This window comes from Rhipicephalus sanguineus, chromosome 6 (genome assembly GCF_013339695.2).
Source record: "Rhipicephalus sanguineus isolate Rsan-2018 chromosome 6, BIME_Rsan_1.4, whole genome shotgun sequence".
In the NCBI taxonomy this organism is placed as follows: domain Eukaryota; kingdom Metazoa; phylum Arthropoda; class Arachnida; order Ixodida; family Ixodidae; genus Rhipicephalus; species Rhipicephalus sanguineus.
This window is the reverse complement of record NC_051181.1, coordinates 67,359,347-67,503,525: the sequence shown is the minus strand read 5'-3', so window position 1 is coordinate 67,503,525 and position 144,179 is coordinate 67,359,347. Positions and strand designations below refer to the sequence as shown.

Genomic DNA, 144,179 nt, shown 5'->3' with positions numbered 1-144,179 from the left:
CCTCTGAAACGCGGGCTCGACATGCCGAAACGCTGCTTCGCATCACCTCATGGTCCCCTTTAGCGGAGATGGTGTGATTTTTTGGTGAGTGTGAGTCCGAGTGATTCCTAAGCGCAAAATGAATTTCTTGAATGAGTTTGATGAGCTCCATAATTTTTGCCGCTATATGGCCCTATCTATTCATCTTCAGCACTGCTATCAGCTTTATGTCGACTCACATTCATAGACACGTTTATACTCGCATATGCTGACACATACTTTAATGCATTAGCGTGTATACGCCAGCTCAATGTTTGTTCATCAGGGGCGTGAGTCATGGGGGAGGGTGGAAGGTGCGTTGACCTCCCCCCGTGCGAACACTTTCACAGGAAGCTCTTGGTAAGATATTTTGTGTAAGTCACATCTTTCAATAAAAAATATCCTTACTAAATTGCAACCACTCATAACTCGTATCTTCAGGTACGAGATCAAAAGGCACTAACTAGAGCACCGATTATGCGAGATACTGGTGTTAAAGAGCTGTGACATAATGGTCACGGCCTCATAAGTCGACTCAGACTCAGATCGAGCCGTGAGTCTCAGTCTGAGTGAGTCAAAGCCAGTAATGTTCTGATGAGTTTTAGTGCGAGTGAATCCGGTTGACAAAATATTAGTGATTCTGAGTCCGAGCTTAGCCCAGTTGAAAAAACATTCGGCGAGTCTGAGTCCGAGCGAGCCCTGAGGGCAAAATATATCGCATTAGTGAGTCTCAGTGAGCTCCACATTTTTTGCTGACCTATGGGTACAACACACTCGTAAGTCCATGTTCAGCAAGCATGGGTGTACAGCCCGGTGGGCGGACACCCCTGTTCACTCACCCTCAGAGGAGCAGTTGTGCCCACCTGGATAGAGCCCCTGTGGGAACCAAGCTCATACATCTTCATCAAGAGTACCGATTTGAATGTGTGTCATTTAGCAAACACAAAGTAATGATAACACAAACAGTAAATACAATCCTCACACACTAACGGAAACGCCGAGTGAACGTAACGGAAACTTGGTGTGGGCTTCCAATGCTGCGCTGCTTCGCATTCCCTCATGGTTACCTTAAATGGGAGACGGTGTAGTTTTTGTTTTGCCCATCGAGGAGGCTCAGCATTTCTGTCAATCAGTCTTGCTCACCGGATACTATGCAGGCCAATGAGAAAGAATAGGCCAGAGGGTATTGCCCTGTCGTTTGTCACAAGAAGGTACCTAATGTTGGTTCTCTTGAAAGACTTTTTAAATGCGAAGCATTTCTTAGCGAACCTTTGGCACTTTGAGCGTTTCTATCTATCTATCTATCTATCTATCTATCTATCTATCTATCTATCTATCTATCTATCTATCTATCTATCTATCTATCTATCTATCTATCTATCTATCTATCTATCTATCTATCTATCTATCTATCTATCTATCTATCTATCTATCTATCTATCTATCTATCTATCTATCTATCTATCTATCTATCTATCTATCTATCTATCTATCTATCTAGCCTCCTACGTCTGGGTGCTCTCATGATCGCCTCCTTAACTTGCTGTAGACCAAAATTGGCATGGGAAGGTAAGAAGATTTGACGAATATGACTGTCGGGTCATGACATGAATAACGCGAAAATCTTGTCGCGTACATCGTCAAACCCTTTCCTCCAGACACGTGTGGCGCATAGCCGTTTACCACGGGCCGCCGTGTACGGGCATGCGCCACACGTGATTGAAAGTTTATATCTACCGAGGAACGGCGAGTACAGACATTGGTAACTTAAATGGGAGAGCGTTAAGAAAAACCGACATCGGCAGCGTTGACCCGACTAATGGAAAGAATAAAAAAAATCGCAGCATATCCACGGAGTGAATGATGATGAGTGGGCGAAGCTGCGGAGGTTCATCGGTAAACCATGAATCTTCCGTGAATTCTGCCCAGTACATCATCACCGACGTGAGATCGGGCGCGTTTATACTAAAGGTTCGATGAGTTATGACGACTTGCAGCTCACTTTAACTTTACATGTACGCTGAATTTTCATTGTTTAGAAAACCATTGCTTTAGAAAAATCTGGCGTCTTTCGTTAAGCAGCTGGCGTCTTTTCGTTTTGCTTTAGAAACATCTGGGGTTCTTTCGTTCTGCTTTTACAAAACATCTGGCGTCTTTCGTTGGTTTATTTCATCAATCAACGGCGTTTTGAACAAAATTTTTATTGTTTAATCATGCACAGGAGAAATCTCACCAGGCACTACCTTGGAGGTAAACAATGGCTGCTAGTGGGAATGAGAGACACAAGAAGTCGGCTTTTAGCTAACACTTACACTTCTACTAACGTTTCCTACTGGAACATGCCAATGGCTGCTAATGGGGAATGAGAGACAGACGAATTCGGCTTTTAGTTAACGCGCACGCTGCGAATTTTTTATTGTTCAACAACGCACAGGAAAAATCTCCCACCGGCACCACCTTCGAGGTCAAAGCGTAAGACTTGTTACGGACTACGACTACTACTACTACTACGACGACGACGATTACGAGGGACGAACGGGTGCCGCCTTAAGGAGCTTCGCCCCTAAAATAGGATCCCAGCAGGAATCGAACCCAAGCATTCTGCGCGGCAATCAGGTATTCTACCACAGAGCCACGCCAGGCATATAATCTGCTTTGGAAAAAACGCCTATGCAGGCGTAATGTCAGTGCAATGTCAACTGTTGTTATGGTGTTGGCTATCTAATTTTGCAAGAAAGGAATAAACGCTGCATGATACTCTTACGATACAGGCCTCATATCAGATTAACGTCTGTGGTTCTGGTGTTGGCTCCGCATTTATAGCAGTCTAATAAACATCACATTTGCATTCCTATGATTCACCAAGCTGCATTGAAGCATTGCTCGACTCCGAAGGAACACGTTAACGAAAGTTACGTATGATGTTCACATCATCGCACCGCAAAGTGCACTTAGTCCGCCAGAACGGCGCAATGTTCTCTTTATTACTTACAAGGCTGTGCGATGGGCTCACGCTGACCGAGGATGATGCCAGATCGACTGGGCAGTTGCTTTGTAGGCTAGGCTACGTAGGCCACATACGCCAAGGTAGTCTACGAATACGACAAGCGCCATCCACTGATGTTGGTCTAGGTAGCAGCACTATTCAGGCCTAACAGCCTCGACGGCCTATACGTCAACAACGCGAGGGGTGACTTCAGGTTCCGACATGTCGCCGGCTCTATCCACAGATAATTTGTCGACGAAATGACCGAGGCATCCACGATTTCCAACAGCTGCACTATACCTCATACTTCACTACACATGGACCCCTTCACCGCGATCACGACCGGATCCAATAAAAAGTCATGACCAGCTGCTGGTACTCACTGACCACGGTGATGACAACCTATTTCAAGAACTGTCAGGAACCTCTTCCACACATGCACACGGGTTCGTGAAACGTGCGTACGTTCTCCATCATAAGGAGAAGCACTACATATCAGCTTACTGCTCCTGGTGTTGCTAATACCCACGTTGCTGTTGGGAGCGTTACCCAACTGTAAACAACCGGTTATTAACACATACACGGCTCTTCAACGTATAAAATTTATACAAATCTTTAGCGTCACTTTGTCACGTTTCGCTCAGTAAAAAAATTACGCCACAGTCACCTTCCCGCCGCATGCTTCGCATAACATCGACTCTCAAGGTACGTGGGATCTGCCGAATTTTTCAGCGTTCGCTGCCGAAGATGATCAAGAAAAACTTCATCAAAACAATCAATAAAACAATGATCGACAGTCTCCGGCTTCTTGCACAATATGCAATTTACTACCCAGGGAACAAAGAATCGTTTGGTGATTTGCGATGTCTTTACAGGAAGTGTACCTGTGTGCAAATTTAAAAAGAATATTTTTGTTCCCGGAGACACGCACATTTGGTGAACCCGAGTTGGTAAATTAGAAAAGTGACGATTTCCAGATGTAGCCCCATATAGTGGGATGGGAAAGCATACATCAATAATACTATTCACCAACTCCTTTTGGCTTGCGCTACATAAATATCTTGTTGAAATCCTTGTTTGCAGAAATAGTACGCCATCCACAATTTCTTTTTGAAACCCATAGAGCGGACAATTTTCCAGAAATGATGGCACAATAAAAGAGGGCAAGTGAAGTGAAAGATGGCGTTGAATCGTCTCTCGTAGAAACGGATGTGTCACATCGCGAAAGTAAATAAAACGTGCGACCAATTGCCACATAAACAAATGCGCAAGGCTAACACCACCCCTTTCAAACGGAACCAATAAGTCATCGGATCCCAAGTAGAGCGCCAGGCGAACCAGGCGCATATCCTGTGAAATATCTGAACACTTTTTGTGGCACAATGAAGGATGTGAAGCCGATATAATATTTTGGCAGCTAAAAATATATTGCAGAATTTCGCCCTCGCAAGAATGGAAAGTTCTGTGCTACAGTAAGCCCCAGATGCATGGCGAAGGTTTATGCCACAATCAGAATAATGTGCGTTACTGTTGCGGAATTGATCAAGGGGAACGCCACGATACGTCAACCAATAGCGTGGCTCTAACTAATACTAATACTGGCACCGCGGTATGCCGGTATCAGTTGGAGGCACGCTATTTCTTGAGACCGATGCGTACAAAAACACTACACGAATGTCATGTAGTGCAAGGAGCTCCTTAAATCATGTAATGTTGCGTGGCAGAAGAGTAGAATCGCGCCAGGCGTCAAAACATGTCAATTGCGCAACCAGTGGATGTTTCAAAGGAGCACCCTTAACAAAGCGCTCACGCATATAGAAGATCGTCATTTTTTATTCACACGTTTGATAGTTTTCTTACAGAAAACCAAAGGAGTGAAGGCTAAAGGCGCGAGCATGCGCCTGACTGAGGCCCTGACCCCTGTACAATCAGTGCTCGGCGAAGCAACATAATTAAAAGAACAGCTATGTAGACAGTAAACACATGATCAAGTAACAAAAACAACATCATCAACATGATTAACATTAGTACAATAAATAACATAGGTGACGGAACTAGCATAAGGAATAATACAACATATTATTCCGCCTGCAGTCATTGGCACTGACAACACAACAATGTGCAACACTTTTAGGGATATTTGTAGATTTTTCTTTTATACACTGTTAAAGAGGACGATTCTTTTATTATATCTAACAGTTCTTTGTTTGGATTCAAGAGCCTAGGAATTTTGTATCTCAAGCATTGCGTCCCGTAATTTGTTGTGGTCTTAGGTAGTTTATAGTTTCTCGTAGGCTGCGGTCTGTGGTCGTTTGAAATAGCTGGACTCAAAATTTGTCCAGTTTTCTTTAATTTGCATGAACATATAAAGTGAGAGCTTTTCTGTGTAAAGATGACTTGGTGGAACTAGTTTATATTTAATTTTATATGGAGATGTGGTGTCATTGAAAAGGGTGCGTTCAAGAGCACTAACGGCTCTCTTTTGCAAAACTTCTAGTTTACTTAAATTAGTTTTCGTAGTAGATCCCGAGATCAATAAGCAATATTGCAGATGTGACTGAGCTAGAGCATCATATATAATTGGTTTCAGTCTGCTTGGAATTAAAGATCCTACTTTCCACAGTGCACCTATTGTTCGATATAGTTTCTTTTGGAGGTGAGATATGTGGTCATTCCACGATAAATGTTCTTGAAAAAATAATCCAGAAAATTTAATACCGCTCGTCTTTTCAAGCAGTGAGTCTTGAAAACTTAGTTTGAAAGTAGTACTTATACGCGAGTTTCGAGCTCTGAAAGTGACATATTTAGTTTTTTTCGTGTTTAGCTGTAACTCATTTGCATCTAACCACAGGGAAAGCTCTCTCAGCCATATATTTGCTTTTATTCCGGCATCTTCCAAACTTCTACTGCAAAAAAAAAAAATACGTTTGTATCATCAGCGAAAAGTACCATTTCCTCAGTGTGGGGTATATTGAAGATGTCATTCACATACAAAAGAAATAAAATGGGACCCAGTATCGAGCCCTGTGGAACTCCCGTAGTGATTAGATTGTGCTCTGAAGAATAGCTGTTTACTGTTACTATTGTTTGCGATTTTCTAGATAGCTCTTTAATAACAGATGAGCCTGGCCCCTCAACCCATAATAAGGTAACTTAGCTAGTAATATGCTGTGACTGACGGAGTCAAACGCCTTCTTTAAATCTAAGAATATTCCAACCGTAAACTCCTTCTTTTCAATGTTTTCAACCAATTTTTCTTTAATGGCTAGTAGTGCTAACTCGGTGGATATTTTTTTTTTTTGAAATCCGAACGGCTGCGGTACTATCAGCAGGTGTTTATCTAAAAAAGTAGTTATTCTTTTAAGTATAACACGTTCAATTACTTTTGAGAATACATTCAAAACAGAGATGGGACGATAATTTCCCAGATCATCACTTTTTCCACCTTTGTGTGTAGAAGTTACGCGTGCAACTTTTAGTTCATCGGGAAAGTGACCATGTTTCAGAATGCAGTTACAAACGTGGGCTAGGGGAACTGAAATTGTTGATGCTACTGCTTTTGTCGGATCAACCTTAATCTCATCGGGACCGGCAGCAGTTTTACTTTTAATAGATTCAATTAGTTATTTCGAAAGCACTTGTGGGCGCTAGATATAAAGTATCGCGACAATTTCTCTTAATATAACTACTTGCGTCAATATTTCTGCAAAAGCATCAACAAAGTCAGCAGCTGCGTAGGTTCGCGTGTTGCCCTACGGACGCGTAGTGGGTCCTTCACTGATTTGCAAAAGGAAGCATTAGGCGTAGTGGGCATTGATCAACTGTACTTGCAGTAATCATTCTAGGTTAGTTTGAAACGGCCAGTGTTATGCGCACAGTCGTTCCTTTTCTTACGGCATGGTTGAACCATGCACTCAGAACCGAAACCAGGTCAGCAGTTGAGAAGCCGATGTGCACGGGGCCCGATTACGCTGTCGCGTTCTACTCATGAAGGCGAACCTGAAGCGTCCACCACATTTTAAAGACGATAGTCTTTCTTGGGGAACTTAAACGCAGAAATTTTGGTCTGTCTGTCTTTCTGTCTGTCTTTCTGTTTGTCGGCACGTCCCTCGATTCAGCCACACGGCCAAAGTTGAACCACTTGCCCAAGGGCCAGCCGTCTTGAACTGATACGACTGTTCATACTTGTGAACGTTGTCGATCAAAAAGTAAATATCATGCATATCTGAGGTGCAACATCACCAGGTAAGTATTAGGTGGCGTGTTCCTTTAATAGAAAATACATACATACGTAATTTTAAGGACCCTAGTTTCTTAAGCTGCGCTGAAAATGCATAAGAATGGAAGCTTGAGCGAGTTGGTATGCGTTCATCTTTGTTGAAACAGCGCTCACTAGACGACGACGAAGTAAAAGAAGGCACAGGACAGGCAGCGCCTGTCCTGTGCCTTCTTTTACTTCGTCGTCGTCGTCTAGTGAGCGCTGTTTCAACAAAGCTGAAAATGCGACTGCGCTGCAATTTGCCTTCCTCCGTGCCCTTCGCACGGGCTCATTGTTGTGTTTCGGTTTCGGTTCTGTTGCACTGTACGAACGCCATGGGTTGGTGTTGAAAAACTTTAGTTTTGAGAAGGCCAAGAAGGTGAAAAAAAATATTTAAAAAATGAAAAAGCAGCGTTGTGGGCGGCCTTCAGGCTGCCGGTTGTGGGCGCCGCTCTGGCGTTCCTGTTTTACCCAGGCGACGTGTAAATAAAAGAGTGTGTGGAGAGTACTCGTTGAGTGCGGACGTTTCTCTGCTTCAGCGCTTCGCGCCAAACCGCGTTTTCGGGCTGGCTGGCGTCCCCGCCGGTCGCGTTGGTCACCGCCGGTCTTCGCCTGCTGCTGCGCCGGGACTACCAGCACGCAACACAGCACTCATGTTTCCCGACGTATTGCCAGATGGCGTCCATATCTCACACAGCGCCTCTTCTATCGTCTTTACACGACATTTGCAGCGAAGCACGCAGATACGCGGCCAATTTTTTTCAGCTGACACCGACTAGTAGAGCTTTGCATTGCAAAAACGGCTCTATTCTTGGGTGCGCACACAACGCAAGAATACTGCTCGCGTTCTCGAAATGTTGGTGCGGTTTTGTCCTTTTTTTATCGTGTAAGATAGAGATCACAAGGCGACGTCCGCCCATTTTGCGGAACTGCTCGTTGCCGGACGGTAGCTGCAATGGTGGCTTGTCTATTCTCACGATATCTTGTCTACGCTCACGATGAAACAAAAATTTCTCACCTTATTCATTGAGAAATATAATCAAGAGAGTGGCTGGAGCAAAAAAAAAAAGAACGCAGCCTGGCATTGCGACCACAATTTGAAACTGCGCAGTCCTGTCACCGAAACCGGAAGTTACATACTTTGATAAGCTGCATAGATAAGGAAGTTACATACTCTCAACAAATGCACTGGCAGCACCACTTGGTGCTGCCAGTGCATTTGTTGGGTAAGTAGACTCTCGATGTCATTTCTCTCCAATTCGTCCCCATGAATCTCTCGCAGTGACCGTCCTTCACGTTGATTCCATTTCTCTTTGGAACTAGTATACGCAAATACATTACTGAAAGTACACAGACAAATGTCAATAAAGCATCGACCGCGAGCTTTGCTCTTCTTTTTTGTACATCAGAGATTTCCATAAATACACTGTCGGCGCTCTTTAGTGAGCTTTCGGGCGGGTTGAAGTAGAGGCGTTCACTTCTTGACGAGTCCGAAGAGAAGAAAGAAGTCGACGTCGTTGTTCAAAATGAGAAACATAAACGGGTGGTCGACAACGAACTTGCGCCGCTCGCCGATCCTGGCGTCTGGACCCGTGGCATTGTCGGTGCCCGTCGCCATCTGCTGCGCTCCAGTGCCCGACGCCGTGGAAGTGACCGAGGTGGCCGACGCGTCGGCAGCTGCCGCATTCTGTTCGCGTGGCTTGCCACCTCGCTCGCTGGCGGTGAAGCAGGCCGCGTGTCGCGCCAGCGTCACCCGCACCCCTTTGTCCGGGCTGAGACCGGACAGGTTAGCGCGCTCCGTGAACACGTCCTCCACGCCCAGTGCGGGAAGAACGCGCTTCAGGTCGGTCACCTGCACCGCCCATCAGAGCAACGTCACAGGGTAGCTAGAGATTAGAGAGCTTTAGTGTCGGGGAGCCCTAGCTATTGGGTCCCTACGTTCTTGCGTCCTTTTGTGCTATCTCTGCTTTATTCTGTTTGCCAGCCGCTCCCAAGCAGAGTTCAATAGAAGGCAACAGCTTGGGTACGTAAGCCGCTTGGGGGCCCCATTAGAGATCACTCAAGAGCTAAAAGTGTCGCTTGATGGCACGTTGCGATAAAGATAGGAGCGCGTTCATGATGCCACGTTGTCCTCTGCGACCCTATGGCCCTGAGCGCACGTCCTCACCTGTCGTAACCGGAACCGGGGCAGGCTGACGTCGACGTCGCGCTCGCGGAACTGCAGCTCGAATGCGCCGGCGCTGAGCTGTTCTTGGAGCGCACCGAGACCGTACAAGTCTTGGGGCAGGAAGAGAACCATGACGGCGCCCGATCGCCGGTACGGCAGCACCAGCGCACTGGCGCCCAGCGAAGGACAGTCGGCCAGCAGGAAACGCCCCGACTGGTGCATCATGCGGACCTTCAAGGTGCAAGGATAATTACTCGATTATCTTACCATGATGACTGCAAAACATCGCGAGAAAACTAAGTCGCAGGAAGGACAGGCTGGACCAACAGTCACGCGCATCCACGAACTTAAAGGGAACATTATCGCTCTGTTCCGTTAAGCAACAATTCGCGCACGACATGTCACAGCGCGAAGGAACGCAACAAGAAAGGAAGAAGAAATGACGTAGACAGTCGCCTGTCCATGTTCTTTCCTTTTCTACATTGCTCGTCCCGTACGTACAGTACGTGCTGTAATCTCGCACTGAAGACAGGCTCCAGTCGACGCTGTCAAGATGGCCGGCCAGCGAGGCTGCGACCTTGTCAGATCAAAACCAAGGCCAGCGACCTTGTCAGATCCACAAATGTGGCGTAGCCTTTAACGACTGAGCAATGTGCTACGTACATAAAATGATTGACGGTAAGGCAAATAATAACACTGTGCTATCGTGTTCACGCTGCTCTTTGGGAGTCCTAAGCATGTGCGGCCTAGCGCTATCATAGCGCTATCACGACGCAGATGTAATAGGTTGCTAGGCGGAATGATCTCCACGTGCGTTTTAACACGATAGCGTTAGAGAGCTCGTTTCGCAGAAATTCCGCCGTCGGTGTCGGGGAACGCGTCGCTTGTGAGCGAAAAATCGTCCGTGACCGAAAAATAATGAAAGATGCAAATAAAATAAACACCATCGGTCACATTGAGGATCGAACCCAGGCCGTCCGCGTAGCAAGCAGGTGTCCCACCACACAGCCGCGATGTCAATTGCAACTGCTTTGAAAAAAAAAAAAACACTACATAAATGCCATGTAATGGAAGGAGCCTCCTTCACGCATTTTGTTCGGCAGGTGTCATGACGAAAATGAGCCCATTCGGCGGTTTGTAGGCGTATTGGCGAGGCCATAAAACTGCGTTTCTTTGCGCGACGCCATGCTTTGAAAAAAGCCTGGATAGTGCACTCATCGCCGCTAAAAACACACACAAACTTGCATACAGTTCCAAAAATGGACAACTATATCCATCTAGGGGAAAACATATCAGGAAACATGAGATAATGTGCTACCATCTGTGAGGAATTGTGAGAAACATCTCTTGACTCTAGCACAGGTAAGTGCTTTAGATTGATAACCTGTGCCATTACTATAGGTACATCGCGCGTGTGTGTGTGTGTGTGTGTGTGTGTGCGTGCGTGTGTGTGTGCGTGCGTGCGTGCGTGCGTGTGTGTGTGTGTGTGTGTGTGTGTGTGTGTGTGTGTGTGTGTGTGTGTGCGCGTGCGTGCGCGCGCGTGTGTGTAACAACACACATTAATAAGTATGCACTTAGTGGTTTCAGTGCGCACTAGGGGTGGGATTTCGCTACCGCGTTCAACTCTTAAAGGCGAAGCTTGAGGGTCCCCCAATTTTTTCATGCCTGGCGTTCGCCGCATGGGAAACGCATGCAGCGAACGCTACATACAGTACTGCGCGATGTCAAATGTTAATGATTCCATCGCTGCTCCTCGTATGTATGCTGCTCTTCGGCAGTCCTAACCATGCGTGACCCAGCCAAGAAACATTCTCGAATAACTGAGTGAAAGGCACGCTGTTTTAAAAGCGGTAGTTGCGCTAGTGGTCGCGCAGTGGGAGAGCGCTGCGTCCCTGCTCATTGACATGGACAAGGACGTCGCGTGTCTTCAATGATTCGCCGGGGTTAGCTTCCGTACCGCAGCGTCTGAGGATGTTTGCTGTCGACGAATGTAAAACGTTCCGGGATCCTTGTCACATACAGCTTCCCTCTAAAAATCCATGCCCGAATCACACCACGAGAAAAGTATCCTGAAACCTCTTACATTTTATACGCAGCAGAGGAGCTGAGCGACTTTATCGAGCCTTCAAAGTTGGTCTACTATATACCTGTCCATCATTTCCCTCACCTTTTTGGTTCTGCCAGGCGCTAAGTGGAATTGGGCGTCGGTGGTGCACGCTCGGCTAAAACGCACCCGCCAGCCGCCCGCGAATCCCACAAAGCTCAGAAGCAGCAACGAGGTGTTCGAAACCAGACCGGGCTGAGCCGCTGCTGCTGTTGACGACTCTGGCAGAATCTCGTGGGCGTCGAAGCGGGGGACCGCCTGGCGTACCTCCTCGGCGATGCGCGCTAGGCTTCCGTCCGCGTCAGCGACGAAATTGTGCGGCCTCAAGCGCACGGCGCGTGCTCCATCGGAGCGTCGGAACTCGCGCCGGATCCGAAGGCTCCGGTCGTGACAGATTAGGTTGCCCACCTTCAGGCGCAGTGAGGATACACTGCAGTGCCCGTCCCAAAACATGGAAAAATGAGTCCCTGGGAAAGCGGCTACCGCAGAACTTTATGTTTTAACACATCTTGAAGGGCATCGGCACAGAATCCAAATACACCGCACCAGTGATCTGGTACTTCTCCTTTAATACAATATTGGAATCCAAAGTGTAGCGGTTCGAGTCGGCACTGAATGGGCACCGTCAAGAACTACTGCACGGTCACTTTTCTCTGAAAGCACAGATGCGATAATTACGTTTCACTCCTGGTGTCGAAATTGACTTCCAAACGTGCGTGTGAGAAAAAGGTACGTTGTGCTGAAGAGGCGAAACAATAATAGCAAGGTTGCTTATGCCTGAAGCGAAAATATTTCGCCGTTCTTAGCTCGAACCTGCAAAGGCGACCGATATTGACTTTTCAGACAGAAATCTTTCTAATTGACGAAATATTCTTCCGTCTCCAGGATGCGAACCCGAACTAACCCTTTCACGGGACGATTGCTCCACCATCTGATCTAACTAGGCAACCAGATTGCATTGCCAGGGCTAATTAATCGACGACATCAAAGAACATAATGAACTTGACTATGCCTCTTACCTCACGCACGAGCGGCACTGGGCGTGCAGGCGAGCGAAATAGTCTTCCGTGATCGGCCGGCGGGAGCGGCATGCGGGCTGCAGATGGAGGGCGCACGCGATTTGTTGCGCGGTGGCGCCCCTTGCGGCGTGCAGAAGCACTTCGAGCGTGCTCGCTACAGCGTACGGCGAGAAGAGGATGTTGCCCGTGCGGCCAGCGAGGCGCAGCTGGTGGCAAAACTCCAGCGCGAACTGCAGCAAGCCCTGGGCGATCTGGTCGTATCGCTCGCTGCGGCGTAACAAGGATATTATATACATAGACGGTGTGGTATAATGGCCTCGCTTTAACGTTATCGTTACGTACCACCATATTTCCCTCCCAGTGCACATCCATGGTATAGAATGCACTCTATATTGCATATGACGAAACGCTGCCGAAGCCACGCGAGTAATGCGACGATGGAAGTGTCTCTGCGCGCTTTGCAGTCTTTTTTCTCCTAATCTGACACTGTTTGCACAAGTTTGCACATCTGCTGCTTGCGCAGGTTTATATAAATTCATGAATTATCTGCGCACTTCCGCCAATGAAGTTTGTCCTACATATGAGGCCGCGCTTTCTACTGTCGCCGACAGTAAGCAGTAAATAGGGCGAGCCATGCAAATTTTTCCATGCAATCGTCGCGTCATAATTTGCGCCATTATATGGTACGTTGCATCACGTGCACTTATAAATGTCACTATGCAAATGAGCCGCCATTTTTCGTACGGGAAAGTGAGCTGTGAATGAAATCTCTCCAACCTTTAAACAACCTTGCGCATTACGTGTGGAACCGCGTATTCACAAAGCGATCGAAGGTGGTTCCTGGATGACGTAGTAATGTCATTGACGGAGAGAGCTAAAGGCATACGCCTGATAAATATCTGCGAAAACTAACGAACAGTAATTGAACCAATTGAAATTACTTTAATACCTGTCTTTTATACTTTTGTAAGTTTTTTATTAAAGGAAAGCAAAACAAGCACGCTTAACGAGCTGGTTTACGGATCATGGACGGAATATCAATAAAAGATAAGCTGTGTTTTTCAGGCACCTTTATCACATAGACGAAAACCTGTTAAAAGCACGACGCTTAAATCAGGGTAAAAATAATGAGGGTTACCTTTCATAAAAGAGAGATGCGATACTCACGATTGTGCGTCTGGGAAGTCGGGTCCCGGCAGCGCGACTTTGCGGCTTCGGTGCCGGCTCATGTCCTTGGTATGGGCGGCTTTGCAGCTGTCGTGGATATGAAGAGCCTGGTAAAATGTTGCAGCGGCCTGGAGATCTGCCTGCGCGACGTGACCATTTTAGTACCCTTTCAAAGAAAATTAAGTGTAACCCAACCTGTAAAGGGTAAGTGTTCACTCAATTGTATTATTTCACTCTGCACATACCATTAGCCCAAGCCGCTTAGGTGGCTTAACGGTATGGCTTTGCTCTGCAAAACATGATGGTGCAGTTTCGACTCCCGGTCACAGTGTCCACATTACTGCGCATGGGGCCAACATCCAAAGTGCCTGTGCACGTAAATTTCGCTGCACGCTCAAGAAGCCCGTCGATCAGAATTATCGAGGAGTTCCTCACTACGACGCGACCCATAGTTATATCTTGTTTTGATACGTGAATCCACAGAAAACGGTAAATGGGTTCTGCGAAAGTCCGCAAAGTAATGGTCATGAAAGCGAATAATTTACCGCACGCGTTTTTAGTACAACGTTGCTGGACAATAGATAGTAATTGTTGGGATTTGACAACAAAAACACTACACCATAAGAGAGACCCTAGTGGAGAGCTGCGGAAATTTCGCCCACCTGGGGTTCTTTAACGTGCACATGTATCTAAGCACACAGGCCTCTAGCATATTTCTGCCATCGAAATACGACCGCCGCGGCCGGGATTTGATCCCGCGACCTTTGGTTCAGCAGTTAAGCACCATAACCACTAGACCACCGCGGCGGGTAACGACGCTGCAAGATAAATTCACACATTTCTCAGAAATGCCAGAAAGAAAGCTTTGATGGGGCATCGTATCGATGGAGTATTCATTCTTGTTTATCGTGCCTTGTAACAATGTTGACGAACAATTCGGGCGTCGTCAAATTTCGACATGGCCTTAGGTGCAAGAGGCCGGAGGAATGTGATGCACATTGATTAAAAATCTCTACGGGTTTTTCAGCACCTTCAAGCTACAGCCGGGTGCGTGACGTTTCGTAGGATTCTACGAGTTAATACTATCAGCTCGCATTAAAGTTGCAACTCCGGCCGCTCATCAGCTCCAAAACGCTAATGTACGCGAGCACTCATAGTGTCCCCAAACAACGCTTTTCATTATACCTAACTCACTATTGTGGTTTTCTCTAACAGAATTACATTCTTGCATGAGGACAAAAATTTTATTTGGAATAGACGGGTTTGTTCGTTCCTGAGAAACCTGGTGCTACCCACACCGAGTGTTCGGTCATGAATAGCGTGGTACAATGTTATCTAAAGATAAAGAGTGCAATCAAATGAAGCATGAATTACTCAGCTGTACACTGTGATCAAAACGTTAAATGCGACACGAGAATGGCCGGAGAAGTATCATAATCCTTCGATGTAACAATTGTTTCTTGAACGATAATAAAACGAGACAGTTTTAACATGCAGTTATCTTGCTCTCGAGCAGGATATCACACACGACTTCACAAACGCTCTTGCAGATGGACAAAGCACAGTAAAGTAGTACCAAAACAACGGATCACCAGGAGTATCAACTTCAAGCCAATCTTTAGGAAGGGTTCTTCTGAAATTCCTTTGCTTTGAATTGTGACCCGGCGACACGATCAAACAAAATGATCTAGACATTCACTGCGGCGGCAATAAAGCCACAAAAGTTATCCAGCCACTCCGTACCTTTGACGATAAATGTTAAGCGGGGCGGAACTTGGGCGTCAAATACAGATAACTAATAGTTCTGCATTTTGAAGGGTGGCTATCGATAGTTCCAGGAAAAATATAGTTGCGGAAATCGGGCACAGAATGCTCGGTCACTCACCGGCTAGCTGGCCTGTCTTCTTCTTCTTCTGCTGTTCCTGCTAGGGCTCATTGCACGTGCCGATTCGGTTCGTGGATCAACGCGCATTACATAAACTCGAAGCGCTTTAAAGAAATCGGCGTCGCCATTTTCTCGCTAAGATTTGCTGTTCTATTGCTCTTTTACTACTTGACTTGACGAGTATTAAGTGTCGTCGAATTCGGGGCATAAGTTCCGGCAATGTTTTCGGGTGGTGTAAACGAATGCATCAGTTTAGTTCCCGCAAAAGCCATGTCGGGTGGGCACCAAGATTGCGTTAGTTCGTCAGTTTAACCTTTCGTGTGTCGACTATATATATATATATATATATATATATAGTAAAAGTTTTCCATTGGCTCATTTGCTTAGTAAAAGACTACTTCACCTTTCTACATAATAACCTTTAAATTCTAAGCATTTTTAGTACCCACCTGGGTTGCACACACTGTGATATCCGGGCTTTTCAGTTACGATCGTGCAAATTGCAGTGCGGCTGACAAGAGGAAATTCATCCGAGAGACGACTGTCTGTCGCCGATCTAATAGCAATGCCCGGTCCACTTGTTGAACAGTTTCATTGGTCTGGATTCTGGCCCTTCCACTCCTGTCTTAGTCGTGCACATTTGTACGGTCATTTCTGAAGTCTCGACACCAATTGTATTACTTTTCGTTGACTCATCACTTCATGTTCATAAATTATAGCAGGGTGTCGGAGCGAAATGTTTTTCGTTTCGGTTTTAGTTTCGTTTCACAGCAAAAAGTTCCGTTTCGTTTCTGTTCCGGAACGAAAAAAAAAACGTTCCGTAACGGTTCGTAACGGTTTTTTTTCCTTTGTATAAAAAAGGAAAGTATGAAAAAGGTAAAGTAATCATTAAAAAAAAACATTGGATTTGAGATGTAGTTACTTGCTCTCCTCTTAAAGTGGGACAAGGGTAAAACACGTTCTTCAGAGGAGCGGAAGTAACTGTACCACGTATTCCTACCAACTAGCACAAACCAGAATTCATTTCAAAGTCATAGTATTTATTTTCTCACAAGAAAAATACGAATTTTTTTAGTTGGCTTAATTGTTTGTGTCAAGGGAGCGAGCACGATCTCAGAAGCAGCACGTCATTGAGTGTACTCTCTGATGTGCGAGACCGCAGTTCTGATAAAAAGATCGCCAGGCCTGCGTGAAACACGCAGCAAGTCACAGCAAAAGCTAGAAGAGCGGACTTTGTAGAGCCCGTTGTTATCTCTTGGGGCAACTAAGACAAGTAAACATGCAACGTACCCACTACGTCATAAATCGTCGCAATTTTTCTGAAGTAGCGAAGTTGCAACTATGCCATTTTTCTTCATTCTTCGGAGAATAGCGGTACCCGCTACACATCTGTAAGGCATTATCTGCACTTTGTGCTGTGGCTGATAATGAAGAATTATGGCTGAGCACTTTGCAGTGGGTGGGAAGGAGTGTTGCGGAATGGGCGGCTCCATTCGATTCCAATTTCATTCCGGGGAATGAGAACTTGCCGCAATTCCATTCCTTTCAATTCCTCGGAATGAAACAAACTTTGCCCATTGGCACTCAGGGAATGGCCTGGCACTCCGATTCCATTCCTGTAATTCCTCAGCGTAGGAAAGGCATCTTGATAGTTTTATCGAGTTAAGAATGAACGCCCCATAAAGCTGATGTCATCGAATGCATTAAGAACTGCAAGAGTACGCAAAACACGTTGCCAAGGTCGAGGAATAGTAGCTTGGTGACATATATCGTGCAGTACAACCACCCTACTAATTCCCATAGGGGCAGTTCTCCCGCTACCGATAGTATTTGCGTGGTCAACATGTTTGAACGAATGGTGCTGTTTCAATATTGTTTAAGCTTAAATCTGTTAATGCTAAAATGACGACATAGCGTGTTTTTATGCTCGCAAAAGCGCCTTTGCATCGAATACGAAACACTGGGCGGCACTGCCCGTCAGCACTCACGCTTGTCAAGCGCGCCTCGCAAGCATGGATGGGGTGAGGAGAACTTTCTGTGTTCGCCTGTGCGCAGGTATGCAATGTCTTCCTTGTCGGAAAGGTTATTTACGTGTGTCAAGTACTAAACTGCTCGTGAGATAAAGATCAGGCTGTGCATAGAGTATTCGCCACTTTCGGGTGGGGGTATCAATGGGAACCAACGCGCAGGGGTAATTTGTTTCTCCCTTCGGTATCTGCTGGGATAATGCATTTGTTTGTACAATAACTTATGCCTCCGTTTGTAGTAGGCGCGTTCCTTATAAATGTGCCGCGCTTGTAATCAGCTAAGCCATTTTAAAAATACTGCTTTAGTGTTAACCTGCGAGGCTCTGACTTACTAACGTTTCAAGCTTGAAAAACAGCACGTAGACGAAAACGTCCTCTATTTTCGGAAAAAGACGTAATTCCATTCCCATTCCATTCTTCCGAGCATTGTCCCCATTCCATTGCGGGGTCGCGAAAATTTTGAAGATTCCGGAGTCATTCCAATTCCGGAGTGGTAACTCCGCAACACTGGTGGCAAGCACTAAACCACACACTCTTTGCGCTATTAGCATTGTGTGATGACTGGTTGTTATTTTACTCTTCTGCCACCCCTATATTACATGTGTTAACGCGATTCCTTGCCCGACATGACGCCTGTGTAGAGTATTTTTGCGATGGAGTTATAAGCACCAGCGTGACACTGTGGTGGAAGACCCGACTGCCACGCAGAGGGCGCGGATCCTAGAAATTTGTTTCTCATTAATCTTTTTCTTATACCACGCGCTAGCGGTCACGTACGCCGGCGGCTGCGGACAACTATGGAGCCAAAATCGGCTGTTGTGATCTCATAACAGCTTTCGCTGTAACAAACTTCAGCGCCGACAAAGCCCTCTCCACTTTGGCCAACATATCTTTGCTTTGGATTTGCTGTCTGAGGTACGCGCTAATACTACACCCTGAGATATGCTCACATTGCATGAGCTCAGTTGTTCCGGATTGCGAAATTTTCTCGTGAGCCGAAAAACGATTGAAAAAATTTCGGTTTCACTCCGGAACGAAATAATAAATAACGTTTCGGTTACGTTTTCGTTCCGGTCAAAAATATCGTTTTTTTCGTTTTTCGTTTTCGGTTTTTGTTCCGTTCCGACACTCTGAATTATAGGCACAATTCCGCATAAATTTGAGAAGCTGATGATCCTTTTGCAAGCAAAAATTGAATTACAGCTCGCACTTTCCAACAAGCGCGAGCAACGATTTTCGCATGCAGACAGTGTCGTTTGCACTCCCCGACAAGCAGACGACTATTGGGCCAGAACAGTAACCACCTCAGTATCTTGCGAAGAATTAACAGATGGGGCTGCACAATTAAATCTTCATTCTAATGTGTAAACATTTAAATATGAGCAAACGACCCTTACTTTTTGAACAGCCGTCGATGTATGTATGTGTGTATGTACGTATATATATATATATATATATATATATATATATATATATATATATATATATATATATATACTTTCCATACCTCTCTCTCTCTCTCTCTCTCTATATATATATATATATATATATATATATATAGAGAGAGAGAGAGAGAGAGAGAGAGAGAGGTATGGAGTAGAAGCCCCGAAAGTTTTTAGCACGAAAGTGTTTTATGCCGAGGTCCACCAAGTACATCCGTCACGGATATGACGTTGATAAAATGGACGCCAACGGGCGAGAAAGAAAAAAAACAAGAAAAAGATCCCCCGCTTGGAATCGAACCCATGATCTTGCGGCCGCGATGGCAAGCACCCGACGCCCTACCGACTAATCTAAGTCGCCAGATGCTAGACACGGCGCGAACGCGCCTTATATCTTTCACACATTCTCTTTCGCACGGTGCTCTGTGTTGGCGGTGTTGTTAGGTGGCGCGGAGCGGGGTGGTGCCGCCGTCTGTGAGAGGTGAAAAGAAGTAATGCTGACGATCGACATTTACTAGCGCTTCCTCCGAGATTGCGCGCGATATCGGAGGTCATGTTACAGCGTCTCGATACCGGCGAGGTACTCTGGCCGCGCTGGCGTCGCCGACGCACCCTTGACGCAGTTACGTTGGTTACGTTCTTTCTTTGCCTTTCGCTTCGTGTTAGCGTGCATCGGCTCATCGGAGTAGTGCAGCTTCCACATGCACCAACGGGATTTCTCCGCCGCCAACTGCTTCGATTGCGAGAGCACCATCTAACAAAACTGCTGCAATACGCGTTGCAGAAAGGACGCGATTTCGACGGGCGAATGTCGTGCCTTGGTGGAGCGACACTAGCGCCTGCGACACAGAGCACAGCGGGACGCACACGTTTGCGGCTCAGGCTACGAACCTCTACCTCCCGTGTTGCTGAAGCGTAGTGTGTGGTAGTGTATGCATGAGCGCAGGCGTCGGTCACCCATTTCTACAAAGCGCGCACCGTGCCGTTTCTCTCCTTAATTGACAACGCTTTGAAGAAGTGCATACCGGGTACCAATGTTGATTATGAGCTTGTCGATATCAATCATCCTTATGCGGGATTCACGATTTGCTGTGTCCAAATATATGTTCACAAAGTCAGCTACCACGATTTAATCATGATCATGGACGTTAGTCGTCGCGATAGAGACATGCCGTCAACATGGGTGCACCCACGTCAAAACGGTGCTGTAGCTGCCAAACACGAATAGACATTGTACAAGCTCTCATATATCACCGCACAATAAGCACTACTTCTGCGAAGACATGTTTCACTTTCGTGTTATACCGATTCCTATGACGGATGGATCAGCCATTTTTTTTACTCAATCCCCAGTCTTCTCAACACATATATACAGGTCATATAAGTTGTTCCGAAATGTTTTAGATGCGAAGTGTCTCATGCTCGGTGGTATGTAACGCGGCTTGGTCATCCGCACGCGGCGTAGTCCGCACTCACACTACGCATGCGTGACTCTCCTCCTTCCCTCTCTCCAACAGCTGCGCGTTACTCTCTCCACTTCTCTACCAGCGCCTGCTTGCGCTTCTCCTGCGTTCTCGCTTCTGCTCTCACGGCGCATACGCTACTCTCCTCCTCTAGTGTCCTCTGCTTCAAATGGCAGAGCGCTGCGCGTGTTCAGTCCAGCGCTTGCCTCGGTTGGCTCCTCTGAAATGCGGGCTCGACATGCCGAAATTCTCTCCTGCGCAGCGCCGCGATGAGGGCCAGCGCATGCTCGTCCCCTCCCCCTCTCTCTCCTCTCCTACACTGTGCATGGGAGCGTAAGAGGATTTGGCGAATATGACTGTTCGGTCATGATATGGATAACGTGACAATCGTATCGCGTACGTCGTCAAACCCTTTCCTCCATACACGTGTGGCACAAACCAGTCTACGACGGACCGCGGCGTATGGGCATGCGCCACAGGTGATTGACAATATATGTCTACCCAGGAACGGCGAAAGCAGACATTGGTAATTTAAATGCAAGAGCGTTAAAAGAAACCAACACCGGCAGCGTTGACCCGACGAGTTCAAAGAATAAACATTAGGATCCTAGCAGGAATCGAACCCAAGCATTCTGCGTGGCAGTCAGGTATTCTACCACAGCGCCACGGCAGGTTTATAATCTGGTTTAGGTAAACAACCTGAGCAGGTGTAATGTCGGTGCAACTTAAATTGCGGTGGTAGTTTTGAATATAATTTTACAAGAACACATTAAACACTACATATGTACTCATACAATACAGGCCCCATATCAGATTAACCTCTGTAGTTCCAGTGTTGTCTCCGGTTTTGTAGCAGTTTAATAAACATTACATTTGTATTCCTGTGATTCAGCAAGCTTTATTGAAGGATTTCTCGACCACGGAGGAATACATTGACGAACGTTGCGAGTAATATTCACATGATTGCACCATAAAGTGCACTTAGTTTCGATAATACTGACGTATGTACTCTAACGTGAGGGCTGACGTTACGTCACCACATAAGTTACCCTTTAACGCCAGCGTTGTCGACGTGCCTGGTAAGCCCACAATGTTCACACAGCTACTGCACTTACAAAAACACGTCGATCGACCTCGTAATGCTTGGCTCAAAGCCATAAAATACAGCATAGAAGTACTCGCTGACAGCTTCGCATGAAACCCATTCCCACAACGCGTGGGATCTGCCGAATTTTTCTTTCTCTCTCTCTGTTTCTTGTTCCCTCTTTCTATCCCGTCCTGCCTCTCTCTTTCTTGGGAATGTCTTGTTTTTGCGCTCAAGAATTCCCAACTAGGTATTTATTGCTCTTTGGGTCTTAGTTTCTCTTTCTGTTTTTTTTCTTTATTTTTCTATTTTTCTTTCTTTCTCTTCCTTTCATTGTTCTGCTTTACTCTCTCCCCTCCTCCTCTTCATCATCAAATCTCTCATCGTCACCGCCACTTCCCTTTCCCATCCCCTTATTATACTATACTAAATAAGGTTACTTTATGCTCTGTTAGCATGCCTGGATAGCCGAGTGGTTGCAATGCTCGCCTTGTCGAAGTGGTTTGCGGAGTGACTAGAAATCCCGCCTCGTCAAAAACATTTTTTTCTCCACGTCTTTTTGTCTTTCTCTTTTTTTCTGTCTCTACTCTGTACTCGTTCTCTTGCCCAACCTAGTTATTCCGTCCCACGCCAGACAAATCGGCGCAGTGGGAAAGCGCGCGCCGGGAGGCGAAGCAGAAGATGAAGAAGAGGACGAAGAGAACACGCGCCGGACGAGTTATTGCCTTACACGCGCTAGAAAGGTAGAGGCCAGTCATGATGATGATGCTTTATGCTAACGCGTAACGACATAAGAAAAAGCGTAACAGCTCCGCTGTTCAAATTTTCTTGGCCTTAGAATCTTAAAGGGGGGGGGGGGATACTCTGCCAGTCTTTGTTCACACTATCGCGGAAGCTGTGACTTCTGGTACGTTTAAATGTTACTTAGCGACGTTCTAAAGGCACATAGGACACCATGCACTTGCCCTTTTAAACGCCAGCGCCAAGCCTGTGCTCTTTTGAACACCAGCGAAGCGCGAGTAAATGGCGCGCTGCCAGAAGTAATCCTAATGGCGGTGGTTTCGCTGCACGGGTTACCACATTCTCCGAGAGATGGCGCACCAGCCTGCGGTCGCGTAAAGCCCCTTGATCTTGGGAAAGTACGGCTATCCATTGTACTCGCCGCCGCGCGCGCGTCCTCCTCTCTCCCTCCTCGCCCCTTTCGCGGCCTCCCGTTCTCCGCTGCTCTTTCCGCGCCGACGATTGGTCTCCTTCGCCGTTGCCCTTGGAGACGTGTGGATCTTGCGTTTTGCTGGTATTTTTCTTTTTCGCTCGCGCCATTTTACGCCGGGGCTCCGCGAAGCGAACGTTGCGCGCGCTTTGTTTTCTGTGCTTTGTGTGGGCGCTATGCCATGCTGTTGCGCCTATAACTGCAACAACAAGAGTGCGAACGGTTATGCACTTTTTACGATTCCCCAAGGTAAGCGTGATGGCTTGCGCGAGAAGCAGTGGCTGTAAGGCGCCTTTCTTAGAGCTCGTGTCACAGCATTGCCGAATGCTGCGTTTTAAATATTCTTCTGGATGCTCATAACGTTTTTCTTTTTCTCGGCTATTTTCGTGTTGCATAAAAATGGGTTTGAAATGCGAGCGCTTAACGTAGACAGAATGAATCAGCCCCTGTTTGTAAAGAACAAGCTGATAGTGCGAGATATCGTCTTCCGTCCACCTTATGTCGCAGTGAAACTTCTGTGTCATGTGTAAATCAGTGCATATTTGTGCAGTGATATACTATTACCACTTTTCTATTTTCTTGAGATTGTATTTTCCGAAACATTACTACTTCATAACAGAGTTATGCACTAGCAATGATTCTGGGGCTGAATATGATACGATGCTCTTTTTAGTTACGTATCAACCAACGAGTTGCGCGTGCATGAAAATAATATATCCTGCTGATGTTGCACTCTGATTCTGGCTCTTATAATTTTTTTTGCCTAATAAAAATCACAATATTGCAACTCTGTTACTACATATTGCAACGGCATTTTCGTGTGAACTATCATAATACCTTACTAGAGGCGTTTACTTATACCATAGTCCCTCAGTGCGGAATGTCTCCTCTCACGGGTAAACCGAGTGCTAGTTCCTTTTACACGAACCTCTAAATACTATTCTGAAAAATCTTTCTACAGCGCTTCTGTTATTGCGGTAGATGCGTTATTGTTGGCGCCACTTGATTGTGCCGACACTGCGCAAGCGTCTTGGTCAGTTAGGAGACAGCCGCGCAAACCGACTTTCACGTTGTGATGAGTGACGTGCGCGGGTGTTCAAAGTGCGCGCCATGGCAAGATCAAAGAGAAGATAAAAACGAAGAGAGTTGCACGAGCGCTGGAAAAATAAAATAACGAAGAAAAGGAAGCACCAATCGGAGAAGGCCACGGCATGCGCGCGGAAGAAAGCGCGGTGTTGGAGGGAGAGAGACACGAGAGGAACAGGGAAGAAGACGGGCGATGCTCTCGGCGGTCGGGTTCCGGACCCGAGCCTAAGTGACCAGCAGAGCCCGGAGGGACCTGCCACGTACGAGCAGGCCATGGCGGTGCGCCTCTGTCCAGTTCCTGCTGCGTGACGTCCTGTGCCCGTGGACACGCTGAGCTGTCGGGCTTCGGGCACGAGCTCTGGCGTGGGTGTCCGGCCGGGACGTGGCCACGGCGTCGGTACCTCCTCTTCTACCAGCAGCCTTGGAAGGCTGTTTCCACCAGTGGCCAACGAACTCCTCTCCGAAACCGATCTTCCCTCAAGGACCTTGGTGAGACCAGCGCTTGTGCCTCGTCTCCTCGATATCCGTAGGAACTACTAGCTTAGGCCTATTATTTCGTGGTATAGTTGTGTATTGTTAATTTGGGTTTTGTCAGTGTGATGTGTGCTTGTTTTCCGTGCATGTATTAAATGTCGTGTGCAAACGGCCTCGTCCTTTAGTGGGTGTCTGGCGACGTCTCGGACACCCATGGATTAAGAACCTGCACGTTGTGGGAAACAACATAACACACGTCAAGATTGTATTATTGACGACGTCAAGAATGTATTATTGACGAAGTCATTACAAGATGCGACGCTTTAAGCACCTGTGTTGCACATGAGCGCACAGGAAAGCGACAACAAATCCAGACACAGGCGGGCATGACAAAAGCTAAACTATATCAGATGCAGATGTAAAGCATGTTATCATGCGGCAGAAACAACGGCTGCATGATGGAACGCTCCATAAAACTCCTTTTAAATTAGCATGGCCCATTTACACGGCTTTCGGGAGAAACTAATCTTTTAATAAACGTTCATTTCAGCGTTCTCGATCTTGTTATCACCATTTTTCAAAGTTTTCTACACCACTGGGGCGCGCAAGTGGTTCCAAATCACGCGCCTCCATTGAATTCTGCGGCGCGCTCGCGGGAGCCCCGGCGTAAAATGGCGCCGTGCGCAGCGCGCGCCGGCGGCGGGCGAGGAGAATCGAGGAGGAAACGCGCGCGCGGAGGAGAGTGTCGTTACTTTCCTAGATCAAGGGGCTTTACGGTCGCGTAAAGCCCCTTGATCTAGGAAAGTAACGACACTCTCCTCCACGCGCGCGTTTCCTCCTCGATTCTCCTCGCCCGCCGCCAGCGCGCTCTGCGCACAGCACCATTTTTCGCCGGCGCTCCCGCGGGCGCGCCGTAGATGCGCCGTAGAAATCAATGGAGGCGCGTGATGTCGGGCCGCATTCGCGCCCCGGCGCTGTAGAAAATTTTGAAGAATGGTGATAACATGATCGAGAACACTGAAATGAACGTTTATTAAAATATTAGTTTCTTTCGAAAGCCGTGTAAATGGGGCATGCTAATTTAAAAGGAGCTTTATGCATCGTTCCATGATGCAGACGTTTTTTCTGCCACATGATAACATGCTTTACATTTACATCTGATATAGTTTAGCTTGCGTCATGTACACCTGTGTCTGGATTATTTGTCCCTTTCCTGTGCGCGCATGTGCAACTCAGGTACCTACAGCGTCGCATCTTGAAATGACTTCGTGGATAATACCTTGTCCATCCATGTGTTATCCGACGTGAAAGTAGACTTGCGCGGTGGTCTCCAAACTGAACAAGACGCTTTCGCAGTGTCAGTACGATCAAGCGGCGCCAACAGCAACTCATCTACCGCAATACCAGAAGCGCCGGAGAAAGATTTTTCAGAATAGTATTTTGGCGTTCGTGTCAAAGAAACTAGCACTCGGTTTACCTTTGAGAGGAGACATTCCGTACGAATGTCAAAACACATCGATGCGATGACTTTGGCTCGTGTTACATGAACAGAAAGAAACTCTCAAAAAAAAAAACGCAGAAGGGTGATTTTAAAGCATTTGCTATCAGAGCGAGAATTCTCGGCCTCTGCCTCGAAGCCGATAACGACAGCAAACGAGCGCAATCAGTAGAACACACCCTGCACGTCGTCTCCGCGAGAAAACCAAATTATAATCGTCTCCCAGTTATGCGTGCGTGGAATCGAAATTCAAAAGCAAACTGACGAACTGAAAAGAAAAAAGTATTGTTAGCAAGCTGGCGCTGCTCATCTACAACACCGTGGGACTGCATTCTTTCATTTCAATCTTTCACTCATTCTTTCATTCATTTAATTCTTTCAGGGCCTGCATTCGTTGCATTTTGGTGGCCGAAGCGCATATCAAAGTAAGCTGGACGAATAACGCCTTTACAAGCCGCTGTTCCCATTTTCAGTAAAACAGACAACTTATCCTGCAAGAATGTTACAGCGCGGAAAAAGAAACGAACGGGCGAGTAGAGGCCACACGGATAAGCGCTGAATTGTACGTGAGGTTTATTTGGGAAAGCACGCATATTAGTAGTCACAATTGTAAATCTGAGCAAGGAAAATAGGAAAGCACAAACACGGCACGAAAAAAAAACTGATTACTAAAGTGAGTCGTCATGTAGACGACAACGCCGTAAGCAATAGCGGTGTCACAGGGGCCCTTTTGATCGCGATCAGTGCCGTTCCAGATCAGGTGTTGCTACGCTGTCACTATAATTGCGATCCGGCCCAATCGGGATCAAGATCATTGCGATCTGTTTATCGATATCTGGCTCCCTGATTGCGATTTGACTGACGTTTGCGCCAAACTCGATCCGGGTTAGTTTGGACCGAATAGCAGCGACGATTGTTGATCGCGATAAAGAAATCCGATCCGGACTGATTCTGATCGCGATCAAAACTACCCGTGTGACACCGGTATAAGAGATAATCTAGTTTTTCATTAGTGAACGGAAGAAATGTTAATGCAGGCGTGACCAAACGAGCCATTTCGGTCGCGGCCTGCTAGATAACGGCTTACTTTCGCCATCAGAATGTTATGTTTTTTTCTGTGTTGTGCTTGTGTGTTTCTTTTGTTATTGCGACTGATCGCATTTGTGTCACGATTTTTATGTGTGAATTCTCCCCCCCCCCCCCCCCCCCCCAAAAGAAACCCTAATTTGGGAACCAGCGCCAGTAAGTGTCATCTCTATTCGTCCATTCGTTTGTTTTTTACACCAAACATTCACAATAAACGGAATCTAACAATCACGACAAGCGTGATCGAGAAGTTGTATCATCGCGCGTAATTGTTCGCAGCGGAAAGCAGATCCTATAGTTGTGCACTTTAGACTGAATAAGAGTTGCCGCCGTGAGAGGTGATGGACTCTCAACTGAATATTCAGCATATTGAGGACAACCCCATTTTTAAGCAACGTGCAAATAGCCTAGGAAAAAAAAGACGTTGATGAGCCGGCCGGAACGATATTTACAATGTAGCATTCGGCGATGCTTTGATACGAGCAATAGGACAGGCACCCTACCTCTCAAAGAACGCTGTTCTTTGTCGGAACGAAGTTTCTTTGGCCGATGTTTTGCAGCCACTGCTTCTTGCGCAAGCCATCCCGCTGACCTTGGGGAATCGTAAAATGTGGATAACCGTTTGCACTCTCGTTGTTGCAGTTATAGGCGCAACAGCGCGGCATAGCGCCCACACAAAGCACAGAAAACAAAGCGCGTGCAACGTTCGCTACGCGGAACTCCGGCGTAAAATGGCGCAAGCGAAAAAGAAAAATATTAGCAAAACGCAAGATCCACGCGTCTCCAAGGGCAACGGCGAAGGAGACCAATCGTCGGCGCGGAAAAGCGGCGGAGAACGGGAGGACGCGAAAGGGGCGCGGAGGGAGAGAGGAGGATGCGCGCGCGGCGGCGGGTACAATGAATGGCGGTACTTTCCCAAGATCAAGGGGCTTTACGGTCGCGTCGTGACCGCATCGGCCGTACACGCTAGCCAAAGGCCAAGGTTCATCTCGCAAAGTTACCGCTGTTGAGGTAGTTGAGGCGTCCATATGGACAAGCACACAGTGTAGTGCGGTGTAGTTTGGTGGGGTGTGCCCTTGCTAACATGCACGAGATTCTCGCTGATATAATATCCATAAATCCGTTATGTCGGTAGACATTTCGCGCTTATTCTACTCTTTTATGGAAGAGCAAGGCATTTTAGGAGCTGGCTCGCCAGGTTCTTAAGCTGGGGCGAAGTCCCGCGCCGTATATACCTGCATCCATCCATTCAAAGTGTCGTGGAACGCGAAGAGGAACGCTACGCGCGTCGTGTATTCCCTCTAGCCTGGCCGTTAATTCTCAGCGAGGAACGCGGTCGACAGCCAGGCGAGCGTCGGATAGGTATTTTTAGGACCACATTGCCGTGTGCGTCTCGAGGGAACTTTTCAAATCGAAAGAGCATTATAGGCACCGTACAGTCAAGTTTTCCAGTGCGACTGCAGCGCCAGAGCGCAAAGCCTAGCGGATAAAAAAAGCAATAATGAGACGGAGTCCGTCAAAATTGAACGCGATGCGCGCGTCTCCCTCCCTGCGCGAGTGCGCGGATTGTGGCCGGGCTACACGGGGGACGCGTGAGCGCGTCTACTTTCTGCGTGCCCCTAACGGCCAATGTCAGCGGACTTGGGACGGGCCAGTGCGAGGAACGCAGCTCCCTCTGGCCAGTGTACGGTGCCTATACTCGGCGACAACATATCTTGGCATTGGAGCGAAGGCTACGGAGGCGGGACATGCGCGCATTTGTGTTACAAGTAGTTCGGCATTTTGCAGCCGATTTCAGTTCCAGTTTCGGTTTCGCTTGCTCGCATCGTTAGAGCGTTTAGCACTACGTATACATGCAGAATAGGAACATAGTGAAATTGTGATCAGTGTGCGTAGATGCATCTCCTTACTGTACTGTATATTGTCACGGAGTTGTTACGTTGACGAAGGTAGCAGTGGGCGTGCGAAGATGATACTTTATTTGCCCGAACTTGTGTGCGGGAAACGAGTCAGTCAGAGCGCCGTCTGTCAATTATTTTGAAAAGTGGTAAAGCGTGTTGGCTTTTATACATGTTCTATCGAATGTTCAAGCGTTATCGCTGGTGGCCACGTAATCTCTAGACTATTCGCGTACCGTGCGCAATCTTAACGGAAAAATCTAAAACAATCGTGACGCTTCTGGAACATCGCATCGCGGTCTGCCCGGAGCATTCCAAACAGTCTTTGCGGGTGGAGGTCGAAGACAACAAAATAAGACACATGGCGATATGATGAACGCCGCCAAGCGCACACCGCAGCCGGAATATGGTGTTTGCTGGATTGTAACGCGATCACGACTGTAACGCGAGGGGCGACTTTAGTAGCAAGCATTTGGAGAAAAAGCTCGCATTGCGTTCAAATGAATACGGAATGCAAGTACCATGATGCCGCTGAATTGGGTTTAGATGTAAAGAGAGCTCACGCCTAATTAAAAAGAGATTGACACAGATTATTTCATCAAGCTTCGCTGGTCACACCTTCACAGAGCGTAACGGCCACCGATTTTTTTCCATCTCTGCATGCAGTACGTAACAGGTATTGTCCACAATACCGATTGTGACTGGTAGAAAAAAAAATGAAGTATAAAAAAACGTTCATATCTTTTATTGCATTGCATTCAGGCGTGATTTGAAAGAACACGAAAGCAAAAGGCAAGTAATTATATTTTACAGCACAAGAAGGCACATTGCGAACAAAAAGACCAAACGTTCTTGCTGCTTTAAATCAGGATTTTCCAGACGCTTCGTTGACAAATCAGTCTTGTCTAATTCACAAATCACTTTACATTTTTTTCAAACAAATCATTATATCCGACAACAAAAGCATTTCCACATAGGCTTTCAGCGCAAATAAGAAAGCTTTTCCACAGTGAGGAATACAATATTTCTGGGCACTCTGTGTCAACATATTGATTTGCACTTAGGCACAGAGCGTGACAATCAACTTTTTGCTGACACTCATAACATTATTGCACTTGTGACATAGAACATAACCATTAAAACCTTTTGCTGGCACTCGATGTCAACATGATATTTTACACGTGTGAGTCATGACGCAGAACATAACCATAACAACCTTCAGCTGGAAATCTATGGCAACTGAGATTTCGCACTTGTGACCATAGGTTGGAAAAAAAAACTGGAGCTCACTTACTCAAAAAAAAAAAATATATATATATATATATATATATATATATATATATATATATATATATATATATATATATATATATATATATATATATATATATATATATATATATATATATTGCTCCGAGAGCTCACTGTGACTCATACTCACCCAATTTCCCGCATCCGGACTACCTAAACATTTTCTCTACCAGACTCACTCGAGCTCATTTTTTTTGTTTAAATAGAAAAAAAAATAATATGAGAAGGTAGGCTACATTAGAGCCGGCTATCTCACCAGCAAGAAAAAAGAGGCCATAACAAAAAATGAAAAAAAAGTAGAAAAAGACAAACAATGAGCTGAACTATGCATATATGCAACATGCGTCGCACAACTTGGCACCCAAGGGCAGAGTCTAGCACATAGAGGGTTGTCTCACATAACAGCTCGGATGCAGTCCACAAAGCCAGTCTCCCATACAAGGACATATGACATGACTAGAAAGTATTCTCAATAACACAATGCTAAGAAAGTAAAGAACCATGATAATCGTAAGCAGTTCATTAGGTCTGTATCAATTAAAAAATCCCAGAGCACTCATATCCGATCTTTGATTGTCAGGATTTGGCCAAGGTCTAAACCTTGCAAATTGAGTGGTCGTTTCGCAAGTCTCTTGAGTCGATCACTAAGTCGAACACGCTGTTCTTCATATTTCGGGCATTCTTAAGGAGATGCTCCACAGATGCATCACAATTATCACAATGGTTGCTGGTATTGCTCGGCAGAATAACCATTTCCAATAAACAAATGTAAACACGCAAGAGTAGGAACACATTGATAAAAAGGAAGGCCATGGTACAAAAACTCAGTAAATGAGTAAATAAAACGCATAAATGACAAGTGGTATCACAACTTCAGGTCCTATTGCGACAGAAATTAAACAAGGCAGCAAGTTCCATTGACTTGAGATCAAAAAGAAAAGGGAACCTTATTTTGAACATTTCAAATCTCAACTAAACAATGTGGTTCTCGCTGATGAAGCATATAATGTTAACATTCACGACCAATATAATCACATCCCAGCCACCGTGACGGTACAGTGCTCACAGTACCTGGCTGCTGACACAAAAGGCTCATGTTTGAGCGTGTCGCATTTCAATGAATGCGAAATGCCAGATGCCCGTGTACTTATATTTGGGTGCACATTAAACAACCCCCAGAGGTCAAAATCTGTAGAACCTCCAGCACAGCATGCCTCATAATCACAACGTGGTCTTGGCACACAAAATCCCGGCAGTCATTATCACATCACGATAACATAACCAGAACATGCACGAAGTGCAACGAAAGACATCTGCAGATAAAATCACAATGAATTGAATAAGCGATAAAAATGTAAAGGAACAGCAGTGACCGGTAGTCTTCAGAAACAATATCGCAGTTTCTGGTTAGGTACATGTGCAATCATTTGCTCGAAACATTGGCAAGGCACACATGGAGATGTCACGGCATTTCATCAATTCCACTCATGTCGGACCTGCTCGACTCATCTGAAGAACTTGAGTCTGTGCACAAAGAAATGATGAGACTTTGTGTTTGGCTGTCTATAATGCCATCACGCTCCCATGCCTCATCCTCAAGCCTCATCACGTGAGTGCAGTCATGGAGCCAGATCTGTTGCGTCACACTTGGGATTCCTTCCTGCACCAGCTTCTCGACAGATTCAGTCTTGAAGTCTGTGTTCCTTGAAGCAACATAGCCTTTGACTTAGCTTCATACAAGCTCTATAGGATTTAGCTCGCAGTGGTAAGGAGGCAAGCACACAACCTCATGCCCGGTAGCACTGGCAAGTTTGTCAACCTGGTAAGCAAGGAAAAGATGCTTATTGTACTTAGCGAGTTGCAGCAGTTCCCTTTTCAGTTGGTCATGCGAAAAAGGAATATTTTTTGATATCAACCAGGACTGGATTTCCGCTTTTCTGGATGATGAGCTTTGTAGCTTCTCAACCTGAGCACTGTGATATGACGCATTATCCATCACGATCACACTGCGTGTCTTGATGTTCGGTAGCAGCTGTTCAAAAACCATTCTGGAAACGCGAAGCATCCATTTCTATGTGGTAACCACCAGCGCCCTTCTTGGCACGGAAAACAAGGGCAGCTCCATCAACAAAGCCTTCTGCACTTCCACCATACAAAACGATTAGGCGTCCTCCTTTACCACTCGGTGCACGGAGGCCATTTGAGAGCCCTTGACGAAATGCGTCTTGCCGAGTCATCACGCTGGTGTCTGTCCAAACTCTCCCCTTTGTATGGACGGCGTTTACCCAGGTCTCATCAACGTAGTAGATGGTCCTGTAAAAGAGAAAGCAGTCTTATTGTTAACAGCGCATTTTCACTGGGAAGAGCCCATTAACAAAGCAGACAGCGTTCATCCGAGGTGATGCCTCTCTTTAAGGGCAAAAATGTGCACTGACCATGCCTATGTGAACACACATAACATAGATAGGCTGGCAAAACTCTCTGTGAAAGACTGAAACCAATGTTTAGGAAACTTCATTCAGGCTGCCAGAAGCGTAACCAGAGGGCGGCACTCCAGGCCTGTGCCTGCCCCCCTCCCCCCAAATTTTTCTTCCACGGAATACAGAGCACAAAATGACACTCAACCACATAGTCCGACCCGGCCCCCACTCAGACGAAAGTGGTGCCTCCCCGTAAGAAATTTCTTACTATGCCCCTGCAGGCTGTATATCAAAGCTGATGCGACCACGTCCCCAATCCCCAATTACGTGCGCAGCGTATTCGCTCAATAAAATCTACAATTCAGAGGGCCATCACTAGCTATTCCTTTCTCCAAGCCATTGACATTCCTTGCTCCTACGCGGAAAAATGGGAGTAAGTCTTCTCAAACGATGCTGCGGGAAATGCTGCAATACACAACGCTGAGTTAAACCTACACCACATGCAACGGAATCTTCGGCGAATACTATTATTTACCGTACACGCTCAAGCATGAACAGCCACCTATCATAATGTGGAATTTCGCTGCGACTTAAGCCAGGATTATGTAAGGCTTTCGATCACTCACGTCAATAGCACACGTTTGGCGATCACAAATTCAAAGCACACCTATCGTTTTCGCTAACCAGTAGGTAACACGCATGCTCACCATTCGCGTCAACTTTTTTACCAACAATCACGCGTAGTGAACAGAAAGTTTGCAGAAATAAAAAGAACGTAAGAACTTACCGCCCCTGCCTCCGCATTTCTCGGATGGTCCGGAGGTACTTTCGACGCCAAGCAACGATGTTGTCTCTCTCGAGCAACGCAGAATTCCTTGTTCTTTTTCGGAATGCGAGCCCCAAGTCGTTCAGCCTTCTTTGGATCGTACGAGTGCTCATGGTCGGCACGTCCATGTCAGGGACGCTGACCACGTCATTGCGTATCTTCTCGGCCGTAGGAATTTCATTGCGCACGAAGTAGCTGTGCACTTGGCGCCGCCGTGCTGCCAACGCAAACATGTCATAGCGCGGCAGCCGTGTCTTGCCAGTGATGCGCTTCTCAGTTTGGCCCGAGAAATTCAATTTCTTTAGCTTCGGGGAGGCAAGTGGGGGCAGCAGAGCTTCAGCCTTGATACGCTTAACTGTTCGCTCGCTCACTCCAGTGAGCTCGGCGACAGTCCGGCACACTGCATTTGCAGACAAGTCACGCTGACGGCGCCTCACTCCAGCGTAGACGTTGCAGATAACTTGTTTGGTCTGTTTTGATAGCCACTTTCTGTCACATTTAGTGTACAGCTTCTTCGGAGAACGAGACGGCGAGTTCGCGGCCGCACACGGTAAAGGCGGCATCGCGGACGCCATGTTTACCAAGAGAGCAGACGTGAGAAAAGCGTGGTGCTATCCAAGAAATAAAGAAGACAGAAACAAAATTGAAGTTTAAACTAACTTTTTTACACAAACGGCTTCCCATACTCGCTCTCTTTTTATAATGAAGAAATCTTTATTTATTCGAGCTAGGTAACTTTTCGAATTAGAAAATAAATATAGGTACTATTTCTTGGCGCGCGCGCATGCAGGCACTTTGGCTCTGTAGCTTCCACAGTGGTGCCAAGAAAAGTTGTCGCCGAGTATAGGAGCGTTGCGTCTGCAAGTGTCGACAATCGAGAATCAGAGGCTCTTAGATATTTCTTGTATATATACTTCATCAATGTGTATATAATTGTAAGTTGTGGATATAGTTAACCAAAATTCTAAATTAATAAAACATTGTGTATATATGTATGTATAAGAACGTGTGTCACGTCTTCATATGATGGTAGAGGACTTTTACGGAAGATTCACGGGTTTTCCCGATCTTCTCCGAGCCAGCTCCTCAATCATCATTCACTTCGTGGACATGGCGTGATTTAGTTAACGTTCATTTATGATTTCAAGACAATCAGAGTTGTGCGTAACGCGTTACAAGTAATCGATCACTTGTAATCCATTACAATTTCTCGTAGTTTTGTAAAATAATCGATTTCTATTTCGAAACTGTAACGTTGCGGGTAATTCAATTACATTTTCTTTTAACTGAATATTGGTAAGCAATAACTTTTTTTTTTTCTAAAACCAAGTTATAATCAGTGTTCTACGGCAGTTCACGTCCCGAAAATATGCGACCGCTCTGTCGGGACTCCCCGTCCTGACAGATCGGCGCTCCCTACAGAGTCTATTTTTTCCCCTTTTCATTGGCCTTACTTGCAACGCCTTACCTGAGTGCCAGCAACAGCAAAGCTTGATGCTTCATAAGGGACATGGGCACCAGCATCGAAGAACTGCGCAACTACGACATGGTGCACATGGTGTGCCTACGTTGTAATAACGCCCTTTTCTCCGGCGCATGCACTGAAGGAGTCTTCACTGTAACCGCTGACATCTTTTAACGCGGCAACGCGAAAGTATATAAGCGACGACAACTTTGAAAAAACAACTCCTGCTGAAAGTTAACAACGTGTGACAATATATCAAATTTCTATATCACGGAAGCCACAGTATGTCTCCCAGCCTTCACGCAAGCCTCTAGCCTTTCGTCTGCCCTGCAAGTCACAGAATTTCGTTTTAGTTGGAGTAAACTTGTCATTGCATTACGGCATTAACTTTTCAATGCGGCACCTAACTTTTGGCAATAAGCTTGTGAAGGAGAGTAGCGCGAAAGTAATGATTTCATTTCTGTAATTGCTCAGGTTCTGGGGCTGTAATTAACCGTTCTAATCAATTACATTTTAAAGGAAGTAATTGCAGTTGTACTCGGTTACTTATTTTCTGTAATGTGTGCAGGTCAAAACTATGTCTTCGAATACTGTTCGTCAGAGAGAGAGAGAGTTGTTTTATTCACAGAGAGACACTACTTTCTGCATTTATTGCGGGAATTGAAGGTGAACATTTTGTCAGTTTTGCCTGTATGGTCGGTGGATGAGATGAGATTTGATAGTGCGTCCAATCCCCACTCTCCTGTAAGAAAAAAAAATGCATATACGCCTTTGGAAGCACGACGGAAAAGAGAAAAAAAAATGCCGTAGCGCAATAGTAGGCACCACCCTTCCCATCAGCAACACGGGAAAAGCTGCTAATTTATCGAGAAGGAGCCCTCTCCCTCTTTTACTACAGCCCCCCCCCCTCCCCAACGACGCTGAGCCGTGCTCTGGGTTGCAGAAATAGGGAAGCAGTATTGGGTAGTACGAAGACCGACTCTGTCGCGCAGTTTGCTGTGGGTCCATGGGTCTCCCCTATACGCGTTTTTCGTATACTCAATCCAGTACTACATCACTAATCCCCCTTCCTCACAAAGTTTAGGCACCCCACTGCCAGGTTTTCTTCCAAGCGACCCCCCCACCTTTTTTTTCGCATTCCTCGTCACCCCAAAACTAGTCTCGTCAACATCCTATTTTGCTTTCTTGCGATGGACGCACCACATCCCCCGAAGTGTCAGATATATTTCTAGAGTAATATCTGAGGCTCGGCTGCTCATATAAAAATAGTTTTTTCACCAAAATGAGTGCATATATTAGTTCCAAAAGTCTGTAAGAAACAGATCTAGCTGAATTCGCTAAATTCATCAAATTGTAACAATGAAATCAGTTTTTCTTGTTTAGGTTAGTTTATATGACAGATCAGAATAATTTATACGTAATGATAGACCTTCACCTGGGGTTTATTAATATTGAAAGCGAACGAAAACTCCCTTTTATTTGTACTATCGAGACAAAATAATTTTTTTACCGATTAGGTTTATTCACAACACTTGAAAACTCTTCATTGAATGAACCCATAACTATGACATTTTCCGGTAATTCCTATCTCGAGAGAGTCAATCGGAGCTCGAAACATTATAATTGTGTGTTCAATATTACAGAAGTTATCTTTTTCTTAAAAAAAACGTGGCCCAGAGAACGCATTTTCGTTGTATCCGCCACATTTCTTACTGCTATCTTGTAATTCTAGTCTAGTCTTCATATAGTGTTTTGTTAACAACATAATAGCTCCCAGTTTTAGTACATTTCTACAAAAATTACACAGATAATTCAAATAGATCTCACTCATCAGTTTTGTCTCTGCACCCGCGACTACCGGCTCGTTCGCCACTCGCGAGATCACGATGTGTCGTTCGCTGCACGGCAACGTCCTAAGATTAAAATTCGGCGCAACATGCTGCTGTCGATGACCACCTTCGTCGACGCTTGTTGTCGTTTTTATTGTCCACAAAGGTCCACGGAAGGATTTCTTTTTTTCGAACGCTGCCGAAGGCTTCGCATAATACTCGCTGCACTTCTATCCAGGTGGCTTGACCTGGACCACGTTGGTTTCTGTCGACCGGCCGCCCGGCAGGGCTATCTACGTGACTCCTCGAGCAGCCTATGAAATCTGCTGTCCGGAGTATCTGACCCTTGGGCACCGGAGTATAATCAGGGAATCCGTTTTCAGCCACCCGTCTCCCACGGGAGTACAAAAACGCTTAATGGGAGTATATGCTCCGGCACATTCCAATGTGTTCGAATTTGGGTGAGGTCATCGGACTTTAGCGGCAGCATCATAACCAAAGACCTTCCAACTCAGTGTAGTTTCGTCTACAGGGTATGTGTAGCGCGCTTATTTTGTGCGTTCAATTGTAACAACACGAGGTTATGCTGACGCTGTTATAAAAGCAAAATGCGCTGCCAAGTTTCAAGGCGCTGCTAGCTATGTCTTGCGAAACTTGAGTAAACGATCCGCAGCGGTGGCCACTCGCAGCCTGAGGGCGCGAACTCGTCCTGCCCGTGGCGACAATGTTGAAGGGGTGAATTGGGTAAGAAATTTATCACTGTGTAAAGTGTAAGCCGCCACTATCCAACATGTTCCACATCATACATCAAACTCGTTGCGGTAATATTGCAGTGAGTGCCCCTAGTACATCACGCATGGAATGATATGATTGATTTGAAATGATTGACGCAATCTCTTCTGGCGCTTTTTGCTATGCAACGTTATTCTAAAGGTGTTAGCGAGTTATAGCTAAAACCACTGGAAGTGATTGCGCCCATCATATATCCAGCTATAGCCCTTCAACACTGCTGTATCTTGAAATAAATGAATAAAAAAAACGTAGTTTTACCTGAACTAATTTAAACGTTACTTCCATGCTGGAATTTTCACTTTGTCACAAGCAGTGCATTGATGAAAAGGGCAAGCCATGAATATTATATTAAACAGACATCGCCAGGAACGCCGAACAAATAGCCGAAAGCAGTGGCACAGTATTTTGGTTTTGCAGGTCACAGCTTCCACGAGCTCAAACTTTATATACTTCAGTCACACTTCCTCTCCCAGAAATACCGAGAACAGTGAGAGAGTCGTACCTTATTCGCAAGTGTGTGTACTCCAGCCAAAAGGCATGAACGTTTCAAAGGGAGCTCTTCAATCTATCTAATTCAGGAGGCGCACAACGACAACCAGCGAGAGTTAAGTCTTTTATCCTAGAAGTTTTACTCGTTTTGACGACGAAACTCTCATGTTTACTACTCATGTAGGATGTATTTATCATGAAATTCTCGTATTCATTTACTGCTCACGTATCATGTACTTTTTTTCTTTATGATGTTGTTTCATTCTTTCCTTCATTAATTGTGATTTCAATTTGGGGGGGGGGAGGCAGGGGGGGTTAAAAGCGTGATTCGCCGCCCTTGCCATAGCTATAGCATGCTATAGCTTAGCTGGCAATCCACCTTCAGAGCATGGAGTGGCTCAATTTCCGATGTTGCTACGCTTTTACAGCGTATGGCAGCGCAGGTGCGGGTGCTCTTATGATGATATTTATTTGCGTAATCAGCAATATCCGTCCCCGTGGCATAGGAGCACGTGGCTGGATCGTAAACATCCATCGAGGTCCACTGGTACTTGCAAGGCTACGCACCTGCCGCTCCGCATTTTAGGTCATACGAGCAGCAAGCACCATGGACGGCGCATCGCAACGAAAACGAGCTGCATTTTGGCGCACATTATATGAGGAAAAACGTGCGACGTGGCAACAGCAAGGGGTGACAAAGTAAGCTGTTACTTCAAGCTTATCCACAGATGACTAAGAATGGCATTGTAGTATTAAGTGCTTCGAAGCATCCTGTATATGAAAAATGCTATTTCGTTTTCACTCGAAAGCACTGTTTCACAACCTACAGCATATACCTTTCTATGCACTTCATTATGTGGTCCCCATGTAGTCATAACTTTACCTGGCGACAACTTTCTGTGGCAGCACAGCCAAAGCTACGTGGGCGGATCTTCTGCACATGTTTTTCTATGCCAAGTAGTCCGTTTGCCTGCGATTGTTTACCGGCGCTGGAAAACGTGAAATCGACACCAGCTAGCCAGAAATATATAAATAGCAAAAAACGAGAATGCCTCACGGGATAAGCTTTCTTACTTGCAATGCAACAAGTCTTGAGCCTAGTGCCAATTTCTTTTCTTTTTATGTTTCCTTTCATGCTACGTAGTCTACAAAGGTTACCTATCCCAGACGACATATGCAGCAGCGTGGTAAGAAGTGTGTGGTTCGGTTCCGTAGCCTTGGCCGTGCTGCCATAGAAAGTTGTCGCTTGGTGTAGAGCCTGCGTGCCTCATTACAAGTATCGCAACATTTTTCTATCCCTAAGCCAGTCTAAGTAAATAGGGGTTTACAGAAGCATAGCCTCTCTTCTTCTGTTGTAAACCTGTTGCAGCAAACGCCGTATTAGGATTATTCACGTTCGCGTTTTAACGTTGCACCCTGCATTAGGTCCGTTTGTTTTGAAGTTTATACGTAAGAACCGCAGTGGAGTGGGCAAAGTTGTTAATAACTGCATATATACAGGCCTTTTGTAACTGCTGTGATTGGGACCCGAGATGGAGAAAATGGTGCCGCTCAAGAGCTCTTGCCCATACTCAGTGCTCTTCGCAACAATGGTTTCGTAACATTGCCTAATAGCAAAGCGTTCCAAGAAAGGCCACCAAGTGTGCATTACGGCTATTGGCTCATTTAGCTAAAATGCAGAGTCCGAGCATGGCGGCGTATAGAAAATTAAATTATCAGGGTGGTTTATTTCTTTGTTCATTTGTTAGCACTAATAGTTGTAAATAGTAAAACAATGTGCGTGATTGATGAGTTATATGAGGTGGCGCCCCCGTAGATATGGAACAAATAAACCCACCACATCGGCATTACCAACCTAAAGAAAATACGTGGTAATATAGATAGTAATATACAAAGTACATGTTACATGTACCAAGTACAAAAAAAAAACACACGCCATGAAAGCAATAAATCAGTGATTGAGCGCAATACAGAAATAAAAGTCCGATAAAAATTTTGAGACCTGTCAGAACCCGTCGGGGCTCATCTGCGGAGGGCTCGTATGAAGTCAAACCAGTCAGGTACGAAGAAACAAAGGGCAGCTGCTTTATTGCTGTGGCTGCGTTGTAGAACCCCATGAGGTCTCGGGCTCCCAGTCGACTGCAAAAGAGTCGCACGCACGCCGATGCCGGGAGCCACAGAAGAGGTGAGTTGGCCGCGGGCCGTCTACGAACCATCGATCGCCGACGGCCCCGGCAGGTACGCACCTTCCGAGGTGCCGATGCTGTCTCCAGTACCATTGCCAGAATCTTTTTTTTTTTTCGAAGGGGGGCGGCGTAGGCGTTTAGGTAGGTAGCGGCCGCCCCTGAAACACTGTTTTCGGGCGGAATCAGCGTGGCGTATTTCATGTTCTTTCTAGCGTTCGCAAGTTTGTAGAATGGCCCAACGAAAGGACCACCACGCGGTCATGGAAACGCGGTTTCGGAATGCCATTTTCTCGAAGTCGCAATTTTCCTGATATCGACTTTACACGTTGTCCAGCAGATCGCTTTTAGTCCGCCAAAGCGGTATATTGCAATGAAGCGCCCACAGAAAGTATACCGCTTCCTAGTCGCTTTTTGCATCGTTGGTATAACGCATTAGTAGTGCTTCAGTTCAGTTCACATTGGCCAAGTAAGGCGCACGTGGCCTACTGCCCGAGACACTCGCTTTTGGACCGCGGCGACCCCTGTTCAAGCCGCAGCCATGGAGCCATTCATTTTGTTTTATTTATTATTTTTTGGCCCACGCGCGCCAGCTGTAGGTGAGGAGGGTTTTCGTGGGTGAGGATGGTTTTTTGGAACACCACCAGCTACGCAGTTCTGTCAATACAAGCTTCACTTGAATAAACTTTATTTACACGCAGCCCGCAATTTACAATTCTCAAACTGAACTCTAGATCGCTCGCTTTTCTCGTGATAAATGATGCCGTGAACCCACATGACCACGCCATAAACGCAAAGTCGACGGCAATTGGCTGATTTCAGCATCGTGCTGCATATTTACCGAGGCCGCTGGAAGATTCCGGCACGCACCCACGCGCTCGCTCGCGATCACACTAAAAGTGCGCCGCACGTTCGATGAAAAAAAGAAAGAAAATCGCTCAAAATTTTCATAAGAATTGACGAATAGACGTAGCTTCTTGCCCTTTCGTCATCTATCCCCCCCCCCCCCCTCCCTGTAGCTTTTAGCACGCTTGCTGATACGAAGAGAGATAGAAATGCTTAAAATGTGCGACAAGAACTCCGCTCCCACTTGACGGATTCTACGTCTTTTTTTTCTGCAGTTCATTCGTGAGACAATAAACTTCTTTAATGAGGCCATTGCACGATTACTTGGAAAAGGGTTCCAGGGCCTCTTTAAGGAAGTCATGGTTCTGGCAGCAGCCAAAGTTGGCTTATGTGTACTTTGTAATAAAAATATCTCAATTATGCTTCATTTGACTAAGCCTTACTATTCACTTACAAGTTTTACTTCATGTATTAGTCGTAATTCTCAACATCTTTAATACAGTCCACACAGGAAGCCCATAAATCTGGTACTTAAATGTTCTCCGTTGCTTGTGCGGGCTGCGAATCGATAGTCGAAATTTTGTACACGGTATTAATGCCGCAAAATTGGAGCTGACTCAGGCTCACTTAAGAAGTATGTTTTACAGCGAAAGCTGTTATGAGATTATTTCACCGCCCGTTTTTGGCGCCGTAGTTGTCCGCCGCCGCCGCCGGCGTCCGTAACCAGTATCGCTCGAAATAAGAAAAAAACGAAATAAGAAAAAAATTCCAGGATGGAACGAGGTTCGAACCTGGGCCCTCTGCGTGGGAGCCCAGTATTCAACCTCTGAGCCATGCCGGTTTTTTTTCTTTATTACCGGTTTCATAACACGGCACAGGAATAACAGCAGAAAATACAACAATAGACACAACTGAAGCAATGGCAAAGCAGTGCACACCTATGATTAGTTACATGCCTAAAATTCCTTTAGGTATGCCAGGGGCTCAACCCTGGAAAGCCAGTCAGTCTTGTTGTTTGAGTACATCAACATATTGACAACATATTGACCTCTGAGCCATGCCGGTGCTTGAAACTGCTTTGCAAAAAGGTCCTATACAGGCTTCATGTCGGGAAGGAACCACATTAGCATATGCAATATAGCGTGGTAGAAGAGTAAAGTAAGCACCAAGCGTCGCACAACGCGAATTCTGTAACCAGGCGTCACACAATGCGAATTGCGCAACGAGTAAGTCGTTGAATGCTTCCAACCCATTACAAAGGGCTCTGCCATAATTCTTCATCGTCATCAGGCACAGCATCAACAAAGTGCGCATAATGCCTTACATGCGTTTAGCAGGTGCCAACGCTTTCCGTAGAATGACGAAAAATGGCACAGTGCCTGCTGCATTACTTCTAAAAAATTACAATGATTTATAGCGTAGTGGGTTCCTCGCAAGTGCACTTGCATTGGTTGCCAAGGAAGCCCATAAGCACATGATCCACTTCCTCGGGGTCACAGTAAAATTACAATGATTTATAGCGTAGTGGGTTCCTCGCAAGTGCACTTGTATTGGTTGCCAAGGAAGCCCATAAGCGCATGATCCATTTCCTCGGGGTCTCAGTAAAGTTCTTCGCCCCGCCCACGTCTCTCTCCCACGTCAACGTATGTTATACAGCATGACGGGAGAGGGAAATAGCGACCGGGCGTCACCCAATGCAGATTACATAACTGGTGGGCCGTTTAAAGATTCCAACCCATTACAAACGGCTGAGCCATAATTCTTCATCGTCATCAGTCGTCGCGTCAACAATTGCACATAATGCCTTACAGACGTGTAGCTGGTGCCTCGCTTCTCCGCAGAATGACGAATAATGGCTTAGTAGGTGCTTCCCAACTTCACAAAAATTGTGATTTATGGCGTAGTGGGTACCTTTCTAGTGTACTTGTATTGTAGGCCCAAGAGAGATTAACGGGCTCTAGAAACGCCGCTCTTCCAGCTTTCGCTGACTGTGCTGCGGTTTCAGCGCAGGCCTGGCGTTTTTTTTTCTTTTTTTTGCTCTGAGGGCTCACTGGGACTCAAACTTACGCAAATTTTCCTAAACTGGACTCACTCGGACTCAGACTCGCTAAACATTTTCTCAATCATACTCACTCAGACTCAAACTCACGGCTTCACCCGAGTCTGAGTGAGCCTGAGTTTGTCGACTCATGAGTCCGTTGGTGTAAAATTAGGTTTTTCGATCATGGTGTCAATCCTATTTAACGTCGATATAATCGGTGCTCTACGATGCACTATTTGATCTTGTACCTTCAAATTCGCTTCACATGAAAGAGTTTCCGAGGGGAGGTCATGGCACCCATGACCCTAACTCACGCCTCTGATCAATGAATACTGATGTGGCGCATGAATGCTAGTGTGCTCAGGTATATGTGAATGTTCTTTAGTATAAACGCAAGCCGATATAGAGCTGATAGTAATGCTGAAGATGAGTAGATAGGACCATAAGTCGGTGGAGATCACTCGGACTCACCCAAGAAATATATCTTGCGCTTAGGGCTGCCTCGGACTCAAGCTCACCAATATTTTCTTAAACTGAACTCCCTCGGACTCAGACTCACTAATATATTAGTCATCAAGACTCACTTAGACTCAGACTACCGGCCCGATCTGAATCCGAGTGAGTCGACTCATGAGTGAGTTTGCCCACCTAAGGTTGCATGTTCTGTGAGATTTTCGCAGTCATGTGAAGACTAATTCTATGCTTAATTTCAGATTTCTTTTGGACAACAAAGACAGGATTATTGGGGGTAAAACAGATGCTCGCGTGTTCATACCGCTCTGTGGAAAAGCACACGAACTGAAGTGGTAAGACACAAGACAAATATGGCCCTCCGCAAATACTGCTGTGTTGTGTAAAGAAGACTGTAATAACCCCCGTATTCAGAAACGCTCCTTCACTAGAACTTGACTTGCAACCGCCTTCAACGCGTTTCGAAAGCGCTGCTTTTAGGCTGTGCCAAGGCAGCACAAACGCGTTCCGAACGCGCTGCACAAGGCGGTGGTAAGTCAAGTTCAAGTCGAGGAGCGTTTCTGAATACGGGGGTAAATGTAATCGACCAGTAAAAAAAAATAACACTGAAATATTCTCAAGAGGGGACCATCCTTTGCTGTATTAGCTGCATCAGCATTTGCAAAGATAATATAGTAGCTAACAAAAGGGCGCCTAAAAATACTTCGCAACTAAAAGAATTCTTGGAAGGCATTTTTGTTTCTGATGTGTGCGAGCCGTTTGAAGATCACTTAATATCTGTATGCTGGAGTAACTATAAAGACAATCATGCTCCCAACTTCCAACATCTATAATAATTGGAGTCTGTTACGTCGCTGTCGAGATACTACACGGAAGGCAGATAACGAAACAAAAACGACGATTTATTGAGCAGCTTGCTTTTATACGAAACGCATGTGACGTGGCAGTGACGTGCATTGATAAGACTGCATACGCTGACAAATCATCTCTCCCCCTTTAAAAGCCATAACGTTCAGGTGGTTTCCGTGGCCGGGTCGATCTTCGCACGAGCGTTGGTGGTGATTCCGCCGCTGTTTCTTCCGGGCTGTCTTGCACTTTTTCCCCAGTCTCTTCGACTGGCTCCTGCTTGTTTTTCTGGCCAGGGTCACTGTCCACCGATTCAGCTCGACGTCTTAGCTGATCTGATGCCGTCGGTGCTGTCCTTGAGCACAATCCACGGTGACCATCCTGGAACCTTTTTGGTCGTGCACTACTCCTGGAATTTCTTCCAAAAGTGCGCATCCACACCGGTTCTCCTGCATTAAATTTTCTCCTAGCTTCTGCTGGCAAACCATCAGCATATTTTTCTTTCGGCTTAATGCTGTCTATCTTCGTCCTAATCTGGTAACCCAGCAAACGTTCAGCCGGTGACTTGCCATCCTGCCCGGGTGTTCGGCGGTACCTGCAAAAAAACCGATCCAACCGCGTTATCAAGTCCTTGCCCGGATTTTTCTTTAGTCCTTCCTTGAGCGTGCGCACCGCTCTCTCGGCTAACCCATTAGATTGGGGATGATAGGGGGCTGTTGTTAGTTGCTGCACCTTGTTACGGACCAAGAACTCGCGAAAAAAACCGCTCACAAACTGAGGTCCATTGTCAGACACGAACGTTTTTGGAAGCCCAAACCGTGCAAATATTGACCTCAGGGATCTGACCGTGGTTTCAGACGTGGCAATCTTCATTGGCACCGCTTCGATCCATTTCGTTTCCGAGTCTACGATGACCAAGACCATGTGTCCGTCCACCGGACCTGCAAAATCTGCGTGCAGACGGCTCCAACCTTCCCCGGTCGATGGCCATGTCGCAGGTACCTGGGCAGGTGGCATCGCGGAAGCCTGTGCACAAACAGAGCATGATTTCACCAGTCGTTCAATGTCAGAGTCTAGTCCCGGGTACCAAAATAGCGTTCTGGCGATACTCTTCATGGAAACCATACCAGGATGAGTTTCATGCAGCAGGCTTAGTGAGCGTCTTCTTGCCGCAAAGGGTAAAACAATGCGATGACCCCAGTACACCAAATTGTCACTTACGGTCAGTTCCATCCTTCTGTTGAAGTACGGCCGGTACTGCTCGTGATTCGGGGGTCGAAACACCGGCCATCCCGCAAAAATCCATTCTTTGACCTGCTGGAGAGTGGTGTCTCGATCAGTCATTTCTTTCACCTCTCGGGCGCATATCGCCGTTTCCTCCATCGCTTGGGCGAACAAAACTTACTCCCGTTCGTCGGAATGGCCTTCTCGTGGCGCTGAACCAGGCAGTGGCAATCGGCTGAGGGCATCTGCGTTTGAATGGTCACTGCCTTTACGATACTGCACCGTATAGCTGTAATTAGCGAGAAACAAGGCCCAACGCTGAATTCGGGCGGCTGCCATCGGGGGTATCGCCTTTTTTGGATTTAATAAACCAGTAAGTGGTTTGTGGTCAGTCACCAGGACAAACTCATGTCCGTACAAGTAGTCCTAGAATCAAGCAACCCCGAACACGAGTGCCAGAACCTCTTTTTCCAACTGCGAGTAATTACATTCTGCCCTTGTAAGCTTCCTGGAGCGGAAACCAATAGGGTAATCAACGCCATTGACACGGTGAGACAAAACGGCTCCGATACCTACTGGTGACGCATCACACTCCAGCCTCAACGGCTTATCAGGATCAAAATGGGCCAAAAACTGGGAGTCCTCCATTGCCTCCTTAACTTTCCGAAAAGATTCTTTGTGTTCCTGCTTCCACTGCAACTTGGCACCTTTGGCGAGAAGGGCGTATAGCGGAGCGAGCACGGTCGCCAGGCTCGGCAAGAATTTGCCGTAATAGTTCACAAGACCTAAAAATGCTTTGAGCTCACTCACCGAAGTGGGCTCTGGGGCTTCGCGAACGGCCTTGATGTTCTCGTCTTTTGGCCGCAGTCCTTTAGCGTCGATACGATGGCCGAGAAAGGTGACCTCGCCTTGACGAAATTTGCATTTTTCCTTGTGCAACCGTAGACCATATTCTCGCAATCTCTGGAGGACTTTCCGCAGCCGTGACATGTCACTTCGCTTTTCCGCGACGATAATATCATCCAGATACACCTGTACTCCTGGAATATCGCTCAGACGCGCGTCCATCCGTCTCTGAAACACGGCCGGTGCAGAACTTACGCCAAAAGGCAGCCGTTTAAAACAAAAAAAAAGACCTTTTTGAGTGTTCAAGACTGCTATCTTCAGAGCGTGCTCATCCAACGGTAGCTGGTTGTAGGCCTGGCGCAGGTCCAATGTCGTGAAAACTTCCCCGCCATTCAGTTTCGCAAAAATGTCCTCCACTCGTGGCAACGGGTACTGCTCCGTCGCAGTGGCCGCATTGACCGTCATCCGAAAATCTCCGCAAATTCTGAGCGACCCATTCTTCTTTAGAACGGGTACGACTGGTGTTGCCCACTCGGCGGTTTTCACAGGCGTGAGGACGTCTTGGGCTACTAGCTGATCCAGCGCATCCGACATCTTGTCCCTCAAGGCGTAAGGTACAGTCCGGGCCTTGAAAAACCGTGGAACCACGTTTTCTTTCAACTGGAATGTCACCGGAGGTCCCTTGCACAATCCGAGACCAGGAGCAAAGACGTCAGCATATTCGCTTGGGACATAACGACGGTCCCAAGCTGTCGACCACTACGACCGTGCCTTGCCTATCCTTCCCATCGCATCTGGCCGTCATGCATAGTTGTCCAAGCACTGGAAGTTCACCCAATAGGCAGGACACTTTCAGCTGCGTTTTTCGCAACGGCGGCCACTTCATTTCGTATTTCCGAAACACCGCTGCTGAAATGATGCTTACAGGTGATCTGGTGTCGACCAGCATTGTTAGAGGAACGTTATCCCAGCTGACGACTTTGTAAATGGGTTTAACTTTGCGGATGCTTGCTTCTTGGTGAAGGACGGCCTCTATGGTGTACAAGGCCTCGTTACTATCCGAGGTTGTGCAGTCTTCAGCTACCGTTACGTACGCCCTTTGCCGTCGTCTATCCACGTGTGGCATCTGTTGTCGGTGAATAGATGTGGCTGACTGGCACATTCGGCTCAGGTGGCCTCGTTTGCCGCACCTGTGGCACACCGTACGCAAGTGTTTACATTCATCCTCGGCATGTCTTTCGTTACCACACCGTCCACATTGGCCGCACAGATCAGGCTTTGGCCGAGCTTTCCCAGTCCGGCTCCTTTGGTGTGCAAAATTTACCGAACCTTGCTCTATAGAGTGCATTATTCGGGCGTTCTCAGCGGCTTCTTGTGCCGAAATTGCAAACCATTCTGCCTGTTCTAGCGTGAGCTTCCGTTGCGTCAGTAAGTGTCGCCTAACATCTTCATCGTGCACGCCACACACAATTCGGTCTCTCAGCATGCGCTCCAACGCTGCCCCGAAATTGCACTTTTCCGCCAGCCGTCTAATTTCGGCAATGAAATCCTGAACAGACTCACCGGCTTTTTGTGCTCGCATGAAGAATGCATAGCTTGCAGCGGTCTCGTTGACATGCGGAGTATAATATTCTTCCAAATGCCCAACGACTTCATCGTAGCTGAGTTCGTTGACCTTCCTCGGGTGGCAATGCCCCTGAACCATTCCCACTGCGCTGTCCGTGAGCGACGATATCAGGAGTGCTCGCTTCTTCGTTTCGTCTGCGATGTTATGGGCTTCGAAGTAGGCCTCCAGACGAACACGATACGTCGGCCAGGTACCATCTGCACCTCCGAATTCTGGCGGCCGCCCGGCACTCATGTTCGCGCGGGTCTGCTCGTCACCACTGTTACGTCGCTGTCGAGATACTACACGGAAGGCAGATAACGAAACAAGAACGACGATTTATTGAGCAGCTTGTTTTTATACGAAACGCATGTGACGTGGCAGTGACGTGCATTGATAAGACTGCATACGCTGACACATCAGAGTCGTGGCAGGAAAATTGAAAAATATAAGCTGGCTGAACTGCACAGGTTCAGGCAGCTGATTGTTTACTGCTAGATTTATTACAATGCATACATATTTATAGTAAGCCCCACAGAGTTTCTTACTATAATACCTAGAGGGGAATATCGCGCTAGTGTCTATGCGGGCTCCTTGAGCGGCGCTTCTCCAACCATGGGAATGATGGAAAGTTCAGGATTCGGATCTGCTTCCGATGGATTAGGTTCTAGAGATTCGCGACGCTTGTTTGCCGAGTGTAAAACAAAGTGATATGACATTATTTCCAATTAAAACTTGCTTCATTCTTTTGTACGCAAAACTTATTGCAAAACGGTTGCGTAACCGTGAGATGGAAGTGAAACCTGGACAAATTCAATCACCAGGGTATGCATTGCACTGCAATTGTGTTCTAAATTTAGCATCACTACGTAATGAAATATTTTTTTGCAACACTTGAAAACAAACACTCTTATTTTTCCCTCGAAAGTATGCAATATCTATTTATGGAAATAGCAGTACTGTATTGAGTGAGAAACACTTAACGTATCGTCTGCTGCGATGCCAGGTGCGTCTGTCCAGGTGGTCTGCCTCCAAGGCATCTCTCGTTTTGTTGTATAGTAAAGTCAGAGGAGCGTGACGGTGCGTCTACTTTGCTGCGCCGTCGTTTTGCAGTCGATTTGAAAAGATTTTGTTAAGTAGCGCTTATCAAAACACGTGAACTCTATTAAATTCCCTGCACTGGCATGGGACGCTACATCTATGCGGAGCGGTGAGTGCACGACGCTTTACCAAAAATGTCATATACAACCTGTAAAGCTGCAACGCAACAGCAAATCCAGAGATCTAGTGGTCTTCAGCCTCTTTGAACAACAAAGGCGCTGCTTGAGCGCTTTGAAACGCACCCCACTACCCACGCCTCCTCAAGAACGTAATCGAAACTGTAGAAAAAGATCCGTAGACAGTTCGCTAGATAATGAAATCCAATCCGAAGCCTGTACTTCCCATCATTCCCATGGTGGTTGAACGATCGCAGCGCCAGTTTCCTCTCTCGAGAATTGTAAGAAACTCTATGGTAACCCCTAACGGTGGTGTAGTGGTAAAAGGTACGCGATTGCTGACCCAAAGGTGGCGAGATCGAATCCCGGCCGCGGCGGCCGCATTTTCGACAGGGGCGAAAATGCTAGAGGCCCGTGTATTTAGATTTAGGAGCACGTTAAGGAACCCCAGGTGGTCAAAATTTCCGGAGCCGTCCACTACGGCGTCTCTCATGATCATATCGTTAAACTCCAACAATTAATATTATATATATTATGCACATTTATAGATATAAAAATTCTGCTTATGTTCAAGCTAGTTGCATACCTGTCATTAAAGTATCTAGGACGCGAAAAATCATGCGCTGTTGACAATTTGGACGCAAGAAACAGCAATAATTTAAGCGCAGCTGAAAAACGAAACGGGGCTTCTTGAACATGTTTTAGTGTTGTGGTTGAATGCTAATCGCAGTTTTATTGTCACGCGCTTTACATTCAGGTTTTACGACCTGGGACACCGCGTGGTTGGCGTGGAGTTCGTGGAGGAGGCGGTGCGAAGTTACTTCATCGAGAAAGATCTGCCAATGGAAGAGGCTACCTGTCCCATCACTCAATGCAAAGTAATCGGGGTAGGTGAAGCTTTATCCCAGTTATCTCGCACAAAATGTGTTCGAGAGGTTATGATAGAAAAAAAACATCAGCGCAATACCGTGTTCTATAGGAAAGCAAAAAGTTCGGTTTGTGCTCCACTTTGTTAAACGGTTTGCATATCGACCGATCTCAATAGACGGCCGCATGATTTTCGATACTTTTTCTATCATTGTCGTCGTAATCATATCTCCTATACTGCACACACAGTTGACCTACACATATTGTATGCCTATTTCTTTGTAAGTATATTACCTGAAACATACATTGCATTCATCAGGCTATATATATATATATATATATATATATATATATATATATATATATATATATATATATATATATATATATATCGGGGGGGGGAATCACTTGCTTATAACTTTAACTATTTGACAATAACACCTATCTTTATTATTTACATTTGGTAAAAACACCTACTTCATCAAAATTTCGGGTGGGGGGGGAGCCCGGGCTCTTGGCCCCCCCCCAGCTACGGGCCTGATATATATAGTTAACCGCCGAGCCATCGTAACTTGTACGCCATGCTTGTGATGTGTAGAAGCGACATTTGTCTTTTCCCGTTGCTCACGCCGCTTTTTATCTACCGTACGAAGATAAGACGGGCATAGCCCGCCGCCTCGCCCGCCTCCGGCGGCTCTCCTCCCGCTGTTCTTTCCCTCCCTCGTTTTGTCACTGTTGCTTCCTTCGGTGGTTCTCTCTTCCTTTTTTTTCTTTTTTTTTGAAAGTATCGTCTGGCCCCCATACTGGGTGGGCGGCCCTTGTGCGGCGGGCCGCCCACCCCATACTATATATATATATATATATATATATATATATATATATATATATATAGGGCCCACAAGTGACATATCGCTCACCATTGCCGGGCAGCATTTTAACATTTTCAGCCCCCTGAAAAATCAAAATGAAAACGGTAAAAGCCCTCCGGGAATGGTGATTGATGTTTCATTTATGGGCATCCTATTGAATCATCTCGATCGTGTATACCGAGAATTAATCATTTCATCAGGGAACCTAGTGTTTAGCGATCACGTGTTGGCTTATACCTTAGGCAGCCTAAAAACAGCTTAAGCATTGTAGCTGAACTGCGTCGTTATTTATACGTAAGTACATGTAACTTAACTACCAGAAGCCAAACACGACGCCCTAGAACTGACATGCAGGCCGTCGACTATATTAGAATTCTGCGCCTTTGGGCTCTGAAGTGGGTGGATATTTTCTACCCTTTGATGGTCCAAGGGGTAAGTACCGTTCCATCGTTTTAGCACTATTGCCGTTTTGGACGTTGTACGCAGCAGTATTATTTGAATAAGTGACAAGCCCTTGTATGATTTGCATTAGTCGCGGCGAAAAGGCACCAGCTGGAATGCTGCGCTGACGGGCTATGCAGTGAAGGCCAGGCAAGGGCAAGCTTCGCACGATCTTGCGGTTGTTCAGTTCGACAATTCATTTCTCGTTTTAAACCAAAATTATTATTTAAAACAATTCTCTGTATTATACCAACAAAGCATACTACACAACTATGTGTTAGACATTTTTACTTGGACCGCTACATTGCGAGCATAACACTGCACCATGGGTCAAAACGCCAATTCTCCCAGCTTTGTCACAATATTGTCACGTGGTCGTGACGTCGACGAAGACAGCAGTCAGCACGTCCGAGATGAAACTGTTTATTTGGCCGTACTTGTGGCCGGGAAACTGAAAGTCAAACTACAGCAATACACTGATAGCAGCGAACAGAGCGTCGACCGTCGATCAACTGACAAGCGGTCAAGCGCGTCGGCTTTTATACAGGCGCTATCGAACTTTACAGCAATATCGCTGGTGGCGGCCTTATCTCTCGACAAAGCTGGAACATTCGCGTGCGGCGCGCTGTCTCAACAAAACGATCTACTACAATCGCGAAGCTTCTCGAACACTGCTTCGCGGCCAGCGTCGAGCGTTGATACCCGTCCTTGCTCGTCAAAGCCGAATAGAAGAAATGGGCGTGGCAATATTGTGTCAATATACTTCTTCATTCGCTGCTCCAGTATTTTGATCATTTATCATATGAACTTATAAAGTCCACAATGTGAATATATCGTTACTTGCTACACAGTAGCTTAAGGGGGTTTTTATGGGCACTGGGGCAAAGAACCGTGGTAATTGTCGGAGCTACGTCGTCGTCCTCTTTCTCTTCTGGCAGTGACACTTCGTATCCTCTCTTCGTATCCTCTCTCAAACAAAGCCCTCTGGGTGAGTCATTCTTGTGTCCTTCGAGTAAACGGCTTCAGGCGGGCAACATGCGTCACCTTAGTCTTCCATGAACGTCGGTCACTTGTAGACAGATGTACAACTTCGTAGTTTACCTCGCTCCGGCGATAGAGGATCCCGAACGGCCCGGTGTAGTAGGCGAGTAGCTTTTGGCTCAAGCCACTTCTGCGTATTGGGGTCCATACAGGTCACCGGGAACATAGGTTACATGCCGGTGTTGACTGTCGCAGCGTGTTTTAGAAAAAAAACTTGCGCTGCCAACCTACGTAATCATGCAAGTCGATGAGCCTTTTCTGCACGACACAAAGTTTCCGCGATAAGCAAATCGTCATGGACGACACAAAGAGAGATAGTGTCCAGTGTAATTGGAGGTGAGTGAGCTTTGAGGCGGTAGAAAGGGCTGTAACCAGTCGTTTCGTGCTTCGCAGATTTGAAGGCGTACGTCACGAACGGTAATACTTCATCCCAGTTCTTGTGGTCGGAGGCGACGTACATTGGCAACATGTTGATGAATGTTCGGTTTGTGCACTCGGTCAGACCATTAGTTTGTGTATGATACGCAGTAGAGTGACGGAACTTGGAGGCACACAAGCCAAGTAATGATTTCGCAACGTTGGCGGTACATTGCCGATCGCGGTCACCTATTTTCACGCGAGGTGGCCTATGTCGGAGTAGGACTGAATCCAGTATGAACTCCGAAACCTGGTCTGCCGTGGCGTAAGATAAGGCAGCCGTCTTGCAGTACCGCGTCAGGTAGTCAACTCAACACACGCATTTATCGACCGGTTGCCTCTTGAAGAACGCTAGAACGGTCCCATCAGGTCAATGCCGACCTTTTCAAAAGGGGTACCGTGGGGCTTTACCGGTCGCAGGTGACCGACTGGACCTGAGGTGGGTCGCTTGTGGCTCTGACACTGCGTACAACTGGCAACGTAGTTATCAATTGTTTTGAGCATTTGAGGCCAACAGAAGCACTCTGTCATGCGACTAAGTGTTCGTGCGGGTTCTTATTGACCAGAGGTCGGGTCGTCGTGCGTGATACGCAGAACAGATCTTTGAAGAGGTACCGGAACGCCCAGCAGAAAGCGGGAGCCCGTCGTTGACAAGTTCGTTTTATAAAGACCATACCGGACGCAAAATCGGCCTTCGTTTATAGGCTGTTGTGTTGCAGAGAAGAGAGCTTTCATGGTTGGGTCTTTGCGCTAGCGGTGAAAGTCAAGGCAACGGGAAAGTCAGGCGACAGAGAAGCGTTAAGGTGGCCAAAGCTTTCGGCTGCACAATCCGTCGTATGTAGTGGCATCCGAGAAAGGCAATCCTCATCAGCGTGTCGGCGGCCACACTAGTACAAAATGGTGAAAAAGAAGAGCAAAAGAAGAGCCCGTCGTGTGAGGCGACCAGACGGGTCTCGAAGGTTGGCCAGCCAGCGCATGGAATGGTGATCATTTTCAATGGTGAAGGAGCGACCGTAGATATGTCAGCGAAACCGGTGCACGACAAACACCGCCGCTAGGCATTGCTGTTCGGTCAGAGTGTAGTGGCGTTCAGGCTTGCGCAAAGAGCGGCTTGCGTGCGCCACGACGTGTTCCTTGTTACTAGAGTGCTGAACGAGAACAGCATCGATACGGATGCCGCTTGCGTCTGAATGAATCTTTGTTGGCGATGAAGGATTGAAGTGCCGAAGTATTAGCTGTGAAGTTAACAAATGCTTCAGCTGGTTACAAGCGGCATCGCACTCGGGAGTCCACTGAAACCGAGTGTTCTTGCGTAAAAGATTCGTCGGAGGGTGAAGGACAACCGCAAACCTGGATACTAATCGCCGGAAGTAGGAGCAGAGCCCTACAAAACTACGAAGCTAATTTACAGATTTCGGTTGCTCGAATGATTGAACTGCCGCTGTTTTCTGCGGGCAGGTGTAATGCCATCTTTATCGATGAGATTTCCCAAAATTGTCGCTCGCCAAATTGGTACTTTTTCGAATTCAGTACCAGTCTAGCCTTTTCAATACAGTTGAGCACAAGATCCAGGCGAGTGTCATGCTCCTGAAACGGGCGTTCGAAAATTACGACGCCATCAAGGTAACACATACTGATCTGCCATTTCAAACTTCGCAGAATACTGTCCATGAATCTTTCAAATGTCGCGGGCGCATTGGATAATCCGAATGACATTACGCGGAATTCGCACAGCCAATCAGGCGTAACGAATGCCGTCTTTTCCTTGTCAGCTGCATGCGTTGGAATTTTCCAATAGCCTGATCTCAGATCGACAGGAGCAAAGTAGGAAGCAAAATGCATGCAGTTTATGGCGTCATCAATGAGCGGCAACGGACAGACGTCTTCCTTGGTAACAGAATTCAATCGGCGGTAGACATCCCAGAATCTCCACGTACTATCCTTCTTCTTCACTAGATTGACCAGAGCGGCCCAGAATCGCCAATTCTTCAATTATTCCCTTTTCCAGCATCTGTTGGACTTGCTCGTTAATGATCTTGCGCTCTGATTGAGCCACTCGGTAAGGGTTCTGCCGTATGGGATGCGCCGAATCAGTCTGGACCTGATGACGCATACGGGGCACTGGAATTTAAAGCATTTGGCGGCTTTTATAAAAATCGAACACTTTCGAGTGCTAAGAAAGAACGTCGAGCAATGCATGACGTTCGCCTTCGCCAAGTGACTTGCTGATCATTTGTAGCAGTTGTGAATCCTCCGGGCCTTGTGACCCTAGGTGTCCATTCTCGCCTGTAGCATCAACAAGCGCAACCAGCGTCGTAGACGATTCGGGTTTGAATATGGCAAGTTGCATGCCGCCTGGCGAAACTGCAGGCTCCATGTAACTGTTTATTGTCCACACGCCTGCGCGTCCATCAACGACAGACACCAGGCATTGGGGAATTAGGATGTTTTTATTCAGACAGACCAAATGAATCGATTCCAGCGCGGCGTCCAACATGGCAAGGTCGTTACCAGAACAAGTCACGGGAACACACACGGCGGAAAATGCAGGAACGACTGAGACTCGTGAAAAAATTCGTGCTTTTTCTAAAAAAGGCGAAGCATGCAGTATTTCGCAATTTTTCGTCAAAACAAAAATGAATAAACTATTATATTCATGAAACATCGGCGCCATCAGATTAAAAAATTGTTTAGTAGTAATGGCTGAAACCAGTAATCTTATATAAATTATTTAGTGCCACATTGTTTCACTTAACGTGCGCAAAGTTGAAGGCGACACAAAATTTCTTCCCGAAATATTGTTCTTGTTGGTGATTTTAACATTGATATCTTAAGAAACGCTCCACATTCTGATCAATTATTAAACTTAGCGGAATGATTCTCCTGCGCGAATGTTATATATTCGCCAACAAGAATAATTAGGATTAAGTGAAACTCTGAATGATTCGTGTGTGACTAGTTTTGGTAAAAGTGATGTTATTTCTGGCATTTTCGCGAGCGATTTGAGTGACCACTTGCCCATTCTCTGCATCTTTCCTGTCACAAAAAAGAATATGCACCGCACTCGTGCTACTCCTGTTCCCTATCGTTGCTTCAATGAAATGTCGCTCTCTGCCTTTCTCTCGATGATCGAGCTTGTCGACTGGCCGAATGTTCTCAGGGAAGAAAACCCAAGCATCTCATACGACATATTTTCTGCAAGAGGTGAAGCGTTGCTATGAGGAAGCTTTCCGTAAGCGTTATGCAAAGATACACAGAAAAAGTAGAAAACCATGGGTAACAAAAGTTACATCAGAGAATTAACGCCCAAGATAGCATGTACCATCACTTTAATAATATAAAAGATTTAGTGCTTCTTAACGAATACAAACAAGTGAGAAACAAGTTAAACTCTGATCTCAAGAAATCTCAGGCTGAATATTATAAAAACAGATTCATTGCTATTTCCGATGAATCCAAAAAAGTTTGGAACACATTACGTTCTCGAATTGGTCAAAAACAGAATATCATCACGAGTACGCTGGTGACTGATGGTGTCTCATACAGTAAAGAGGCTTTGTCAAATAAATATAATTCATATTTTTTATCTTCAGGTACATATTCGTCTTCCACCAATCAATTAAACGTTGAAGAATACAGAGCTTCCTCTTGTACGAATTCTCTATTTCTGTCTCCATGTAGTGAACTGGAGATCTATTCTTTTCTTATGGGGCTAAACAAATATGCTGCTGCAGGTAACGATGATATTAAAGCTATTCCAATAAATTTTGTTGCAAACTTCCTTTCATCACCATTACAACATATTTGTAACAGAGCGCTACTAACAGGCATTTTCCCAGCCGCTATGAAAACTGCTAGGGTGGCAGTTTTACGTAAGGGAGTCCCTATCAATGATTTTAATAATTACCGATCGAGATCGATGTTACCCTTATTCTCGAGGGTGTTAGAAAACGTAATAAAAACGAGGATAACGAAGTTTCTTGATGATCATGAATTACTTGTCAGTGAGCAATTCGGTTTTCGTGAAAAGAAGTCTACAGAAATGGCTTTTCTTAGCATTAAAGAACAAATAGCTCAAAATATAGACCGCGAGGAGTTCACCCAGGGAATATTTTTAGACTTTCGAAAGACATTCGACTAGGTTAAGCACGATATTCTGTTTAAAAATTACCATACTATGGCATTCGAGGTGTTGCCCTAGAGTTAGTACGTAGCTATTGAACAGACAGGTTACAGTATACATATGTTCATGGGTATAAATCATAGTTAAAGCCAGTAAAACTAGGTGTGCCACTGGGTTCTATAATGGGCCCCCTATTTTTTATTATTTACATAAATGACATCGTCTATGTGCCAGTAGCTTCTTCTGTAGTCATGTATGCAGACGATACTAGCCTGTTTTTCTCTGGCTGCTCTTTTAAAGGTGTAGAGAAGAAAGCGAACGAGTGCTTGATCTCTCTTTCATACTGGCTTGATTCAAATCACCTACAACTGAACACTAGTAAACCTACATTTATCTTGAGAGCAAAAACAAGTGTGAAGATTATAAAATTTCTCTCTGGTTTAAAAATAAAGATTCAACGTGTCCCCTTGTTTAATTTTTTAGCTGTACTTTTCAATGAGCACCTAAGCTGGACACCACAAATAAACAAAATACATGCAAATATGTCTAGATCGATTTCTGTTTTATACAAACTTAGGTACCTAGTTCCAAACTGGTTGAAGCTCCGGCTATATTATTCTTTAGCTCATTCATATCTACATTACTGTCTTTTAATTTGTGGCACTACTTCAAAAACCAACCTAGACAGGCTATTAGTTTTACAAAAAAACGGCTGTACGCTTTATAGAAAATCTGCAACCTAGGGAACACACTCCTCCATTTTTCGGCAAGCTTCACATATTTACTGTCTACCAATTATACAATCTTAAACTCACCTTATATATCAGTAAAGAGATAGGAAACAACATTGGCAGTTACATGGAGCATTCCTACCCAAGCGAAGCTCCCTATTATCTACGCTTTGACTATTTTCGATTACCTTTGTTTAGGAGAACTTACGGAAAGCAAACCTTATCTTATCAAATATCTCATCTAATACACAACAACAGCTATATCCGTGAACTTCTAGAACAAAGTAATGCTAAAAACAGTCTGAAGAAAAAAGTTGAGGTGTACTTCCTTTCTTGTACCGTGCCCTAACTATATTATCTATTACAAATATTTCTCTTAGTGTTTCTTGTACATCAGTAATATTGTGTAAAAGACTCTTTTCTTTCAGATGTGAGTTTCTGTATAGCACTTTGTCTTCTGACTTAATATTCCCATGGTGTCCGTTTTTTATTTTTTTACATATTCTTTTGTCGTGCTAGCGGAAAATTGGTGTTGGCTGTCGCGTGATATTTTAAATTGTATGTATTCAGGTATGCTTTCTAGTTTTTGAATTTGGCTTTGATGTTCTCACGACAAAAATGGGAAATATATATATTTTTTTTGCGCTGCTTCTGAGCAAATGTATGGGTGGAGGGACCCTAGTCAGACAGAAGTAACCTGCCTGTAGTCCCTTCAACCCAGGCAAAACGTTTCTTTTGTCTAAATAAACGGAATGAATATATATATATATATATATATATATATATATATATATATATATATATATATATATATATATGCTTTTGCCGCGGTTTCTTCACATGTGCTTAAAGGGACCCTGAAACGGTTTTTTAAAGTTTTGTCAGCGTTTAGGCAGGAGCATCCCCAAATCATTCGCACCAGAAATTAAGCGACGCACTGTGTACCAAGGCCGCTACGGAATTTATATCTATACCCTCCTCCTCACCACTGCCTTGCACCCTCAACTCACAGACACCCTGACATCGCCGGTGATCGCAGCGCTCTCATGAGCGCACTCAACGGTTTGAGCTTCGCGACGGTTTGCGCGTAATCTCGGAGGCCCAACAAAGACGAAGCTCGCGGAGTGGTTGATATCTGCTCCGACAGGTGCCGCCACACTACCAGCAGATCTTATTTTATTCTCCTGTACGGCGACAATCTGCAACCAACTCTATGTCTGCAACAGCATGCGGACAAACAAAAATAATTCGAGAACGATCACCGATAAGCGTAAACTCGGTCAATGTGGTTGTGTCTTCAGGGGTGAAGTTACAGCCACAAAAACGTGGATCGTGGCGTTGAACGGATAGCGATAGCGCGACGCTCATTGCAGAGACGAGCTGAAGGGATTCCGCTCGCCAGATGCCTCACGAACATTGCACGATGTCGCAGCTTTACAAGTCACCAATTGCTAGAAATTGCTAGATACGTGGTACACAACAAGGCTGGGGCAATTAATTATGCCCAAGAAAAGAAACCTCAAGATAATTACTCTCGTTCAGCTCACGTCAACACGGAGTACGTTGTAACACAGGCAGACGACGCTCGCTGCCCACAGGAAGTTCAGTGACGTGTACTGGACATATCCAATCAGATCGGCCGCCTGCGTGACGTCGCGCTTCCAATACGACGCGCACTGGAAGTGGGCGGTTTGAAAACGCGTTTGGCTGAGCCGCTGTGATCGGTGGCGATTCGCAGCTTTAAAACCTTGTAATAAATTACACAGTTTTCGCACAGAGCTTAAATCGGTCTGTAAATGATCCTTAGGACTTGATCTACCGGCTCAACGTGTTCGTACATAATCGTCAAAACCGTTTCAGGGTCCCTTTAAGTTCAGGATACGCTTCTGGGGGCTAGTTCGAAGGAGCCTGTGGATTGCATACCGTATTGTAAACCCTATATACAAAGCGTGATTACTGTTGACGTTGAAAATTTGTGTTATGCTACATCAACTCTTCCGCTACCTCAACTATTCTATCCATATTGGTTGTGACCTTGCCATCCTTATGCATTAAGGGACAAGGATGGCAAGGTCACAACCAATATGGATAGAATAGTTGAGGTAGCGGAAGAGTTCTACAGAGATCTGTACAGCAGCCGAGACAGTCAGGATGATAACGTAAGAAGCAGTAATATCCCAGAAGAATCTGACATCCCACCAGTATTAACAGGAGAAGTAAAGAAAGCCCTAAAGGGAATGCAAAGAGGCAAAGCCGCTGGTGAGGATCAGGTAACATCAGACCAGTTGAAAGACGGTGGAGAGATTATGTTAGAGAAACTGGCCACCCTGTATACGAAGTGTCTCTCGACAGGGAGGATACCAGAATCTTGGAAGAATGCCAACATCATCTTGATCCATAAGAAAGGGGACGTCAAGGACCTGAAAAATTACAGGCCCATCAGCTTACTGTCCGTTGTCTACAAGCTATTCACAAAAGTAATTGCTAACAGAATTAATACAACATTAGAGTTTAATCAACCAAGGGATCAGGCAGGATTTCGTACAGGCTTCTCAACAATAGACCATATTCATACTATCAATCAGGTGATAGAGAAATGCGCGGAATACAACCAACCCCTATACATAGCCTTCATAGATTACGAGAAGGCATTTGATTCGGTGGAGACATCAGCAGTCATGCAAGCGCTGCGGAATCAGGGCATCGACGAAGCCTATATAAACATAATGGAAGAAATCTACAGCGCATCCACAGCCACTATAGTCCTTCATAAAGAAAGCGACAGAATCCCAATAAAGAAGGGCGTACGACAGGGAGACACGATCTCTCCAATGCTATTCACCGCGTGTTTACAGGAGGTTTTCAGGGCCCTAGATTGGGAAGAATTAGGGATAAGAGTTAATGGAGAGTATCTCAGTAACCTGCGATTCGCTGATGACATTGCATTGATGAGTAACGCGGGAGACGAATTACAGCTCATGATTACTGAACTGGATACGGAAAGTAGAAGAATAGGTCTGAAAATTAATATGCATAAAACTAAAGTAATGTGGAACAATCTTGGCAGAGAACAGCGCTTCGCGATAGGTGGCGAGACGCTGGAAGTTGTAAAGGAGTACGTCTACTTAGGACAGGTAGTAACCGCGGAGCCAAACCATGAGAGTGAAATAACTAGAAGAATAAGGATGGGATGGGGCTCATTTGGCAAGCATTATCAAATCATGAATAGTAGTCTACCACTATCTCTCAAGAGGAAGGTATATAACAGCTGCATCTTACCGGTACTTACCTACGGAGCAGAAACCTGGAGACTTACAAAGAGGGTTCAACTTAAATTGAGGACGACGCAGCGAGCGATGGAAAGGAAAATGATAGGTGTAACCTTAAGAGACAGGAAGAGAGCAGAGTGGGTCAGGGAACAAACGGGGGTTAAGGATATCATAGTTGAAATTAAGAAGAAGAAATGGATGTGCGCCGGCCACGTAGCACGTCGGCAGGATAACCGGTGGTCATTAAGGGTAACTGACTGGATTCCAAGAGAGGGCAAACGCGTGAGGGGAAGACAGAAAATTAGGTGGGTAGATGAGATTAAGAAGTTTGCAGGTATAACGTGGCAACAGAAAGCACAGGACCGGGTTGATTGGCGGAACATGGGAGAGGCCTTTGCCCTGCAGTGGGCGTAGACAGGCTGATGATGATGATGATGATGATGACATCAGAGGGGTACTTTGTAAAGAGCGTGCAAAGGTGCATTAATCTGTACAATGATGAGTGCGACTTTGTTTCTGTTAGTTCCTTCTTGAGCATGTTAACGTGTTATTTAAAATCTACTGTTATTGGGTTTAAAGACAAGTTGTACTTACAAAAAGAAGGTATCTCACGTTATCTGTATTGGGTCTAGTATTGCCGCTGTTCTGAACAATGTTTTTTTAGGATGTGCTGACGAAAGGATTGAGCAGAAGCTTGGGCGTCGTGGGGTTGGAGTTTTCCGGTGTGTGGATGCTTAGCTGGTAATAGCAGAAGAGAGCGGAATTTCAAAAAAAGTAAGCATTGAATATAGCACCTCAGTTTTTCAAAGAAGCAGGTAAGCACCTCAGATTCGCATGTAAGGTTCCTCAGCAGAACAATGTGAGATTTCTCGATTTGATGTTGTTCCTAGCTCTTCCCGACACTGTTGGAAGTTTTGGCCGCGCTCAAGAAAAAAGGAATTTCAGGCTAGTCCTGAGGGAGGCGCTTGAAGGTCGTGACAGATGGTATCACCGTTTCCTATTTACTTACGGCTGTGAACAAGACGTGGCCTCACAGAAAGAAAGATGGTGTCTCAAGACAAGTAGGCAGGATTAGAAGTGCGGGTTTCACAGATATTGTTTTGACCAGAGCACGTGAAAAGATAATTCGAGCATTAAAAACAGAGAAGAGCGCGGCAAATAAAAGAGAACGTCTTGAAAAAAAAACACAAATGTAGGGGAAGTACCATGCGTTCACGCTGCCGCATTGACTGAAATACGTAGGTGGCATATACGGTGTGAAAGTCGCTTTTTACTGTGCCGAACAAGAGGAGGAGTTCGAGAAAGTGCAAGCAAAAAAGCAGATGCAAGAAAAAATTCACAGCATATCCACGGGTGGATGATGAAGAGCATGGGCGAAGCTCCTGAAGCAATCATGGTTACACCTTGAAATCTTCAGTGGTATTGCACAGCAGTAATCAAAGCGATAGCGCAGTACATCATCAAAGACGTGACAAACACTGTATATATTTATGCAAGAAATTTTATTATTCGTAAGTGGTAGCTAGACGTGGCTTCTGTTCCACCTTCATTATAACGGCTTCATGGTCGGTGAAGTGATGGATGGGTAATGGGTCGTAGTGGGATGTTTGCAAAGACGCAGTAGTGGGCAGTTTGCAAAGGTGGTTACGCCGGACAACGGAGACGTGACAAGGTTAGACTAAGAGGAGCTTCGCCCCTAAAAGCAAAATAAGGTGATGGCCTGCGGTGTTAAGCATAGAACACAAGAAATCAACTGTACTACAGGGTTTCAGAGCAGCGCTGTCATATGGCTCTGTCTATATAGACCATACCGGAGATGCTTGAATGCGAGATGAAGTGAGCATGAGGCAGGTGTACGTACCGATGGTTAATCGCATATTGCCGAGCGCTGTGAGGAGTGCGGCTGTGCACGTCATTTCAGCCTAACTGGCATCCTTGCCAAACATGATGACCAGATGGGAATTCCGTTCAACTTGACATAATTGTGTTGTATCAGAAAGAAACTTGACAAGTTTGTTTTATTCCATTCTCGCGTAGACAACAGACCACCGACTACAAGTCTTTGTCTGCGACATCTTTGACTTCAAAAGGTAAAGTGCAATTAGTCTTCCTAAAACGTCTATGCGAGCATTATTACCACACGCGCTTAACTACGAGAAAGTTGTGGTCGAAATGCGGACACTCAATAGGTTTTTTGCATGGCCAAGTTAACGCGGATGCTTTCATAGGCTGGATGAGCGTTTACATGTTGAAATGGCTTGTTTGTCACGATCATTTATGCTTATAAACGACAATGCGTCCTCAGTGCAAAACAGCACTGTCGTTCGCAACGTAGTACTGTCACATCCGATGGTGTTTGAATAATGTGCGCATTTGTAACAATACCTTGTATTCTCAGTACATGCTGCAAGCGTTCTCAACCTGTTGACGGCGTGATCTTAGGAAGCCGTACCTCCAGATTACACTGTGTCTGTGCTCCGTGTTTCCTCGCACGCCTGATCCAGTTTTTGTGATCCTTTTTCGTTTACCTTCCCTCCGCAGGGAATGCGCTGGTGTTTTCGACATTGTTTGGGATCGATCTGGATTTACAGTCATAGGAGTGGAAGACCGCGCCAGGTAAACAATAAATGCTTTTATGATACGTACATTAAGGTGTAAGTTAATGATGGCTTTGGGCGAAAGAATGGGCTTTGGTGCGTGGCCATGACGGGGTGTTTATGGTGAGGTCGCGACGCTTCTGCTATTGGGCGGCTGTTTCACGAATGTGATCAACCTTGCTGGTTGCTGTTATAATTTTTATTGCTGCTTCTATAGACTTCCGTGTAAACTTTGCCTTCTGCATAGTTCTTAAAAACATCTTCGAAACCTATTTTGTTTGCACAAGTGTACAAAATGGCGATTTGCAACGCAGCATAGCGCTTAGGACCTTTATAATTAAATCAGAATAAATTTTATCGCACGTACACTATACGACAGCTTTACAGGAATGCAGGTTTTCTTGCTCTGCCTGCGAATTTATGTCTTAATTAAGCGAAAGACATGCAAGAAACGATCGTACAGCGACACTGAAAATTAAACGGAACAATCTACAAACATAGAAACGAGCACGGCGGCCTGTTTCTGCCAAATATGCGAAGTCCGTCGTCTACGGAGTAAGATATTTCTAATGGCGATGGATAAAAATATCAATTATTCCAACTTCATGCCTAAACAAATGTTGGACGCCGCCTGCGGCCTTCATATCGTCTTGTCTTGATCATATTTGTAAAGTTTGTGATCGGAGAGCAAACATGACGACATTTTTTCTCTTCCTCATCGGAATTCTTTTAGTGCATAGCGTTTGCTTGCCCGCGTCAACTTCCAGTTGCGGTAGACCTGATAAACTCGGCAGTGTGACTAAGATGATGTTTTGATTGATTCTTTTAACACGAAAGTGTTTTATGCCGGGGTCCACCACGGCTCCACTGACGCATTTCCGTCGCGGATATGACGTTGTAAATTATAAAGACTAACATATGGCGAAGAAGAAACTGGAAGAAAAAAATGCCCCCACCTCCCTGAAGGGAATCGTGAGGAAATGCGAATGCATTTCTTGCGCCGAGAGTACACGGCGTAGTAAATTTAATGGCGTAAATTAATGACGAGACGAGGATTTGTACAGTAACCATTTATTTACACATTCATCAGCACCTGTTTGTGTTGTCATTGTACCTGACGGCCATAACCTCAGCCTTGTGGTCGCCCTTGGCGTTTCACAGCGGCGTCTCGAGCACACATTTTCAGATGTTCTGGAGAGGCGCCCAGCCAGCGAACGGTCGAGAGTGAGGCGCGAGCGGACGGGAGAGTGGGGCGCAGGGAGGAGAGAAAGCGAACGGCGAGAGAAGGAGCCCGAAGCACTGCACCTACCCTCTCCTACACTCTCTCGCACCACATGCTCTGGTTGCTAGGGGCGAGGATAAGCGCGCGCTCTCGCAGCTGTTGCTATGGGAGGGGGAGTGAGAGCGGAGAGATAACACCTGCCGGCGCTCGGACAACGCCGGACGCCTCACATAGCCCGACTAAGAAATACATTCACATTTAAAAGTTCCATCACCTGGAATCGAACTTACGACCTCTCGATCCCCAGCGCGCAGCGCGAAACGACTCCGCCACAAACGGCACGTTCTTCGTCATACTAACGGCGTGCTATTTATATACACCATTCGCCAGTGGCAGTACTCAGAGATCGCGGTACATCAGCGTGTTTTCGTTATCACTAGCGAGATGGCGCGAAGGGCTCGAAGAGCGCGCTTTGAATGTCGTCGCCCCCCGCATTGAGATGAGCGTGTGCCTCTACAGCGCGTGGTCGCTCCTGCGCGCGCGCTTATCTTGTACGTCTTGCCCTCTCACCGCAAGTTTGCGTTCAATTTACAGAGGGCACAAAGGTCATTTCGCTCACTGCAGCGGCCGCTTTTGCGAAAGGAGCGCGCTGCTCACAAACAAACAAGTTACAACTCGGACAATTCGCGCTCATCCTGTGTATACTTGTGCGTTCGTTTCGTGCGTCCTCCTTTGTATTTGACCAGCGCGCTTTTACTGTCGAGCTGTGACAGTTGTTATTTCACGCCCATCCTATGTATGTTCGTTCCGTGCGTCCTTTCTGCTTGAGCAATGCGTTCGAAATTTCGAGCTGCTTGCCGTTCATCGCGTGACATTACAACTTGTTGCTATAGCATTCATTCCTTCGCCCTCGGGGCGAAACAATGCACAACAAACTCTCAACTACGTCTGTGAAAACACGTTTTACTTTCGTGATATACCGATTCCTATGACAGAGGGATGAACCATGTTTTTTTTTGTATATGCGCCCGTTGCCGCATAACCTTTACATCGCCACCTTCACCATTCTGTGTAATTTTTTTCTCGTAATACTTCCCTTTCATGAAGTGCTCTTTGTAGAGGTTGTAAATGTCTCTCATGCCCCACCACTATGACAAGTGTTGCTACCTTGCGTGTACAACAAGTAAATAAATAAATAAATAAACAATTAAAGTAATGCTGATAAGCTAATGCACGCAGCGTGTCGGGGAATAATACTGCCGGTGAAGAAGCAGCGGCGTCCAACGTAGATGCGTGCTAAATTCCAGGGCGCAAGTTCAATTGCCGGCACAGCGGCAGCATTTCAACCAAATGGAAGTACAGACCTATCCACGTCTTTGATCGTGCGAGCAGCCGGCTTTGCTCTGCAGGGCGACACGTTGCGGCGGTTGCAGGGTCTGACGTGGTTGGCCCAAGATCATGCGCGGCCTGAGAGACATGCAGACCTGCAATGCACGAGTGGCAAACTTGAAGAGTGTCCTTGTTTAACCCAATTAGGAATTTGTAATTTATGCGGCCTTGCTACAGAAATTCTACTGACCGTGAGCCACCCAGGCGCAGATTACGTGAAGTCAAGTCGCAGAATTTCTGTCACCCCTTGTCCCCTTGATGTATATAATATCACCCTGTAACCTCTTTCCTCCTCTATCCACACACACACACACACACACACACACACACACACATATATATATATATATATATATATATATATATATATATATATATATATATATATATATATATATATATATATGTGTGTGTGTGTGTGTGTGTGTGTGTGTGTGTGTGTGTGTGTGTGTACAAACGATGACGTCGCTTAAGATCACCAGTCACGCTAGTGTGCAGATTGTCTGCAGAGATACTGCATCCTACGGCTACCCTGGCTGTGCAGACCCTCTGCAGAATGGGCGTTCCAATTGCCCACTCGGAGGTGACAGGGGCTGACAGAAAGGCTGTCTCTTGTCTTCACGTACATCGCACATGGGTGACTCATGGTTTGTAGATTTCTGTCAAAAGGCTGCAGCTTTTCTTAGGCCCCATATGACAGACTGACAGCTGGTAATTGGAATTCAATAATAAAAAAAAACTGGGACAGCTATGCACTAGTGGTGGGAAGACTGACGAAGCAGAGGAGCTGGTTGCGTTGCTCTCCCCCTTTGCCTTCTCTCACCACAAACGTAGGCAAGGGGGTAACCAGGACAACCCTACCCCCCCCCCCCCCCAATTTGTATTTGTCCAGTCGGTCATTAACGCAAGAGTGTATAGGCACAAGTACATGTAGCGGCGCGCGCATTTCAACAAATGAAATAAAAACGCCAGTCAAAGCACTCAGTACGAACAGCTACCGCAGAACGTTTATTCTAAAAGCACGGCAACGCTCGCCGAGAAATTCAACGTCCGGCCCGTGAATCAACACCACAACAGGAATACCAAACTCTGTCATATGTCTGAGGCGTCAGCGAAACCATCGCCCGTATTCTCAGAAAAGAAGGCATCCGAGTGACTCACAAGCATACGAACACATGTTCTCTACTTATTGCCAAAGACCGTCCACCGAGGGAGACAGCCCAAGGCACTGTGTACACCGAGGAACGCCGGGGGGCGCCGACTAATGCGGACGTCTAAACATCGGCTCCCGCTTGTACAAAAGCTTTCCGTCGGTAATTTAGCTATGTGTTTGGTGCCTTTTGCTCCAGTCCACGCCTAAAGACGTGAGAACCACGTGGATACCGATATTGTGACTGTGAGTGGACCTTTTCCGACTTTTGGAGGAACTTTTCGCTCGACCAGGCCTCGGCTTGTTAAGCCTAAGTTAGGCTTAGCTAAGCCCTACGTTAGGTTTAGCTCGTTTCTGCGACTCACGATGGCTATGCAAGTCACCGTGCAAGGGGAGGACATTTCCCCCGAAGGATTTCAGTGTGCTGGGTGGACAACGGAGCTTTCGAAGCGCATATCAACTAACGAGTCTCTGCCTGCGGCGGGCGTTCCAGTTAACGGCCCACCATATGGCAAGAACGTCGGCTTCCAATCTCCCGCCAACGTGAAGAAACGCCTCGCCGACGCGTCGAGGCTGCCTCGCCTGCCAAGGGAGCACTTTCGAGTCATCATTTGGCCCCGGGGAGGCCTAAACGGTAAGAATACCAGTAATCTCAGGATTGCTCAAGCCCTCACGACGGCGGCTGGTCTCCCTGCTGCGGATACCACGGAAGACATCATTTGTCCTAATGCTATGCAAAACATTGTTGTGATTAGCACGCCATCGCGAGCCAACGCCAGGGCCTACGCAAGTTTGGAGGCCATCACCGTTGGTCAAACAGGCTACGATGTCAGCTCATACATCGCTGCGCCCGACAACACATGCAAGGGCATAATCAGAAACATCGATATGGATTTGATCACGAAGGGCTCAGAAGACTGATTATTCAGCCAAGGAATCCCAATGTTCTCGAAGTGAGGCGAATCAAGAATTCCACCACGGTCGTTATCCTTTTCAAAGGACTTAAAGTCCCAAATTACGTCATGTGTGGTCCCAGCATGATCAGGTGCACCCTCTACCGAAGGCAGACGGATGTCTGCTATGCCTGCGGTCCACCCGGGCACAGAGCCGACGTGTGCCCCACTCCGGAGAATGCGATCTGCCGGGGTTGCGGAACCAGCTCCCCTGGCGACCAGCACGTTTGCTCGCCAAAGTGCGCCTTCTGTGGAGGGCCTCAACCCACGGCCGACAGAAGCTGTAGGCAGAGATTCGAAGTGCCTTAAATCGTCAGACAGAGAAGAAAGGAGCGACGCGACTTTGAGAAGAACTTTCCTCCGAAAGGTGGGCCGTCCGAACCGGCAGACAAGTCCAGGTCTAGAAGCACGTCCCGAGGCACCAATGGAGGTGCGGCCAGGGGCTGTTCCCGGTCCAAAAGCCGTTCTCGGTCCAGGAGCCGTTCCCGGTCCAGGGGCCCGGCCGTTCGTATCCAGAAGCCTGCTGCCACGGAGACCGAGTGGGCCGACCGCGTCAAGGGATCCTCGAAAAAGGTAACCGGGGCACGCCACCAGAGCAAAACAATGATAGAATAATTCAGTTGGAAAGAGAGAACGCCGCACTAAAAGCGGCAATCGAGCAACTTCGGGCAGAGATGGCTGATCTTAGGAAGGCTAATAACAACAAGAGCGAGGTTCCTCAACCTCCTCAAGTCACTAGCGTGGAAACACCCGTGGAAGTCCCTATGGAGGCGCCGTGTCCTGTTCGTCCAGCCAAAAATAAGGCTTTGACGAGGCTCGCGCATGACGAGGGGCTAGACAGTTTTACGACGGAGATCAGAGATATGTTCAAATCGCTTAGCAACACAGTAGCAATGGTTAATGTTAAGGTCGATAGCTTAGCTGACAAGTTTAACGCTCTGGACGCTAAGGTCACTGCATTGGACGTTAACGTCTGTACACTGGACGCTAAGATCAACGCGTTCAATACCAAATGCAAATCTTTCGAGCCTAGCCATGGAGGGTCAGCCTAAAGAGTTCTGGATTTGGCAGTGGAACTGCTGGGGGTTCTACCGCAAGAGGGCGGTCCTTCAGCAGTTCATTCGTTCTCATTCTGAGAAGCCACACGACATTTTGCTTTAGGAGACGCCTTCGGATTCGGTTGTTCTACCGGGTTACAAATCGCACGCTCTTTATGGAGACGGATGGAGAGGCATTTGCACGCTCGTCTCTAAGGGATGCACCTTCGTCACGCATGATCTTTCTATGGACACCAGTAAGGTGGAACACTCACTCGTCGAAATTATTCCGGGGGGTAAGGTAAAGTGTAGCGTTTTCATCCTTCACATTTATAGTTCGCCAAGGTACTCGAGACAGAGGTTCGCGACGCTCTTGTGTACGGCTGCCGGCAGGGCGGGTGTCTCCCCGCTTGTGGTCGCTGGTGACTTCAATGCTCCTCATCAGGCGTGGGGTTATCTGCGGTCCTCCAGTAAAGGCGACGACTCGTGGCAAGTAACGGCTAACCTGGACCTCACCCTTGCCACGGACCCAGCCTTCTCAACCAGGATGGGTACCTGTTGCTCGAGGGACACCACACCAGATCTTACCTTCGTTAAAAATGTTGAATCTGCTGCTTTGCACAACTTGCACGTGGATCTGGGGAGCGATCATAATATCCCAGCTTCTCACATCATCGTAAAGGGTAAACCCCTAAAAGAATTTGCTGTCACGGATTGGGATCACTTCCGGAATGTTAGAAAAGAACGGGCACACGCTCAAGGCTCACGCCCAGCCTGGAACAATGGGCCGCACAGCTCAAGGGAGGCGTGAATGAGGCGACAAAACGGTCAACACGGATTTCAAAACTGACAAGATGGACAGCCGCCTCGCGCACCTCCTAGAGGCCACGAAATCGTTACTGAATAGGTTAAAGGCGCAGAGGCTTATTCGTCGGCTCCGCAAGAAGACTGCAGAACTTAACCTTTCCATCGAGGACCACTGCCAGACCCTCGCCAGACAGCAGTGGGATGAGGTGTGCAATTCTGTTGATGGCCAAATGGGAATAGGTGCCAAGTGGAATTTGCTAAAACACCTCTTGAACGAGTCGAATTCCAAGACTAATCAACGGCAAGCCATTGCTAAAATTCTCCATGCGGCCAGACAGTCTGAATCTGAAGACGCCATACTGGACGGATTGGCTCGCAGATACCTACCTGTTGGCTCCTCGAGCTGTTCTGACTATCCGTCCTACACAGCGCTCCCTTGCCCTGAGCTCGGTGAGCCCTTTAACGCCAAGACGTCTGGGAGGTTCTTCAAAACCTCAATGGAAGATCGGCTCCAGGGCCGTATGGCATCTCTAACAGAGCCCTCAGGAATCTGGAAGACGAATCCATCAAGTTCCTTAGTGATGAAATCAATCGGATATGGGAGCAAGGTTCTGTTCCAGACTCCTGGAAAATGGCCTCGGTCGTCTTAATCCCCAAACCGGGGCGCCCTCCGGGTCTAGCCAATCTTAGGCCCATATCCCTCATGTCCCGCGTCGGCAAGGTGGCGGAACACGTTATTCACAACCGCATCTCTGAGTACATCGAGAAGAAGGGTCTTTTCCCCTACAACATGGTTGGGTTCCGTCCGTCCTTGTCGACGCAGGACACGATGAAGCTAATCAAACATAAGATCATAGACGTGAACACGAGAGACGTTAGGGGCATCACAGGTCTTGATTTGCAAAAGGCATACGATAACATCTCTCACGCGCACATCCTAAACTCCATTTCAGAGCTTGGGCTGGGAGAAACTTTTCACAGATACGTCAGCTCCTTTCTCGAATCCAGGAATGCCACGCTCAATATCGGGGACCTGAAGTCCGCTCCCTTCGCACTGGGCCCCAAAGGCACGACGCAAGGGGCGGTGATATCCCCGCTTCTCTTTAACATTGTCATGTGCAAGTTGTCCAAACTACTATGTCAAGTCAATGGCATCAACCACACGCTTTACGCTGATGACATTACCATATGGTGTCCCGGAAGCAGCGAAGGAGAGGTCGAGACTGCCCTCCAAGAAGCAATCGATCAGACGGAGCTCTTCCTCGCCGGCACCGGGCTGAGACGCTCTTCGAATAAATCGGAACTGCTTTTATACAGGCCCAACAGAAAGGGAGCTAAGCCGAAGGACTGGAAGCCTTTATCAGAGGTGGACATAGTACTTCACACTGGCAGTGGCACCCCCATTCCCAGGGTGGCTGCTATTAGATTGCTGGGTGTAATGAATGGACGAAATTTGTAAGGGACATTTGTGTGTTTGGAAACCTTCAAGTGAATTTTGAGAAATTTTGTGCGGACTTATGAGAATGAAGACGACGGCGACATGAAGGCGAGCCATGGACAGGTGGCACACGCGGCGGCGGGACAAGAAAAGAGGACGAGAAAGAAGAGAGGCGCGTGTGGAACGCGCAGAGGGCTGAGCGAAGCAAGCCGAAGGACACGCCGGACCAGGGCGCTGTCCGAGAAGTTTGTCGTGGCCGTGCTCAGCGAGGACTGGTGCTTGCCTGGTGTTGCGGGCGTTGGCGGTGGCTCCAGCGAGGACGTGCCGGACCAGGGCGCTGTCCGGGGAGCTCCTCCTGCCTGTTCTCGGTGAGACCTAGGGAGCCGAGCTACCTGCCTGAGGCTACCGGTACAGGGCGCGGCTCCTGCTGTGTCGGCGGGCAGGCGTCACGAGTTCCTGAACACCGTCGCCACCTGGGACGGCGCAAGGCCGTGATCAAACGGGAGGCCTTACGGAGGCCTTGTCTTCCTGCCGTGAAACACACGGGACGTGTCACCTGCGTGCCTGGGCTTGCGTTCAACGACACTCGTCGCCGCATGTGGACTGACCCTCCAACATCTACAAGTCGTGAGATGTTTTTTCTGTACCCTCGATCGGACATTCCGCGGTTAGGACGTTCATATTAATTTATGTGTGTTTATCTCTGTGCTTGTTCTCCGTGATCGTCCCTAGCATACCTTGTCCCTATAAATGTTGATCCAAACTCATTCGTGCGTATTCTCTTGTCGCCTGTTCCGTTGAGCCACGCACTCGCAAACGTGACGAACCACCACTCGGTCCTTACACTGGGCATGGTAATTCAGTCCAACGGGTACAATGGGCGGATCATTGCCAAGATTTCCACCAAGACCGAGAACATGATCAGGTTGGTTAATAGGGTTTCGAACAGAAGGGGGGGGGGGGACTCAGAGAGGACAATCTCCTGAGGCTCTTTCACGCATTCCTGATGAGTCACATTACATATGTTGCTGCTATGCACGCATGGTACGGATTCGAAAAGAAGAAGCTGGAAACGTTGATCAGGAAGAGCATAAAGAGGGTGCTGGGCATCCCCGAGCGGACCAGCACTGAACGGCTCATGCAGCTGGGTGTCCACAACACCCTAGAAGAGATCATTGAAGCCCAAAAAACTGCACAGCTGGTGCGTCTGTCGTCTACGCCGGCTGGTAAGCAGATTCTGTCCGTCCTAGATCTCAGTCCTTCGCTCGTAGAGGAGCGCCGTCTTTAGCTTCCAGATGAACAGCCTACTGCCATTCATGTCTCTCCCTTCCCACGGAACGTCCATCCACAGCACAACGTAGGCAGGCGCAGGGCGAGGGCCATCACGCTTCTTAAGAACATCAGGAACGATTCTAGTTCAGTGTGTTTTGTCGGCGCCTCTCAGTACGATCACTCGGCTAGGTTTGCTGTTGTCTCCGTCAATCACATGGGTTCTACTATAAATGCTGGATCGCTTAGGGACTCTACTCCCTTGAGAGCCGAGCAGGTGGCTATAGCCCTTGCCCTTTTGGACGACAGTAGGTCGCAAATCTTCACCGACACCAAGTCGGCGGTCAGGGCTTTTGCCTCTGGTTCAATCTCTGCCGAAGCATTCAAAATACTTGAAAATAGGACACTTTCCCCACATACCATTACCTGGTTTCCTGCACATCTCGAACCCCGACTGGACTCCTTCGCAAACGTCAACGACACTGCTCACTACCGGGCGCGCGCACTAACCCTCCGCGCTGGGGTGGACGTAGGTCCGCAGGTTGACTGTGCGGTGTTTAGGGACGCTTTACTTACTTTCAATGAAGTCACTAAACACTACCAGTTGAGTAGGTGGTCTTTTCCTCCTCCGCAAGTTTTCCGCACCGCAAGTTGTCTAGACCTCAGGCCATCACGTTTAGAATGCTACAGACTAGTCTTATCCTAGTCTATCTTTCCTCAGCATCGTCTCTTCAGGGGCTTTCGAGTCTAGCTGCCCTGACTGCGGGGAGATCAGTAACGTTGAACATATGCTCTGGCGGTGGCCCTCGTTACGGGGCATAAGTCGGCTCACAGAACAGGATTGGGATTCTGCCTTACGAATTTGAGAGTTTTTACCACAACTACGGGTTGTCCAGAGAGCCCATGATGCGGCGGTGAGGCTAGGCCTCCCCGTCCTCACGTGGGAACGGCCCGCGGCGTTGCTCTAGGAGTAGCGTTTCTCAGGACCCAATAAAGTTCTATGTCTGTCTGTCTGCATACACCGAAAGCTTGGAAAAGGGGACTTTGGTATGAAATGCGACGGGTTCGACGATGCATTAACCCGTCCGACCCCACAGGCGCCTTTTCGAACCTCACCACCCTTCGTCCACTGCCTGTGTCATCGGGCAGGGGCCCGATGACACAGGCAGCGACACAAGCATGGTTGCGGTCTCGGGAGAAACGCTCAATGTAACTGAGTGCCCTGGTCATGTCATTGCAGGAGGGTCATAAGTATTTTTGCCTGAATATTGTTGCAATATTTGATTAGCCGACCTACGTTTACTACATGTTGTTCACAGTGAAAGTGCCTGAGTTGTCATCGTCTCCTTTTTCGTCCTCTCTATTCTGCATATCTTTTGGTGGCGCAATGGTAATATCAATATCATCTACGTTTACTGTACTCTCGACTGCATCTAAAGGGTGGCATATGCAACAGAACGGCATCCTTCCAAAGGAAAACTAAGTACTCACCCTAGAGGACAACGGAAAAAAAAAAGCGCAAATTGTGACTGCTATGTAACGCCCAGTGTTTTATATTAGGTACACCAACTTTGAAGACATGCTGCAATTTGTCAGAAAAAGCGAAAGAGTGCGACGTTCGTTTTCACAACGCCCAACATATCTGCTAAACACCGTAAAACTAGCAATGCAAATGGGCCACCATAAATGAATAAAACGTGCCTGTAGCCTGTACGGAGCCGTCACAGCACGTTCAGTCTAGACTTATGGTGACCGCCTCCACCCTCCTTCCTGTCTCTTGCTTCTGTGGTGCGACAGCAGGTATTTGGAAAGGGAAACTGGGGAAGCCTCGCGGGCGAGTGCGAAGCATTGTGCGCTACGCGAGCGCAGCTGTCGCGCCAGACCCAGCGGCGACGGCGAGATCGCGAGGTGAAAGCATGCCAACTCCTGATGCCGAGTGCCGAGCTTGGTCGGCTCGGTTAGCGCTCCAGCGTGCGCTCGACCTTATTTCTTTGTAACACGCTCATGCGGCGGCGTTCGCGCGGTTACTTTGCGTGGTTGCGTAGCAGGCGTTCTTGGAGAAGTAGAGCGAATTTCGGTGTAGCCGCTGTGCACGCACCATGCTACATGCAAATCCGTTTTTGTGCTCTTTGTATGACCAACATTACTGGTGTTGCGTTTCCAGCACATGCAGATATACTGAGGAGGCATCGCTCTTCTAAATGCGGTAACATAGAAGGTGCATATCTACAAAAAAAGCGTATTTGAGAAAAAAATAGACCCCAGCATACACTTTGCCTCTCGTACACATTGACCTAAGGTTTCCAAATCAGTGGGAGGTTATATAAAAGCGCTAACCCATTTTTTACTGCCTCACGCATGCCGCGTCAACAGCGCGGCAGCCTTTCCGACCCTCAGTAGCGAGCGCCGCGGTGCGGAGATGGAGCGGGCCAAGCCCACCTCTGAAATACCACTCTTTCCGCGCGATTGGGACGGCCATAGAGAAACCCGCCGGCGCGCAATCTCGAAGGCCATGGGGAAAGTAAGCAGACAACCGTCGTTGTTACTTACGTCGTTGTACGTGTGTTACCGCGTTGTTCGCGTTTCCGTAAGGAAATATGCAACGTTTGTCGTATGTGTGGTGGCTGAAACTTCGAGGGATGTCTAATAATAATTGCTGTGCGGTGGGGTGTTCAAACAGCTACAAAAACTTGCCCGCAACACGGTTTTACTCATTTACCGCGAGATGACAAAGAGCGACGGAAGCAATGGATCGCCGCCGTTTGTTGGGAAAGGTGAGACGCTCCGTCATTGTGCGAATTAATCCGTCGCTTCTTGTTCTCATGCTTTCGATCTGCCATATCGGTGGTCTTTGAATGCACACGATCATGTTGGCACTTGTAGGCGACGAAAGTTATTGCAGCCGTAGCATGAAAGCATCCGTGTTTCGGTGCTTTGTTGTCCAATAAAATTGTGGTCCCGAATGTGTCAGTTCAATCTTTGAGAATTGCTGCCATAAAATGGCTCACGTTCGTCTCGCAGACATGTTGTTGAGACAGAGCGTGAGAATTTCGGTAGAGAAAGCGTCCCACATTTTTTTTCCCGCACGCTCGTAAGTAGGCACCTGATTCCCTTACACCCTCCCTCCACCCCCCCTTTTTATTTGTCACTCCTGTTTCCGTAACTGACTCTGTATAGTACTTCTTGGTGGAGATTATTTGGTTGGAAAGCATTCTTTCTGGTGCAGACGCGCTAGCTTTACTGCGGTGTCAAAAAATAGCTTTCCATCGCGGATTAACTCGCCTCTTGTGCTGCATTCAACATTGTTATCATTTGCTTCCAACAATTAAGCGCCTTCTATATTCCCGGGCAAGGGCAAGTAATTTTTGGTTTCGCCATGGAAACACTTTCTGTCGAACAAATAGGCCTAGCTCCAGGCTGCGTGTCTGCCTCACCCTCACATCCCTTTCACACTCCTTCAATGTTGTACTCTACATGGATATGCTTGATGTATCTCTTTTTTTTCTATATCTTTTATGTATGTTTCTTTCTATCCCTTTCTCTCTCTGTTTATAGTTTTATTACCTTTTTTTTCCCTTTTCTTTCTTTCTATTTTTCTGTTTCTGTCTCTCTCTCTGTACCGGTTATCTGGCCTTCTATCTTTTTCTCTTTTTCTTCCCTATCTTTCTGTCTTTCTTTCTCTGTCTTTCTGTCTTCTTCTCTATATTTTTCTTTCCTTTCACTCTATTTCTCTCGTTCATTTTATTTCTTTCTTTCTCTCTCTTTCTTTATACTCGTTCTCTCGCCTTCTATCTTCATGCCGGACAAATCTGCGCACGTGTTCCGGTAGCCAAGCAGATAATGAAGAAGAGAACGAAGAGAGCACGTGCCGGTTCATTATGATGATAGTTTTCGGATTTAGCAGACATATTACGCCCGGATTACACGTCTCCGCTGTTAAAAGCGTTGCAGATTTTACGTCTGTAGACTAACAGATCCGTGTGTTTTATGGTCACCTAGACGCCCACCATAATTTGCATGTGCTCTGTGAATGTGTAATTGTAAGATTTCGCAGAATAGGAATTTTCGCATCGGAACTAACTGGCAGGTCAAGATACCGTGGCTATATTTACCGGGTAGTGGGTGTTAGGTTTTGTAGCGCGAGCGGTCTGTGTATATGGTGTGTTACTTTGCTGTGGTTGCGTGTATTCTTACCGTCGGTGCTGATGCAACTGCAAGTTCCTTGACTCGTGGTGCAACCGCAAAAGGTAGCCGTTATTTTTTTTACAGCGAAAGCTGTTATGAGATCATTTCACCGGCCGTTTTGGCGCCGTAGTTGTCCGCCGCCGCCGGTGTCCGTAACCAGTATCGCTCGAAATAAGAAAAAAAAACGAAATTCTAGGAATGCACGAGGTTCGAACCCGGGCCCTCTGCGTGGGAGCCCAGTATTCAACCTCTTAGCCATGCCGGTGCTTGAAACTGCTTTGCAAAAAGGTCCTATACAGGCTACATGTCGAGAATGAACCACATTAGCATATGCAATATAGCGTGGTAGAAGTGTAAAATAAGCAACAAGCGTCGCACAACGCGAATTCTGAAACCAGGCGTCACACAATGCGAATTGCGCAACGAGTAGGTTGTTGAGTGCTTCGAACCCATTAGAAAGGGCTCTGCCATAAATCTTCATCGTCATCAGGCACAGCGTCAACAAAGTGCGCATAATGCCTTACATGCGTTTAGCAGGTACCACGGCTCTCCGTAGAATGACTAAAAATGGCACAGTGCCTGCTGCCCTGCTTCTCAAAAATTACAATGATTTATAGCGTAGTGGGTTCCTCGCAAGTGCACTTGTATTGGTTGCCAAGGAAGCCCATAAGCGCCTGATCCATTTCCTCGGGGTCTCAGTAAAATTAGAATGATTTATAGCGTAGTGGGTTCCTCGCAAGTGCACTTGTATTGGTTGCCAAGGAAGCCCATAAGCGCATGATCCATTTCCTCGGGGTCTCAGTAAAGTTCTTTGCCCTCCCCCGTCTCTCTCCCACGTCAACGTATATTATAGAGCATGACGAGAGAGGGAAATAACGACCGGGCGTCACCCATTGCAAATTACATAACTGGTGGGCCGTTTAAAGCTTCCAACCCATTACAAAGGGCTGAGCCTTAATTCTTCATCGTCATCAGTCGTCGCGTCAACAAAGTGCACATAATGCCTTACAGACGTGTAGCTGGTACCTCGCTTCTCCGCAGAATGACGAATAATGGCTTAGTGGGTGCTTCCCAGCTTCACAAAAATTGTGATTTATGGCGTAGTGGGTACCTTTCTAGTGTACTTGTATTGTAGCCCCAAGAGAGCTTACAACGGGCTCTAGAAACGCCGCTCTTCCAGCTTTCGCTGTGACTGTGCTGCGGTTTCAGCGCAGGCCAGCAATTTTTTTTTTCGTCCGCGACGAAACTCTGCAGATATTTTGCAGACAATCTGCAGACATGAAGCATAAAGCTGCAAGCATGAAGCAGGCGTTTCTTCAAGTCCTCTGTTTTCCAGCAAAGCGTCTGCAGCGACGTTATTCACTGGCAATTTCAAGAGGCATTCAATTGCCCTGCTAAGCAGCTCAATACAAGTTTTATGTATGAAAAGTACAAGAACCCAACACACCACAGTAGTTGGGAGCTAAGACACAGCGGTGGCCTCGTGCTTTGCTCCGCTGTTCACCCGGAAAACGCGGTTTCAACTCTGGCTGCGGCGGTCGCATTTCTATTGAGGCAAAATGATAGAGGCTCGTCTACTGTGCAGTGTTAGCGCACGTTTAAGAACACTAAATGGTCGAAGACATTCGGAGCCCTCCCCTACGGCGTCTCTTATAGTCATATCGCGGTTCTGGTACATAAAAGTCCAGCGAATATGAATAACTAGCACATTAGGCTTTCGCGTGCCTAAAGTTTAACGCACATTACTCTGAAAAGTGATTTTAACCCTCGCATCGTAATCAATCCAACAATGCTTCGTCAAAAATACTTGATAGGTTGATTGTGTGATGACTTTACCCAAATGCTACCTCAAGTAATTTTAACATGGGGGACCCCTATTGGTAAATTACTTGAAAAAATTAGTTCGATTATTGGTCTCGGCAAAACGAAAACACTATAGTTTCAAACGGTCACCATTGTCCAAAGCATTCCTACATTGGCGGCTGTCGTTAGCGTAGGTGCAAATTAACATGTTATCAAAGCCGTGCTGGTATAGAAGGCAAGCTTTGTGATTGGATAAATGTGCATTCACTCAAGTATATCATATTTTACTTCGCTTAAACTCTTATTCGGGCTCATCTGATTTCCATGGAGTGTCTAATAGCGATAAACGGGCAGCTTTGAAACATATCGCTCGCGATTTAAGTTTTAGAGGCTACAGCAGTATATGCCGCTTATATTTACTTCCTTCACAGCTCAATGGCTAACTTTGTTATATCAGAAACTATAGCGATACAGTGATTTCATATAATGTCTTCATCATTTCATGTCCCGCACAATGATGCTTTACTTCAATCTCACCCAAACTACGTTTTCTAACAGATATGCCGCAGTAATCAAGAATTTGCTGGCTGCAGACTTCTCGTACGGCATGTGGACAATCGTTTATAGTATGCATAATAGGGATCCTAACGCAAGTAAGTGCGCTATTTTTATCCAAAATTGTCTTTTACCGTCAGTAACATTTTTACTTCTAATGCCTGTCAAATCGAGTCAATAAATATAAGTGTGATGCCCTGGTAAATGCCTGAATGAAAAAAAACTGCGCTAGGCATTGAATAATCACACTAGGTTCATTATTGACTCCCGTGCCACAATGTTTATAGCGCATGTATATACAGAAATGACGACCGAAGTTACTAAGGGAGATTAACTCCGTGTTTGCACATTCTAAAACGAGCATAATTACCTAAATATAGGGTGACATGTCGCAAAATTTACCCATCCCATCGTGATTTGCCTTACGCGTGCGGTAGCGCGAAGCGAACCTCGCAAAACAACAAAAGTCTGCCAGGTGGAGGGAAATTGCTACGCTGTTCGAGCACGCAATTTTACTGTTGCGAAGCATAGACCTCCGCGTTCTTGCAAGATTTTTAACAGCGAAGCAAGTTAAGCTATCGGTAACTTGTGCTCTGTCGTGCAAAACTCCACAGGTGGTTATGCGCCACAGGAATTGGGCAATTCCCGCTACCGAGTAGAGCAGCTGGGAAGTTAAACGAAAACTCTGCTCGAAGAAGTGGAGCACGTGAAACACGCGAAACAGAGAGAGAGATGAAGGAACAGATAGAAGGAAAGAGAAAATAGAGAGACAAAAAAAAAGAGAGCAATAAAGCGACAGAAAAAAAGAGAAAAATTGAGAGAAATTAAGGAAACTAAAAAAAATCGAAAGGCATAGAAAGACATAAAAGAATATCTAAAACAGAGGATGGGTGCTCGAGTCGACGTTTCGACAAGTGGATTTGCCTTCTTCAAGGCTGGAACTGATTTCAGTTCTAGCCTTGAAGAAGGCAAGTCCACTTGTCGAAACGTCGTCTCGAGGACCCATCCCCTGTTTACGGATTTTTTTCATCGCAAGCTTCCATCTTCCACTTCCTGCCGTGTTTTAGAGAAAGTCATAGAATGCGATATAAAGAAATAGACACGAAAAAGAAAATAAAAACGGACAGTAAGACACAAAGACCAAAAAAGAGAGAGAAAAAAGGCAGGTAGAGACAGAGAGTGAAAGGGACCAAAGAGAAATCAAGATAGACAGACAGAAAGTAATAGAAAGAAAACAATATAGAGAAAGAGATACAGAAAAGAGGTACAAGAAACAGAGGGAAAGAAAGAGAAGAAAGAAAAAGATAAAGAAAAATACCTTAAAGGTTGGCACCACTAGTGCAAAGCTACCATATTTTTTTGCTATCTAAAGGACAGACTTGCATTTGTATATACTTCCTAAGAATAAGGTGCCTGCACCAGTTTCAGTCCAATTTAGTGCATCGGCATTACTGAAGATTCATAACAATTGAAAGGGTTTCGACTAGTAGTCTCTCCAGTGGTAGTTGTGAATGCTGCCAAATCGTGTCCGCCGTAAAAGGCGAACTTTGTTCACGTCGATGATGTTGATTAGTGTGGAATCCACCCACTTATACGCACACGTAAACACACGATAGATGTCTTCGCACACATGACCATATTATGTTCATGCGGTTGAAGCTCGCTTCAATACAGCTCATGCCTGGCTCGCTTGAACAATGTAGCCGATGCCACAAAGCCACGCCTGCAAGAGCCACCACCCCTGCGCACAGATGCACTGGTGGTCCCTGCACCGAGTCCACGGGCTCATGAGTGTACATTCCACTGGCGTCACTGAAAACGCAACGTCGGAGTACCTATATGTTGGGGCGTGAGCTTGTGATGTCGCTTTAATGACATGGCTACATCGCTTGTAGGTTGTTTCCAGTGCTGGCCAATATCGAAGACACATGTATCTTATATACTATCTTAGATACTCTTTGGAGATCTTGTATCTGTATCGCGATACGTCTCGCAAGACGCGTATCTGTATCTCCGATACTTTCAATAATGTATCGTGTATCTTAAGATACAAGATAGAGCTATAGCAACACCACCGTGCGAAAGAACACACGTTAGGTGAACTCCGCTTCTCAAGCTGGTACTACTGCCACTAAGCCACCTATAAAACTGAAGACAGTAACATTGTTTTTTTTTTCTTTCCGCCAAAGTCCTCCAGCAAGGGCAGGCGACGAGGACTGCGCGTCCCTATTGGTGGAGCAGTGTCAAGTGGTGGCGCTCGCGCTATCGCGAAAAAAACACGCGTGCAAACGCATACGTGCAACCGACCTTTTGTTTTCTCGATATTTTCTTTCTTTTTAGTTGTGTCGGTGCCATGAGACTTGCTCGTACTGTACTGTGCAGCATACACCAACGCTTGCGGCGTCTTTCACCAAATTTTTATGCCGCTATAGTGTCGTCATCGAAGTTTCTCTTGCGTGATGCTTCGTTACGAAATCTGTATGAATGGGGTCTTTCACACACATCAGCGATCGGCGTACAGTACGGTGTTATGCAAGAAGAAGATTCAATGAGTTCTTTTCTACAATGTCTTTTGCAACATGCTGCTAAAATACATTCTCTGCTCTATTTTTATTTTTAACTGCATGCGTCATTCCTACTATTTACAGATGTATATTCCATTTGAGTTTACTGTTACGTCATAGCGATAAGTTGAGGACAAATGTAAAATAATCTGGCCGTACCTAGAGTATATATAGTAATAAAAATTCTGCTTACGACTTAGTAACATAGCGAAATAGAGTTTACATTGCAATAATAGTAATTATAAGCAAACATCTTAAAGGTGTTAGGGCGGATATTCGAGAAACCTTATAACACCTACTGCTCCTTTTTCTCATGAGTGTACCCACGAGCCGTTTTATACTAGTTTCCATAGGCACTGAGTTTTCTATTGTCTGACCTTAACATTTGTGTTGATGATGCATCATGTTCAATTGTAACAACTTTTAGAGGTGCCGCCTGGATCGTTTTTATACAGGGTGTTTCATGTAACTAAACCAAATATTAAAAAAAGGTCGTTAACCTTAATTCACTGAATGAAAACAACGATATATGGTTTGACGCATGGTGGCGCTCGTTATTTTTATATTGCGCTTATTTGCTTATATAACTAAGATCAAATACGACAAATTTTTATTATTCACTCTAGAGCCAAGTGCGTTACGTTGCATTGTAGTGGGTATTCCAAGACTACCGGAGGATCCAATTTTTTGTGGCAACGTACATGCTGCGTGGCGACTTCTTCTGCCGTTTTGAGATAGCCCGCGAAATTTTACCTCACGAAATATTCCTCACCCGCCGCTCCATGGGCGAGGACATCGAGGCACTGTATACTGTGCCGCCGTACTGCAGCGCTCTCAAACATGCTTCAAGCGAAACAAACGGCGCGTGGACCGCGACGAAATGAGCGACCGCAGCTCTAGGCATCGGCTTCCTAGTGCGTTAGCATTCTTGACGGCCGCACATGGCAAGGAAATCCCTTCGTCCCTGCATGAGAAACGACAGGCGGACAATCCGACCGTTTGGTTCGAAGCACGTTTGATAGAGAGCGCTGCAGTACGGTAGCGCATGACCGCAGTCACGTGGTATCATTTCGTATTTCGCGGGTTTTCTTCAAAAGCCGATAAAGACCAACACGCAGCTTATAGGTCACCACAAAAAATTCCATCGGCCGTTTTGGAATGCCCTCTACGACGTGACGGTACGCATTTGGCCCTAAAGTAAATATTGCCACGCGCGTTCATTGTCTGATTTTGGCGTATTCGGGTTTCACCCACAAAAACTGTTATCAATGCTCGGCGCAGACCAACGCTACAATGATTGGGCAGCTTAGCGATTGTTTGAGATCATTCTGTAACGATTACGCACATGACGCAAATGGTCAAATTTTGCTTAATTGACCTCAGCAAATTAACCAGTTAAGCGCAATATAAAAAATACCAAAACGAGTGCCACAAGACGGTAAACCATGTGCCGTTGGTTTCATTCAGTTGGAGTTAACCACTCTTTTTAAAATATTTCGTTCTAGTTACGTGAAACACCCTCTATATTTACTCACTGCAATTGTTTGATACGCAACCGCCTTGCTATTTTACGTAGATGTATTCTCTTTCCATTTTTTAGGTCACCGTGAAGTTTTTTTTTTTTTCAATTACAAAAGTGACAAGCAGAAACCACCAACAGCTCAGCGTATAAAGAGCGGTTATGTTAAGCAGCCAACGCAATCAAAATAAGTTGTTACGGAATGAAACTAAAGTACATTGAGCAAGAAAGGCCGAGCTCTTGGGATATACTAACAGATATTTCATTTATTTAAACAAAGTTATAGTTAAGAAATATTCAAGCAAACATACTTAAACATAGGCGTTTGCTGCTTCATTATATTGATCTACAATAACAAATATTCAAATGTATCGAAGTATCTTAAGACACAATTAGGAAGTATCGTATCGGATATAATTATTCCGGTCGTATCCTATACAAGGTATATGTAAACTGGTAGCGTAACTTCCGTAGAAGCCCACGTGTCAAGCCGGTGGCTAGTTGTTGCCACAGTCGCCATCTATGTGAGGAGGGGACAAACAGAATTAAAAAAAAGAAAAAGATGACGTCACAACCGGAAGCGGAAATGACGTCACGTTTTAACGCGATGGGCGCGAAATTATGAAATTTTTTGATAGGGCGCCGCTTCTTACTTTTTTTTTACAGCTGCACGTTCTTTTTCTTATCACTATCACCGCTCCATAATGGAAGCCTGCAAGATAACGCGAAGACGAAAAAGACAGATTTGATAAATAAGGTGTATTTTATTGGCGAAATATTGCAGTTGAACAGGATATTACCCCAAAATATATAACACAGAAATCAGAAGTAGCATAACAATTCAACGTGCACACAAACCTTGCACACGTGTTGCTCTTGCAACCGTAGACAGCGCAGCGTTTCTTCGCGTAGCGTGGCGGACTCATCGTCCCGAAGGGTGACAGCACGCCGGCCGTGCGCTGGCAAAACACAGTCACTGAAACGGTTCCCGATGGCTGCGATGGGCTATATTTATTACCTTCTGCCAAGTACCACGACTAGAAAACAACGCTTATGCGAGGAAATCACCTACGGACGACAGGCACAAACCTACTACGCAAGAACGAGCGACGCCATTTGCATCTGAAAATGCGTAAAACCGTTGGCCCATGTTACCAGACTGCCTGCATGTGCCCGCTGTTTCTGAAAATAAACGAAAAAAATTGGCCACTCAACCACATACCCAAGACTAAAATTTGATTAAAGTAATCTACTAATTTAATTCGTGACAAATAAAATTAAAACTAGTAAAAATAAACGTTTAATTAATTTTTTGTTTTCATTATTTGTCCCCCCCCTCACCTAGTAGCGCTTTAATCATTACGCAGGTGTTGATGTTTGTCGCAATAGGTTTCCGACCACTTTTCGTTCCGACTTTCGCGACCTATTTAGATTGACCTTGTCCTATATCGGTATCTCAAATACTTCGTGCCCGATTATCTTGTATCGTATCACGATACAATTTCAAAGTATCTTTGCCCAGCCCCGGTTGTTTCGTTATTCATGCGGAGAATTCAAAGACGTAGCTGCGTCGTTATCCAACTGAAATAGGCAAATCTGCGCATGCCTATGCTGCCTTGACGCCATCAAAGTCACTACGTTGGAGTGCCAGTACATTAAGAACTTGCTTCCATGACGTCAAGTGTAAGCTATCAATAGCGCCCCGCTTTATTCTGAGCATACTCTTACATCTTGGGAGCTGGCACAGCTGCCGCTGTACCGTATGTCGGGGCGGCTTCCAATGAGAAAATGACATTCCAATAATGATGACACCATAATGAATTGCACAATTAATGTAGGAAAAAGCCGTGTATTCAGGTTCAACAGCCTCACAGGAACTACCAAATTCAGAAATAGTTCTTTCACCACCCTAACCACGTAGGCTTTGTATTTCAAAATATCTAACCTGCTGGCGACGTGGCGGTAGATTAACGTTGCTGCGGAATATCAAGTTAACAAATGTCGTTGTCGGCAGCTTACTGAGTGAATGCGGTTGATGAACAGGCGACGATGGTTTCAGACCTAGAAGTACTCCGTCAAAGCGGCTGTTACCATCTAGGCACAAAATTCCAAAAGACACTAAAGAGAAAAACGTTTTTTTTTTTTGTATTGGTAAATTACTCTTTCCCAATTCCAACATCACCACGCTTGCCGCGAGCAGACCCTTGGTAAACGAGGAAACGCGCAAAAATAAAATGGGGGTGGCGACGCCACCTTGTAATTTCCGCACGAAACACCGTGACGTATAGATTTGACGGTGTCTACAATGTCCAACATAGTTCCTAATCGGTAAATATGAATCACATTGTCCTCCGAGTTATAGATTTCAAAACAGGAGAAAGTGCCTCAGATCAGGCTGGCCGACGTTTCGATAGGGGACCTATCTTTGTCAAAGGCGCCTTGTCATCCCTGGCGTGTTCACGTCCGAGACCTCAGCTGAGAGCATCAACTTTCTTGACACAACCATATATCTTGAGAATGGTATATTAAAGACTACGCTGTATAAGAAACCATTTGACAAGCAACAATACCTAGATTATACTAGCCATCACCCAAAACATTGTAAACAGGGCATTTTCAGGAGCCAAGCAACAAGGTTACGTCGCATATGCGTAGAGGATCAGGATTACGTAAACAGACTTACTACCCTAAAAGAAACACTAGCAAACAGAAGCCATCCAAACGCGTTCCTTCATAAGGCTTACACGGACGCACTAAAACTAGATCGCACTGAGACACTCAAACCACGCCCTAAAACCACAACAACAACAACGCCTCTTCTCACTACAAAATTTTCCAACGCACTTCCGAACATAAACAACATCCTCGCAAAATACTATCCGATTCTAACAACCAACCAGAAACTTAAAAAAATCTTCCCCGAACCGCCTAAGGTTGCCTACAGACGCAACGCCAATTTTAAAGATATGCTCGTACATGCAAAACTCGCAACAAAAACTACACCAACGTCTGGACCCTGTGGGCGTCCAAGATGTTCTACGTGCAAACATATACAGCCAGCCACCAACGTAAAAAGCACAGCATCCGATTACCTTCACAAGGTAACATCGAACTTCACGTGCACCTCAAACAACCTGATCTACTGCATTGAGTGTGCCACCTGTAAAAAACAGTACATAGGCGAAACTGGACAACCAATTCATGTAAGACTGAACGGCCACCGCGCAGACACAAAGCACAACTTACCAAAAGCAGTAGCCAGCCACTTCAATCAACAAGACCACAGTTTCGAGCAAGCCAAACTTTACATTCTACAAACAAACTTCCGGTCACCACGTGAGAGGAAATACATGGAATCGTATTTGATACACAAATTTCAATCCCTACACCCATCAGGAATAAATCTAGCTCGTGGTAATTTGGAATCGTTAAAAGCCATAGCATGATTCCTATAATATTAAGAGACATGAAGTACGCTCAGCTTTCAAAAACCTTAACCTATTCGCAAAATAAAATCCCGACCAGCTCCCATAATACACTATCAATATTCTTTTTTATTATCTCTTAACCTTGCATGTAAAAATGTGCACATACGTGTAGATATTATTCTCTTAAGATATTTTCATTTTCTAGTGAATCCGAGCCACGGTTTCCTTCCCCCTTTCCGCGCTCCAAAGGCCGCTTCTGGCCAGCATTGTCACAGCCCTCGCTTTCTCAGGAAGTTCTACGAGTCTTATTCCGATTGTTCCCCCCCGGCCGCCCCTCGTTCCTTTCAACTTTTTTTTTTTTCCCTCTTAGTTGACGGGCGCCCAATTTTTGGAAGCCGCCGACGACACTGGATGCATATGCCAGCCAATTACTTCACCCTCTTAGTTGACGGGCGCCCAATTTTTGGAAGCCACCGATGACACTGGATGCATATGCCAGCCAATTACTTCACCCATTAAGCAGGAGCTTGCTTTTCAGGCAACCCTTTCAATATCACTTAAAGTAGGCAGGCGGCATTTTAAACGTACGCCGCCCGAGTACCTTTTTGTCGTCTGTAGCTGCCTTCCCCACCACCTTCTGCAGCTCCTTGGCGGACATTTAAACGTAAACCGCCCGGTTTCTCCTTTTTTTTTTTTTCTCCCCGCCTGCAGTTCCCTTCCTCACCACCTTCTGCAGCTCTTTGTGATGGCTGCACTCGTCCTCTCGCTTGGTTGTACCCGCCCCCCCCCCCCCTTTTTTTTTCTCTCTTTTTTTTTTCTTTCTTTGCAGCTACCTTGAACTCTGACATGGCAGACCCGAACGTGTTTGCAAACTCTCTTGAAATGTGGCAAAGGCTTTACTCCTCTGCTTTCGAGTTTCTCTCTTTCCAGGCATCAATTACCAACAGCAACAGACACGCCGCCGCTGGACATGACGTCATCACTAACCCCATAAAACTAACACGCCAGGGATGACAAGGCGCCTTTGACAAAGATAGGTCCCCTATCGAAACGTCGGCCAGCCTGATCTGAGGCACTTTCTCCTGTTTTGAAATCTATAACGTGTATCCATCCGTCGGCTCCCTTCTTGATATTGTCCTCCGAGGTGTGCATAGACTTAACATACGATATTTCAGGAAATTTCGTTGGCACAATGTCGCAAAATAAAAAGAAATATAAATTTAATTCCGTCACATCACGCGCAGAGCTTTCGGCGCGGGATTTAAGAATGGAACTTTGACATTGATTTCCTCTCTTATCAGGAAAGCCATGATGATGAAATTAGCAAGAATATAGTTCTCAGAGTACAATTTAGCCAATTAAACTGATTCATCTTTCACTTTAGTGTCCCTTCAAATTGACCGTGCTTTCTCACCATGTTCCAAGAATGTAACCCACAAGATTACCCTAATGCGTCATATTTTTACTTCGCAGGAGGACCGAAGAGCGCTGGGGAGTCTGCCCTGCAGGAGCATTTCGGTAATGACTGAATATAAGTTCATATTTTATATACGTGAATGCACTTTATACTTAAAGAGCTTACTTCGGTGTCAATGGCGATGAGAACGTTTAGGAATACAGAGCTTCTTATATTAGCAAATTGAATACCGTTTTCTGCCTTTACGCTGCAAGAGCAATATAGTCTCTGTTCACCATTTGAAGTTAAATTATAGCACCAATAACTTGTCCGCGATATTATTATAAAATAACATATAAAAGCTTTTGTGGGATACCGGTCGCATCCTACATATAATTTATTGCATAGTAAACGGAGAAGCTCAAAGTTCTTTGCTAGCACAGTGGACTGTAATAAATTCGTCCACGGGCACCTCGAGTTCACTAGGTGTAGCCCTTCGAGCTTTCTACATTTGATATTTATTTCTATGGATTTATCATTACTGTTCTTTTACTCACAGAAAAGACTTAGTTGAAATACACCGCACGTGCGCAGAAAACGTTCGAGCGATTATTACGACAATCGGGCTTTTGCATCTAAAGAAAGAGCATTTCTAATGTCCTTCTTCACCATGGAAGCCGCCGGACGCGTTCTTCCTAGTATAAATACAAAGGTGGTAGGGCCATTCTCATTCGGCATAGTAAAATTTTTAATATCCGATATTAAATGGAGTTGGTAAGTATTGCCGGTAATATTTAAAATACAGATAACCGCTGTTTGTAGTGTTTTTACTAAAATGCGCGCCTCTGTTATTGCACAAGGTACTGTTATCTTCACGCTATAGCACATGATCATCGGCCACTTGAGAAGGCAGTGTCGTTGCTAAGATTTAATATTATTATCCAAGGCTTTCGAGCTTTCCTGGCTCACTTCGAGCTGTGAAACTAGCGCGACCTAGCTAATGGACCTCAATATAGTTTTGCCATTGTTCCATCCATCCGAATTTTCTTCAGAAAAGTACAAAAACAACTGTTTTTGGCGGATGAAATGTCACCAGCAAAACACTTTGCGAGATGTGTTCAACATATATAGCAAATTAGTGTTGCTTCCATCGCTAATTCTTTTTTTGAACAAAACGTTTAAAGCTTTTAGTGGGTCACGATAATACGGAATTAAATTCTGCTAGTTTCTAGAACGCTACCACGTTCTTTAGGGCTTTTTTCTCCCTTGCATTGATTGATTAAGTTCACAGTCACGCAACCGCATTCACGCTGTTATCAGATCGGTCTCTTTCATTGCTTCTGGTGACGACATCTTTTAGGAACCATCAATCCTAAGTAAAATTTTGGACGCATATTACGATGCATTGACATCACTTTCCTGTGCCATACTGTGGTACCGTCCTAGCCGACGCAACACAGAGAAGGTGCTCAATCGTGGCACCTCCTCGAGATCGCAAAGCCGTACTCACGCGCAAGAACGTAAATATAAAACTGTGACAGATTGCAGGAACGTCAACGAAAAAGTAGTAGGCGTTAATGAAGCTGCTACAGCCATCGCTTTGTTATTGTTCACGTATTATTGGACAAATGTACCAGTAATGTATTCATCCACCATAGCTAGACGCTTCATTTTTCGCGTTCTAAAGCTGCTCTATGGAACGTTTATAATTATGCGGGGCCTAGACCCATGCAACATACTATTCGTATTCACCGTAATTTCCGACAATACCAGGTTCTATTCGTTACCGTTTCATTCTGAAAACATTGGTAATGGTAATACTGTTTTTGGTCTGTCTATTTTTATTTATTTCTCTTTTCGACGTGCGAAATCACGTGGAGGTAATGCGCAATTTTTTTAACAGCGGCGCTGTTGTAGCTTGGAGTAGTTCGTGCGGTGTCACCAGAAAAAACGTCATCATCAATCGGCACGCGCTCTCTTTGTCCTCTTCTTCATCGTCTACTTCGCTCCCAAAACACAAGCGCCCATTCCTCCGCCGCGGGAAGCAATAACTCTGGTGGGCGAGACGACGAGTTCACAGAGAGAGAGAAAGAAAGAGAAGTAAGGATAGAGAAAGAAAGAAATTCTAGGGGAAAAAAATTTCTTCGCGAGGCGACATTCGAACCCGCTTACACGCCATCCGAAGGCGAGCCGCTGTAGCACAGCACAGCATAGCCTCGTATAGTACAGTACAGCAAGGGGTTGGGAAAGGGAAGTGATAGAGTTGAGGACAGATGTGAGGGTGACCAGGAGGAAAAGGAGGAGAGAGTAAAACATGACATAGAAAGAAACAGAGACAACGAAATGTAGAAAGAAAAAGAGGGAGAGAAAGAGAGAGAATCAAAGGCAGAAAGCACGGTGTAAAAGTATACTCACGTGCTGACGCTCTCCCCCAGCTCGTGGAAAACCGCAATCCACGCGCGGCCAGATTGTGTTCGGGTTCTTATCAGTTGACTTGCAGTTTCATCGGCGTCTTCTTGGAGGGTGCCACGAAAAGCGGGACTCTCGTCGCCATAGCAACGCGCATGCCGTGTCTGCTGGCATAATGTGTCTTTTGCTGTGCCTTTTCCTGGATAATGTGCCTTTTGCGCCGCTTGGCGCAGAGCCGCCAATCTGCGTCTAGGGGCGAAATCGAGAGAGTAACAGGAGAGGGCACGGCGGGCGCGTCGGCGTTCACGCGGCACCACCGTAGTTCAACTACTCCCGGGCGCTCTCCGCCTCGAGCCATTAGATGGCGCCACGCTCAACGGACCCATGACCGAACATACTTTGGCCGCTTAGGCGCGCGCAGTGTCAACACCTGAATATTCTTACACCGAGACAGAAAGATATAGAGAGCGAAAGATTGCGATAGAAAGAGGAAGCCAGAAGTCGAGAGACAGAAGGAAATAGAAGATAGAGAAAGAAAGATAGAGACTGAGAAAGAGAGAGGGAGAAAATATGGTGGTGATGGTAAGGAGCAGAGGAACGCCGCCAGCTCAGCTGCTATACCTCAGCCTTCGCACCACTACTGCGGAGCTGCTCTACTTTTTTTAAATTTATAAGTTTGGTGCCTTTTATACTGCAAAAATATCTTATGGGCGTGCCGGTTATGATTAATATTTTGATTAGCCACCTAACTTTTCATTCTGCAGCGACTTGAATAAAATAGGTGTTTGGCATGCTCTCGTTTTGGTCGTTTCAACGTAAAATGCGAACGGGCAAGGAAGCAGCGTGAACACAGGGCGAGCGCTTACTGTCAACTGAAAGGACAGTAAGGACAGTTACTGTCAACTGAAAGGACACTCTTGGATCAGAATCCTGGCTTGATGCAGATATTGCTGATGAAGTATTTGAAAGGGGCTAGGTTTGCTATCGCAGAGATCGCAATCGTTTCGGAGAAGGAGTATTTATCCTAGTAGATGCGACAGTTTGTTCCCAGAAAATCTATATTGAGTGCATTGGAAACGAAATGTTATGGGTGAGGACGAGGCTGAAAAATGGTCGACTAGTATCGGTATGTTCGTTCTATCGTCCACCAGAGAGTAAGATAAATGATCTTGAGGAACTTACCAACGGAATTGAAAGAGTGGGTACTGATTACTTATTTATTGGTGGATATTTCAATCTTCCAGAAATTAATTGGTCACAGGCAGATCCCAATTCTAGTACATGCAGCCAGTCAGGCAAAGAACTGCTAAGGTCATGTCGCCTCTTCGGGTTAACACAGCTTGTTCTGGAGCCCACAAGCGCAACAAATGTTTTAGATTTGCTCTTCACCAATACGCCTGAGTCGGCGAGATCAGCATTAGTGCTGCCGGGCATAAGCGATCATGACGCTGTCCTGTGTGATATGAACTTGCAATACGTGAAAAATCCATTCGGTAACGCACGTCAAATTTTTAGCTATGAGAAAGCATGCGTCTGTGATATACCCCTCGCTCTAAACTCTTTCTACAACACGTTTGAAACGCAGGCGGAATTTATGAATGTTGAAGAATTGTGGCAAACATTTAAAGGAAAAATGCTGGAACTGTTTCACTGTTTCTTTGATTGGCTATTGTTTACCACCAACAAACCACCGAGAACCCTTCGTGCAATGTGCCGTTAAGGCTGTATACAGTATTCCCTTAACCTGCGGCAAGAAATATATAGGACAGACAGGACGCTGCATCAATGAACGCCTCTTGGAACACAGATACGCTTGCCAGCAGTTACAAGGAGCAGGTCACCTCGCGGTGCATTGCAAACGGTGTTCCTGCACGCCGAAGTTCCGCGACACCACGCTGCTAGCACGTGGTGGTGATAAAGACACTAGGGAGATAAAAGAAGCCCTGTTCATCTTAACTGCAAAAGAGGAATGCATCAGCACACCCTCGTTGCATTTAACGAAAGCAGAAATAAAATTTCTGGAAAGTGGCGTACGCTGATCTGCGAAAAATTTGTCTGAGCTCAAGTTGGCACATGTCATATGCTTGCATTATCTATATTTACTTGTTGCCTACCTTATTCGCACTTTCCCTTCCTTCACCCTATCCCATCTGATTGTTAACCTATATTTGACACTTCGCAAGATGTGAATAAACCAGTTGTAAGTTTGTGCACCAACTGTCCTGTGTCCCTGTATCGACCTACCGTCCTCGTCTCGTCATCTGCAGCACAACAAGGAAACCATGAACGACCACCAACTAGCCCAATTCATAGCTCTTCTATAGGAAAGTTCCCCTAGATATATGGTACGCAGCCGAGTGGCACGCGCAGGCGCACTGCACGTACGTTACAGTCACAGTTGTTACAGTCGCGTTACAGCTGTTATGCTTATACCTGTCCGTTGTGACGGAGAACGCACGAACGTTTCACGAACCTGTGTGTATGTGTAGGATTGGTTCTTGACAGTTCCTAAACAAGGTCGTCATCACCGTGATCAGTGAGCACCAGCAGCTGGACTGGACTTGTTATCGGATACGTTCGTGATAGCGGCTACGAGGCGTCTATGTGTTGTGAAGTGCGAGGTATAGTGCAGCTGGTGGGAATCTTGGATGCCTCTTACGATGAAATGATCTACGATGCCTCCTGTCCTGGACGTGGCAGCAAGGTCTTTTGGCGCCCTGCCCACATCCGAGCCGTCCTTCACGCAGTATAAGGACCAGACATAGTTGGGTCTTAATAAGTCAATGTTCAAGTCGCCGGTACTGATGAGAAGCATGGTTCTCTCGGCAGATTGATTGCCGGGCAGCATTCACCTCGGTTTCCTTGTAGTACATGTAGTGCATGTTGCGGACCACTTGTACGAGTGAATGGTAGTTGAGCGTCTTCCAGGGGTGTTCTGTCTTCAGCTCTCTCACTTTCCTTGCGTCAGCCGCGGTGGTGTAGCGGTTACAGTGCTCGGCTGCTGACCCGAAGGTCGCGGGTTCGATCCCGGCCGCGGAGGTCGAATTTCGGTGGAGGCAAAATCCTAGATACCCCTGTACTGTGCGGTCTCGGTGCACGTTAAAGAATACCAGATGGTCAAAATTTCCGAAGCCCTTCGCTATGGCATCTCTCATAATCATGTCGTGGTTGTGGGATATAAAAACCCAAGAAATATTATTATCACTGTGTGTGTTCGTTGTTACTGTGTTGGTTGAGACTCTGTGTCAACTGTGGCACATACCTGCATAACATGAACTCTGATATGCGGGTATGTGCCACACGTGCCTGAGATAAAGGGTTTCATGACGTACGCTACAGGTATTTTGCGGTATTCATGTCATGACCAGTGAATCGTGTTTGTCATACACTGATCCCCTACCATGCCAATTTTGGTAAATTACAAATTATGGAGACGACCAGGAGAGCGCCTAGACGTAGGCGGCTAGATAGATAGATACGTAGATAGAAACGGCCAAAGTGCCTGAGATTCGCTAAGAAATGCTTCGCATTTAAAAACGGACTCAGCAAATCTATCTCGCAATTCTGCAATGTTTCCGACACAAGCTCGACGAGAAAGGCTTGAACAATTTATCGCGTTAATTGATGAGCATGTGCGGAAAGTACGTGCTCTAAAAACTTTTTGATGTGGATTTTAACAAATGCAAAATTGTCTTCTACGGCATCTACATATGAATAGGCCCGACATATCACTATGCATATGTTGAGAATGCAGATGGTATGTACGAAATACAGAAACGGTGATGCGCGTTCCTATGGGCCTAGTTCCATACATGCATTCATGCAGCAGATCAGCTAAGTCTAATTTCTGCCTTATTTGTGACACAACCCCTTAAACCAAAGGATAAGCCTGATGCTCTCCATTGGTGCGCCCATAAAACAAACAGGAGTGATGCGTTCGCAAACCTGCACTTATTTCATTGACAGTAATTACGACACACATTAAAAAACCATGGCTGTGCCACATTTCTTGCAGGAGATGTTGCAGCCGACATTGCACTGGTGGATGGCGAAGTCTACCAGAAGGCATGGTTCGCACCAGGCCAAGGACCGTTCACTATCTGCCTCTGGCACATGACACCTCAATTGCCTTGAAAGCTTACAATCAATTTACGCCTAACGGCAACGTTTCCAGGGCTATAGTCTCGCTATCTTTTTACAAATGTGTGACCAATTAGCCCAACGAACCTCACTTCTGCAAGACAAGAAATGTACAGGGGGAAGATTGTAGCTTCTGTACCTACCGGCGGCAAGTTATCTTTTCATCCACTTTATCTTTGTTTATAAGATAATTACTGCACTACAGTTAAAAGACTATGAATAAAGTCTCCTATACGTTCTTTGACTACATTGTCTGTTGGTTCAATTAGGTTGTGTCTAACAATGAAAACGAGCCCTCGATAAAATCGCCTTCATTCGAAAGTTCATGGAGCGTACTAGAGAAGTACGATCGGTGTAAGGATTCGCGCGGGAGGGGTTGGAGTGTATTTTGTTTTGGCTGATAAATCATTTAAACGAACGGTGGTGACAACTTAAAAGACCCTATTCAAACTTTATGTAGGAACGCGGATATTTACTATACTGTGAACTACGCTACCACTTCAGAGGCTACATATATTGTGGCGCCCTTTTCAGAGCAACCGGAAGCTCTATGGAATGGAATTTTGAGACACAGCTCACAACATGTTCATATCGAATTGTTATGTAAAGGCGAAAGCATCAAAACTTGAGGTGAACTTCAGCTCTGTGTTTACCTGTTTACTGTAAACTGCATCTTTCCTGTATGCAATAAAGTGCAATAAACGTTATATGGAGACTCTGGCCTCCCATGTTCACTTGATTGTGAAGGTTAAGAACTAGCCAGTACAACCGGTGAAGATTAAACTCTGTATTTGGCGAACTTGTGCCCATCCAGTTAGCACTAAGGTCCGGCGGGTCTCGTCATCGTTAGCTGGCCCCCGCCGTAGTACCCATAGCCCACGTCTTCCATTGAGGAGGACGCATTCTTAGAAGAGAACAGTGGTTTATTTGCATAGTTACGAGAGCGCGCATTTTTGTACAGAATTCTTCTGATTCTATGGCCCCGCGTCCGCTGGCTCTGCTGCACTAGGGAAGCGGAGACAGCAGCTCCCGCCAATCCGGTGTTTATTGTCTCAGCGCTCCGCCCACTGGCATGGGAGAAGTGGGCCACGCGAAACATCCGATGAGGAGCACGGTGGAGATCTATCTCAAATGGGGCACAACTGCAGCACACAATCCCAACGCAAGAGTCCTACTATCGGCGACTCATTTTTGTGAACACCAGGCGACGAAGTTGAGTGCGCACAGAGTCGTCGACTTCGAAGGAGATGGCGGCGGCTGTCTCGAACATCTGCAAACGCTTATGTCTGCGTTCAGGTGACGACATCTCCAGCGGTGCCGTCAAACGTTCAGGCCGCCACGTCGAGGCTGACTCCCCTGCCTGGCTTCCGCGTAAAGCACCACGAGACCGCGCCTCGTTCACCCGACCACGCGTGCATAAGCACCTGCCAGAAATATGCTGGGTTCAGCGCCCCCGTCCAGGCGCCGACGATCATTGGGGAAAACTTTTGGGCCGACAGGTCCATGCAGATTTGCGTCTGTCACGATGAACTCCAGGGCCATACGTAACAATCTACTGCGGCGAGCGCGATCGCCGGTTGTCGATGATATGATCATCAGTTAAACACCTCTTACTGTATACATCCGCTGTCGTACATTACAGATTTACTGTTGATGCTCAGCCTTGTTGCAGAATACACTCAGCTACAGTTAAAACTCAATTTAACGAAGTAATTATCACACTCGAATTGTTTTGTTAATTCGGGAAGTTCATAAAACAGAGAAAGGAATTTTTCGGCGCTTCTAAATCTAGAATTGTCCAAAGGATACTGCGACGTCCAAAGGAAGCGACTTCCAAAGGATACTGCGGCATTGTATTGAATCCTAATCCAAGACTGTGCGTGTGAAACGTCCACGAGGGCGACCTGCGGGCAGCCCTCAAACGGAGGCCCCCATTGCGCTCCTACAGGGGAGGCACCATGCCCGCGCAAATTAAGCCGGGCAGATAGACGTCCACGTGACGGTATGGGTATGACACGCTTCCTATATACAAAGATGATGGGAACAATCCAGTGATTGTGTAAGCAGGCCAAGCAAGGAAAGCCACAGTTTTACCGAAAGGGCGAAGCAAAGAATGTGACAGCGACAATTTGCAACGTTATACGGAGTGAGGCTGGCAGCTAACTCTTTTCGATCTGAACTCGCGTAACTCTACAAAACGCTACTGTAGGAGAATACTCTTCTGTGCCGTCTCTTCGCCTTGAGAGCGCAGCAGGTAGAAGGGTATACGAGCCGCCCGCTGAAGGGTATACGAGCGCCCTTAAAATCAATGTACAATGTTGCTGCTCGAGAGACCCTCCCCTGCCCGCGTCTTTCAAGACGGGCGGGGCGTTTTAGGGGCGAAGCACCTTAGGGTCTAGGCTTGTCGTTTGTGTGGCATCCGTGCTCATGGCACATACCCGATGTTTACACCCGACTAAACATATGCGACACATGTGTGTATGTTGCGATTACGGTTACGATTATAAAGCCTCAGATGAAAGTCATATGCAGCAGTCAAGGGACTCCTGAATTATCTTGATAAAAATGAAATCGAATAATAGTCAAAGGCACTACGTTCCCGAAAACAACAAATCGGGCTATCGCAATTCTTAAGGATGTACACAGTGGGATGTGGAAGGCGTGCATGACAGTTTCACCGTTGGCTATCCGTTTGAGAGACCACAAAGTCTTCCGAAGGCCCAAGCTTTCCACGTCGTTGTCCCTGCAGGGACTAGTCCGGAGGCCGTCGTCGATGCGACGGCCTGAATAGTCGGCCTGTCAGAGGTTCACTGTGTTCAGCATATGGGAGGCATGAACTTCCAAGTCACCATCAAGAGCATGGCTTCCATGACTCTAATCGTCGACGCTGGCTACCTGACCATCGGTGGCGAGCCTGCTTATTCCTACCGTCCTTCGTCCCCAACGAAGTCCTCGTCCAGGCTTTGTCCCTATACGGCAAGGTGTTGTCAGTAAACGCTGGCTTCTTGAGCGCACGACGCGGAATCCCCACAGGCACACGTTTTGTTCGCATGGAAATGAGCACCACGAATCCCGTCCCCAACTTCCTTCGAGTTTCTGGTCATCGAGTAACTTTGGACGACCGTGGTCTACAACGTGTTTGCCGTCGGTGTGGCTCCAGTGGCCATTATCGTGTGCAGTGCACAGCACTGTTCTGTGGTCGGTGTGGTGTTCATGGGCACGAAAGTGAAGGTTGAGTCCGCCCCTGCCGACGTTGTGGAAATGGTCACCCTACTACCGTCTGCCCAGTGCGGCGTTCGTATTCGGATGCTGCTGCGGGAACTTTTCATCCTCTACTGACCGCGTCACCTGCGGTAACACCTGAGCGAGAAACAGAAGGTGGAAAATAAATGTTCAAGAATTCACCTCCGGAAGCTACGTTAAAAGGAAACGAAGAAGTGTACAGCTTGACCAAACCCAGTACGTCATGTCTGCCAGCCTTGCCGACAAGAAAATACACCATGGTTGACGTGGCATCCATTCTAGACAAGCACAACGTGCCATGTTCGCTTGCGTCTCCTGCCGAGAAGCAAGCACATGGGGGGTCCGACGCGCCGGTCGCATCCTTAATTCCGACGGCTGAATGTGCTGTAGTCTCCGGCGCTTTGAAGTATACGGACGCTGGCGTTTCGTCAAGTGCAGCGTTAGCACAGAATGAGCCAAACACATTGGTTTTTTCAGAAAGCCACGCTCGCGACTTCCTTGAACAAGTTGCAAGACGCCATGGAAACTCTTTACTGACGCGCCTCGACAAGCCGCCAGCGGTCAAGGTCGTGTGTGGAGACAACGTTGACCCTGCAGCCCTACCGCTGCCTGAATCATCGGAAAGCATCTTCAGCCTTAGAGTGGACAGTAGCATAGAACTCTCCCCAAGCCTAGATGAGTGTGATGTGGAGATGCCTGCCCCGCGAGAAGTCAAGCGTGCGCACACGACTGGCACCAGCTCGGACAACGCCCACGATAGCCACACCGAGTCCCAGCAGCCGAAGAAACCTCGACCGTCTTCTAGAGGGCCGAAGTGTGTTGTGTAGCGTGTGCACTGCATGTCCCCAGGACCCCGGGGTGCCGAATTGAACAACACGACCAGATCAGTAAGGTAACTCATTAGTATTTCAATGTGGCTGACACCCTAAAAATTATTTCTTTAAACGCCCAAGGGTTCCGTAACCGTGTAAAACAAGCCGAGGTTATCAGCGTAGCGCGCGAAGAACATTGTGATGTTCTGTGTTTGCAAGAAACAAATTTTTTTACCATTTGCCACGTTCGTGCGTTCAAGCGCGCATTCAACCTGGACTGTTACTTTTCTTTTGCGACATCTCGCTTCAGTGGGGTTGGAAACATTATTTTTAAACGAACTCTTGCGAGATCACCACGTTTTCTATGATGGGCTAGGTCGCGTACTGGCTTTTGACTGCAACCTATCGTCATTCAGGCTACGCATTCTGTGTATTTATGGGCCAGCCAAAGCAGCCAAGTCTAATGATTTTTGCCGTGACCTGGACGTGTATTTTCTTGACGGTCGGCATGTAATACTCACCGGCAATTTTAACTGTGTATTAGATACGCGAGCTCACGTGCAGGGCCAGGGATGAGGTCGACCTGAGTGGAACGCACGCGAGCTGCGTCGCCTTGTCCAGAACTTCTCTTTGATAGATGCCTACCGACTAGTACATGGATCACAATATGACTGGACATGGCGGCGTGGCTCGTCATCTAGTACACTGGATCGCTTCTACGTGGCAAGTGTGCTAGCTCCTTACGTGCCGCGATCCACTTGTAGTACCATTATCGTCATCCCCTTTTATGTCTCCGATCATCGACCAGTAGCGCTCGAGGCTTGCTTTCCTTTTTTTTGTCAGTGAGACCATGGCGTCTTGACATCCGCGTTCTGCATGACGCGCGTTCGCGCTCCACTTTATCAAGAGCATTACGTGCTTCCCGGTTCGGATCCGGTCCAGAGTCGTGGGATGCGCTCAAGGTACAGTGGCCTCTACACTGCTCCGTCGTAGGGCGTGCTCTTACACGCCGTATGTCGGAAGAACTAGCGGACACTGCCAGAAAGCTACGCATTGCTCTTCGGGTCGATCGACTGACTCCATTCATGCGCAAATGGCAGAGAGAGTTACGGGGACGTTTCCAGCACTTTGTTGCAGCATCGTCGTTGTCGGCGGTTGCTCGGCGTTGCAGACGTAATCCATGTGCTCACTCCGAAGTACTGCGCTTTGCGAGAAGCTGTCTTGTCAGGCAGTCGAGTCCACTGGGAACTCCGGCCGCCAGAGCCCTTCCCGCTGCGGTGCCACCTGCGCGTGATTGATCAGTTTTCGTAGCTCATTTTGAAAACATGGCTCGTACGACTATGTCTGCACATCACGGTACGGCCGATACATTCACAATGCTTAGTGGGCTGCCTCATGTTCCACCAGAGGTAGCTGCACAACTTTGTGCAACTCCGTCAGCTGATGAGGTGAAAGATGCATTGTCTTCCATGAAGCGTGGTTCGGTTCCTGGGCCGGACGGGTTGCCCGTTGAGTTCTATTTAACCTTTTAGAATGAAATTGGTGCCACTTTCACTTCTGTTATTTGCCGCTGCTTCGAGAACTTTGATTTCCCTGATAGCTTTCACGATGGTCGAATTGTGTTAGTGCCTAAGCACGACCCATCGTCAGTTCGCCCAGAAGAATGGAGACCAATTACGCTACACTACGTTGATTACAAAACTTTTGCAGCAGTTGTCACTCGGCGTTTGAGAAGCCTGATGCCTTCCTTAATAAGGCATCATCAGGCTTGCTCGATTGCTGGAAGAGAAATTCAGTCTCTCCTTTGTTATGCGTGATATAATTGCGTACACGTTGGCGAGATCAGCACGTGGGTTCCTGGTTTCTCTTGATCAAGAAAAGGCATTCGATCGACTTGAACTTTTGTTTGGTTGGTAACAACTTTATTGATCATAAGTGCATATTTAGCGTAATGGAAGCGTTTGGGGTCTCACAAAACTTCGTTGAGCTTCTGCGAAATATGCATAGAAATATACACAGTAAGTTGTTTCTTGATGGTTATGAAAGTGCTCAATTTCCTGTTATCCGCAGTGTTCGCCAAGGTTGTCCTCTATCCCCAGTACTTTTTGTACTCAGCCTCGAACCATTCCTGCGCTCCCTACTTAAAGATCCATATATCCGAGGCCTTCCACTACCTGGTAGTCATACTGTGAAGGTGACAGCTTTCGCCGATGACATCACGTTGTATCTAAAGAACGAGGACAGCTTATGGCTGTCCTCGTTCGGCTCTTTGCTGAGTATGGGTATATTTCAGGTGCTGCGTTAAACTTTTCGAAGTGTCGATATTTCTTCATTGGTTTCCCAGATATCTGCCTAAGTCCCTTTTTCGGTCTTCAGAAAAGCGACTCTATTCGTATACTAGGGCTTGATTATACCTACTACTGCATACCAGCCTCCGTGTGGGTTTCAATACTCGAAGATGTAAAACGACACGTCCGGGAAGCGCTACAGTACAATTTACCACTGTTGGAAAGAAGGTACTTAGCACAAACTGTATTTTGCGGCCGCACATGGTACATTTCTCATGTCGTACAGCCCCCATTGCGAATAACCAGGTCGTTTCAATCCCTTCTTGGCTCTTTTTTCCGGTCAGGTAGAACTGAGCTGGTTTGCCGAGCGGCGCTTGGGCAACCACGCAACAGAGGTCGATTCACGTTCCCATCCGTGTCTGTTCGCTGCCGGCTGCTTGCTGTGCGATTCTTGCTTCGCTTGTTACACGGTGATCAGTGTCCGCGCGTGATCTTGCCTGCTATTTCTTAGGCACCAACATACGCTATTAGATGCGAAGCAGCTCTTTGACTCACGTGTGTAACGCCGTACGTTACGTGCGTCCGTACGAATGCGCCGCAACGCGTTCCACTCGCCGTAGGTGTTGGAGCGTTGCCAAATAGGTCACGCCACAGCTTTGCGTTGACGTCACGCTTCCCTCGCACGCTTTCCTCGCCGGTGCACGCCGACGTCACTATCTTCCTCACCCGCCGCATGCTCGCCATAGCGCCCGCAGCTGCCGGCTGCTCCATACGGCTCTGGCTCCGCCCGCTCACAACACCTCTGAACGTGTCACTGCTCTCTCGCTTCACCCGTGGTAGTCAAGGCGAAACGCGCGCCTGCTCCGGTCCAGCGCCCGTGTCTCGACTCTGAAGAAACAATGACTACGAAGTCTTGCCAAACGCTTTAATGAAACTTACACGAAACTCAACCCGCCTCCCGTGTCTTTGCGTTTCAAACAAATGTTTACTCGAGTAAACGCTACACCGAGTTTAGCTTCAAACCGTTCTTCCAGCACCCGCGTCGACGCCCATTTCAACCGGGTCAACGCACCGGGTCCCATCAAGGTTCCCTTCGGGGAGATGGCCCAAGCTTTTTTTTTACCGGGAGCACGGCTTAACTCTACGCCGCAAGCACTTAACATGCCTGCATTTTACTCCACGGCAGTAGCGTTTTATCGCCACGCTCAGCAGGTTTGCACTGACGTAAATATTCTAGAAAACCGTGCTGTAGATACAACGGCGGCGCTGCTGCTCCCTCTGGTTCCTCCAGCTCGTCTAGCGCGTTCCAGCCGTGTCCCGTGGAGCGCGATAACGGCATCCTTTCTGCCTGGCCATCTCCGCGACTTCATGTGGCGGCTGGGATGGAGAGTACTCCCAACACGAGACAGACTGGAGAGGTGGGGCATGGTCCCATCTTCCACTTGTCCGAACTGTGCGCTACAAGAGTCTAACCAGCATGTGCTGCAGCAATGTGTAATTGCACGGGTATTTTGGAGAGCCGTGAACACTGGTTTCCGTGGCCTAGGAGTTAATCGTTGTGTCACATCTGGTCGTTGCTCGCGTAGCCGTTTTGCACGCCTTCTAATTGCTGCTGGGGCTTTTTGTTTGTGGCGCAACAGGTGCGAGGCTGTTGCAGCGGGTCACCGTCGTCGTGCTCTGCTTCCGATTTTGTAACGGTTGTACTCGGAACTGCTGTCCTTTTTGTCGGAGGAATTGTTCTTCCTTGGGGAAGAGGAATTTCTACGGTAGTGGTCGTGCCGCTTACTGCCGGTAGTTAATGGACGTCAGCGGCTAGTTATTCATCTGACCTGGTTCTTGTAGCCAGGTTATCACTAGAGACTGGATTTTAGGCAAATGCCTATTTTGTTCCTTGAGCTCCTATTGTGCCACTTTGATATATGAGCATGACTTAGAGGTTAAGAAGGGCTTTTATAGGGTTTTTATAGTGCCTATAAATGCCTATTTTTGGTGTTTGTGCCTAAATGCTCACAAATGCCTATAAATGCCTATTTTCAAAATTGGCAGTTGTATTACCACTATTTAGCCTAAAGTTGCGCTCCCGGGAGCAGTTTGAGACCGTTTTTCATGCTACCGCGCAACACTGACTGTTCGGCACTATGGGTTTCAACCTAGTGCTGTAGTTCAACCAACTCCAGGAAACAACTGCCAGCAGCCGTGAAGTGGGACACGCACATTCGGCGCCACAGAGACATGGCGTGCTCGGTTCGCGAATGCGAGACCGTGCAGAGCCGTCAGCAGAAAGGAGAGTGAATAGCAATAAAAAGAAAGGAAAATATGATGTTCACGCGGCTTTTGTTTTTTTAAGTTAACTTGTAAGGTGTTCACTGCATCAGCGTAGCCAGAAATGTTTTTCGGAAGAAAGGGGGGGGGGTTCAACCATACTCTATGTATGTTCGCGAGTGCGCTTGTATGCATGCGTGCATATATACGCGTGCAAATTATGAAAAGTTTCGCGGGGTGGGATTGAACCCCCCTCCCCCCTGGCTACGCCATTGATTCACTGGCAGGGTAGAAATTGGCTCTACGCGATTCGACCTGGACAATAGGAGGAATCCCTCCCGCCTGGTGTTTTAGCGACCTGGCTATCTGCTCGTGCTCTGCCCTTCTCAGTCATGCCGAGAAGACACCAATGAGTGTTGATTCGACAGTGGAACCTGTACTCACCGTGCAGAACACGGGAGAGACCGTGTTCTGCGAACCGTGCGGGACAAAAGCACATTGCACGGATATGTTCATCTGTTTGACACCTTTGTGCCGTATTAAGTGTGGTATCGGACGTCGAACGCGACGCCCGGAGAACAAAGGGCACGGCGCCCGAAGCGCCGGCCGGGAGGAAGAACAGCAGCAGCCGGTAGCCAAGCGGGAACTGATTTATTTAATACAGTGCCGCGCATATATGTACAAGGTGGCGCCCTCTAAGGGCAAAAATACTTTTTATGAAACCGAAACTGGAACTCACATACCACATCATCCCCCCCTAGAATGAGAAGGACATGTGGGCTTTAAATCCTTATACAGTGATTAATGACACTTACACTGTATACAACCTAAACAGTAGACACCTTAACATCCCCCCCCTCTTTTGGTGTAACGTCCAATTGGTGAAAACGAACCGGCACGAGAAGGGAACAAAAGCAAAGTACACAGCGTACTCTAGCTGAAGACACTGATACAAATAAAATACAACACAGAATTCACAGCATACCAGTGTACCAAGCGGTAGAACTGATAACCGTTATACAATAAATAGATGCACAGCATATACACAAGAATGCAGAAGTATGGCACACTGACTTCAACAAGTAAGTGAAAAAAGAAGAATTTAGGACACAAAGTCCTTAAACCTGGACGGTTTCTTACGCAACCGTTTCGACCGTCGAGGCGCATTTCGTTCTGAAGTGCTCCCTTGCGGAGCAACAAGTTGTGTATCTTCTGATGAGCCTAGTGGCTCAGTTACGCGCTGCTCAGGCACAGCTGAGAGCGTAGAGGAGTAGCTAGAGTCAGATGACTCACTTAAGCGTCCCTCAGTAGTGGCTGGGGACGGAGAAACTTCACGCGAAACATGGGAACCCAAAGGTTCGGAAGCATGTCCGTTAGTGTTAGAAAAATTACTGGCATGGGGACTGGGCTCGTCAGTCCAGTATTGATACGGAGCCTGAGAAGAGTCTGAGGACTCTGAAGCGTGCTCGGGGCACGGAGAAACATCATGGGGGCTGGACACCACAGCCGAACGTTGAGAAGGTGTCTGTAAGGAGCCCGGTGGCTCTACTACGCACTCAGTAGAAGTATGATGGCTGGGCACCACAGCCGGACTTTGAACCGGTGCCGTTAAGGAGCTCTGTGGCTCAACTGAAGGCATACGAGACGAAAGAGAAGCATTTTGGCTGGGCACCACAGCCAGACATTGAAATGGTGCCGCGAAGGAGCCCTGTGGCTCAAGTACACTGTCATTAGCAGGAAAGTAAGCATTGCCCTTGCAAGAACCGTCAGAACAAGTATGACAATAATGAGCATTTGCAAGATCGGCATGCATGTACCGTTGACTATAGAACACTTGAGTAGGTATGAAAAATGAATTCTGAGAGGCATTAGACAGCGGCAATTCACGTTCACGAGCAGTGCGAAAAAATTCATCGCGACACATGTTCACCTGGACAATAGGGGCACTGCCGTTCGATGAGCTCGCCCTTGCGATGACTGCATGAGCCTCTTGTTGAGTCGGGGTATCAGTCCCTTGCCGAGGAAGCCGGCACGGGCGCCGGTGGAAACCGGATGCCACTGCTGGCACGCCCTGTCGACTACCATGCTGAAGCAATGTATGCTCTGCAGGACTGGAGTCCGAAGTGAACTGACGATGAGGCTCCAACGCTGCATTGACGGGAAGTGCCGATGGCTCGACGACGGAACAGGAGAGAGTCTCACCCTCGATGATAATCTTCAGGGCTCGGATGGCATCTAACCCCAGTAGTGAATTGCCTTTGTCCGTAACGTAAAAGGTAATGCAGGCGTCGTTGCCGCTGTAGGAAACAGAAGCCTTGAAGTATCCATAATTTACGATGGCTTGTTCCGAATAGTTCTTCAGGATAACGTTTGATGGAAGAAGCTTGATGTTCGGGAAGCACCGCTTGTAATCTTGGACGTTGAGTAGCGACACAGCCGCTCCAGTGTCGATGATCATATTTAAAATGGATCCATTGATCCGTACGGGAAGATGAAGTCCGCTAGCGGTGACCGGTTCGTCCACTTGTAGGACAGTAACTGTATTGGTCACCGTTGATGTGCCCTGATGACCGGTCGGAGACTCCGAAGTAGAGCGGCAGACCCGCGCGAAATGACCACGACGTCCGCATCGCGAACACGTTCGGCTCCTGGCTGGGCAGGCGGCGGAGTTGGCCCAATGCCGCGTCGATCCGCAGCGGTAGCAGGCACCCGCGCGACCCGGCGGCGCAGCTGGAGAGGAGGTGTCCGCAGCAGTGGTGGGCGAGGAGGTGCACGCAGACGAAGTCCCGCCGGCGCCATCTTGCGGCGAAGCTTGGGGAGGACGGCCACCACTTGGCCCGCCATTTTGAAGAAATCGGCGAGTTGCGCCGCCATCTTGAACAGTACGCGACGACACAGCGTCGACTTGGACTCCGGAAAGCTGTAGTAAGGCGCGATCGACGCGCTCCTCCTCCTTGGCAATGTCGAGCGCCTTCTGTACGGTGAATTCCTTGCCCAATTTGTAGAAAGTCCGTTTCAGGTGCGGCGACGCGATGCCAGAGACGATCTGGTCATAAGCAAGGAGATCGCTCGCCGCGCCGAATTCACAAAGCTTGGCTAGTCGGCGCACTTCTTGGATAAAATGGACCGCCGACTCGTCCGGTCCCTGGCACAGGGATTTGAAGCGGGCGCGCAGGCACGCCGCGTCCGGTTGGGGGTCGAAAATTTGGCTGAGCAGCGTAAGGGCTGCGTCGTACACGCTCGGCGTCTCCTCCTGAGTTGGCCGGTCGGCTCCCGGCTGCTGCTCATCTTCGGCAGCACGCAGATAGGTGTTCAGTCCCTCGACGCCTAAGGCGTTCAGAAGCAGCGCCTTCTTGTGTTCCGGCGAGGCGTCCCTGGCCGCGGCGTCGATGTATACTTGCAACACAGGACGCCACTGTCTCCATGGAATAGGTGGTATGCCGGGACACTGGAGAAACGGAGGCGGAGGGATAGCGGCGTTCATGCTTGCCGAAGAGAGCGTCGAGCAGAAAGTTCAGGAGAGACGTCGAGCGTGAGTAGGCCTCGTGGCCGACACCGGCACGAAAAGTCAGAAAAGTGTAAGTCGAAGGTGAAAAATACAGTAGTGGCGGGGTATCAGGCGAGGGTGCTGGGACGACAGCACAATAAGAAGTCTGGATGCCCACCTTATCTCTTGATTTACGCGGATCCGTCAAACTCGTCGCCAAATGTGGTATCGGACGTCGAACGCGACGCCCGGAGAACAAAGGGCACGGCGCCCGAAGCGCCGGCCGGGAGGAAGAACAGCAGCAGCCGGTAGCCAAGCGGGAACTGATTTATTTAATACAGTGCCGCGCATATATGTACAAGGTGGCGCCCTCTAAGGGCAAAAATACTTTTTAAGAAACCGAAACTGGAACCCACATACCACATTAAGCAATAACATTTTTGTTTTACTTTCGTAGAGAGAGCTCGCGCACGTCTTCGTTTCAAGTTATTTGCATTTATGTGAAAATTTATTGTGCCTATATTTACTATTTTGAAAGCCTAAAACGTTGTTTTGCCTGCCTATTTTTGGCGCCTAAAACGAGCTTTTTAGTGCCTAAAAATCCGGCCTCTAGTTATCACACAGTATATATTATTGCACATAGTCAGTTTGTATTCATTATTTCTATGTGTGCATGTCCCCGTAGCCATGTAGGTTGTGGTATATACACATTTCATGCTAAAACTGTAAATTATGTAAATTACATGTACCATAACATCTGCTGTTCATATTTGCTCGCATGTTCATCAAGTCATGTGTATTGTGTATATACATCGTCATGTACATTGTACATATTATGATAAGTGTGCGTAGGCTAGTTCTTAGTAGCATGCGTTAGGGACACCCTGTGGACTTCGACATTCCTGTTAAAACGTCTTATGTATATTGTTTCGTCATTTGTGTATGTTAATGTTCTTGTTGTACGGACACTGCTTCTAAATGTTCGTACTGTCCTACGATGAAATTAACTTTTTCTAAACACAATAATGAACGGAGAACGGAATGCTGAACTGAGGACGTTATACGAAATATAAGTTTCGATTACGATTACGATCATGAAGTCTCAGATAAGAGTCATACGCCACACTGAAAACACTCCTGAAATATCTTAGTAAAAATGAAATTGAATATTAATTAAAGGCAGTATGTTCCCAAAATCAACAAATCTGTTTGTCACAGTTCTGAAGGATGTGCACAGTGGGACGTGGAAGGCGTTGTGCCTGACAGTTTGACCGTTGGCTCTCCATTTCACACACCACAAAGCAGTAATAGTGAAGGGAAAACGGTACACAGAACTCAAAATGATATACGAATTATAACAAGAGGAGGCAAATAGAAGAGCAATAAAGAGGACCGAAATAAATGCATTTGTGTATATATATGCATTTTATGCCACTCAAATTACATTAGCAGTGGCAACGTGCGGGTGACGTACAGTGACATGCCGGCACGATACCAAGTGATTCGTCACTCGTCATGATTCACATTAGTAGAGATGCGGTGATTTTTTTTCTCTGCCTCAGCCGCCGGCTTCCCGAGTGTGGTGATGTTATCATCACCATCATACACCCACCGAGCGACCGAGATCGGCCGGCTCGTTTGATCTCTGCTTCAGCCGCATTCGTGGCCCCAGTTCGCGCGCTTTTACTCGCAGGAGAACATACGATGCGCGGGGGGATGTTATGAATTTGGACTTTATACGGGACATGACGACGGCGGCGATGGCAGAAACCCGTCCAGATTGTCCATATAATTGATATCGCAATAAAAGTTACGAGATGATAAGTGTCATCTGGTACATAAATAAGGCTCCGTGTTTTCGGATTGAGTTTGCTTTTTCTTGAGATATGGAGGGTGCTTTTACGTTAGGTTTATATCCGCCAAGCTGGCTCATGTATCAATGACAGGTTAGAACATGCCCTTTCGATAAAAAACGAAACAGGGTCATATTCGCCGTTAAAAATCACAATTTGTCGCATAAACCCGAATTGTCAAGAATTTTACCGGTGAGTGTTTATCTGTTTTTTTTTTCAGATTTATCCCAAAGCACGGAACCCTATGCATCAACCATGAAATAACAAGAGCTACCACGGCAGTACCTAGAGCTCTAACGGCTGCAGAGTCGCTTGTTCAGTGCGTAGGCGCGGCGCGCAGAGTCGTCGTACCTGCTCGGCATGCCCGCTCTCCTGCCAGGCGCACCGCGTTTTTTTTTTGCTTTGCCTGTCGCATTTTGTTTTATGTGTATGTGTGGGCGCGCGCTACGGCACGCACTGGTATTGTTTGTGCACGCCACCTGTGTGCGCCGTGCGTTGTCTTTTTAGTGTGTTTGCATGCATCCACTCTTCTCCGCAACTGCGCGCACATGCATGAATCAGAACATGACAAAATGACCTCCACGTACAACATAGCTAATATTCCCCGCACTTTATTGACGTCATTTAATGAAATGTTCATTTTCATAGATTTAGTGGTGATAAACATTCAGAATATCAAGGATCCATGCCATCTATCCTCGGAATGCACCGATTGTGCAGTTCTTCAGCTTTTACCTTGGCAAACCCATCAGCTCTGGACTTCCGGAATACTTTAAAAACATATCCGTGCAGGAGAGAAGTGACAAGTTGCAATGAAATAAAGAGGAAATAACGAGGGAGGGGTTAAAGGGGAGCGCCAACTTTAGACTGGACCCCTTCCTTCGTTACTTCCCTACTTGAACATGAAACGACTAGCCCAACAACGTGTACTTCTAGACTACATTCGTTTCCTTTGTCTCAGAGCAGTAAAACTTTTTATACATCTGCCTAGAGCCTCAGAATCGCCGTTGTAAGCGACTGCGAGTGATTGGCCGGAGGCAAATGCGAAGCATACATTCAAGCACGCGGTTCTGTAAGAGTTGTAAAAATGAAAGCAAAGTTAGGTCGCATGCGCTTTATGTCCGCTGCTTGTTCGTATAGCGATTTTTATTTACTCGTTCGTATAACGAGTCATTTTTTTTTAAAACACTAGGCTGTTGCTTCACTGCAGCAAACAGCTAATCCGTATGGAGGAGAACACGAATCGGCACAATGAAAACTGTGACACAAACGGCACAGAAGAATAGACATTTGGGCTAGTGGGAATTAGTTATGCATCTATGAAATGGGCAGCGCAATAAACAAGGACGTGAGAAAAAGTACAGCACACCACTTAGCGCCTTCTTACAACTAACTTTATTAGAAAGAACACAGAAAAAGGCAATCGATGTGTAAGCATGCCCTCAATAGCACTGCATGACGATTTATTTCCTCAATCGTTTCATTACATAGTAAAAAAGTGTACATGTGGTAATCGTTTTTGTAACTGCTTCTAATCTTTTAAGGAGCACATGTTTTTTTCCTTCTTGTTTTGGCTATTGATGGTGTAAGAGAACGTGCTACTTGGTGAAGTTTTAAATAGTGAGTGTTATTTCTAATAAAGTTAGTTGTGAGAAGGGACACTGTGGTACGTTGTACTTTTTCACATGTCCTTGTTTTTGCGCATGCCATTTCAAAGATGCACAAACGGCACGCTCACCTGCCGTTCTTTTGGGAGCCGGGAAAATCTTCCGGCGCTTGTTCTAGAAGTACTCGAAAAACAAGGTGCAATGCACGATCAGCGCAACTCGTCAAACATCGCGGCACACGGGCACATTTCATTTCATTTCATTTTCTTTCCATAAAGGCCCCTCTAGGGGATGTTACATAAGGGGTGGATATATATCTAAATTGCACAAATAACCACATAGGTCAGTTGCGTGACAGGTGATGTGTTACACTTTGCAGGAATAATGGCGGCAGTGCTAGGAAAGGTTGTTCCGTCCAGATGATGCACCTGAAGAGAAGGAGCGAGAAAATGTCGTGGTGCGGCTGCGTGGTCTGGTTACTTGCAAGGCATGACCGGTGCGACGAGATACGCGGGCTGGAGGGGCGATAAGGTCTGCGGGGTCGCGTGAGCTGTAATAGAACTTGTGGAACAGAGCTAAAGTGGTAATGCGGCGACGAAGTACAGGAGTTATTAGAGATGATTCTTCTTTCAATGATGACGCACTGACATGATACGAATACGATGAATGAATAAATCGTAGCGCGCGGTTCTGTAATGCCTCAAGTGAATTCGTTAGATAAGTCTGAGGCGGGCTCCAAATGGCAGCGGCATACTCAAGCATTGGACGGATAATGTATTTGTAGGCTAGCAGTCTTAAATGTTGGTGACCGTGACATAAAAGCCGTTTTGTAAATCCGAGTGATTTGTTAGCGCCCGTTATTATGTTAGTGACATGCGCACCCCACGTTAGATCATGTGATAATGTTACACCAAAGTACTTATAACAGTCTAACAGTCGACTCTGTCAGACTGTGTAAGGGAAGGTTAAGGGGTTTTGACGACGCGAGAAAGATAATGATTTGCATTTAGCTGCGTTAAGTGTCATGAGCCACTGGTCCCACCATGCTTGAATAGAGTTAAGATCATCTTTAAGTTCTTGCTGTTCGGATGGATTAGTAATAGTATGATAAATGACGCAATAATCGGCGAACATACGAATGTGACATGAAACGTGTAAACGTAAGTCGTTAATGTATATTAGGAACAATAGAGTGCCCAATACCGAACCCTTGGGAACACGGGACTTTACTGGAAGGGGGTCTGAAACATGCTCATTGACAAAAACAGATTGTGAGCGGTTCCTCGGAAAGGCTTCAATCCAATTAATAACACTAGGAATTTTAATTTTAAAGCCTAAGAAGACCATGATTTGTGAATAAATTACATGCTCGATGATTTCACACGCTATACTTATTAATGATATTGGACGATAATTCAATGGTGACTGCTTACTGCCAGATTTATGAATAGGAACGACGTTTACCACTTTCCAGTCATCGGGTAAGTGACCTGTTGAAAGGGACTGGGCATACAAAAGGCACAAGTAAGCAGCAGAAATGTTCTTAGTATTTAGTAAGAATGGATGAAAGAACTTTATTGTTTGTCCGGCAGATTAACGGCGCGGGCTCAGGTCTCCCATGTCGGGACGTGAAGGCCTTGCCTCTCCGCTGGACTGCAAACTCTGAATTAATTTCGTCAAAACCAGCTGATGATGTGATCTTCAGATGTTCTGCGCGAAATATGTCATCAATGAAAAATGCAATGTCAGGCATTGGAAGTTCATTGGTAATACGCGTAGATTTTAATACGGGCGGAGGCATAGCACGATCATTAGTGAACACACTTGTGAAGGCGGTGTTATATACATTTGCACATTCTGCATTACTTACAACATCATTGTTTTCATTAGCAGTCTTATCGTGTGTTCGTGCTCGGGGTTAATCACGCGCCAAAATTCTGTTGGATTTCCTGTTAGGATACTCGTACTTAGCGTTCTGTATTGCTTTGTGGTATTATGTTTCCGCGTAGTAGTACTTATCCCACATAAATGCGCTGTTTCTCTGTTTGGCAGCTCGAAAGTATCTTTTTTTTCTTGTTTATCAGCCGCTTTATTAATTTATTGAACCATGATTTGTTTTTGTTAGCGCGGAAACCACATAAATGTATATGTTTATCAATTAGTTCTAGCAGTTTGTTTTTGAAAAGCAGCCAGTTTTCTTGCACTGAATGATTACAGAAGCTGGTCTCAAGTACAGAAAAAAAGAAGGGGTTAGCTCATTGTTAATAGCTTCATAATTGGCCTTATCATCAAGTCGAATTGTTTTCTTGTAAGCTTCATGTACCAGCGAGGCAAAGTTAAAGGTTGCATGAATAACCTTGTCGTCGTTTATTTCCCTTAGATGTGTTACAGATGTCATACAGTCGGGGTTGTTTGTTAATATCAAATCTAGGATGTTTAACGAGCTCTGTGCGACACGCATTGGTTCACTTATCAATTACGAGAGGTTAAAGTTGAGACATGCACCAAGAAATTTAGTTGCTTCTGGGCTACTTGCTAAAGTTGTGTACTTTTGCCACTCAATGTGAGGAAAATTGAAATCCCCGAAAAAACGATGTCTGCGTTTGGATGCACTGCTGTAAGGGTGTTTAGAATGCTGTTTAGTTTGCAGGGAAAATCGGGGTCACTTTGGGGCGGCCTATAGCAAACTCCTAAAAGTAGGGTTCGCTTTACCGCGCGGCAGATCGCCCATAACATTTCTATTTCTCAATCAATGTGGCATGCGGAAGATGATAGTTGTTGATTCCCCGCCACAGTACTCCACCCCTCCCTCCCCCATCAATTTTGGCGATCTTTGCGATAAAGATTAAAGTTTCGCATATCGGCTAGAACTTCAGCAACACTATATATTTCTATGTGGTATAAGTACATTTCTGGCAGATGATAATACAACGTTTGACAAGAGTTGGCGCTTCGGCAAGGAGCTGCGAATACTCGTAAAGATTACAGAAAGTGCAAGGTTAGCCCGAGCAACTTTGCTATTAGGATTTTTTTTTCTTCACTGTGTGTTGATTGCTACTGCAATTTTTTGACAGTTTGCGAGACTTCGTCGTAAACGTATTTGTTTCAGCCAACAGAGAGGGTCTTGCAAGGCAGGGAAAAGCGAGCAGATTTAGTTTTGGCAAAAGCTGCCAAATGCGTACGAGCATTTTTAACAGAGCGGGAGAAGTCTTGTGCGATGATGATTATAGTTCCTTTTAATTCGCGTGCATTAGAAAGAACAGCTTCTTTCGTCTTGTAGAAGCTAAACTTAACGATAATAGGGCGACCACGCTTGGTAGACTGGCGGCCAAGGCGATGTTACCCTTTCAATTTCTTTTGGATCTAATGTAAGGCCTAGATGGTCACCACAGTGCTGTATAACCAGCTCTTCTGTTTGGGTGTGACGTTCTGAATTGCTACGCTCGGGCAGGCCATAAAATACCAAGTTGTTTTGCCGTGATAGATTTTCGGCATCGTAAAGACATGCCTCGAACTTGAAAACTTGGCGAGCTTTCTGGGTAGTATTGGACTTTATGTTGTCGACTTCTGTGCGAAGCAACACAAGGCTCTGACAAAGTTTTTCAACATTATTCATCCGCTGGCTCAAGTGGGCGATAGTTTGATCTGTCGTTAGAAATAGAATTTTTAGGTCACTTACTTCTGAAGTTAGTTTCGACTGACCAGCTCATATTTTATGCAATTCGTCGAGTATAGCGGCCGAGTTAGGACAAGGATTTGACTCAACGTCGCCCGATTGCATGAGCAAAGAACGGGTAACGTTAATGCACTCAAAAACAATTAAAAAGCAGCACTGTGGGCTCGGCAGCTGTATCAAAAAGTAGTGGCTCGATTGCTTCGAGAACATTGTATATGGTTTACTAACCTGCATGGCAAAGGAAAGCGGTTTGCTGGTCTTCGCTGTGGCTGTGTCGAGCCCAAAAGGCGCCGTGGTTGATCGCGGCTCTTTTATATGTGATGAACAGGTTGATTTTCCAGGCGATGCGGCCTCCCATGGTGAAGTGAGGACTGAGCATTCCAGGGTTAGCGCCATCTGGTCGGATGGGGCGCTGTTTTCCCGTCCGGCAAGGCGCGTTGTTTGGTAGAAGGCCTGCGTTCCACATCGATTTCCTTGGGACCGGCTTGTCGATGTAATCTCGGTAGTGGCTGCCGATAAGGCAGCGAGCGAACACCATGAAACTGCCGACGACGGCTGACGCACATCTCACCAACGACAGACCACGAAACATTGTAACGGGCTTCACAGCCGGCGGGCGCGACGCCAAAAGGCGCGCCACCCGCCGGAGTGAAGTACCTGACACAATATTAAGTAGAGCCAAATGCGTCCCTTCGCATCTGTATCGTCTCCTGGCAGCTTCACCAGCGCCTGTATTGGTGTCTCCTCTCCGGCGCAGTAGTGAAAACGGTTTCTCGCAGTGAACGTTTTCTCGCAGTAGTGAAAACAGGTTCTTTCTGCAGTTGTACATGTTTTTGTTACCACTGGCACAGCAGGTCGACGTAGCGAAGCATGCAGAACCACCGTACAGACAGCCTCAAGCGCGATCGAGCACACCCCGTGCACCGGTCAAGCAAACGACCAAGAAGCGGACAAACAAGATGGCTCTTACACGGCCTTCTAAAGAGTGAAAGTGCGTCACGCCTAAAAACTAGCGATTTCTTAGCGCCGCCGAGTTTGCAAGAGCGAGCACTTCAGCCACTCAGTTATTGCGTACCGTATATTTTTAAACATTTGGACACCAAGAAAAACACTGTCGGACACCACTTGCTTCTGCATGTTACGTTAGGTTGTCGTATTAGTCCTTATTTTATCACATTCGTTGGCGGACCTTTCCTACTGCGCCGCTCATAACCGCAAGGCCCTTGGGCGCTCTAGCGGAAGAGGAACACAAGCCCGTCTTTCCGGCCAATAGCAATGTTTCGCTAGTCTCGTAGCTCAACTAACATCATTTGCAATCTACAAAGCACACGAGAGAGGAGGTGCCTGGACACCGACACAAATCGCACCTACTTTGGTTATTTTTCAAGCACTTTACACCGGAGAGGGGGCTGCCGCCCTCCGGAGAGGGAGATGGAGGGAGTTGCGATGAAAAGGAGGGCGCGCCGATTTTAACTTCCCACCTAGTTGTTTGGTGGCGCCCAAATTTCATCTGTAAGTCACGAGGGATTCTTTCGCCAAACTTACTAGGGCGCCTAGATGTCTTAACCCAGCAGCCTTGGAGCGCGCGCCCACGCAATAGCTGTAGAGCGCGCGCCTTTCCAGGGGCGAACTGAGTGCAGCAAAGATAACTCGGTAGAAAATCGCAGACGTCAGTAGAGGGCCTCATAACCACCCCGCGTTCAAAGACGATAGAGTGGGTTCTTTCTTGCCTACAAGACCCTCTCTACAGGCGCTATATTCATAAAACGCGAGGACAATGTCAGCGCTAAGTGTTGAGCATACCAGGATGTCGCGCTTTCCGCCTAAGAGCTGTTATATCTCCGGTTGCGCAGTCGCAAACGCACAAAACGAAGCGAAATCATTTGATCGCGCGCGATAGTCATGCGAGACAAGTCAGAACGGGCGTGCTACTGAATGGCCAAGCAGGGTAGGTGTGGCGAAGCAATTGGTGACAGTGAGCGACGGCGTGGAGACGGAGAGCGGCGAGTGGATGGAGCTGGGCGTGACGTCGGCGACATAGGCGGGTCGTAGAATGCACGGCTGGACTGGCTGGTGGTGGTTGACGCGACTCGAGGTGGCTGCACGCAATGGCAGTAGCGGGCCACGTGACCGGCATAACCGCAGGCAAAGCAGATGGGCCGATTGTCGGGTGTGCGCCATCGGTTCGCCGGGGCAGGTCCCGCCCACGTCGCAGGATGCGATTGACGGGGCGGCTGCTGAAATGACTGCAAGGTGGGTTGCAGTCGGGGCCTAGGGATGACGGCAGCATACGTAGCCGCTGATGGCTGATGACGCTCGACCGAAGACAGCCTTTGTCACGCCCGACGGCTTGTACGAGTTCAACGTCATGCCGTTTGGTCTGTGCAATGCGCCCGCGACCTTCGAGCGCATGATGGACACCGTTCTGCGCAGCTTGAAATGGCACACGTGCTTGTGTTACCTGGACGACGTCGTCGTTTTCGCTCCGGACTTCTCCACGCATCTTCAACGTCTGCGGCAAGTTTTGACGCGTTTGACCAACGCCGGCCTCCAACTGAACCTGAAGAAGTGCCGATTTGCAGCACGGCAGCTGACAATCCTAGGCTACGTCGTGTCCAAGGACGGCATCCTTCCCGATCCGGCCAAGCTTCGGGCCGTGGCCGAATTTCCCAAACCAACGTCCGTCAAAGAACTGCGCAGTTTCGTAGGACTGTGCTCCTATTTTCGACGTTTCATACGCAACTTGGCCACCATCATATCGCCGCTGACGAAGCTCCTTGGAAGTAACGGACCCCTACATTCGTGGTCGTCCGAATGCGACGACGCGTTCGCAAAGCTCCGTCGTTTGTTGACGTCTCCTCCCATACTACGCCACTACGACCCTACGGCCCCAACGGAGGTACACACGGACGCCAGCGGTGTAGGCCTCGGTGCTGTTCTTGCGCAACGCAAACCAGGGTTCCCCGAATATGTCGTCGCCTACGCAAGTCGTACGCTTACTAGAGCCGAGACCAATTACACTGTCACGGAAAAAGAGTGCCTGGCGATCATCTGGGCCCTTACAAAATTCCGACCTTATTTGTATGGTCGCCCATTTGATGTCGTCACCGATCACCACGCACTGTGCTGGCTGTCGTCATTGAAGGATCCCTCGGGCCGTCTCGCCCGTTGGGCACTTCGCCTGCAAGACTACGACATCCGCGTGCTGTACCGCAACGGACGTCAGCATGCTGACGCCGACGCCCTCTCGCGCTCCCCCTTGCCTGACGACAATGCCTCCTGCTCAGTGTCTCACACTGCTGTTTCTTCTATCGATGTTCACACCATCGCTACCGAGCAGCGCAAGGATAAATGGATCGCTTCGCTAATAGACTTGCTCACTGATCCGTCGACAACACCAACCACTCGCGCGTTGCGTCGTCAAGCCCACCATTTCGCCATTCGTGACGACCTACTGCACCGACGCAATTACAACGCCGACGGCCGCCAGTGCCTACTTGTGATACCCCGAAGTCTGCGTGCTGAAATATGCGAGTCCTTCCACTCTGATCCGCAATGCGCGCACTCTGGGGTATCCAAAACTTACCACCGCATTCGACAACGATACTTCTGGCGAGGGATGTACCGCTACGTGCAGAAGTTCGTCCGCTCCTGCCTCGATTGCCAACGCCGAAAACCTTCAACGCACGGGTCACCAGTCGGTCTACAACCATTACCTTGCCCTAACCGTCCGTTTGGGCGCGTGGGCATCGATTTGTATGGACCACTTCCTCTGACGTCGGCTGGTAACCGTTGGGCCATTGTCGCCGTTGACCATCTAACGCGATACGCCGAAACCACTGCCCTCCCAGCGGCTACAGCGCGTGATGTTGCCTCCTTCCTGCTACACCGATTCATGCTGCGTCACGGTCCACCCCAGGAGCTCCTCAGCGATCGAGGCCGTGTCTTCTTGTCGGAAGTCGTCGAAGCCATTCTCAAAGAGTGCCATGCTGTTCATCGCAAAACTACTGCTTACCACCCGCAGACGAATGGCCTAACCGAACGCTTCAACCGCACGCTCGGCGACATGCTCTCAATGTACGTCGCCGCCGATCACACAAATTGGGATGCCATTCTTCGCGGTGGCACCACCACTTCTGAGTCCACGTTCCTCCCCGGAGCGCTCGTATGGCTCTCGGTCCCTACCACTGCAACCGGCCTCTCCTCAAAACTACTGCCGAAATACGAAGGTCCCTACCGGGTCGTCGAGCGCACATCCCCGGTCAACTACCTGATCGAACCCATCGAACCAGCTTCGGACATGCGCCGTCGAGGGAGCGACATAGTAAACGTGGAGCGCCTTAAGGCCTACTATGACCCACTCATAGTAACGAGCTGTTAGGTCGCCGGACGGCTCCCTTTTCGTACCCGGGGTAATTGTGGCGAAGCAATTGGTGCTGCTTAACGGTTGCGCTCTCCAGCGGCTCCTAGTGGGTCGTCCTCTTCTAAACGCCGCTCGCGGTCTCGGAGCCCGTGCTTTTGCCTTGACTGTCGCCATAGTGCATTGTCGCCGAGTGCCGTCCAATAAACAGCTTAACATAGGAGAGAATTCACAAATGATATCGCGAGTCAGTGGACCAGTCAAGAAATTATTTGTTTCAGGACGCCACGTGAACAGACGGCTAGCGTCACGAAATCTGTCGAACGGACTAGAAACACCAGGAGAGAATAACGGGTTCGTTTTTAATAGTGACGCTGCTTAAGCTATCGGTAAGTTGTTCTCCGTCGTAAACAACTATCATCATGCATGCGCTGTTTTTGTTCTCTTCACAGTGAAACTGTTTCACCTATCGATAACTTGGGCTCCGTCGTGCAGAACTCCTCACATGAGTATGCGCCACAGACATTAGGCAAGCCCCACTACCGTATATGAGAGGTGCGAGTATCAGACGAAAACGAACACGTGAAAGAGAGAGAGAGAATGAAAGAAACAGAAAGAAGCAACATAGAAAATAGAGAGAAAGAAAGCGACAGAAAGAAAGAGAAAGAGAAAAACAGGAAACAATTAAGGGATTAAGGACATTAAAAGAAAAAAGACAGGAAAACATAAACAGAGATAGAAAGAGAGAGAAAGAGACAGAAAGAATACTGCTGTCGGATAAGCTAAGTGTTAACTGCGATGCTTGAGAGCGCTGCCATGGACTTAGTGCTCGAAGGGCGACGTGTCGTAATAAAACTACTTCACTAAAGGACTAAACATGAAATATTGAAAAAATCACGAAGAGTCAAGAGCACTAACATATTTATTAGCGAGTATTTCTCCACCCCTGTCCGGCTCCTGCGCAGAAATCTATGGCAGCATTCGTCTGACTTAAGAAACGGTGCGAAATCAGTTCAGCTGCGTTTCGCAACGTTCGCTATGAATGGGATCAAGCGAAATGTATTCTGAAAGCCTGTGGTTCGCGACGCACTGCCTGTCTGTCTCCTGATAAGCAGCTCACAGTTTTGAATGTTAATGCAAGAATCCTTGTCACTGATGTCGTAGACTTCAGCTGTCTCGTTGAATCGCATAATCAGACTGTAATCTGCGTGACAGAAGCTGGGTTACACGACGCAATACTAGACAGCGAATTTTTGCCTCAAAATTATCCTGTACTAAGGACAGAATCCGTGGTCGAGGGGGCGGCGTGGCGATTTTTATAAACAAAGGCACTGATTTCTTCTTTTTGCCTGACCTTCCAGGCACTTAGTCACTGCGGTGTAAGTTCATGGTTGGAACCTTAACTTTGGCATTATGCGCAGTTTACCGCCCCCTGATGTGAAAAATGGTATTTTTGACCTTGTAAGAAACTACATAGCACACCACAGGCTACGCAATGGGAAACTGGTATTAACAGGTGATTTCCATCTCCCACGTATTGACTGGCACTCGCTCTAGTCAACTGGTCACGATAGACAGCTTTGTGAATCTGTTATCGAGATGTCCTTGTCTTCTGGTATGACTCAACTTGCTAACTGTCCAACTCGAGAGAATTCTATCTTAGACCTTGTTTTTGTAAGCGACGAGCTTGCCCGTATTGAACACCAGTGCTACGTCATTGAAGGTCTGTCTGATCATAAGGCGGTGATTGCTAGTGTTAATATTACATGTGACCTAAAAAAACCGGTGTATAAGCACGTACCGAACTTCACCAAAGCAGACGACGCGTCTATTGCGAATATGCTTGCTTCTGCGTACGACGATTTCTTGTTTTCTGATTTTTCTCGTACGTCGCCGAAACCTTTGAGTTGTAAAAGCCTCGCCTAAAAACAAGTTGAGCCATTGTTACCAGGCAAACTACTTGCAGGCGAGATTTCTGAAGAGGACTCACTAAGTGCATGCGATTCCATAACATGTGCATAATATTATTCTGCGAAGGGTAATGCGCCTAATGACAAACGAAAACTTCGTACGTTTTCATTACTGTTTTCCACTGATAACCAAAATGGTTCTACGTGCACGCTTACGTACACGTAGATCTGAGGAGCGTCTTTTGGCCACTAGCGAGATTTAGTTTGACGTACGTGGAAGAGTTCACGTACGTGGAGCTCCTGCTTGTCTTCACTGCCTATGCGCAGTACGTGGAGGCCGCCCACGCGCCTTGCGGAAGCGCGTGAGATCTTCGCGCTTGCGTTGCGTGCTCTGCGTACGTGAAAGTCCCACGGGGCGCTCTCGCGAGATCGTGGAACTGTCGAGATAGGGTAGCTCAGCAGTTTTCAAGATGGTGGCGCACGAAAAACGCTCCGAGTCGTGCTCCGCGCCTAAAGTTTTTTAAAAGTGACGACTTGGATGCGCGTCGTGACGTTCGAGAGTGCAACCCAATCGAAGCCAGGATGCAGTATTGATTGAGATGGACTGAAATCGCCCTGCGCTTGTCCAGGGAAAAAGTATGCTGTGCCCGCACATGAAGTGCGCGATCGCGCAAACAGTAGGGGCTCGGATTTTCGGTTGCGTCTTATCACACCTTCTACGTCTTCCGGTGAGCCCCTTAAATACTGTAGCTCTGTCTTCGTTATGATGACGTGGTGAATTCCAACCCAAGAGAACACTCACAACGAATGTGGGTCACAGTAGGCGCTGAGGGTATTTTTCTGGTCGAATATACGCGGCGACCGTTATGTCTGCGTGCATTCCTGTGTGTGTGTGCGTCTTCTGCGCGCTGAGCGGCCCACGCCGAACATGGGACCGAGCGGCTCCCGCTCGCCGACGGCCCCTTCACTTTTTCCCGTACATGACTGGCTTGGAAACGTTGAAAAACCATGTTTCCCACGAATAAACGGAATTCGTCTTGTGGCCTCTGTGTTCGTCGTGCGTGTAAAAAAATGGTGTAACACTGTGGTGAAAATAAACTTCAACTTCAACTTCAACTTCAACTTCTTCGACTACCGGCGGTTGTTGTGCCGCCGAATACGCGACACCATGCGACAATCTGCGCCGCTCGTATTTCAACAAAAACACGCTTCTTGGGGTTGAATATTTCGCTGTAGTACTAGTATGTGAAAGCTCCGTGGCGCTGCGTCTGCGTACGTGAAACTATAAATATAGCGGACGCGTGCCACGTGACGTACGCAGAGTTCTGACGTTTGGGTACGCAAAGAATCCACGCACGTGAAACTAAAATTGTCTACTATCTGTTTGCCCACGTACGTTTTCCGCGCGTTTGATTTCGCACAAGGCTCCTGTGTGCTGGAACGCCGATGTGCCCTTTTGCTGTTCCTGCAAAGACAGTTTTTTTTTTCGTCAACTGTATGTCGGTGTTCTCTTCACATTGGCGAGCCTTTCGACTACTATACGGGATTCCATGTAACTCTGAACCCGTCGAACCGACGAAAAACATTCACAGCTGCGCGGCGGGGCGACAAATGCAATGAAGGTCGCTTCGGGCCGCCCGAACAAGCAGTACGTGGCGGGCACCGAACCACGATAGAGCCCGAGCAAGCCTGGCAAGGCTGTGCACTGCAGTGGCCTTAAAAGTAACTTTTGGAGTAAAAATACATTACACACAGAGCGTCTGCTGCCGTTGGTAGAAAGCGATTGTATTATTTATTTATTTATTTATTTATTTATTTGGTTTGAATACATAGGAAACACGAAGACACAGAAGATATAGGGAGGGAACAGGCTGACAACTGCTACCAAAAGGGCACAACGCCTGCCTGCTCATTTGGAAAGGGGAAACATGGGGGAAAGGAAGATAGGAGGGAAAGAAAGAGGAAAGAAAATAGGAACAAAGAACACAAATGACGTAAACACGAATAAGTGGTTACACGGAGAAATGTCTATAAGCGCGAGGCCAAATCGGTATTTTTTTAAGTAAGTAGGGCTTGATAGGCCTGGTCACGCGGAGCAGCACAACCTCCCGGAAACAGGCAGTCATCAAGGTTCGTATACTTAAGACCAATAAGTCCATATTCCTTGATGAGCAGTGCTGGCTGCATAACGAATGCGGTATACTAAAAATTATGTGTTCTAGGGTCTCACAGGAGCCACGCACCGTACATGACGGACTGTCTACTGAGGTGTAAGCCGCCGCGTCGCGTCGCGCCGCCGCCGCCGCCGCCACTGCCGCCTGTTTTTGGTCACGGCGCACGCGCCGCCGCCGAAGTCCCAAGACAGATCACGCCGCCGCCGCCGCCGCGCAATAATTGCGGCGCGCTGCCGTTAGTCTTTTTCTTTAATTGGAATGGGGAATCTGGAAATAAAATACAGCACTTCGCCGGAGGAGCTTTTCTCGATGTGTCCACGTAATGAACAGTCCATTTCAGCGGCCGCTGAATAGCGGGAGCGCGGCGAGAAGCGCGCCCCCTGTTTCCGGTTCTTGTTCTGCGGCGCCATCATGACATCACGATGCTTTCAAACACTCTCGACACAAATGATAGGGACGGAATGTGCTTCAATGCAATGCACACAGCCCTCAGAGATCCGATTTTCGGTGCACGTCTTTTGATTATGTGAGCCATCGATTTAGGTTTAGTGCGGCCGCTCGTCTAACGCAGCTGTAAGGTCGGTACGCATTCCCTGCATCGTTCTCAAACATCTGGGACACATTCATATGCAAATTCAGACTTGAAAGGTTCCTGTTTCTTTGCATTTTGCCCACTCTCTTGTTACGTTAGGAATGTGTTGGCGGGTTCGGTGCGGCGACGTGGTCAAGAGCGAGGTGACATCACGGCTCACCGCTTTTTCTAATCACTGAATGCGCTCTGCCGAAATGGAGTGTGGACATCTCCTTTGGATGAACGCATCGAGAATAGCTCCCCAGACATTTAGTATCTTTTTCTTCTCGAGAAACATCACGAGTATTGCCTCACCTTAACGCTGCCGTGTACTCCAGCCTGAAAGGTCGACGACCCAACACGCTGGATAGCATATTCTTGGAGTCTTGGACCTAGTACACATTGCATAAATAAATAAAATAGATAACTAATTTATGTATCTCGGTGCGTTAGTGCACTTTTTCCTTTCATTCTTACTTTAGTAAATTGATAAATAGATACAGAAATAAAGAGAATGGCAAACTTAGAGTATAGCTGATTTAGTTGGTAGGTATTCATGTTAAGAAGAAATGACGTGGAAACACGGACATAAGAGAATAGTCAAGAGAGTGGACAGATATCTCTCACGTAGACCACTACTCGCGCTTGATTGATAGGTATAGCCTCTAGCGTGGGAATGCGCATATAAATATTTGTGTCTACCTTCGTTTCCGCCGCTGCGTGATTTTTCAATTGTTAGCGGCGTTTCTGGTGTCTTGACTACTGTGCTGTGTCCGTGTCTGTACGCCCTGTTTTTTTTAAAGGGCCCCTAACAGCCTCTCAAAATACAATAAAAAACAAAACCAACGAGCGCGTTATTCTCTCTTGGCGTTTCTTGTCTTTTGGTGCACTTCGTGACCCCAGAACGGTGATTCACGTTACATCATCAGGGTACATACTCTCGACTGGTCCATATACGAGAAATAACTGTTGTGAGTTAGTTGTCTCCCACACTGCTTTGCCATGCAGCCGCCCACCAGTTCTTGCTTGTCTCGTATGACTATCGAGCGCGATTAACTGATTTCTCTCAATTTTTCTGCATCCAGAGATAACAGACTGTAGCCGACAAGCGCGGAATCATGATAAGCTCAATGCTTAGTGTTGACATTCTACGCGTGCTTTATGAAGAAATAAGTGGCGAGGAGATGTCCCCTGTAAGAAGAGTATTAGGGTATTGAAGGCCAGAACAAAACCAATGGAAAAGGCGCCGGTCCCGCGGTGATATTGGGTGATAGCGGTGATATTACACGCCGGACCCAATATCACCGCCGGACCGGCGCCTTTTCCATTGGTTTCGTTCTGGCCTTCAATACCCTGATACCCTTCTTACAGGGGACATCTCCTCGCCACTTATTTCTTCATAAAGCACGCGTATATATATATATATATATATATATATATATATATATATATATATATATATATTTGTTTTTTCAAATAAAATCTTTCAGTTGAAGATCAGCGCTTGTCCCGTCCTCTTCTCTTGTGTGCCTTGTCAATTTCGTGCGCTGCGCAAAGATGGATAACTTCCAAATCGCCCGCCTATTAATCCTACCACGGATTATATGATTCTTCCAATGGACGCACTCTTTACAGCGGAGACGATGCAGCTTTCCAGGAAAAAGGCGTGCCTGCTTCGACGGTTTTTTGTATATTTTTTATTGCGTTAGCAATTGTTTGGACACTCAGGAGAGGTTTTCACCGTCGCCGTCATGTTCCGTGTAAAATCTAAATCGATAACATCGCTCCGCGCATTGTATGTTCTACCCGCGAGTAAAAGCTCGCGAGCGTTGGCAAGGAACATAGCTAAAGCAGAGATGAAACGAGCTGGCCATCTCCGTCACACGGAATATCATCAACCCGCGTGCGAGGCCTGCCGTCGATTGCTCCTCAAGCAGAAGGAAACGCCCCGCCCGTCATTTGCTGGGCGACGGAGCAGGAAGGGATGTCTGGGGAGAGGGACTGCGTAACTCTAGCAGGAACTGCGAACGTTGACTATAAGGGCGCGGTTGAGAGTGCTCGCACGCGCGCTGTTTCGGCAGACATCCACCAGCGAACGGTTCGTATACCTCCTACGCGCTGTGAAAGCTGTGAGTGCTGTGATGTCACTGCTTCGCGCTCGGACCACTGATACGACAAAGTGACCGAAGACAGTTTCTCTCCCGGGAGCGGCCGTATTGCCATACACCAGCGTTTTGTAGAGTTAAGTGATATCGGAGCAAAAAGAGTTAGCTGCTAGCCCTCGTTCATGTAACATTATGGCGTGTACTTATGACATTCACTGCTTCGCCTACCCTTAACCCCCCCCACCCCCCCGCCGCGCCTCGACGCCGGTCGGTCCGATGAACCCCGCGCCGCCGCCAAAGGTGGAAACACCGGCGCGCCGCCGCCGGTGATATTGGGTCCGGCGCACATGGCTACTGTCTACACGACCTTGTCGGTTTAATCGCTCGCGGACTAAAACAGAACCAACTCTTAGCTTATATAAGAGGTCTCTCAAGACTAGGCCATCCACGACCACGAATACGGGGAGGGAACAAACCGCTTGCAACACGTTGGTCAAAACGCGACGAGAAAGCAGGCACGCGTGTACATATTCAACTTAACTTCTGCTCACCTTGTCATCCGTAACAATGAAAATTGTTTCATGCTGCTATATTGACATCATCCGGTCGCTTCAACAGCGTCTCTGATGAACGCATGAATATATGTGTTCAGTAAAGAGGAAAAAATGAGCGACTACGCAGTTTTGTGCAGGTTAAAGAACTTCCCGTCGGTAAAGGTGCAACAGATTCGTCTGACGTGTCGGCTGAAGATCATAAGACGTAAGAATTGAAGTAGTCGCGATTCACGAGCGTGGATGCTCAGTGGAAAGCACATCACGTGACTTTCTTAGAAACAAAGCTTAATTCTGCATAACTTCTTTACGTGCCACGTGACTGTGTTTCACTCGAGTTTCATCACTGCCCTTTACTGCACTGTTGTTTGTAGCGAATGACGACCGTTTTACTTGCTGCCAGTACACGAATCACCAACAAAATAGTAATCTATATTATTAGATGACTTGGAGTGACGAGTGACGATGTAATTTCGACGGTTGTATCATAAAGCAATAGATCTTATGCAAAATCTGCTGCCACCTAGCGGCCGCCATGTGCATTTCCGCCATGTTGAAGGCTAAGCGCGCTCCGCATGTGCACACACGGAGCGTATGTATCGGCATGTGGCAATTGATAGGAACGGCAATGCCGACATATTTTCATGTGCCGTGTTGCTCAGATTGAGGAAATTGGGGTGCTGAGAAATGATTTACAGGCAACTAACCTCCATTTTATTAGATTTCCTCGCGGCCGACGAGAAGCGGCAGATCGTTCCGGGGCTCCGGCTACTGCTCACGACCAACGCTGTGTTTACGTTCGCTGTTCTTAATAGATGCGGTATGTGACAGCATCGGCACTCTTCAGAAAACCTTTTTCCGGTCATGCCGTGTACCATGTATTTCAGCATGCTTTCTTAGTGGCCACATAGGTGGCGCGATGTGCGCGCGTGTGGCGCGCTTTAAAGATCGTCGCCCGCTCCTAACGCCGTCGCTCTTCGCCCTACAGGGCGTGGTCGCTTTCGCGCGCTTATCTCGAGGAAAGAAGGTTGCGGCCGGTGGGGTGCTTCGCTTCGCTCGCTGCAGCGGCCGCGTTTGCGAAAGGAGCGCGCTGTTCAAACAGAAATAAGTAACAACTGGGAGAATTAGTACGCGCTCGTATGGTGTGTACCTGTTCGTTCGTTTCGTGCGTCCTGCTTTATGTTTCAACAGTGCGCTTCCAATGTCGAGCTGTGACGCATGATAGTTCGCGCTCGTACTGTGTGCGTTATTTTCGTGCGTCCTTTGGGCTCGAGCGACGCGCTGGCAATTTCGAGCTGCTTTCCGTTCTTCGCGTTACATTCCAATTTATTGCTATCGCATTCATTGCTTCGCCGTTGCGGCGAAACTGTGACTTTTTTTGTTGTTTTCTCTGTACGTGTTTAGCTTGTGTACTCTGCACTACGCACTGCTGTAGCACGACTGAACTACTTAAGTGTTTACTTCTAGTTCATTTGTATTCCAGCCCATATTCATGTGCAATGAGTTCAGTAGCCCTGTTCGCACGAATACGCATACGCATTTTTTCTATTGTTCAGCTCTTCATGAAATGTAGGAGGGTTAATAAGTTTAGTCAGGAAAGTTACGTGATAGACAGCGCTTTTGCGCCACGGACACGTTCAACGCGTGCGCACTTGTTCTTGCTCCAGTAACATAATAAAAGGTAAGAGTTTAGCACAGAGCTCTGATCGATTGATTACGTGCACTCAGGGACGCAACAAAGGTCCGGTTATTTTATGGAATAAGTGTCTTTCCTTCTTTTTTTCAAACTAATAATGTCCGCTGCCTTCCATCAATTTCTAACAACTCCACGCAAACGCTCAAGATAATGTAAAAAAAAAGAATAAGGTTTTGCGTGAAATTATACGACAGAAATGTAAGGCACGGGATTAATTTTGAACATTTGTGTTCTTCAAAGCGTTCCTAAATCTAAGCAAACGGGTGGTTCTGCATAAATTTCGCCCCAAGTTAAAATTGCGAGCGGCAACTCTTGTTTCATCACTGCCGTTGATATTCCATTGTCCGTTTTTTTAGGGGACAGCTTGAGTACTAAACTGTCAGACTTCACGTGATAGAAACATTTCGCTGTAGCGGGACCGCTACAATAAAAAGACATCCTAAGCACAACTAAAGCTCATCGCAGAACCGATGAACTACAGTGCCGCAGTTGTACATGGTTATACGTGGCCTAGAGCCTCGTTTTTGTTTACCAACGAGTCGCTAAAACGGTGCCTTCACACATTATTTAATGCTCCTCATGTTTGGGGCTATGCCAAGCGCACTTTAGGATGTGCTTGAACCAGAAAGCGGCATGAACACTGAAATGACTTTCGCGAACGAAGGGTATGACACCAATACAAGTCGCGCTCACTGATCTTATTACAATGCGCATGCAGCTGATCAAGCCCACTTGCTTCTACACACAACGTTAGGTATACGCACGAGCAGTTAAACTCGCGCTAACATAACAGAACAAACCGCCTTTTGAGAACGCGCAAGGCGTACGCGCACATGCAAACGCGACGTGGCTCGCAGACGAAGCAGGGAGCAATCCACACTATTATAGGTGCGCTTCAGACAGTAGCCGCCAGGCGGCAACTCCGCTCGATGTCGCGGCTAATTGACAAATGATGAGCGACCTTTGTGTCCAAGGAGAGAAGAAATAGTGAAGGAAAGGCGGGAGGATAACCAGTTTAGTAAAACCGGTTTGCTACCCTACACATGGAAACAGGGTGGGGGAGATTTAAAGATGGAGGGGAAAGAGAGAGAGGGCGAAAGATAGCACATGACAGAGCACACACACACAGTCAGTCACAGTACGTCGCTCATGCGTGGTACGCGGCGTTACGGTCACAGCCGCTTGTCCAAGCCCGTTTCTCTTAAAAACCTCAGAAGTGCCTTCGTCGCCTCCAGCTGCGGCGTCATCTGTCAACGACATGCAAGGATAGCTTCAATAGACATTCGCCTATTGTCAAGGTGCACCAGAACGGACGCCAGTGACTGTCTCTGAACATTATATACCGAGTGTGGCGAGCCATTGACCGTCCTCCACGTTATGCTCGAATGCAGAGAGGTGGAGCTCCAAAGAAAAAAATAGCAGTTCCCATTGGCGCATAAACAGTACATTCCCCTCCATCCGGCAATGCTTCTGTTCCATGAACGTCTGTTTGACTCGAAATCAGTATCGTCCTATTTAAACAATGCACGCATGCTGCAGGTCATCAAAGGAACCGTAGCACAACCTCCTATTAGAGGCTGATGCTGCCAACATAATATCTTGTTCAGCACATACCTCCTGGCCCTTGTGCCTAAGGGTCATTTCCAGGCAGCTAGGGCAACCGTGCATTAAAGCGTTTTATTTTAGCACCTTGTATCATGTTTTTCATATTCGTAGCTCTCCTTACTATTCATGTTTTTCATGTTGTAGTCAGTCTGTCGGAAAGGAACGAAAACCAAAAACGAAAAAAGAAAAAAAAAAACAATATTTTTGACCGGCACTAAAACGTAACCGAAACTTTATACATTATTTCGTTCCGTAGCGAAACCGAAATTTTTTCAGTCGTTTTTCGGTTCACGAGAAAACTTCGCAATTCCGAACAAATGAGCTCGCGCAATGTGAGCATATCTCAGGGCACAGTATTAGCGCGTACCTCAGGCAGGAATTCCAAGACAAAGATATGTTGAAATTGTGCGAAAAACGAAAACAGTGGCAAGCAGAGATTTTTATATTAACGAAAGTGGACTTTTGCTCGTCTATCACGCAGGCCATAGTGGAGAGGGCGTTGTCGGCGCTGAAGTTTGTTAGCGAAAGCTGTTATGAGATCACAACAGCCGATTTTGGCTCCATAGTTGTCCGCAGCCGCCGGTGCACGTGGCCGCTATCGCGTGGTATAAGAAAAAATTAAATGAGAAACAAATTTCTAGGATCCGCGCCCTCTGCGTGGCAGTCGGGTCTTCCACCACAGTGCCACGCTGGTGCTTGTAACTCCTTCGCAAAAATACTCTATACAGGCGTCATGTCGGGCACAGAATCGTGTTAACATATGTAATATAGCGTGGCAGAAGAGTAAAATAACAACCAGTCATCACACAATGCTAATAGCGCAAAGTGTGTGGTTTAATGCTTCCCACCAGTGTTGCGGAGTTGCCACTCCTAAGTTGGAATGACTCCGAAATCATTCCACATTTTCGTGACCCCGAAATGCAATGGTGACAACGCTTGGAGGAATGACATTGGAATGGAATTACGTCTTTTTGCGAAAATAGAGCACGTTTTCATCTACGTGCTGTTTTTCAAACTTCAAACATTAGTAGGAGCCTCGCATTTAACAATAAAGCAGTATTTATAAAATGGCTTAGATGATTGCAAGCATGGTACATTTATAAGCAACGCAACCACTACAAACCGAGGCATAAGTTAGTGAACAAAAAAATGCATTATCCCAGCAGATAGTGAAGGGAGAAACAAATTACCCCTGCGTGTTGGTTCGCATTGATACCCCCAAACAAAAGTGGCGAGTACTCTATGCACAGCCTGATCTCACGAGCAGTTTAGTACCTGACAGGCGTAAATAACCTTTGCGACAAGGTATACACTGCATACCTGCGCACAGGCGAACACAGAAAGTTCTCCTCACCCCATCCATACTTGCGAAGCGTGCTTGACAAACGTGAGTGCTGACGGGCAGTGCGGCCCAGTGTTCCGTATTCAATGCAAAGGCACAAGGTGCCCGAGAGGCGTACGGTTCCAACTAATACCAACAGATCTAGAGGATTTTCTTCCCAATTAACCAAATCTTAGTTTTCTCCATATTCACGACCGCTCCAGACACGTGGTAAAACTGCTTAGTCCTCTTGAATACTACTTTCTTCAGCATAAAAATACGCTATGGCGTCATTTTAGCATTAAGACATTTAATCTTAAACATTATTAAAACGTCACCATTCGTTAAAACATGCTGACCATGCAAATACTATAGGTAGCGGAAGGACTGCCCCTATGGGAATTAGTACGGTGGTTGTACTGCACGAGATATGCCACCAAGCTATACTATCCCTCGACCTTGGTAACGTGTTTTGCATACTTTTGCAGTCCCTAATGCATCTGATGGCATCAGTTTTATCGGACGTTCATTCTTAACTCTATAAAACTATCAAGATGTCTTTCCTACGTTTAGGAATTACACGAATGGAATTGAACTGCCCTGCCATTCCCTGCGTGGAAATGGGCTAAGTTTGTTCATTCCGAGGAATTGAAAGGAATGGAATTGAGGCAAGTTCTAATTCCCCGGAATGGAATTGGAATAGAATGCAGGCTCTCATTTCGCAGCACTGCTTCCCACCCACTGCAAAGTGCTCAGCCATAAGTCTTCACCATCATCAGCCACAGCACAAAGTGCACATGCCTTACAGATATGTAGCCGGTACCACGATTCTCCGAAAAATGATGAAAAATTGCATAGTGGGAACTTCGCTACTTCAAAAAAAATTACGATGATTTATGGCGTATTAGGTACCTTCCATGCGTACTTGTATTAGTAGCCCCAAGAGACACTACAACGGGTTCTACAAAGCCGCTCTTCGAGCTTTCGCTGTGACTGTGCGGCGTGTTCCGCGCAGGCCTGGCGATCTTTTTATCTCGGACATAGGAGAGTGCACTCTATGACGTGTTGCTTCTGAGATCGTGCTCACTCCCTTGACACAAAGCACTGAGCCCATTAAAATATCGTATGTGTCTTTTGAGAAAATAAATACCATGACTTTGAAATTAATGCTGGTTTGTGCTAGTTGGTAAGACTACGTGGTACAGTCACTTGTGCTCCTCTCAAGAACGTGTTTTACCCTTGTCCCACTTTCCTATGGGTGAGGCAAGTAACTACATCACAAATCCAATATTTTTTATTATTACCTTAGCTTCAAATTTTTGCATAAAAAAACCGTTACGAACCATTACGGAACATTTTTCTTCACTCCGGAACAGAAAGGGAACGGAATCTTTTCGGTGGAACGAAACTAAAACCGAAACGAAAGACATTTCGTTCCGACACCCTGGTTGTAGTAGATATATATTCCAGGCCTTTTTGCATCGAATGTTTTTAAGGCCACTTTACAGCCACTTCACAACTATCCATTGCATCAATCACTTCGTTGTTGGCCTTGGCGTTCTTTGGTCACATATGGGTCCTGTGCCAATAAAACCCAACCATCATCATAATAATTATTCATCGTGATCAGCCACATGAAGCATCGACATCGTCATCAGAAACATGCAGCATCAACAAAGTGCACATAATACCTTACAGATGTGTAGCGGTAACCTCGCTTATCCGCAGCAAGACGAATAATGGCGTAGTGAGCGCTGTCCTACTTCATAAAAAAATATGATTATGGTGTATTCAATACCTTGTTGAAAACCAAAACTTGCAAACACAGTCGGCATTCGCATTAGGCAGTATCGTAATCGTCGGTGAACTTTTTTTTTCGCTTAACTGTTTGTCGGCGTCCACGTTTTATTGACAAGCCTTGCCCCGACCATACGGGATTCCATCTAACCCTGCATCCGTCGAACCCAACAAAAAACATTCTCAGCTGCGTGGTGGTGCAACAAACAGAATTAGGGTCGTTCCGGTTTTCCAGCACAGGCGCCCAGCGCTGGGCAATGAACCACCATAAATGGCGATCAAACTCAGCACGGCTGTGCAGTGCAGTACTATTTCAACGAAATTTTGCATTAAAAATAGCATGAGCGGAGTACGTGCTGCCGTCCGCAAACAGGGATTGCACTAAATGCGAAGAGAAAGCAGGGGCGTGTGTACGCGTCTGACCCAACTTTTACTTATCTCGTCATCCGTACCAATAAAACTGATGCTTCGTGTGATTATGTTGACGTCATCTGATTGCTTTATCACCGTCTCCGATAGACTCTTTCACATACGTGTTGTGTAAAGCAGAAAAAGATAGGCGATTGCGTAGCTTTGTGCAGGTTAAAGAACCGGAGCCTGTTGTGAACATTTCACCTCCCTTTGCGAGTGACTTCATTAAGATTGGGCGCATTTACCGCAGAATGCTTAGTTGGATTCACAGATTTGGCAGCCGAGTAAAGCGTTTCTGTGATGGCGTTGTTTTGTGCGGACACACCCCACGACGCCGATTTCACAGACCGATCATATGTACCCTTACGCGTAGAAGTTTCGGAAAGCCTAAACGAGGCAGAAACAAACAATGCAATGCTCTAACTTTATCCAAACGAAAGACAACGGCATTCTGAGATTTATTTTTCTACTCTGATAGCAGGCTTTGTGTATGCGATGAGCCTTTATGATTAAGCAGTGCTGCTTGCGCACGTGTGACTTTCGCTTATCGCTGTGTTACAATGCCACATGTACATATCGTTCCGTACTTGCTTTGTTCATTTGAATACGAATGTATTATTTTTCATATAAGCACGCTTACACAATGCTTCAGTGAGGAGCATGCAAGGTGCAGTGAAAAACCAAATAAAAATTATTTATTCAAAAATAACAATTCGTTAAAAACCTGGGGTTCTTTAACGTGCACCTAAATCGCGTCAAAGAACCCCAAATTTCCGGAGCCCTCGACTACGGCGTCCCTCATAATCATATCGTAGTTTTTGGGACGCTAAACCCCACATATTATTATTAAGAATTCTTCATGAAGGTACGACGACACGGAAAGCGCAGTGCAGTCGCAGCATAGGCTGTAGGAACGACCACTTAAGGTGTAAACGCTGTGGTAAAGTGAGGATGGTTACGGCAAGCGCTGACACAGAAATTAGCGGTGTAATACGCACATATTGAACGCAATGGAAAGAAGTGAGCTTTCTTATTCAAGATTACACCGCGAAGGGCACTGCTGTCGCTTTCGTTTTTACAAACCAGGGCTCGTATTCACAGAAAACGCTAGCTCCAACGACATCGCCGCTTCACGAATTTTTCAAATGCTCACATGGCCTACTTGTTCTTTTTTTTAGATGTGTTAGGGAAAAATCAAGGAGCTTAGTGAAACGGTTCCAAGGAGCCATTCAATATGGCCATTTGCTAAGAGATTACTTGTTAGGAATTTTTAATGCACTTGTGTTTGTGAGAGCTCTAGGTGAGTAGCTGCTAAACAGTGCGGGTTGTTTCGAACTTTTCCAGCCTGCTTTCAGATAAACTTTGCTTGCGCTCGTGCTTTTTTGATCCGATGAGATTACCTTGATCTGGATATCTACAAAAAATGCTCCACGCCTTATGTTGTCGAGAAATGCATTGAGAGTGGCCTTTTCTATAAAGAGAGGCCAGTCCGCAAAATGTAGTTAAATGAAGTTGAATGTAGTTAAATATAGCTAAATGTAGTGCCCTAGAGGGTATGGTAGGAATAATGAATGCTGCTAGGCCTATTGTGTACATCATTGAGCAAGCTAGGTGCTACGCAATACAAACATCGACGAGAATAGGACGAGGACGTTTTATATTTTCGTTGCGTAGCGCCTAGTTTAAAGGGGCCCAGCAACACTTTGTGATCATTGTCAGAAAATACTGCCGATCAGTAGTCGAGGTTCCTGCGAGCACATGAGCCAAACATTACAGCGTAGCACGCTGCATAAAAGCTACAGTAGTAGAGAAAGCCGAGCTTGTCGCTATGACCTCACTGTGGAATAGCGAATTGCGAACTTTGCAATTATTCATGAAGATCAGCTAGGAATCCCTCACTCTTCTATCTACAAATGATGTCATGAGCGCAATTTGGCTTAAAGGGACCATAACACCTAATTTTCGATCATAATTTGTGTTATGTGAATTAATCCTTGTGCATTCACAAATAAGCTGGCGAAATGTTAGCGCATTTGGTCGAGCACTTAGTTTAAAATTGAATAACTTTGTAAACACGCGAGTGGCCTGAGAGTCGGGCAACACTGGCGCTCTCGCGAGCCGTGACGTAACAAGCAGCTAGCTCTGCGAACGTCTGCATTCCGGCGAACGATATTGTTCCGTGGCCAGCTGCACGTGAAATCGAGATATTTTCGCTTTCTTCAGCTTGGCGCTGAAATTGAACGATTTGCAGCGGCTGAAACTTTGGTAGAAGAGGACGGCTCCGCTCCTTGCTGCATATGACGTCACACGCGCCATGGCAAAATGGTGGTTGCCAGCGGTGGGCGGGGTTTAAAACCGGCGACTTCTAGGGCTTGTTTTGCATTGAAATATTCTTTTGCGTCCCACTTTTCATATCTGCATAGGCATAATAGACCGTCTACTTCAAGTTTTCGCTGAAAACCAAAAATAGTCGGGTGACCGTGCCATTGCCCCTTTCATGCCGTTGGCTTATTTGAGTATTCGTGAAGTTATAGCTACCGCGGCCGCCGCAGTGTGTCACGTATCCAGTTCAGTAATCATGAGCTGCAATTCGTCTCCCGCGTTACTCATCCATGCAATGTCATCAGCGAATCGCAGGTTGCTGAGATACTCTCCATTAACTCTTATTCCTAATTCTTCCCCATCTAGGGCCCTGAAAACCTCCTGTAAACACGTGGTGAATAGCACTGGAGAGATCGTGTCTCCCTGCCGTACGCCCTTCTTTATTGGGATTCTGTCACTTTCTTTATGGAGGACTATATTGGATATAGATCCGCTGTAGATTTCTTCCATTATGTTTATACAGGCTTCGTCGATGCCCTGATTCTGCAGTGCTTGCATGACTGCTGATGTCTCCACCGAATCAAATGCCTTCTCGTAATCTATGAAGGCTATGTATAGGGGTTGGTTGTATTCCGCGCATTTCTCTATCGCCTCATTGATAGTATGAATATGGTCTACTGTTGAGAAGCCTGTACACAATCCTGCCTGGTCCTTTGGTTGATTGAACTCTAATGTCTGTGCCCAGCGCTAAACATCTGTGTCCATCGTTAAAGAGGCTGCTTGGCATGACAGTGAAAAGGAAATATGAACATAAATGAAAATCTGTGTGGACCAGCAACGGGAATATTTATGCAAGGGAAAATGACAGCTCTGATGCTGTGCAAATATCGGAAGAACGTGATCTTGGTAGGATTACGTCTGCTGTTTCTGATGCCACTGGAAACGCTCGCTAAGAACCGTCATGGAATATCACGATTTCATCTTACCGCATCGTTTGCAGTTGCAGCAAAACACCAGTACCTCCGTTCTACACTTGAATGCTCGATCGGCAACTAATAAACAAAAATCTATTATCAATTTTTTAAATCTGTTCTTCAAGTTAGATATCGTTATGCTAACAGAAACATGGTATCATGACAGCAGTACTCGGCTATACCTTTATGGTTATGCTGATTACGTTTTAAATTGGGCTGATAGGCGAGGAGGCGGCGTCGCAATCTATGTCGCACCAGGACGAAAATGCGAATAAAAGCAGAATTTTGTAAAAGAACATGTGTATATAAACTCTGAACACTTAAACATTTGTCCTATATAATTGCGGTCGTGTAGCGCCCACCAAATGGATATATTTTTGCCTGTATGAATTTCTTTGATAATTTACTGGAATTTGTTTCTACTAAAGAATTTAGGCTTGTATGCGGGGGAGACACTAACATAAATTTACTGGAGTATAGTGCTGTCACAATAGATTTTACTAATAGACTTAGTTCTGCTGGTTTTGTCAACCTAATTAGTACACCAACTCACGTAACGATCTCTTCGTCTACATGTTTTGACATTCTTATTCCGAATATTGGAACTTTAGTAGAGCATACTAGAACAGTTACGTCAGACATCAATGATCATTGTCCTGTGTTTATGACATATCGTGCGAATGTTGAAAAAAATCGTTCTAAGTCAAATGTGTTCGCTGTACAAGACTTAAATGATAGAAACATGGATCTATTCAAACGTGACGTTTCTAATTATGACTGGTCTTTCTTATATGAAATAAGTGAAGTAAATGTCACGTACTCCAGGTTTCTTTCTGCATTTCTGCAAATTTACAAAGTACATTTCCCTTTCAAAAAGGTTAGGCTGACAAGAAAGATAAGAAAGCCCTGGATTACGCAGCAATTATTTAAAATGATAAAACACGAGGATAAACTGCACCACAGATTTCTTGCTACACGCTTGCCTGAGGCTCTGACAATGTTTAAACAGCATAGTAATAAACTAAATGCGGAACATAGACGTGCCAAGAATGCTTATCATGAGCGTCTGTTTGCAGACGCCACGGGTTAACATCCTGATACCTTGTGGAGCATTTTCAATAAAGTTATTGGTGGCGTATTCTGCCTCACCGGACAAGATAATCCACAATAACACCGACATTTCTGGTTTAACGCTCGCTAATGATTTCAATGAGCACTTTGCAAGCATAACCGTGCCTCAACAAACACAGCAAGCTCCGCCAGATACGGCATCGTTTCATTCCATTTCAAACAGTTTACTTTTAAATCCCACTAGTGAACATGAGGTATTTAGCACTTTTATGAACCTTAACAATAGTAAAGCTCTTGATATAAACGATATAAAGATAAAGCCTATAATGTATGTTTTAGAATACAGTAAACCAGCTTTAACACACATCTTTAGTCTAGCTTTACAGCATGGGATATTCTCAGAAAAAATGAAAATGCGTAGCGTAACTGTACCTTTTAAAGGAGGCGACAGAAACGACGTGTCAAATTAGCGACCCATTTCAATAATTCCGGTATTTTCCAAAGGATTAGAAAAATTATTTTTTTCTTGCGTGCCAGATTTTTTTGAAAGACAAAACATTCTATCATACGCTCAGTTGGGCATTCGAAAAGGCAAGTCAACGGAAACCGCTTTGCTCACTCTAAAGGAACACGTACTAAAAAATAAAGAAAGAAATGTCTTCACTTTGGCACAATTCATTGATTTTAGCAAGGCATTCGACTGCATAAATCACAAAATTTTGCTATGTACGTTAATTATAATATCTGGGGTTTAACGTCCCAAAACCACGATATGATTATGAGAGACGCCGTAGTGGAGGGCTCCGGAAATTTCGACCACCTGGGGTTCTTTAACGTGCACCTAAATCTAAGTACACGGGCCTCAAACATTTTCGCCTCCATCGAAAATGCAGCCGCCGCGGCCGGGATTCGATCCCGCGACCTTCGGGTCAGCAGTCGAGCGCCATAACCACTAGACCACCGTGGCGGGGCTTGCTATGTACGTTATCGCAGAATGGACTTAGAGGTATTCCAATGAGAATATTCCAGTCTTACCTAACTGATCGCACACAATCAGTTTGTATAAAAGACGAGAACTCATGTTTTCTTCCAATACTAAATCGCGTGCCGCAAGGTAGCGTATTAGTTCCTCTGCTCTTTAAATATATGTTAACGACATTATTAACATTGATACAGCTGTTGAATTCATCATATACGCCGATGATACTACTGTTCTTATTCCTAGTGCGGATTCAAAGAAATTAATGGAACAATGCAGCGATCTACTTATTAAGCTATCTGAATGGTCAACCGCTAACTGCCTAAAAATCAATCCTACGAAAACTAAAGTAATGTTATTTCGCGCAAAAAAACAAATCTCTTACTAGCAATCAAAGTCTAATGTTTGCTGGTAAAGAACTGCAAGTTGTTGGTGAACATAAATTACTAGGTGTTACTTTTTCTTCGCACCTCAATTGGGATAAACACATTGAAAATATCTGCCGAAAACTGTCTGCTATCACAGGTGTTTTGTCTAGATGTCGATATCTTCTACCACCTTAAAAAGCTTAGCTTAGCATTTATTACGCCTTATTTTCTGCCCATTTCAATTATTGTAGCTTAGTGTGGGCGACTACTGGAGAAACAAATATTATGAGAACATTTTCTTTGTGAAAGAAGATGATTCGGCAGATTGACAATATGGGTTTTCTGGAAGCAACACGGCCAGCTTTTCTAAAGCAAGAAATAATTAAAATAGAATATTTCTACACTTTTCGCCTGCTTAATTTATATACTTCTCAAATATTGCCTTTAAAAATTTCCTTGAGTCTACTGCATCATTCACATCTAGAGTCATATCCGTCAATACCAGAAATAGTGATATGTGGTATTTTCCATGATTTCGTAATAAATACAGCCTACAATCATTACAGTACAATCTGCCACACATTTTAAATAAATATCAAGGTGTAAAGTGTAGCTCGCCGAAGGAACTTCGAATACTTTTTGTGAACATGTGATGATTTTCTTAGTGTTATTTATTCAGAGCCAAGTACGCATGATTTTTTATAACCCTTGCATATATCTCTTTCTTATTTATCGAATATGTTGTGATTATTCCGTATATTATTTATGTCTTGTTTTGTGCATTTGTGTAAATATTTATTTACTTTGACTTTCTAACAATGTTACTATTTTTTCTTGCAACCGCCGCGTATGCCTTGTAAATGTCCATCAGCCCAGTCAAGCTCCTTTAATCAGCCTTTACTCAATGGTATCCCCCAGAAGGTTTGCATTTCTGGAAATAAAGCTGTATTGTATTGTATTCTATTGTATTGTATTGTATTGTATTGTATCATACACTCTTCACAAATACCATCGCCGGACAACCAATCACCGTGGTTGCTGATTCACAAACCGCATGTCGGAACAGAGCGATAGGAATGGTCACACCCTTCACACATCATGTCCTGACATCAATACACCCCACTTTGTAACACAGGGTGCGTATCGTCTGGACACCCGGAAACGCCTCTGTCCATGGTAATGAACGCGCTAAAGCGGTAGCTCGAGAGCTTTCAAACCGGGCGCCATCGGAAGAGCTGTCCAATCTAGACGATGCACCAACAGAACCACTAAACTACACTCAGACGCTACAACACTACGGACAAAGCCGTATGTACTTCCCACCTCCACACAAATCAGTCAACCGAGAGGAGGCTGTTGCCTGGCGACAGGTTCAGAAAAATTCATTCCCCTGCCTTTACATCCTTCATCTCTTCCACCCCACACAATATCCCTCGTACTGTCCCTATTGTGGAGCGAAGCCCACGGTGTGTCACTGTACCTGGGAATGCCCACAACCACCGGGCTACCGGCCAATTCCTTCACACTCACATTCCTCCTGGGAGACTGCGCTGAGCAGCTCAGAGCCACAGGAGCAGCGTCGGTTGATCCAGCGGGCGCGTCGTGTGGACGACCAAAACGAGGACTATCCTTCAGGCATGCATAAATAAAAATTTTTCTCACTCTCTATTGCCAACAATAGTGATTTTATAACTTTGAGAGTTCGCAAAATCACCAATGAGCTGGCTCGCGAGAGATTTTGATGGTCAGCGACTTTATGGTCACGCACAAGGCCATGCACACAAGACAAAACTTACGGCGCAGCTCCATTAACGACTCCAACGGGGCAGGAAGGTGCCTGACAAAATGGTGAGCTACCCTAAATTAGATGGTCTCCATTCCACCCTCCAGAGTGTTGTTAAGTAGGCGGCACGGATCTTGCAAGTGAAGTGCCTTGAAGTCGGGGCTGAAGCGCCCTTGCGAGGCTTCCGCATGTAGGAAACTGAATCGCATCACAGCGCAGCTACGTCGTCTAAGGCCTTTCCAACCTTCTGGAAGGCTGCTTGCATCCACATGCCCATCGATACTACGTTGAACTGTTGAACTACTTGCAAGTCTATCATGAGGGCCCTACCTCCAGGAAGCGCAAGATGTCGTCTCTCGCTCCCGGGGGCCCTACATACGTTGACGTCCCTCGGTTCGTGCGCGACAAGCCCTTCAATAAATGTGCGACAGGTGAAGGCTACGAGATGCTGTTGACGTGAGGCAAAGTTTACATCGACCAAACTGGCCGATGTATTAATGACCGCATAGAACATGCCTTTACGATAAAGAACGGAAGGTGGTCATATTGGCCGTTAAAATCTGGGTTTATCGTATCAACCCGAATTGTGAAAAATTTTACCGGCGAGTGTTTATCGGATTTGTTTTCGGATTTATCCGGAAACACGGAGTCTTAGAACTTATCGGATAGCAGCGAATACAAATACGTATGCGACCGGCGCCCCTTCGAGGACCGCATTCCTTTGCGCTCGTGATTAGAGTTTTTAGTGCACGACGTCGACATCTGTCAGTTGTAAAAGCTTCGCTTGAAAGGAAGTCCACCCATTCTTCGCAGGAAACTACTGGCACTCACAATTTCTGATAAGGATAGTCGAAGTGAGTGCGACTTTAAGAGCCGGTGCATGTGCAGTATTCTGCTAAATGTGATGCGCCTAACGAGAAGCTAAAGCTTCGTACGTTTACTGTTGTGTTTCAATTACAAAGGTTCTACGTGCACGCTTATGTACCCGTATGTCTGTGAAGTGGATTTCGGCCTCTCTCTCTTCACCCACGTATGTTTTTCACATATGTCTCATTTCGCTCATGGCTCTTATGTACAGGAACGCCGAAATACCCTTTTGCTATTCTTGCAAAATCATTTTCTCCCCTCAACATTTTGCCAGCGTCCTCATTACATTGTTAAGCCTTTCTCCCAGCACACGGGATTCCACCTAACCCTGAATCCGTCGAACCCACGAAAAACATCAACAGCTGCGCGGTGCTAAAAAAGGAACGAAGGTCGCTGCGGTTTTCCAGTACAGGTGCCCGGTGCTGGGCACTGAACCGCTATAAAGCCGAGCAAACTCGGCAAAGCTATGCGGCACAGTGCTATTTTAAAGGGAGTTTGCAGTAAAAAAAGAATACACAGAGGAAGTGCTGCCGTCGGCTAACAGGAATTTTACTAAATGCGAAAAGAAAGCTGGGGCGTGTGTACGCATTGGAGTCAACTTGTGCTTATCTCGTCATCCGTACCAACTAAACTCATGTTTCGTGTGGCTATGTCGACATCATCCGGTTGCTTTATCATCGTCTCCGATGAACCCTATCATATTGTCACGTGGTCGTGACGTCGACGAAGACAGCAGTCGGCGTTTGCAGGATGAAACTGTTTATTTGGCCGAACTTGTGGCCGGAAAATCAGAACTAGCACTACAGCAATACACGCTGTACAATGATAGCGGCGAACAGGGCGTCGTCCGTCGATCAACTGACAAGCGGTCAAGCGCGTCGGCTTATATACAGGCGCTATCGAACTTTCCAGCGATATCGCTGGTGGTTGCGCAATCTCTAGAATGAGCTCGAGCGTTCGCGTCTTGTGCGCAATCTTAACAAAATCATCTACAACAATCGTGAAGCTTCTCGAAGAATGAGGCGCGGTTTGCGCTGAGCGTTGCCGACAGCCTTTGTGGGCGAATGCAGCAAAAGTGATCAGAAACGTACGTGGCAATATATCTGCTTTGTAAAGAGGAAAAAATAGGCGACTGCTCAGTATTGCGGAGGTGAAAGGCACACTAAAGGCAAATAACAATTTATGTCACAGTGAAAGGTGAATGTATGAGAACGCCTCACACGTCAGCATTATTAACAGGAGTGCTTTACTAATCGACAAATTAAGGTAAATGTTGGACACGATATGCGCCACCAGTGGGACGTTTTGGAATGAGCCCGATGACGTCAATAGCCACGAGTACAATTAATCAGTAGTGCTGAAAGTACGTATAATAAAAAAATAACATGCCGTACATAACAAGACGTAATAAAATGCTGCTTGTGCGTTTCTATTTCATTCATGGACAGAAGAACATCGCGTTGCCAAGGAGAACGGCGCGGTTTGTTTAAAAAATCTGTTTTCGCCGGACTGTCCTGCGCTAGCGCGGTCTCGTCTAAGTGTAACAGTGCGTTATGCTGGGCTAGTTGGTGCATCGTTACTTGAAATATCTGGCGCAAGGTTGTAAAGAGGAACAAGAAGAGACAGAAGGAACGCCAACTCACAACTAAGTTTGTTTTCATGAAGCATTCACAATATAAAGGCCCTTGGAGGACATGCGTAGAATATTTCATTCACCGCACGTGAAGGCAAATGAAATACAAGGAAAACCTGACATTTATTTGTCTACTCTGAGCACAGGTTTTGCGCGCGTAATGTGTCTTTAAGCGCGCGTGTGACTTTCTGGTATCGCTGTCTTACAATGCCACATGTCCATATCGTTCCAGACGTGCTTAATTTATTTGAATACACACGTATTATTTGCCACGTAAGCCCTCTTATACAATGCTTCAGTGAGGAGCATGTAAAAGACATAAACAAAAAATTCTTTAAGAAAATACGGGAACACGAAAGTGCAGCGCATTCACGTCGTAAGATGGAGGAGCGGCCTCTTAAGGCTTGTAAAGGCTGCCTTAAACTGTCGACGGTTGCGGCAAGGGCTCGGCACAGAATTTAGCGGTGTAGTGCGCTCATATTTATCGCACTAGAGATAAGCGAGCTTTCTTATTCGGAAATTACACTCTGAAGGACCCTACTGGCGCTTGGTTCTTTACAAACCGGGGCTCCTATTCACAGAAAACGTTAGCTCCAACAAAATCCCCGTTTCAAGAATTTTTCATATTTCATATGGGCTATCTTGTTCTTATTTTAGATGCATTAGTAAAACGTCAAGGAGTTTCGTGAAGTCGTTCCAAGGAGCCTGTTAATATAGTCATTAACAGAGATTACTTTGTTCTCTACTTTTAACGCACTTGTGAGTGCTCTAAGTCGGAAGCCGCCAGATAGTGCGGGCTGTTTCAAGCTTTCGGAAACAGGATTACAATTGCTTTACTCCAATCGGCGGGAATTTGACCAGTTTTCTAAATAACAATATGGGAACGCAACAGGGCCTCCAGTTATTTCGCGGATAGGTTCGCGAGCATCGCGTACTCGTGGCTCGTGTCAGTACCTGGTGACGTGCTCTTGCCTGCCATGAGTACTCTGTTGATTTCCACTAAAGTTTCAGGAGTATTGTATAATCTCTCTAAAATATACTGTTGTTGTAAACTCTCTTTCCGCAAACTGTTCATGTTTCAGGACGGTTGCTGAATAGTTTAGCGAACACGATTTGGTACGAAAAGGCTGGCCTATTATTTCTGACTGGTCCTGTAAGCTAGTTTGGGCGCCTGGAGTTGGCAGTAAGGAGAGTGCTCAGGGAGGGTGATCACCCTTAAGCTTGCGCTCCTTATCCCACATTCATTTTCCACGTCGACAGGTGCTTCTACCGGAGGAAGTCGGAAGTCGTAGTCAGGTAGTGGCTCTGAAGGCTTCTCCGTCGTCCATGCCCGCCTCGGTTGCGATGCCTATGGGGCACGTCGCCATTGGCCATCCGAACTAGATAGGAGACTGGAACCTTTACTTTGATTACTTCAACCAACTTCCATCGCGGTCCTGCAGCGAAGCTTGGGGCATAGACCGAATCTCCTACGCTAAATCCTTTCACAATTATGTCATAGGTGTTTAATGCTGAGCGTAATTTTCTGCCCATCATCATCTCCGCCGGGC

General features: G+C 46.6%; 2 protein-coding genes across 2 annotated transcripts; one reads left to right on the top strand and one right to left on the bottom strand.

Moving 5' to 3' along the window:
- Nucleotides 1–8,716: 8,716 nt before the first annotated feature.
- On the bottom strand, nucleotides 8,717–13,823 carry LOC119397893 (leukocyte elastase inhibitor). Its single transcript, XM_037665211.2, has 5 exons — nucleotides 13,720–13,823; nucleotides 12,553–12,819; nucleotides 11,597–11,963; nucleotides 9,430–9,660; nucleotides 8,717–9,114 (listed from the first exon to the last, which is right to left on the bottom strand). The coding sequence occupies exons 1-5, from the start codon at nucleotides 13,779–13,781 to the stop codon at nucleotides 8,737–8,739; spliced, it is 1,305 nt and encodes a 434-aa protein (XP_037521139.1). The 5' UTR covers nucleotides 13,782–13,823; the 3' UTR covers nucleotides 8,717–8,736.
- Nucleotides 13,824–38,583: 24,760 nt separating this feature from the next.
- On the top strand, nucleotides 38,584–98,242 carry LOC119397319 (probable thiopurine S-methyltransferase). Its single transcript, XM_037664750.1, has 8 exons — nucleotides 38,584–38,703; nucleotides 43,788–43,880; nucleotides 50,042–50,171; nucleotides 63,080–63,132; nucleotides 63,584–63,658; nucleotides 79,451–79,545; nucleotides 94,779–94,833; nucleotides 98,083–98,242. The coding sequence occupies exons 1-8, from the start codon at nucleotides 38,612–38,614 to the stop codon at nucleotides 98,240–98,242; spliced, it is 753 nt and encodes a 250-aa protein (XP_037520678.1). The 5' UTR covers nucleotides 38,584–38,611.
- The last annotated feature ends 45,937 nt before the right edge of the window (nucleotides 98,243–144,179 follow it).

What these genes read in the sequence shown, in the direction of transcription:
- LOC119397319 (XM_037664750.1), top strand. Translation starts at nt 38,612, where the DNA reads ATGGACGGCGCATCGCAACGAAAACGAGCTGCATTTTGGCGCACATTA. An exon ending in AAAGCACACGAACTGAAGTG is followed by an intron (nt 43,881 to 50,041) that starts GTAAGACACAAG and finishes CTTTACATTCAG; the next exon opens with GTTTTACGACCTGGGACACC. An exon ending in GACATCTTTGACTTCAAAAG is followed by an intron (nt 63,133 to 63,583) that starts GTAAAGTGCAAT and finishes TTCCCTCCGCAG; the next exon opens with GGAATGCGCTGGTGTTTTCG.
- LOC119397893 (XM_037665211.2), bottom strand. Translation starts at nt 13,781, where the DNA reads ATGAGCCGGCACCGAAGCCGCAAAGTCGCGCTGCCGGGACCCGACTTC. An exon ending in GACTTCCCAGACGCACAATC is followed by an intron (nt 12,820 to 13,719) that starts GTGAGTATCGCA and finishes GTTACGCCGCAG; the next exon opens with CGAGCGATACGACCAGATCG. An exon ending in CGCCTGGCAGAACCAAAAAG is followed by an intron (nt 9,661 to 11,596) that starts GTGAGGGAAATG and finishes TGCACCTTGAAG; the next exon opens with GTCCGCATGATGCACCAGTC.